This window comes from Solanum dulcamara, chromosome 8, assembly GCF_947179165.1.
Source record: "Solanum dulcamara chromosome 8, daSolDulc1.2, whole genome shotgun sequence".
Taxonomy (NCBI): domain Eukaryota; kingdom Viridiplantae; phylum Streptophyta; class Magnoliopsida; order Solanales; family Solanaceae; genus Solanum; species Solanum dulcamara.
This window is the reverse complement of record NC_077244.1, coordinates 74,689,786-74,831,390: the sequence shown is the minus strand read 5'-3', so window position 1 is coordinate 74,831,390 and position 141,605 is coordinate 74,689,786. Positions and strand designations below refer to the sequence as shown.

At 32.9% G+C, this 141,605-nt stretch overlaps 17 protein-coding genes, 1 non-coding gene and 4 pseudogenes across 24 annotated transcripts; 15 read left to right on the top strand and 7 right to left on the bottom strand.

Moving 5' to 3' along the window:
* Positions 1 to 2,254: 2,254 nt before the first annotated feature.
* LOC129900274 (60S ribosomal protein L10a-1-like) lies at positions 2,255 to 4,635 on the top strand. 2 transcript variants are annotated; one of them, XM_055975206.1, is made up of 6 exons: positions 2,255 to 2,341; positions 2,535 to 2,572; positions 3,201 to 3,420; positions 3,769 to 3,934; positions 4,122 to 4,327; positions 4,445 to 4,635. In XM_055975206.1, the coding sequence occupies exons 2-6, from the start codon at positions 2,568 to 2,570 to the stop codon at positions 4,496 to 4,498; spliced, it is 651 nt and encodes a 216-aa protein (XP_055831181.1). In that variant the 5' UTR covers positions 2,255 to 2,341; positions 2,535 to 2,567; the 3' UTR covers positions 4,499 to 4,635. The 2 variants fall into 2 exon arrangements, with proteins under 2 accessions (XP_055831181.1, XP_055831183.1); XM_055975208.1 differs by having other exon boundaries at positions 2,335 to 2,424.
* Positions 4,636 to 6,823: 2,188 nt separating this feature from the next.
* Positions 6,824 to 8,937, top strand: LOC129899554 (ferredoxin, root R-B1-like). Its single transcript, XM_055974557.1, has 2 exons — positions 6,824 to 6,931; positions 8,300 to 8,937. Exon 2 carries the CDS (start codon positions 8,306 to 8,308, stop codon positions 8,759 to 8,761), a length of 456 nt encoding a protein of 151 aa, XP_055830532.1. The 5' UTR covers positions 6,824 to 6,931; positions 8,300 to 8,305; the 3' UTR covers positions 8,762 to 8,937.
* Positions 8,938 to 9,945: 1,008 nt separating this feature from the next.
* LOC129901539 (ankyrin repeat-containing protein BDA1-like) lies at positions 9,946 to 10,899 on the bottom strand. Its single transcript, XM_055976746.1, has 2 exons — positions 10,204 to 10,899; positions 9,946 to 10,066 (listed from the first exon to the last, which is right to left on the bottom strand). Exon 1 carries the CDS (start codon positions 10,778 to 10,780, stop codon positions 10,313 to 10,315), a length of 468 nt encoding a protein of 155 aa, XP_055832721.1. The 5' UTR covers positions 10,781 to 10,899; the 3' UTR covers positions 9,946 to 10,066; positions 10,204 to 10,312.
* Positions 10,900 to 14,614: 3,715 nt separating this feature from the next.
* Positions 14,615 to 16,034, top strand: LOC129900951 (protein FAF-like, chloroplastic). Its single transcript, XM_055976041.1, has one exon. It carries the CDS (start codon positions 14,996 to 14,998, stop codon positions 15,869 to 15,871), a length of 876 nt encoding a protein of 291 aa, XP_055832016.1. The 5' UTR covers positions 14,615 to 14,995; the 3' UTR covers positions 15,872 to 16,034.
* Positions 16,035 to 18,138: 2,104 nt separating this feature from the next.
* Positions 18,139 to 23,103, top strand: LOC129900927 (protein S40-7-like). Its single transcript, XM_055976010.1, has one exon. It carries the CDS (start codon positions 18,241 to 18,243, stop codon positions 18,907 to 18,909), a length of 669 nt encoding a protein of 222 aa, XP_055831985.1. The 5' UTR covers positions 18,139 to 18,240; the 3' UTR covers positions 18,910 to 23,103.
* A 1,564-nt stretch (positions 23,104 to 24,667) lies between these two features.
* LOC129899357 (uncharacterized) lies at positions 24,668 to 26,047 on the top strand. The gene is made up of 2 exons (XM_055974298.1): positions 24,668 to 24,871; positions 25,454 to 26,047. Exons 1-2 carry the CDS (start codon positions 24,742 to 24,744, stop codon positions 25,840 to 25,842), a joined length of 519 nt encoding a protein of 172 aa, XP_055830273.1. The 5' UTR covers positions 24,668 to 24,741; the 3' UTR covers positions 25,843 to 26,047.
* Positions 26,048 to 27,388: 1,341 nt separating this feature from the next.
* On the top strand, positions 27,389 to 31,745 carry LOC129901047 (vesicle-associated membrane protein 714). The gene is made up of 4 exons (XM_055976160.1): positions 27,389 to 27,676; positions 28,391 to 28,581; positions 29,587 to 29,750; positions 31,328 to 31,745. The coding sequence occupies exons 1-4, from the start codon at positions 27,460 to 27,462 to the stop codon at positions 31,416 to 31,418; spliced, it is 663 nt and encodes a 220-aa protein (XP_055832135.1). The 5' UTR covers positions 27,389 to 27,459; the 3' UTR covers positions 31,419 to 31,745.
* A 1,327-nt stretch (positions 31,746 to 33,072) lies between these two features.
* On the top strand, positions 33,073 to 34,805 carry LOC129899626 (neoxanthin synthase, chloroplastic). Its single transcript, XM_055974637.1, has one exon. It carries the CDS (start codon positions 33,291 to 33,293, stop codon positions 34,785 to 34,787), a length of 1,497 nt encoding a protein of 498 aa, XP_055830612.1. The 5' UTR covers positions 33,073 to 33,290; the 3' UTR covers positions 34,788 to 34,805.
* A 1,322-nt stretch (positions 34,806 to 36,127) lies between these two features.
* On the top strand, positions 36,128 to 37,522 carry LOC129901088 (casparian strip membrane protein 3-like). Its single transcript, XM_055976205.1, has 3 exons — positions 36,128 to 36,599; positions 36,725 to 36,848; positions 37,177 to 37,522. Exons 1-3 carry the CDS (start codon positions 36,307 to 36,309, stop codon positions 37,393 to 37,395), a joined length of 636 nt encoding a protein of 211 aa, XP_055832180.1. The 5' UTR covers positions 36,128 to 36,306; the 3' UTR covers positions 37,396 to 37,522.
* Positions 37,523 to 42,177: 4,655 nt separating this feature from the next.
* On the top strand, positions 42,178 to 50,597 carry LOC129898959 (OVARIAN TUMOR DOMAIN-containing deubiquitinating enzyme 6-like). 3 transcript variants are annotated; one of them, XM_055973685.1, is made up of 9 exons: positions 42,178 to 42,328; positions 42,816 to 43,792; positions 44,090 to 44,251; positions 48,223 to 48,300; positions 49,084 to 49,162; positions 49,285 to 49,430; positions 49,703 to 49,768; positions 49,862 to 50,039; positions 50,123 to 50,597. In XM_055973685.1, the coding sequence occupies exons 2-9, from the start codon at positions 43,109 to 43,111 to the stop codon at positions 50,338 to 50,340; spliced, it is 1,611 nt and encodes a 536-aa protein (XP_055829660.1). In that variant the 5' UTR covers positions 42,178 to 42,328; positions 42,816 to 43,108; the 3' UTR covers positions 50,341 to 50,597. The 3 variants fall into 3 exon arrangements, with proteins under 3 accessions (XP_055829660.1, XP_055829658.1, XP_055829659.1); XM_055973683.1 differs by having other exon boundaries at positions 42,178 to 42,374; XM_055973684.1 differs by having other exon boundaries at positions 42,178 to 42,374; positions 42,783 to 43,792.
* A 643-nt stretch (positions 50,598 to 51,240) lies between these two features.
* Positions 51,241 to 59,680, top strand: LOC129899381 (mRNA-decapping enzyme-like protein). Of its 2 annotated transcripts, none has more exons than XM_055974330.1 (8): positions 51,241 to 51,553; positions 51,649 to 51,689; positions 52,089 to 52,138; positions 53,993 to 54,137; positions 54,835 to 54,891; positions 55,610 to 55,736; positions 56,307 to 56,780; positions 59,309 to 59,680. In XM_055974330.1, the coding sequence occupies exons 1-8, from the start codon at positions 51,242 to 51,244 to the stop codon at positions 59,363 to 59,365; spliced, it is 1,263 nt and encodes a 420-aa protein (XP_055830305.1). In that variant the 5' UTR covers position 51,241; the 3' UTR covers positions 59,366 to 59,680. The 2 variants fall into 2 exon arrangements, with proteins under 2 accessions (XP_055830305.1, XP_055830304.1); XM_055974329.1 differs by having other exon boundaries at positions 52,077 to 52,138.
* An 810-nt stretch (positions 59,681 to 60,490) lies between these two features.
* Positions 60,491 to 60,607, top strand: LOC129901903 (U5 spliceosomal RNA). The gene has a single exon (XR_008769989.1). It is a non-coding gene; the product is annotated as a U5 spliceosomal RNA (small nuclear RNA).
* A 682-nt stretch (positions 60,608 to 61,289) lies between these two features.
* On the top strand, positions 61,290 to 62,442 carry LOC129900673 (photosystem I subunit O). Its single transcript, XM_055975688.1, has 4 exons — positions 61,290 to 61,452; positions 61,836 to 61,908; positions 62,015 to 62,194; positions 62,280 to 62,442. The coding sequence occupies exons 1-4, from the start codon at positions 61,365 to 61,367 to the stop codon at positions 62,374 to 62,376; spliced, it is 438 nt and encodes a 145-aa protein (XP_055831663.1). The 5' UTR covers positions 61,290 to 61,364; the 3' UTR covers positions 62,377 to 62,442.
* Positions 62,443 to 63,469: 1,027 nt separating this feature from the next.
* Positions 63,470 to 66,297, top strand: LOC129899588 (uncharacterized protein At5g41620-like; annotated as a pseudogene).
* A 3,220-nt stretch (positions 66,298 to 69,517) lies between these two features.
* On the bottom strand, positions 69,518 to 71,249 carry LOC129899581 (cytochrome P450 89A2-like; annotated as a pseudogene). Its single transcript, XR_008769553.1, has one exon. The product of XR_008769553.1 is annotated as a cytochrome P450 89A2-like (transcript).
* Positions 71,250 to 72,560: 1,311 nt separating this feature from the next.
* LOC129900180 (cytochrome P450 89A2-like) lies at positions 72,561 to 75,535 on the bottom strand (annotated as a pseudogene).
* A 1,109-nt stretch (positions 75,536 to 76,644) lies between these two features.
* On the top strand, positions 76,645 to 86,406 carry LOC129899783 (NAC domain-containing protein 40-like). The gene is made up of 4 exons (XM_055974800.1): positions 76,645 to 77,010; positions 84,233 to 84,492; positions 85,283 to 85,561; positions 85,693 to 86,406. Exons 1-4 carry the CDS (start codon positions 76,779 to 76,781, stop codon positions 86,146 to 86,148), a joined length of 1,227 nt encoding a protein of 408 aa, XP_055830775.1. The 5' UTR covers positions 76,645 to 76,778; the 3' UTR covers positions 86,149 to 86,406.
* On the top strand, positions 86,229 to 89,799 carry LOC129900179 (putative B3 domain-containing protein Os03g0621600; annotated as a pseudogene).
* A 95-nt stretch (positions 89,800 to 89,894) lies between these two features.
* Positions 89,895 to 92,088, bottom strand: LOC129900232 (leucine-rich repeat extensin-like protein 4). The gene has a single exon (XM_055975157.1). It carries the CDS (start codon positions 92,086 to 92,088, stop codon positions 90,604 to 90,606), a length of 1,485 nt encoding a protein of 494 aa, XP_055831132.1. The 3' UTR covers positions 89,895 to 90,603.
* Positions 92,089 to 93,479: 1,391 nt separating this feature from the next.
* LOC129900457 (E3 ubiquitin-protein ligase PUB24-like) lies at positions 93,480 to 94,964 on the bottom strand. Its single transcript, XM_055975432.1, has one exon. The coding sequence runs from the start codon at positions 94,889 to 94,891 to the stop codon at positions 93,644 to 93,646; it is 1,248 nt and encodes a 415-aa protein (XP_055831407.1). The 5' UTR covers positions 94,892 to 94,964; the 3' UTR covers positions 93,480 to 93,643.
* Positions 94,965 to 99,719: 4,755 nt separating this feature from the next.
* On the bottom strand, positions 99,720 to 107,254 carry LOC129900848 (uncharacterized). The gene is made up of 7 exons (XM_055975927.1): positions 106,867 to 107,254; positions 106,368 to 106,429; positions 105,940 to 105,999; positions 104,930 to 105,172; positions 104,163 to 104,321; positions 100,385 to 100,474; positions 99,720 to 100,182 (listed from the first exon to the last, which is right to left on the bottom strand). Exons 1-7 carry the CDS (start codon positions 107,130 to 107,132, stop codon positions 99,986 to 99,988), a joined length of 1,077 nt encoding a protein of 358 aa, XP_055831902.1. The 5' UTR covers positions 107,133 to 107,254; the 3' UTR covers positions 99,720 to 99,985.
* A 5,256-nt stretch (positions 107,255 to 112,510) lies between these two features.
* On the bottom strand, positions 112,511 to 116,941 carry LOC129900846 (BEL1-like homeodomain protein 1). Of its 2 annotated transcripts, none has more exons than XM_055975925.1 (5): positions 116,828 to 116,941; positions 115,567 to 116,500; positions 114,258 to 114,631; positions 113,790 to 113,850; positions 112,511 to 113,703 (listed from the first exon to the last, which is right to left on the bottom strand). In XM_055975925.1, the coding sequence occupies exons 2-5, from the start codon at positions 116,422 to 116,424 to the stop codon at positions 112,942 to 112,944; spliced, it is 2,055 nt and encodes a 684-aa protein (XP_055831900.1). In that variant the 5' UTR covers positions 116,425 to 116,500; positions 116,828 to 116,941; the 3' UTR covers positions 112,511 to 112,941. The 2 variants fall into 2 exon arrangements, with proteins under 2 accessions (XP_055831900.1, XP_055831901.1); XM_055975926.1 differs by having other exon boundaries at positions 116,834 to 116,941.
* Between the last annotated feature and the right edge of the window lie 24,664 nt (positions 116,942 to 141,605).

The following is a 141,605-nucleotide window of genomic DNA, read 5'->3' as shown; positions in this document are numbered from 1 at the left end:
GTTTCTCATTTATAATATTCACACTAACAAGTTGAAACCTAGAAGAATTCTCCTTTATTTTCTTAATAAAATCATGGTGGAAAAACTAAAAAGTTGCTAGGATGCAGAATCTTGAAGGATGTTCTTTGCTACCAAGGAAATGGAAGGCACCAAATCTAACAACTTTCTCCAAGGATGTAGAACAACGTGAAGGATATTTTCTGTTACCATGGAAATAATATTTTTCACTTGATGTTTTTTCCTCCAATGCAATACAGATATCAAATAATTAGCCATGACCAGCATGGCCAAGTAAAAATAATTATTGAAAGATGGATTGAAATGTTCGTCTTCAACTCAAATGAGCATCCATTACTGCAAATCTATTCAGACAGTCGCTGTCCCAAAACTGAAATATCCTCGTAACGCTTCTATATTTCAGTAACAACAAAAACATTAGTTACAAGATTGACACAAGCCCCGCAAGAACATAATGAAAAGGATATAAGCAAGAGGGGGAAAACATGGCCTAGGATCCAAACATATACTAGAATGAACAAAATGCTCACCATGCTTTACCTTGAGAGCTAAAAATTTAAAAGGAACATCAAATATTAAATTCTCAAGACCATCACAACAGAACAGGCACCCACTTCTTCAAAGTCCATATAGATACAACAAGACGACATTTATCCATTGAAAGTAACCATATTCAGATATTTAGTTTGAAAAACTGTTCTGAATGGACTCGGATCAATATTGGCAAAGCAGTCAAATATTGGATTAAGTGACTATATTTGGGATCCGAATCGATAAATAGCAATTTGTGTGAGCAAAATGTATTTATACCTATTATGTTATAGTTTATGGTGTCTATTATTTCCTTATCTCACTTCTATGTTTTAGTAACTCATCCCATTCTTCTCTAGTATGTCACGCTATCTTACTTTCGATACTTCAATTATAATTATCTCATTATTACTAGCTATTGTAATTGAGTCAATTCCTATTTAAACACATATAATTTGCAATTTTTTGTTGAAAATTTTTCACAACCATACTAGTCTAGTTATCGTACACGAGATTGGTTCAAATTTTTGAGCAATATTTCTACTTTACGCATGATTTTAAATTGGTTAAAAATCTCCTTTTCGAAACTAAGAGCTATTATAGAAATTACCTTACATGCATTAGTTTTGGGCAATTTCTCTTGTGAGATGACTCTTATTTGTAGAAACAGACCCAAGAATTGTAACTGCTAGGGGCACCATTATTTTAATTAATATAGACATGTTGAATTTTTTTTTCCTTCAAGTAGTATAGACATATCAATTACTAATTAAAAATTTTGGGGTGGAACTCTCTGATTTTTTTATTTTCATTTTAAGAGAAGCAACTAAAAAAATTGTGTTGTAACTATTAAAACATCAAAAAAAAAATAGAATTTGAAAAAAATACTAAAGTGAGAATCGAATTTAGGTGAACCCACTAAATATCTACACGTGCATCCCAAATCGACTGGTGAAACCACTTTATCTTTGTTTCTAGGGGTACCAATACATAAATATATACACATATTTTTTTGGAGGTTATCGAAAGTCCGTAACCCTCCTACCCTAAGTTAGGAAGGTTCATTATTTGTTTATCAGTATCAGAGCCATTATTTTCTCTGAGAGATTCAAAATATAAAATAGTAAACACACGAAAAAGTCAAGGAAATTTAACATCTACCATATATAATGTAATTTTTTTTTGAAGAAGATTCATATGGACTCCTTGATCCTACTTGACTCCACACATGCTCTTATGCTCAATGTTATGTGCAATATAGTTCGTTTTTGAATTGTGAACACATCATGAAAATATTAATTAAGATATAATGTGAATTACATTGATTTTTTCTCAACAACAAAAGTTAAATGTGAAAATTTAACAATCTTTTCATGTTAATTTTCATAGGTTCGTGTTTGTTAGAAATGATAAAGTAAACATATGTTACTTTCCTATTCAAAAGTGAACATAGATATCACTTCATATCTTAATTTCCTTAAGCCTAGTTGTGTTCAAGAAAAACTAGAAATTGCACCAAGATAGAAACAAGTTTAAAATGTGACAAATAATGTAATTCTCCATTAACCGAGTAGTATTAAACCATAAAAACTGAATTGAAACGAACCAAACCAAATTCAGAACTGGGCTGTTAGATTTCTTCCATATAAGGGCCTGCATGATATGGCCCAATTTCTATACTATCATGCCCGAGCCCAGCCCATTTAGAGCCCTATATTTAATAAGATAGCAGTCCACTGGACTTATCATCATCGGCGCTTACAAACCCTAAATCTAGGGGTTTCTCTTACAGGTACCTTTTTCCTCTACCTCTTTCTCTCATTCACATTGATGCATCATTTCTAGGGTTTGAATTTAGATGTGCCTGTTAAAAGTGTAAGATTTTGTTTCTTTTGGTTGTTTAGAAAACATTAAAATGATGAAATTTTCTTTAGCCGAAATATCTGATTTTTAATTATTTTTTTTGTTGTGTTTTTGTTTGACAGGTGAGTTCGAAGAAGTAAGAGAGATTTTGAGCCATGAGGTATGAAGGAAGCTCAAATTTCTGTTTTTTTTTGCTTTTCAATATATTATTTATTTCACTCTGTTATATCTTCTAAGTTTTGCTTGAAATCATTTTTTTTGCATTGTTTTGCTGATTATAAATAGTTGATCCACTATTCAATGCAATTTACTTATGTTTTAAAAGGCAGGAATACTACGCATCTGAAGCTTTTATACTGTTAGAATATTGGTTGTAACAAGCTTGTGTTATTTGACATTATTTTGATCTCCTATGATGATTAATCCCGGAAAATGATATTATATGTGGTTTATTAGTCACTTTTCGATTATTTATGTAGTGTGAAGTGAAGAAGTCCCTGATTACAAATTCATTCTTTCAAAGAGCATGTCTTTTATATGGAAACCACACGCATTTTGATTATGGAGTTTGTGTTACTCAAAAGGCTTGATAAATGCTCCTCCTGAGTTCATCATTGGAATTAGAATTTGATTTTGTTTTTTTCATTTTTTATTAGATTCCTTATTGTAGGATTTTTTTGGTTTAGTTATATTTGTATTTGAATTATTAACCAACCCCTTTCTGACCTCCTTTTAGAGGTATTGCTGATTACCTGTAGTTATGTAGTTTGATCTTGATTCTTTTACAGTAAGCTTCAGAGTGAGGCCCTCCGAGAAGCTATCTCTGTGATCAAGAATGATTCAGCAGAGAAGAAAAGAAAGTTTAGTGAGACCATCGAGCTCCAGATTGGTCTGAAGAACTATGATCCCCAAAAGGACAAGCGTTTCAGTGGATCTGTTAAGTTACCACACATTCCTCGCCCTAAGATGAAGATCTGTATGCTTGGAGATGCTCAGCATGTTGGGGAGGTAATCCTGATGAATATGTTAACTAGTGGCAATAACTGAACTGATAATGACAAGAACTATACTATTGCTGAGAGTCTTTTACTGATCTAATATCTCTCGCTTGCAAGATTACCTTAAAAATGAGATGATTTATTTCTCATTAAACAAGCCTGGAATTGACATCAGAGATCTTTTTCTTAAACCATCAGACATGACACTTTAATGTTGAATTTAGCCTTTGTTATTGATTCTTGGTAATTTTGTGGCTGATAATATCAGATTGGCCAAAAACTACATCTCTCTGTACCTTTCCTGAATCTTCCGTTTTTTTTAGGAAGATGATTAAAACTTCTTGTTATATGTCTGCAGGCAGAAAAGATTGGTTTAGAGTACATGGATGTTGAAGGCTTGAAGAAGCTCAACAAAAACAAGAAGCTGGTCAAGAAGCTCGCAAAGAAATATCATGCTTTCTTGGCTTCAGAATCTGTCATCAAGCAGATTCCCCGTCTGTTGGGGCCTGGTCTGAACAAGGCAGGCAAGTTCTTTGATTATCTTAATTCTTTATGTACTTTGTCTAGGAGTGCTGCTTTTCTTCATCCAGGAGAATGTTGCATTTGTCACTTTCTTTCAGGAGCAATCATGTCCTCGTAGTAGTTTAGTCCAGCCTGTATGTGTCACCTTTAAATTCATGTCTGAGTGGCTTTTTCCATTTGTAAATGCAGGTAAGTTTCCCACCCTTGTTTCACACCAGGAGTCACTTGAATCCAAGGTTAATGAGACCAAGGCCACAATCAAGTTTCAATTGAAAAAGGTGCTCTGCATGGGTGTTGCTGTTGGAAACATGGATATGGAGGAGAAGCAGATCTTTCAGAATGTGCAAATGAGTGTCAATTTTCTTGTGTCATTGCTGAAGAAGAATTGGCAAAATGTGAGTTCATCTCGGAGTCCCAGTTTAACCATTGCTGTTTATTTATTTTCAATATTTTCCTGGACTACTATCCTTTATATTCCGGTTCTAATTTTCTGTTATTATCTGTCAATACAGGTTAGGTGCTTGTACTTGAAGAGCACCATGGGAAAAACACAACGCATCTTTTAAGAAGATTTCTGTTTCTGTTGGAATTTTTCAGGCTTTCTGGTTGTGAGCTATAGACACTTGAAAATTTTGGGTAGTTGTCATTCTTGTTATCTTGTTTTGAACATCTATAAAACTTTTAGCGTTATGTTTGCTTTCGACCTCTCATCGTTAATGATGTTATATCACTGATCCCAGTAGCTTCCAAGATGCCAATTGCAGTACATTACTTTGTTCTCATCGTTAAGAAGTTTTTCATAAATTTCTCTAGGAAGATTCTTCAAAAAAGATTGTTCAAGCAGCATGCAAATTTGCTTTTAAAATGTGTTATTCGAAAAAAGGGCAATCTAATCTGCAAGGTATCCCTCTCTTCCTTCCCCTGTCCCCAACATTAAGGATTTGTTTCATTGCCTCGTTAAATTAGTCTCCATAGATCTCAAATTTAGTTATTTTTCATTTTTTAATATTAAAAAGTTGAATGTTAAGATTCAAATGTTAAATGTTATTATAAATGTACAACAATCAATCGTTTAAAAAGGCAAAAAATGACCGAATGACTATTATAGAAAGATTTTGATTGTAGTTATATTTTAAAATTAGCCATGTTATATTGTTGAAACTCAAAAATGAAAATATATTATTTTAACTCAATATTATAAAGTAAAAAAATTAGATATTCAAAAACTACACGAAAAATACAATAAGTTACAATTTTTTTCATACTAATATGATAAGAAAATATATCTTAAAATATTAATCAAAGTTCGTATTGTTTGACTCTCAAAAAGAAAACCATGACAATTAAAATGGAACGAAGGGAGTATAAGTTAATTTTTTTTCCCATATCAACACAATAAAAAAATAAGTTTTAAAAAATCAGTCAAAGTTTTTATTGTCTGATTCTTAAAAAGAAACTATGACAACTAAAAAAATGGAAGGAGTATATTTTTATCTAAAGTTGTTCCAAATAGTTCCTGTACAGTATTTTTGGAAAAAAATATACAAATTAATTGAAGTGTGCGATAGACTCGAACATCATAATTATTGGGAAAATATTATATATGGCAAACCTTTTAAGCATAATAACTCTATATGGATATAATTTTTCTAATTATTTATAATGACAAATTTATGTTTGCCATTATACAAATGTTGTAGCAAATTATACAAACGATGTAGCGAATTATACAAACACTATAGCGAATTAACTAAATGATGTAACGAATTATACAAATGATGTAACAAATTATACAAATATTGTACGAATTATACAAACGCTATATCCACAAATTATTTGTATATCAAAATATACAAATATTATATAGTAAATTATACAAATGTTATACACGAATTGTATAGCGAAATATACAAACTATATACAAAAACTGTGCGAATTATACAAACGCAGTACAGTAATTGTATAGCCAAATATACAAATAAATAATAGCAAATCTCAGCAAAATATATTCACAAATAATAATAAAATAAAACTATACTCATATAAAATAATGGGGCGGAGTGTTGGCCAGTTAAGGTCTCCCACGTTCAAAAGATGAAAGTTGCCGAGATGAGAATGTTGAGATGGATGTGTGGGCATACCAGGAGCGACAGAATCAGGAACGAGGCTATTCGGGACAAGGTAGGAGTGACCTCGGTGGAAGATAAAATGCGGAAAATGCGACTAAGATGGTTTGGGCATGTGAACAGGAGGGACCCAGATGCCCCAGTGAGGAGGTGTGAGAGGTTGGTCGTGGATAGTTTCAGAAGAGGTAGGGGTAGGCCGAAGAAATATTGGGGAGAGGTGATTAGACAGGACATGACGCAAATGCAGCTGATCGAGGACATGACCTTAGATAAGAGGGTGTGGAAGACACACATTAGGATAGAAGGCTAGTACATAGTCACGGTAGTCTACCGTATTAGTAGACGCTTTAGCAAACTATAATTTCTAGTCCTCTTATGTCTGCTTTTATCTATTACTTTCCGTACTTTCCCTACCTTGATTACTCTATTTTATTTATAGCGCTTCTGTTATTTGTCTTATCATTTTGCTTTGAACTTATTTTTTTTCCTCTTCATTTCTTAGCCTTATCTAACGTTTTTTTTAATGCTTTTATGCTTTTTTTGAGCCGAGAGTCTCCTGGAAACAACCGTCCTACCTTGGTAGGAGTAAGGTCTGCGTACAATTTACCCTCTCCAGATCCCACGATGTGGAATTACACTGGGTTGTTGTTGTTGTTGTTGAGTAGGAAGGGCAAATAGGTAAAGACGCCCACCGTAATTTGAATAATGGGAAGGAGAAATCCATGGGCAGTAGGGTATCTTAATTCGGCAATATATATATATATATATATTTGAATGAAGGTGACATTTTGACTGTGCCAACCCATTGCTCTCTTTGGAGTATTCTTGAGCTTCTCTGCTCCTCCTCGATTACCCCGCCTTCCTCCTCCAACAGTAAGAATTCTCCTTTCTTTAATTTTCTAGCTCTGTTCCTTGTCCAACTTTACAATTGAACTTTTGTGTTTTGATTTGGGCTCGTGTGTTTTCATGTGAATATGAGTTCTGAGTATTGGGTTTGTCTTGTTTTAGAGTTGGTTGTTGAAATTGTCATTTTTCCCTTTTCGCATCTTGGTAAAATTCATGGTATATGATTAAAGGTTGGATCTTGAATGGTAGCTGCATTTTGGGTGTTTGGAACTTTTCCTTATTCTAAATTCAATTTGATGTCTTTTTAACGTTTACCCCGGATGACATGCAGATGGAAGATATCTCTTTCGTTTTCTCGTTTTGTAGTTTTTTTTTGGCTGTAAACTTTTAAGTGTGTTGAATATATCGGGGGAGATTGATTTGATAAACTTTCTTTTGTCTTGTGGAATTGTTCTGTTTTGATACAGTATGTATGCAGAATAAAATTATGCTTTCAAGTGTTTATTTTTGCTCTTACCGCCTTAATACAATTCACATCGAAGTGAAAATTGAAGGATTGTGTCTAATGTTGCGATTGTAATTTTGGTAGGCACTTTCTTGCAAATTATTTGTTCATCAAATGGCCTAAATGGTGATGGTTTTATGATACATTATAGGGAAATAAATATACAGTAGATTCTGTGCCTTAAAAATTTCAGCGTATAAAATTGTCAGACTTAAAAGAATTTAGGTAGATTCTTGAGATCTCTGTCATGTGTTACATTCATCTAAAGTGGAAGTAAAACATATCCATTGGTCTGATTAAGCTTATGGGGATATCTCGTGGTGTATTAAGCCCACGAGGATGCAAAGCTGATTTTTTTGTGTGTATCTCTGTATTTTCTCTTTCATTCTCAATCTTCAAATGGTACAAACGACAAAGGGTAAGGATGTACTTCAGATTTCTTGAGCAGCCGCATATATCCTTTTGCGTGAACTAAGGTCTATGACATGGAGCTTCGAGTGAAGAGCATAAGGCCACTCGCCTGCTTCTTCTCATAAAGCTCCAAACATTCAAATTCCTGGTTATCTTGAAATCGACAATCAGCTATCAATTTCTTTCATTTTAGCACAGGGCATACATTATTGAATGTTAAATTGGTTAACCATTATGTTAGACAAATCAGAAATGTAAACTCTCTGAATAACTTAGTTTTCCCTGATATGCAAACATTGATTAGTGAAGATAAAAATTCAAGTTTTATTTGAATTCAATAGTTGAATACTTTGATTCACACACCGTTGATTTGCAGAGAGCATTTATCAATTTTGAACCAAGAAGACATTCTTTCTTGAACATTAGCACCTCAATGAATTATGCTATGAGTAATTAAACAACTCTTTTTTTTTAATAAGGTAAACATGTCAACTGTCAGACTTCCTACCACCTGTATGGTACAAACTGCTCCTCAGACCCAAAGAAAGAGCGTCTTCATTAAGAGCCCAGCATCTCTGGGGTCTGTGAGGGACATTTCTAAGGCCTTTGGATTGAAAGCTAACTCTGGCTTTAGAGCATCAGCATCAGCAGTCTACAAGGTCAAGTTGGTTTGTCCAGATGGTGCTGAACATGAATTCGAGGCACCTTCAGATACTTACATCCTCGATGCAGCTGAGAATGCTGGATTGGAACTCCCTTATTCTTGCAGGGCAGGTGCGTGCTCAACTTGCGCTGGGAAGATTGTATCAGGATCTGTTGATCAATCTGATGGATCTTTTCTGGATGATAATCAAATGGAGGAGGATTATGTGCTCACCTGTGTTTCTTACCCAACCTCAGATTGTGTGATTCATACTCACAAGGAATCTGATCTTTACTAGTTACTTATTTAATATCTCATATTATGTGTATGGTCTTGTTTAGGGTGAAGCACTTAGAAAATTGTTCTGTTCTTGAGAATGGTCAGGTGTAGAGTTCAATCAGGAACCTGTTGTGTTTGAATGATGTTCGTGTAATGAAACGCTTTTATTGGTTATTATGTTTCACTTTGTAGAAAAATTATCCGCGCCTAGAAGTTTATATCAAACTATACTAATTTATCATAGTTTAAATAATAAAATAACGTGAAGATATTTATTGATTAAAAGATGCTATCTTATAAACGAAGGATCCATTTGACCATGTGAGATGAATCATAATTTGAAATCACGCTCTGAAGTTTTGTTTGGAAACGTAATTTGAATTTTTAAGTTGTGTATTTTTTGTTCTTAAACATAAATCCCTTGTAAAAACTATTAAAATTGTTTCAATTATTAATACAATTTTACCAAATAAGTAAAATTTCATAACATAAGCATAATATACTATTACAAAATTATTCTAAAAAAAATTGGTTGAGCTTTAGTTCAATAAAAAAGTAAAATTGAACATGAATAATATTTGCCAACAAAATAACATTTTTGTAAAGAATTACTAAAAAGACATGTATAGCTTTGTGTCAACAAATATTATTTATGTTGGTGAAATTAATGGTTATATCCGATATAAATAGTTTTAAGGTTGGTAAGAGTAATAGTTAACAACAAAGTATAAATTTTTTTTACATATGAAACAAATAGATGGTAGATATAATATTTTTTTTTAAAAATAATATATATATGTATGTAAATTTATTCGTCAATTTTTTATATTTGAAAAATGTGAAATTAATATGAATTTTTCAAATTAAGCTTTTTGGAAAATTTGAGATTTCGTTTCATGATCTAAAATAATGAGATGAAATTGTATGTTCAAACATTGATTTCATCTCATAATTTCAAATTAGGAGATGAAATCGCGTACAAATGGTAGCTCTATGTAAATCAAGTGACCATCAGAAATTGAAGTAGTGTGTCCAAATATTCAAGCATTGTAGCAAATCAAAACACAATGACGCACGAAACTTACTTCAAACTGAAGAGAAAATTTTAGATGATTTTTCACATACAAATTAAAAGAGTACGTAATTGTTAGAATATTTCCCTGAGAGTTGAATGATTCTGTGAACTTGAGATAGGCGTTGCACTTGAAACAACATCAATACCGTTATGATCTGCTATTCGATCCTCAACGATATCAAGAGCGCTCTTATCATCTCCATTCCTAATATCAAGATCCACTCTTTCCCTTGTTAAAATCTATACAACCTGATAATCAATCATGTTTCTTATTAGCTAGTATTAATAAACTCAATCATCTAGTAACTCTACTAACCGAAAATGAATAATGTCATAAAATATTGGAACATATATGGATAAAATTAACATGAGAGAACATGGCATACCTCAACTTGACCTGATTGTGCAGCAATGTGCAACTCTGTGTAGCCATCGTTGTCTTTCCAGTCCAATATTTTTTTGTTGTCAGTCCGGTAGAGCCAACCTATTAGAACTTTAAAAGCTAGCAATTGGCAGTTTGACACAGCGAGATGCACAGCTGTTTCTCCCTCGAATGGTCACTTCCTTGATCGCGGTGGGGCTAGCTACGAGAAACTCACTGAGAAGATCAGCATTGTTAGTTTCAGCTACATAGTGCAGCGGAGTCTTCCGCTCCCTGCTTCTGACTTGAATGAGTTTAGGATCATATCTTATGAGCTGCTTCACAGTGTCTTCGTGTCCATTATGAAGTGCTAGATCCAGAGGGTTATATCCCTTGGGGTCCAGCTTCCTTCCGAAAGAAGGCCTTAAGCTCAACATTTCAATGGCAAAGTTAGTGCACCCACAAGATGCAGCTGTGTGCAAAGGGGTTTCTACAAATTCTTTCTCGTCAATGTTTTTAAGAATTAATGGTTCTCTTTCAACAATTCTGTAGAAAGCATTAATATCCCCTTTTTGAGCTGCTTGTTTCATCTCTTCTTCCATTTCTCAATGCTCGATCAACCTATGAACAAGTTAGTGGCCTAAACCCAATTTTATTTTTTCTGCTCAATATTTTTTAAAAGAAAAATTTAACTATAAATCTATTATAGGTAAAAATTGGACCCCATCCTCTTTTAACTAAAGATCTAGGGTTTGAGTCTTAAAATAAAAAAAAAATCTTATTAGGGAGTAATTTCCTCCTTAATAGGTTTTGCGTGTCTTGGAATTCAATTGATTGAGAAATTCAACATAAGCTCCGAACACTAGATTTTGAAGCCTAAAGCTCTTGCTTTAGTGGCTTGACCCTCTACCCTGCCCGGGGCATCAATGAATCTTCACTGCACAACGCTGCTATTTCTAACTGCTAATATGGACATAGTATACGAGTCTTGAATAAGACTAGTAGATGTTTTGTTTGTACCAAAACAAATGTATACTGTATTCATACGTTGCAGATTAGGTGGTTTCGCAGGCAGTGTAAATATACTCTGTAATACGAAAAAGAAAGTATATATATTGACAAATGACAACAGCATCATAGATTGATTAAGAAGTCGTCATTGTAATAATTTTAATCTAACTTGTTTTTTTAGAAAAAATATTTGACCAACCAAATATAAAAAAATTGAAAAATATTTTCCTTCATACAAAATACACCCAACATTATTATTTTACCTTAAAAGACACTCCCTTATAGAAATGACATTATATTATGTAGATCACAAAATTCAAAATAATATTTTTTTGGTACATTAATGGATGTTCACACAAATAAATGGAGGGATTTTACTGTTTACTCTAGTTGATTTACAATTATTTTACACTATATTTTATTTTACCTTAAAGACACTCCTTTATAGAAATGCCATTATATTATGTAGATCACAAGATTCAAAATAATATTGTTTTTTTACATTAATGGATGTTCACACAAACAAATGGAGAGATTTATTGTTTACTCTAGTTGATTTACATTATATTTTAAAAAAAAGTAATTTTTTTAGGAATCACATAGTATAAAGAGTTAATTATTATTTTTTTTACCCTTTTTTAATTTACAGAAATTCCTTAAAAACATGGCTATTGGAATACATTAGCTGAATAATCCGGATATATTAATTTAGTTCCAGATACAATATTTACAAACAAATTAGAGTTTTTACGTATTAACATTTGAAGGGCAGTCTTGGAGTAACTGGTAAAATTATTGTCATGTAATCAGGAGGTCATGGGTTCAAGCCTTGAAAACAGTCTCTGACAGAAATGCAAGGTAAGGCTACGTACAATAGACCCTTGTGGTCGGACCTTTCCCCGGACCCTGCGCATAGCGGAAGCTTTAGATCATCAGGCTGATTACTGAATTAATGTATCCAAATAGAAAGAATTTTTTTAAAAAAAAATTAAAAAAATGATAAATATGGAAGTGTAATTAGTTATTTTAAAAAATGCTCTCCAAGAAAGAAGCAAAGAGAGTATTCTAACTTTTAAATAGAATGCGACAAAAGTGAATAATATTTGCGCAATTCACTCATGCATCCAAAACGACAATATAAGAAAGACTTGGCACAACTCTTTAACATTATATTGAGGTAGCGCCGAAATGACCACGACTTTTATGTTACATTTATATATATAATATATTGGTAGAGTATTTCCTACTATTTGTTTTATATGTATTGAAAATGTAAATCATATACTAGTTGAATAATAATAATAAAACAAGTCAGTTTTAAAGAGCGTGTGTGTGATGCATGGAGAGTAATTAATAAGACAAAGAGAGACACCTTTTCAAATGCTGGAGAATAGATAAATGGTAATGGATCTTCACTCTTCACTCTTCAGTGGTTTGTGATTAAACAATGGGCTGAATATATCTATTAAAATACTGGTTGGGAGACTTGTGTAGGGGGGAAAGTATTGTTGGATAAATATGGGGGGAAATGATTGTTGGGAAACAATGAAAACGCTTCTCAATAAATAATATAACTTATTATTTGGCAATATAGTAATACTGAAGATTAAATAGTTCTTCTTATTATAATATTTTAATATCAAAATAATAATAATATAAAAATTTAGATAATTATTACTACAGAAATATTCTAATAGAAATATATATATATGAAAACACTTCTCAATAAATAATATAACCTATTATTTGGCAAGATCGTAATACTGAAAATTAAATAGTTCTTCTTATTATAATATTTTAATATCAAAATAATAATAATATGAAAATTTAGATAATTATTACTACAGAAATATTCTAATTAATATATATATATATATATAAATAATACTTGAGTCGTGCAGACACTGTCCTAAAAAACTATTTCAGGAGTGTGACATATTTTTGCAGGATTAAACAAGTTTTTTCTAATTAATTAGAGTATACATGAATCAATAAAATATAATAATATAAAATTAAGCAAATCTGAAGAAGGAGTTGGAAGTTGGCTAAGCGCTGCAACTTTTTCTACCTATATGTCCTCAAGACTTCAACAAATTTATAGCAGAGTATAGGCGGTGAGAGATGAGGTAGTGAAATACACCACACTAACAAAACTTGGAGCCAAAGGAAATTAGAACTTGGTGGTGGAAATTAGAACTTGCGGACAAAGAAAAATCATATACTTAGTCATTTAAGTAGAGACTTAAGTACATTTGTCATATTGATGATATAAGTGCTTAAGTCATAATTAATATGGCTCAAATTATTTTAAAATATTCGACAAATATTACCAATAGTACTGATGTGTTCAAATGTTTCTTTGAAAATATCTCTCTAAAAAATAAGTAAAAAATTATTTATATTTCATAAGCAAGAACAAAATAATATACCTCAAAAATATTTACATAGATAACCTAAAGAAAAGAATAAAGGAAAAAAAAGAAGCAGCAAAAGATGTTACTCCCATGAATTTGTGTTCGGTTCCACGAGGACGAGAGAGTAATTTCCTTATATAAATAAAATATGATACTCCATTAGTTCTAAATTGTTTGTTACTTTTCATTTTAGAAGTTTTTCAATTAACCCTTTAATTTTAATTTTTCACATGACATATATTTTAGGATGACATGATATATATTTTAAGATGACAAGATTAAAGAATTTGTGTTGAATTTGACTTATTTTAAGTGGAAACGGATAAAAAAATGTCTTTGTAATATTTGAAATTGAACAATAATATCCCCAATTAATAGTTTGGTCTAAAAATATCTTTGTTGTCAATAGTTTAATCTAAAAAAACCCTTAAATTATTGACGACAAAGACATTTTTAAACCAAACTATTAATTGAGAGTATTTTATTTAATTTCACATAGTTCAAAAATATTTTTAACACTTTTTTAGTGTTTGAGTAAATTAAAAAAGATGCTTATGAACATTTGATTTCTACAAATCTTTAATTTAACAGGACATTCAAAAAAAAAATAATGTCAAATCAAAATAAACTAAACAAATTGAAGCAAAAGTAATGTTATTTTATTTAGTACTATTTAATTGAATTGGGAATTGTCTGAAACTGAAAATCACATCAAAAATACTTTATTCCAAATCAAGCATATACTGATTTATTAATGAATTAAATTACAAAAGGCCCCTTAGCCTTTTAAAAAGCCCGTCTGGCTTTGCATATGTTTGCCTTTATCTCACATAAAGAAACAAAAACTGATTTTTTCAGGTGCAGTTAATTAACCAACAATAAAGAAATGACATTGCTTTTGTCTTGCCTAAATGCACAAGTAAAATGATTCCACATGTGATATTAATGTACTCCAATGTACCAATAATTTTAAATGTACAATGGAGACCACCAAAATGAACAAAAGTTTTAAAACCATCCATCTCTTATTTCATTTCTCAACTGAGAGGTAATCCTGCAAAATAGCATCTATTAATAAACATCACATTCCTCTTGACTTTATCAGCAATCCCATTGTGTATATCTCCAACTCAGCTCGAACGTTTCTGACTTATCATCGAAATAATTGGGACGGTTTTAAAAATTCTAATTTTAGTAAGATAATTAAGAAGTTAAATATGATATAAATTTCTTGAAAAAAAAACCAAGTCATTGACACCTTATCTTCCTATCCTCACCACAAGAATCGCCTATCTTTCTCCATTAGAAAAACCAACCTGAAGTTAACTCTTTTTGTTGCTTCTCAGTTGTCAGCCAAAATCAACAACAATTCTGTCTGAGAGTTGATAAAAAATGGTTACCTGTGGAGGCCTAAAACGCTTCTTTGACAAACCATTCTCAGAAAATTCAACAATTCTTGATTCCACTTCTTCATGGAACCAAATTAAATCCATGAAACATTCATCATTTACGGAGATTTTTGATGATTTACATTTCAAAGAAAACAACTCTGTTTCCTCTTCTTCTTCCTCCGTCTCTTCTTTTTCTTCTAATAATCTCCCTCCATTGTCTACCACCACATCATTGTCATCGTCGACGTCTTCTTCTTATAATAATTCGTTATTTTCTCTCGAATCATTTCACCAATCTGGGATTGAAGGGAAAAGCAGAGACCTCATTTATCCACCAAGCAGCCAGAAGAAACATTACAAGCATAGTGATAGCTTTTCATCAAGAAATTCAGATTGTCTTTCAATATGTACAGAAAGCCTTGGATTTGAAAGCTCCGACGATGTTGAAGATATTATGAATGAATTGAGTAATGGGAATTACCAAGAACACGAAGAAATCAGATCAACAAGCATTAATAATCAGGGGATTATAAGTCATGAATATTCCAAAATTAGATCAAGAACAAATAAAGGGGAATTATTGCCGCCTCCAATTTCTTGCATTGGAAGAAATGGAAAGCCTTGTGTTTGTTTTGAATCTTTTAGAGAAAATGGTAGGTTTATTCTCAAGGAGGTTAGAATTCCTGAATGGGAATTCTTGCATGCATGTAGAGAAGATGGACGATTGAAGCTACATATTGTTCACTCAGACGACGAATTTCTAGAGGAAGATGAAGAATATGATGATGATTCAAAGGATGAGGAAGAAGATGAATCAAGTGAAGACGTAATAAATGATGATGATGATGATAAAAGAGAACTTGGAGAATCTTGCTGAAGAACAATGTAGGAATTGAAGAATAGGTATCATAAAAACAGAGGCGGAACCAATATTTAAGATGTATGAGTTGAGGTTTCTAGTCCTTCTGAGTTACTTAGTTACATATTTAATGAACATTTTAAGAAAAATACAGTGTTCGGACCAAAGCTTTTGGCCAAACCTGAAGCCAAAGCTCCAGCTCCGTCCCTGCTGACAAAGACAAAGGGGTGTTTGCTTTTCTTTTTATTTTTCTTTTTCTTTTTCTTTTTCTTGTTTCTTCCCTCGGAAAAAAGGTTTAAAGCTACTCTTTTTCTCTCTAGCTCTTTCAAGTATGAAAATAAAGAGAAATCGGAAATGTAATTCCGAATTCCAGATTTAGATGGTGAATTTGATCGTAGCAAGAGAGTACTAGTGTTCATGTGGTAAAAGTGCCACCTTGTAGGGGGGTAATTCTTTTACATTTCCCAGAATTAAGATGAAACGAGATGTATATACTCGATTTCATATTCAAAATAATAATTATATTCATGTGTAGCTTATTATTTGCAACTATTCTTCGCAACTTTTTTTCTCTTCATTTTGATTCATACTTTCATCAGAAAGTCTCACGTTAAAGGTAAAACTGTCAAATGCAATAATATAGCATCTTTGCAATTCTATTTTGTACCCTAATGATGTCTAATATTGCCACCTTTGACTTGGGTAATTAATTGTCATCATTTCTTTTATTTTCTGGTTTTATGTTTTATATATGTAGTTTTGTACTAGTAAATTTATTTAAATAAATTAGCTTACAAATTCTATTTATTTGTGGGTTCATATTTACATAAAAAAAATGTCATGTCAATTTTTTTCGATAATTAACCTAATTGAGTAATTTTATTTATACAAAGGCCTAATTAAGTGATTTTATTGATACAAAATAAAGATCAATGACTTTACTAGAAATTCTCAAAGTTTAGTGACCTTTTAAGATATTAACACCATATTAAAACTATAACTTGCAATTTTAATGTATAAAGGTAGATGATTTATTCGATTTTACTATTGTTTACCGTCTTTTTGATTTTAAAAGTAAATGGTCTATCTTTATTAAATTAAAAATTGAAGTTTTGTGAGTGATCAATTTATTAAGTTGATAATTATTTATCCTTAAAATAATTCAAGAGAGAAAATAACAAATATGGCGATAAAATTGTTCTTCTCCTAGCTAATTAGAAAACCACAAAAAAATAATATGTCTGACAATTATCTACTTTGACCCAATTACATGAAATAGAAAATTTCATAATAATTCAAGGGTATAATTGAATTTTTTTTTTATAGATTTAAATCAAACACAAGATTGGTGAGAAACAATTAACCAAAACACTTAATAAGAAATAATCTATGCATTATAAATATTTGAGATATTAATCCCTGCGTTATTAATTTTTATACCAAACAATCCGTTATTTTTGTATAGAGGAGTGAAGTTTGTCTAGTGCCGAGTACCAAGAAGTAACTATTGAAATAACAAAAAGTTAACATCAAAAACACATTTGAAGTTTGAACTAGTATTGTTTTTTTTTTGTGAGTTTAGTACCTTAAAGTACTATCAACTATTTTTTGTTTCTTTTACCTACATGAACAATTATCATTTATTTATTAAAACACATTGTAAATAGATTAAGTCATTTATTAGTTTTTTTTTTATTTGAACTATCATCATCTACTCAACTAAATGTGTTTTAATATATAAATGGTGATATATAATCCAAGTTGAAAAATGAAACAACAAATAGTTAAAATGTGACTCACAAAAAATGATATTTTTAATATATTTTTGACCGTTATATATCTCAATACAAAATAATATACTATAACTTCATAACTCTTAACAATTTGTTTGATTTCTACTAAACATATACAATAAAATCTCTCCATAACGACATTCGTTATAATGAGATTTCAATATAATGATATAATTTTTTTCAAATTAAATTTTCATGCTCTATTTTATTTCTATATAACAACATTTTATCTATAAAATATATTTCTCCTATATTATTCTCATGTGACGTTAATAGTGATTCATAAATATTAGAGTAGATGTATTACATTGATCCAGCTCCTCTTTTTATTTTTCTCCATTTTCTACGAATTTTTATTTGGATGGAAGACACATGTCATAGTTTTAAGGCAATGATTGAGATTTAATTATTAACTAAAATAAAACTCTAATCATAATTAAAATAGTTAGTTGCTTCCAAATATACTTTACTATCAAGATGCTGGTGACGTAGTCAGTATTTAGTGCAAAGGAATTTTTTCGATAACACAAAAGGCAGTTCCACTACTTCCGTTGCCGTTTTTCCCTTATCCTATTTCGCTTCCTCCATTTCCCCATGGATTCAGGCGGCGGCGGAGCCAATAATTCCCGGTACCAACGAAAAATACCGTCTTCCGATCGTCTCCTCGGCATTTTCTCCACCGCTCACTCACTGTCCCAACCCTCTACATCCACCTCCGCTTCGACTCCCGCCGCCGGAGATGAGCTCAGCGAGCACGACATCTTTGACGCGACCTCCGATGCAATTCACCACTCCACTCCTTCAACTTCAACAAACCCGAACGCTAATTATCATCGGTCCCCTAACCATCGCTCCCACCACAAACATTTTGGTATCCTAGCCGCGCTGCCGGAGTCTGAGTCCCACGCGCAGGCTTTGCTCTCCGTTTCTTCATCCTCCTCGTCTTCCTCCACGTCGTCGGCTCGTTTGATTCCGATAATTCCTAAACGTCCGCCAGTGGATCGGGTTAAATATCTCCAGTCCGCACCGGTGAATGTTCCTGTAATATCGGCAGCAGCAGCGGGCCGAAGAGGCAGACATTTCGACGATGTTGATGATGATGTAGACGGTGGTGAGATGTTACCACCGCATGAATTTGTTGCGTCGAGGAAGACACCAATTTTGGCATCCTCCGTGGTTGAGGGAGCTGGGAGGAAGTTGAAAGGGAGGGATTTGAGGCAGGTCCGAGATGCTATTTGGCAGAAGACAGGTTTTCTTACCTGACTTTCTAATAAATTTGAGATAATTGTTAGGTTTCTTCTTGAATTTGTATCAGGGCTGATTGATAGTTATGATTAGAAAATATTCCGCACTAATAATGTTACATTGGCATCCTCATTTGTCAATTAAATGAGCAGGCCTTATGGAGAAAAAAATTATTTAATTATCATCCTGGTCATTGGCATTAGGAACACCGGTAGCAAATCTAAGAAGATTGTCTTTGTCAGCTGGAAGTGAAAGCTTCCCCACTGCAATGTCCAGGCTTATAGATGTAACTAGGAGGGTGCTTGATGCCTGTCCTCTAAGATGTTAGGGCCCAAAGTTAAGATGGGGGCTAATCAAGCAAATTATATAGATAGATTGAATAGGAAGAAAAAGAGAAGCAGTGATAACATTTGCAGTCAGCAACCTCTACTTCTCCTTCTAACTAAAAGCGAAAGGCCAGCATTAAATAAAAAGTCCTTCTTGTTTGAGCTATTGTGAGCGCGAAAGCATGTTGGCTGTTTATGAAAAGGTTGTTGCCTAATATGTTTTTCTCGTTGGTAGCTATTACTTTAAGGTATGTGCATGGGCACATCTAGGTAGAAGCAAGGTGGTTCATTCATTGGAAAAAAGCTCCCCTTTGTGGTAAAGGGGTTCAAATTCTCTTAGAGGACACAGGTTCGATTCCTGTTAACCACAGTTTCTAATCTTTTTAGCTTTAGGCATTTTCTAAATTTTCTTTGAATCCCCATGGCAAAAAAATCGTCTCCGCCACTGGATGTGTGCATATTTCTTAAATTCTCTACGGTTAAAAGTACTGGTCTCATTAATAATCTTAAAATTGCCTTATTTGGTGAACCCTGTTGAGTCAAACTTGTAATACTGGAAGGTCTATCAATGTGACAAGCAGAATGAGCTGTATTATCGCTGAGGCACTGCTTCTACTTTCTACACTAGAAATTAACAGGGAAGAGAGTGGAGAGACTTTATCTAAGTCTGCTTTGTTTCTTGATATTTGCGCTCCAGTCATTACTAAATTTTTGTTGAAAAGGAGAGAAATTTCCTTTGATATATCAAGTTTCTTAGGAGAAAAAATGATCACTGCTATAGTTCTTGTCCCTTCCACTGTATAGACATCCTCTGGGTACTATAATTTCTGCTTTGCACTATTACTAGCAGTCCGTTGCCAGAAATATATCAGATCTGCAACATCTGCTTGCCTGTGAAGTGCTAGTTACAATAAGGTATTCTTGCCAACAGAGGGGGACATTAAATAGGTAGGTGCAATCTGTCATCACCACAGAAAACGTGGTTTTCTTGCTCTTTACTGGCAAAGTGGCAGACATTTTAATGGGGCGACAAAAGTCGATTTACCGTTACACCTTTTAGGGATGTATCATGGTTCTATCTATTCAGTTTTTTTTACCATTCTTTGGTTTCCAGAAAATTAAACCAACACTATCTTTTCTCCTGTCCAAAAATACTTTGCATTCATTACCTCTTCTCATCTGTAGTTATTGTACAGACTCTTCATTTTCCTCAATGTATTCATGTCCTACCGGTATTGGACGGACGTGTATTTTGATGGATCCTCCAAGTATATTAAAAACTGGTCAGATTCAAACCTAGTAACTAGTTATCAAATCCAGTGTGGTGGGGAAATTCATGTTGGATAGATAAATGGATAGATTTTCGGAAGATGCAATATGTACTTGTATTAGACAACCTTTGGTTAGTAAAGGTCTTTTGCTTCAACAAATATTTCTGATATATTAAAAAGAAAAGCAGCACATCAAACTTGATACAAATATATTAGTCCATGTAACAATCTCCAGCATTATTATATATTAGTCCATGTACATGGCTGCATAGTCTAGTCTAATAATAACTTTTGGACAAGGGTGTCTATTTTGATATTTGTAGAGATAAGAACTCCATAGAAGCCATATTAGAAGACAAACTCTGTGGATTTAGTGGTGAAAAAGCTCAGGATAGGTGTTAAGATCTTGGGGATAGAGAAACTAGAGAGGTCAAGAAACTTGGTTCGTCCTTCAGTCCTAACTATGTGATGTAAACTTGCTACTCTTTCAGTCTTAACTATGTGACATAGCCTTGGGCATACTTCAGCATTGGAGTCTCCGATCAATTTGTGGTTCTACATGAAAATGATTCAGTCATCTTTGCATATGGAGAATATATGTAATTTGAAAGATTTTAAAAGCAATGTATTGAAAGGCATGTAAGATGCTCCTTGGGGCGTACTGGTGAAAGGTGCAGTAAACTTGCCTCAAGGTGTGTGTGAGGGTTGCACACTTTGGGGTTGGTAGGACGCCCGGATTTCCCTTCATTCCTGGCAGCAGGTTGTGCCCCTAGCAATCAAGGAAAACTATGTAAGCCTTCAATCTTCAAAACCTCTCTTTTGTGGTTCATTTACCCGGTATGCCTCTATGTATATCTGATAAGTTAATAAGCTCACTGTTATCACCATTCAAATCCACTTTTAGTATTTTGTTTATCTAGAAACCTAATTCTCATTAGTATAACTGAGAACTGAGCCCTAAATTCACTCTCTTCAATGACCCCCTCCCATCCCTGCCTCAAAAGAAAAAAGAAAAGAGAACATCTTGGGTGAGTTGAGTGATTCCCCCTTCTTCTCAACCCCTTGGAGGAAGTACCAGCCTGAAGTCCAAAATTGTATTAGTGCAGGTGAGCCTCTTTTGATTTATAATTTGTATTACACAACTCAATTCTCGGTTTGTGCATGTGCATAGAGTATTGTTTATACTTCCAGTGTACGATTGGCACCTTCTAGATCTAGAATCACGCTATGTATATATTCCGTTACCTGATACACATTATTTATAAAAATGATGATAAAACGAGAAGTTGATTGATAGGGTTCCATTTTCCTGAAAGATACATATAGAAGTAGAGGGTGATATCGCAATATTTGAACTGCTGGATTCTAATGCTTAGATGCTGTCTATTATGGTGTTGTTACGGTTTCAATGGCACTCTTAAGCGTTAGTAGCTTTTTGTGTGCCCAAAGTTGGGAGGAGATTGTATTTAAGGGTTTGCATGATTCTGAATAAATGATTGTGTATTGCATAATTCTTCAAATGAAACTAGGGTAATATGCATAATTATTGAAAGCAGAACAAGATTTCCATTCTCTCTCTTTGACATCATTAAATGAACATGCCCTTATCCCCTCTAATTATTTTCGATTGTCATGCTTGTCAAATAGTGAGGTTGCAATGTTTTTGTTTCAAGGTGGTAGGTTGATGTTAGGATATTATAATTTTGGATTCTTAGCATGTTGTTTATTTGGCTCAGGTATTTTTATGTTTTCTGACCCTGAAATTATTATAATTTTTACATTTTCGATGTAATTTTTGTAATTTATACAACTATTAAAATTAAACAGTCATGTTGCGTGCTTCATGTCTTGTAAAATGCCCTGCCCTGCGCTCCTGCCTTGCCTTGTGCAGCTACCTTTCACATAGGTTGAAAGTACCATATTGAAGTGAAAATTGAATTTTCTTGAGAAGGAAAAATATGTCTGGCTAAAGCTTAATCTGCATGATTTTCGGTAAAGAGAGTGCCACTTATAATTTGATGGATTATATTAGTGGTGAAATTGAGTATTCCGTGTCCATATGAATAAAAAATGGTGATTACTCATTTGGTTTCCCTTACCATTGAAACAACAGCTACCAAGTGTTTCATGAGCAGGTGTATTTTACTTGGTTGAAAGAAATTAACGTCTCCATGGTTTGGAGACATGTTTAACGTCCTGGTATAGAAGTAGGATAGCATCGGAGTAAATGCCATGTTAAATTTGGTTCTTCAAGGTTTCCTTGTTTGTGTACGTATCTGCAGAGGGGAAATTCATTTAATTCTCACTCTTCTCCTTCATTAAACTCAAGGTTTCAGACCAACCATCTTTGTGGTTGGGAGTATAGATACTTGCAGTTATCACCAACCACATTTTTCAATCTTATCCAAAAACGTATGTACGGGCTGGTTTGGTAGTGTGCAATGTATTCATTAGTTTTGTGTATTACTTGTACCGTATATGTTACATTTTTTTCAACCTAAGCATTAGTTATACACTATTTGGTATTATGTTATGTATAACTAATACATGAAAAAATCATGGTATTAGTAATGCAAAAGGTTTTAATGCATGCATTAGCATGATTAAATACACAATTGTCCCTCAAAATCTTTCCACATCCTTTCCACTATATTTGTGGAGGGAATTTTTGTAACTAAATATTTTTTTTAGAAATTGTGCAATGCATATTATTTTTAATACACCAAATCAAACACTTTATAAGAAATAACCTCATCTTAACTAATACTACATATTTAACATTATTTGCATACACTCTACCAAACGACTTCATACTAGTTTCATTTAGACACTCCAGTCAGAATGCACAAAAGTTTTTTCAGATGTCGGATTGACAGTATTTAATAGGAACACTTTATTATGTGTTCAATTGGAATAAAATATAACTTGAGTGTAAATTTCAGTGATTGTTGTCAATATATTAATCTTTGATTAATTCATATTTGCGGCATGTAGGCTTGTTAATGGGCCAAGGTGATCTTTACGTTCTTCACTCTAGACTCGAAGGTCTCGCCCATCAGAGAGTGTCAAATATGGATTTCAACATAATAAAGCATGTATATATCCATGAGTTTTTAGCTTGTGGATCCTTCAGACTGACTACTTTTATCTATTTTGGGAATCTTCTGTTTATTTTTCCTTTCTTTTTTTCGGTAATATTTGTTAGATTTTGGAGATCTAAGGGTTTAATTTTTGTTAGATTTTGTTCAACTTAACTAAAAAGGGGTCCATTAAAAGGATAAAAGCTTGAGTCAACCTAAGTAAATGACTAAGAAACGAATTACGCAAATCTAATACCAGAATATAAGAGTTATTCTCAAAACCGATTTGAAACGCCGTTAAATTTCAAACGCCACAAAAACTATACTCGGAAAGCGCCGCGAACTGTCCTTCAATTCGCTGTTAATAATTTGATTAAACTGCTAAAATACTCAGTTTCATATTATTTGATCGTTGTAATCTGACACAATCTTTAAGAAAATTTTAATTAGAGGTGAATTTTATTAAATTAATCTTCTTAATGATGCTTTAAAACTCTAAATTTGATTGTTGTTACGTTATAGAGCTATTTAATAGAAAGGTAGTATAAAAAATAGTAATAAAACTCTCTTGATTTCTTATATAGTTCTTTTTAAACATGCAGAATGTATCAAAATATTATTTAATCTTGTGGTATTAAATATGATATAAAAAGTTACCAAAAAAAAGGAAGACACATTTTTTTTAACCGGAGTAATTAAGTTGGATGAATATATTGTTCAAGATTAGCCACGTAACATAATGTCTATTTGATGTGGAGATCTTAATGTAAATTAAGAAAAACAGAGAGGGTTGGCGTGCTATTCATAACTCAAATTTGGTCGCGTCATCTTTAAATTGAATTCTATTATGCTTCAACGTATCTTTAACGAATCATGAAAACACTAATCCTCTTTAAATTTTATGTGAAAAAGTTGGTGACATATATACATCTCTAAGAAGCTATAAGTCAGCAACATCTAAAGAGAATATTTATGAGCCTGCATTTGTTAATTCAGTACCGTTTCCAACTACCACAACAGGCCTGGTGGACCCTTTCATTTATTGTTTTTGATGAACTACTTGCTCCTTTATTTATTTATGTCCATTGTTTTAGCAACATCCACTACTTATAATTATTTTCATTACACGAGTTTATACTTTATGCTATAGCTAGCTAGCACAAGCTTAATCAAATGGCACCATATCAGCTGAGATTTGCACTCTTCATCACTTTGGTTCTTGCCACACTTCAGGTTTCGTCTTGCTATGTCTTGAAGGGTTCTGTTACTTGCCTAGACTGCAATCAACATATAGATCTCTCTGGTAAATTTTCTTTTTCCGTAGAATATGATTATTTCCGATGAGATTATTTTTGTTGAGTATTCAAGTAGCTAGATAATAGTATGTTGGTAATATTTCATACTGTTAGATTTTGGAAACAACGAAAAAAAATGATTTCTATATGTAAGTGACAAGAGTCATTTCCACCACTTTAATGTAAGTAATATAACACCGAAAAGTAATTTTATCTAAAAGAAATTTTTTTCATCATATACATTAATGTAATAGGCTTAAGGATACTACATGTTATCATTTTTTTTAAGGAGAAAAGAAACTAAGCACCCCTTTGCCCGTAGATTTTCGAAAAAAATTATTTGATAATATAGTTTGTTCATGAAATTTGGTCAGTTTTTGAAAATATGTCTTCGAAAAATTTTCAGATTACAAAAACTGGTCTGTTGGGTGGAATTTCACTTCAACTCACAAAACTTTAATTTTTTTTCCAAGTAAAACACACACCGTCAAGTTTCAAAAACTACTTTTCAACAAACTTCAAAACGTTAAACATTAGCCAAGTCTTAGATATTTTATTATATTTTGACCATACTTTTCAAAATTGACCAGGAGTCAAGGTTTCAGTGAAGTGTAGTCAGGTGAAAACATTGAGTATGGCTACAACAGAAGAAGATGGCTCTTTTGAAACAAAACTTCCTTTTACTCCAACAAACAAATGCTATGCCAAGATCCTTGGAGGTCCTAATCAGCTCTTTGTTTCAAGAAAAGAAACAGGCCCTACTATTGTCAAGTCTCAAGAAGATGATAATAATTCCTACACTATCTCTAAACCTTTAAAGTTCTACACAAAATGCCCTTTATCCAACAAGAATGATAATGGAAAATGTCATGATGAGTTTGGTTCATCCAAGACTATTGATGTACCACTGCCAAAAGAATGGGGACTTGCACCAACTAGCTACTATATCCCTGTCATGCCCATCATTGGGATCCCTTAAGTATGTATGTATATATATAGTCTTAGTGTGTTCTAGCTAATCTCCTCATATCATTAGAGGAAATGTCAAAGTCTTATTAGTTTTCTGAAGTACACTCGTATCTATCTATTTATGTCATAGTTATGTTGCTTGGAAGAATGGTCTCAGATATACCTTTGGGATGTATGGGATTGATGATATTATATATAAATATTAAATATATAAACATATGTCTATTTATGTTTATATAGGTTTGGCTGTAGAATATTGTGTAATTAATGTTCATGTTTATAGTCCTTGCAAGAAGTGGTTTATGTGCAAATGTTGCAACTTAATTAATGAGTGAAGTCTCCATCCCAAAGATACATATCAGAAACATTTCAAGATTAGTCTTTATTGAAATCTGGATAATTTGAATGAGTTTGCTTCAAGTGTCATTAAATGCCATTCATAAATTCTCACCAGATATAGGTAAGGTAAAAGTTTAAAGTTGAGATATTTCATGGGGTCAAATGTTAGATACTACTCCTTCTCTTCACTTTTACATATCCATAATTTGGAAAATATTTTTTTACTCTTACTTGTTAAGACCTAATATTAAATATTAATTAATATAGATATTATGATAAAATATTCATATCAATTATTATTATTTAAGAAACGTGCAAAATTTAAAATGAATAAGTAAAAATGAAACAAAGAGAATACTATTCAACACTTCAATATTGCCTACGAGGCCAACTACCTGATCATAGGTTTTATTCTTACTGAAAATTAGTATACTCTATTCATCCACTTTTACTTGTTAATTATATCAAAAATAAATGTCCACTTTATTTGTTTAATTTAAAAATTTAAAAGATAATTTATCATTCCATACCTTTATATACTATTATTCATTTTTCAATATTTAGATGACTTATATAAAACAGAAATGATATAGTAAAATTATCATTCCTTTTATTATTTCTTAAGAAATATGCTAAATCAAATGTGAACAAGTAAAAATAGACGGAAGGAATAGTCCTTTTGGAACAAAATTAGTTCTCAAAATATTTGATGTTTTATTATTATTAGATTAGTCTTTTATTACTTTTTTACCTGGTTTATCTTTACTATTTTAATTAAATAACAATAACTTATAAGAAATACTTCCTATTATTGCTACTCACTAAATATCTTTCTTTTAATAGGGTAGGTAATTGCCTTAAAAATACTATGAATGAATATTTGACGCTTCTCCTTAACTTGAGTAAATTTCCTCACCAATATTTCTTTATTGGTATATGCTTAATAACACTCATCCCATTAGTTACTTGGAAAAAACAAAAATCAATGAACAAATAACATATGTTTATATACAATCATGTCATTTATCACGATTAGTTGATACTATAATTTATTATAAACACTGGATTTGAATAATCTTTTTCTCTTAGCCCAAGGTGGGATCAAAGCGTAATAAAAGGATGAGTTAGATGGGGTCATATGTGAGAACCAAAAACTCAAGGGGGTAAAGTGTAGTTAGAAAATAATATGAATGCTGATTTCCGTTCTGCCCTTATCAAAACCTCCGTAGACTTTCCAGTCTACAATTCGAATCTCCTACTTTTCGATACGTATCTGTGTGAGAGAGAAATGGCGATAGTCTATGCGGTTGTGGCGAGAGGCACGACGGTGTTGGCGGAGTTCAGTGCCGTGACGGGGAACACCGGGGCGGTGGCGCGGCGTATATTGGAGAAGCTTCCAGATGAAACGGAGTCGCGGCTTTGTTTCTCTCAGGATCGATACATCTTCCACATACTCCGATCAGATGGAATCACCTTCCTTTGTATGGCCAACGAAACCTTTGGAAGTAAGTATAAATTCCATCTCATTTGTAAATTTTGTGTGAAGTTTCCCTTTTTTTTGTTTCAAATCAATTTATTTCTCCAGCTGTTAAGTTAATCTGAACTATAGAGCTAGAAACAAATTAAACCTGTTCTCAGTTTTGATTAGATTTGGTCATTTCAAGAAATCCACTAAGTATCTATAAATATTGTTTGTGAAACCCGTTATTATTGTAGTATTAACTTGAGATCAATGTAAGAATTCATGAACTTCAAATTCTGGATCTGCATCTAATTTATTCTGAACGGCTCCATTAGAAGAGGCTGATTTAGTATTTGGTCACTGTTTCCCTTAACTTAAGCCATGTTTATGTGTGTGTTTGTGTTTTTGGTTTAGCTCTCTTCGTTGTTCGATATCAGAAAGGACCAACTTTTGTGGCTTCAAAGACCATATAGAAGCTAATTAGTGACTTCTCTTTTTCTGGTTGACCCAAATACACCATTGATTGTCCTATTTCCATCTGCAAATTTCACAGATGCCTTTCTGACTTTCCTAGTTTCATCTCTTCACACTTTCTTTTTTGACGAGCATCTTTCAGCACTTCCAGAAAGAAATATTGTTGCCATTGGAGAACTTATGAGTCCACATTTTATGTATATCTGTTACTAAGGACTGAAAATTCTGTTAGTCATTTGAGTTATCCTTCACTGCCTGTCACTAACGGAGAATGCTGCTTTAGGGAGGATTCCATTCTCATACTTGGAGGATATTCATATGAGGTTCATGAAGAACTATGGTAAGGTGGCTTCTTATGCTCCTGCCTATTCCATGAATGATGAATTCTCAAGGGTCTTACATCAGCAAATGGAGTTTTTTTCAAGTAATCCAAGTGCAGATACACTAAATCGTGTCAGAGGAGAAGTTGGTGAGGCAAGTATCTTTTCTGTTTACTTGCAACAAAGCGCATGAAGCTTAAGGTTACCTTGTTTCATCTCCATTTGTTTTCCTTTTATTTGTCTTTTGTTTTATCTGTCTTTTATGCTTCAGATATCGTGTCTATGGATGCATATGCATTAACTCTCCAAGATATCCACAGTTATATTAAATTATCAAAGGTTTTATATTCTTGGTAACTAAATAAGCTCCTACAGAACAGTTATACAACAAGTTTCAATTAAGATAATTTTGAAGTGTTGAACTCTCAACCAATAGTAATAACTTCTTCTTCCCCTTGACTAATACTTATCCTTTGATATCTGAATGCCTCCACTTCAAGTACTGTGTGGCTTTTATCTCCACGTCATAGAACTCGAGAAGTAATTAATGATCCTAATATCTCATGCAGAGAAAATCAATCACCTTTGTGAACTATAAACTCACTCTATTCTATTTTATATTTTGTATGATACTCTTTCCTTTTTAGTCGTTCCAAAAAGAATAATATTTTTCTTACTTGGAAACTCTTTAACTCTAGACTTCTCATTTAACTTTAATGTCATTTTCTTATAGCCATAGAAATGTTATGTCATGTTAAGAAGACAAGTTCTAAGGGTACTGATCTATTCTGTATGCCCGTATGTCTCTTTTTCTTTTCTAAACTCTAAACGAAGTCACACACTACCATGTAAAATGAAACGGAGGGAATACCATTTATGACCATTTGATGTCTTGCTGTAGTAAAAAAATTGACAGTTTTATCTTACAGTATAAGTTGATGTAGAAAAAAGGAAAGAAATACTATACCCTATTGCGTTACCTAGTTATATGATTCTGGTCCTATTGCATTATTTTGATGTATGTGTTCAATTCTTACCTTTAATATAGTGCATTTACATCGTGATATGCTACTGTTGCTTCCTTCTTTCAAAATCCCCCACTCCTTCATGTATTGCGACTATTCTAAAAGAACGAGAAACTACTGCAATGTACATCCAGATACGCACCATCATGGTTGATAATATTGAGAAAATTCTTGAAAGAGGGGATCGGATTGAGCTACTCATCGACAAAACAGGAACAATGCAAGACAATGCATTTCACTTCAGGAAACAGTCGAAGCGCCTTAGGAGAGCTCTTTGGATGAAAAATGCGAAGCTCCTGTAAGTATCTTTTTCAAAGTATTATAGATCTAGTCCACATCAAGAAAATATAGTTGGCAAAGCAATATGTTAATCATTATTTTAGTTTTGATGGCTAGCAATAAAATATGTTAATCATTCAGAAAACATATGGATGAATATGTTATTGTTCAGGAATTGAAATGTTGAAATTTAGTACTCCATTAGAAAAGTAGTTAATAAATTTGACTAGAAACAAAAATTAAAAAAAATGAAAATTGACTAGAAACGTGAAACTGCACCTGTGTTGGTTGAACATGATTGACACAGTATTTATGGTTAAAATCCATAAGTTAATTGGAAAAAAATTCAATTCGTTTGTACCTAAAATTTCTTTCTGTGTTTAAAGTTACTTTTTCTTGTATTACATATTTATTTTTTAGTTTAAGAGCATGGTTTAATTGGTTTTTTGGAGTTAGGAAAGCTTCTCCAGCTTCTAGAGTGGTGATTATCAAAAGACGATTGCAGTGGGCAGTAGTTAGCCAGTGCTATTTAGGTTCCCCAATTTCCAGTCATTTGATAAAAACAGATACACAACAATGAAAAAAACTATGTCTCAATCCCAAACTAGTCCGATGTGGTGGACTACTTTGCCGACATCCATCCATGATGCTGGAACCGTTGCTCCTGGTCACCTCATACCCAAACAATAATCTGATAATCCCTTTTCTATTTTTCATCATACTCAGGTAGCAGTATAACTTGTTCCTAGGTTGTGCATGTTCCTACATATTCGATGTTTTATGGAGTCATCATAAATTGACTAGGTTTAAAGTTGGTAGTCAACCTACCACAACCTTCCTCCTTTATTTGTGCTTGGGAGTGACAACGTGAGCAAGTTCACTTAGGTAGAGCTTGCTAAAGGCAGATATAAATAACTGAGAAGAAGGAAACTACTAGACAAAATGGGATAGGAAAGGAAAGAGAAGAAACTGTTAATGGATTGCATATTAGTTATCGTATCCAACAATTCAACTCATAAATTGAATTGTATGTAAATTGATATCTCATCAAAATCCAACACATAAAGATTGATTCTGCATAATCAATGGCCAAATATGAACCAAATCTATTTTCTCCACAATATGATCCATCCAATTTTCTGCATGGATGGATTATTGGATTTGGATTTAGTATGATACTCTTAATAATGAATATTTAGGTTGAAGACAGAACAACATTGATAGCTGAGGACTCAATTCAATGGTTTAATTTCAATTTTGTTCTCTACGAGCTGGTTAATGTTGGGTGAGCTTAATAAGACTCAAGATTAGCATGTTAGAGAGAAGACTCATTGTATAGGCCACAGCTTGGCCTTAGTTTCAGTCGTCTTAGGCTTGGGTCAGATGGTGTTGCACCTGTTTCATACTTTTATCAACCTTGTGTGAGTTCCTTTATGAAATGCGACTGTTGGAGGAAGTAATTCACCTTTAATCAACTAGTCTAACTACCCTAATTACATCAAGATATGCAACATTCTTGTCCAACAAAATTCTTAGTTTGAAGCCTTTTGGTCTTATATATTCGTCAATCTGAGCTTCGTAACTTTCTCATGACAGGGGTTTGTTAACATGCCTGATTGTGCTCTTCCTTTACTTGATAATTGCTGCTTGTTGTGGAGGCATCACTCTACCTTCCTGCAGATCATGAATTCTCTGACAACGAACACCATATCTGCTGCAGTGTGGTTCATATTTCCAAATGCATTTAGATGAACTATATCATCAGAGTGAAAGGTTATTGTATAATCAATCCAGTGGATTCTCGTTTTGGCACCTTTAGAAGTACATGTGCCGAAAAGAATTATAAGGTTTGTATTATTGTTGACAAGGCCTGTTGCCTTTCTCATTTTGTAAATGTTCTGGTGGACTCCTAAATTACTCTAAAGTAAGGTCTTCTGTTTTATGTACGTGTAGATCTTTGATAAGTTTATAAGTGCTTGTTTGTAAATATAACATTGTGCCGGGACTTACCTTTTGTACCATGTCAATTCACATTTTTTCAAATGTATGGTGGTTGAGAGTTTTGTATGTGTATAGATACTGCTTAGCAAAACAAAAAAAAATAGTTTGTGGGAGGTAATTTAAGTGTTCTATTTCCTTGGAAGTGGGTTACCTTTGAGTTAAGGCCTTAAGGGTATATATCCTCCGAGAACTTAGAATTTGCAAATTCCAAGTTTTGGATCTCCTTTTCCCAAAAATTTAGATAATTGTGTATAGGAAAAGTATTGATTGGGTAGGGAAGTTTCGTGGCTTCACTGCATCCAAGGACACATGACTAGTGGTTAATCAAGTGAGTTAAGAATTATGAAGCTTTAGGTTTAAATTTCAGTAGAGACAAAAAATACTTGGCAATTTCTTTTTATATGTCCTAGATTTAATGGATAAAATTATTTGATATTTGTTGGCATGCGAAAGTTGGCCCAACACTACTATTGTCAAAAATATGAGGATCATGACTTCACCTTTCTTTCTTGTCTTGGTGCCCGTTCTTATTGTCTTGAGAATGGTGTGATGCCAAATTCTGCCTCTCCACAATGAGCATTCGATCTACTGGAAATTGGCCAACTTGCCTAATCACTTGAGAACTCGAGTTTGGGTTCGACAAAGTCCAATGATCAAAACGTTGTATTTATGTAGAAAAATTTATGGATAACCAAGTAAATTACTTTTTTTCAACATTCAAAATTCTAAATCAGTCTATTTATCCACTAATCAAAATGGTATGTATAGGGGCCCAGTTCCGCTAATTTTACCTGCCGTCCATGCACTGACTACCAGACAAATGCATCACTATGTTTGTTAGTGCTTTGGTAATATAAAACTTTTGTCTTTTATGAGAAAGTTCACCGAAAATAATTCCATAACTAGTATCGAAGTGGTGCAAATTGGGTTTTGTAACAACTCCACTAATTTTCACTCCAACTTTCTCATTTCCCTGGAAGGATTTGGTTTTGCAGTTGGGCACGTAGACAATTTTCCTCAAAGTTGTAGAAATTATTTTTCATTTTTTTTTAGTCACTCAAAATTTATTTCACATTATTTAAACAGAAACCTTTAAAATTTTTATACAAAATTTCAAATAATAATAAGAATTTTGGAATTGATAACCGAATAAGTTGTGACTCAAGAAACTGGAACAGATGGAAAAACTAAAAGGTGAAATCAAAATTCACTAACAAAGTATGAAAAAAATTAGAATTTTTTTTCCTACACTATTAATTCCTACATTATTAATTCTTGCATTATTAATCTTTGTACCAAACAACCTCTCGAAGGGATTGGGAAAAGGGGGGAAATGCTTTCATTAGCCTTTTAAAGATTCCACTTGATTAACTACCTTTTTTTTCATTTCCATTTTTTTTTTCATTTTTGTTATATAAGCCAAAGTAGGTACCCAAAAGCATCAATATTTTGTATTGCCTAGTGATTCCTCTTTAGTCCAGTATTTCACAGTCCCACCTCCTTACACTATATCATTTCCCTCCATAATTAGCCATTATCAATCTTTACATTTTCTCAAATGGAAACTCTTCTCAAGCCTTTTCCATCTCCTTTACTTTCCACTTCTACACCCCACAGGTCTAATTTCCAACAAAATCTCCCTTTTCTGAATCCCATCACCCAAAAAAATTCAAGAAAATACCATCACAGAAACAAAAGTAGTAAACTTTTTTGTAGCTTTCTTGATTTAGCACCCACATCAAAGCCAGAGTCTTTAGATGTTAACATCTCATGGGTTGATCCTAATTTGGGTCGGGCTCAATTCGACGTGATCATCATTGGAGCTGGCCCTGCCGGTCTCCGGCTAGCTGAGCAAGTTTCTAAATATGGTATTAAGGTATGTTGTGTTGACCCTTCACCACTTTCCATGTGGCCAAATAATTATGGTGTTTGGGTTGATGAGTTTGAGAATTTAGAATTGGAAGATTGTTTAGATCATAGATGGCCTATGACTTGTGTTCATATAAATGATCACAAGACTAAGTATTTGGGAAGACCATATGGTAGAGTCAGTAGAAAGAAGCTGAAATTGAAATTGTTGAATAGTTGTGTTGAAAACAGAGTGAAGTTTTATAAAGCCAAAGTTTGGAAAGTGGAACATGAAGAATTTGAGTCTTCAATTGTTTGTGATGATGGTAGGAAGATAAGGGGTAGTTTGGTTGTAGATGCAAGTGGCTTTGCTAGTGATTTTATAGAGTATGACAAGCCAAGAAACCATGGTTATCAAATTGCTCATGGGATTTTAGCAGAAGTGGATAATCATCCATTTGATTTGGATAAAATGGTGCTTATGGATTGGAGGGATTCTCATTTAGGTAATGAGCCATATTTGAGGGTGAATAATGCTAAAGAACCAACATTCTTATATGCAATGCCATTTGATAATAATTTAGTTTTCTTGGAAGAGACTTCTTTGGTGAGTCGTCCTGTGTTATCATATATGGAAGTGAAACGAAGGATGGTGGCAAGATTAAGGCATTTGGGGATCAAAGTGAGAAGTGTTATTGAGGAAGAGAAATGTGTGATCCCTATGGGAGGACCACTTCCGCGGATTCCTCAAAATGTTATGGCAATTGGTGGGAATTCGGGGATAGTTCATCCATCGACAGGGTACATGGTGGCTAGGAGCATGGCTTTGGCACCAGTACTAGCTGAGGCCATCGTCGAGGGGCTTGGTTCAACTAGAATGATAAGAGGGTCTCAACTTTACCATAGAGTTTGGAATGGTTTGTGGCCTTTGGATAGAAGATGTGTTAGAGAATGTTATTCATTTGGGATGGAGACTTTGTTGAAGCTTGATTTGAAAGGGACTAGGAGATTGTTTGATGCTTTCTTTGATCTTGATCCTAAATACTGGCAAGGGTTCCTTTCTTCAAGATTGTCTATCAAAGAACTTGCTATACTCAGCTTGTGCCTTTTTGGACATGGATCAAATTTGGCTAGGTTGGATATTGTTACAAAATGTCCTGTTCCTTTAGTTAGATTGATTGGCAATCTAGCAATAGAGAGCCTTTGAATGTGAAAGGTTGAATCATTTTCTTCATTTAAATTTCTTAGATTATTTTCATCTTTTCTCAATGCAAAAGTGAAAGAAAAGCTATCTATATACTGCCAAGAACTTAAATAGTGTCTTTGTTGTGTGTTATTCTAATGGAGTGGGTTATGTAAATCATGTCCCCTAATCAAAGTTTGGTTTATGAACTGCTCCACTCTTAAAAGCCTTGATCCCAATATGAAAGGAACTGCTCCATCAGATCTTTTGAGAATGTTTATATGTAATTTAAATTTAAATGGAGGACAGAATAGGATGTATATATAATGTAGCAATTGAACATTTACCATTCTTTTCGTAAAATTATGAATACTATTAGCTTTTTGTGAGAACGCAATTCATAAATTTAATTATCCATTATCTGTCAATTGCCTTCTTTCCCATGATTTAAAGTGCAATCAAAAGTGCAACAGCTACAAAGAGTTGACAAATACAAAGCAGTTACTACTTTTAGGTTCCTTCACCAACTAGGCTAGACACCAAGAAGCGGGCTAACACGACAAAAGTTTGATAGAAAGGCTAAAAAAGATGATAAAAATATCAACAACATATCCTGTGACACAGGTGGGGTTTGGGGAGTATAAAGACTATGCAAATCTTATTTCTATCTTATGGAACTCTCTTAAAGATGTTTGACTTCGACTCATCAAATATCACCTAATAAAAGTGAATAAAAACTTAGTGTAATTTAATAAAGACTTCGAAAATCAACCATTATTAAAGTGGTAAAGTTGTGTGAATTCTTTCAAAATTTTAGGTCTTAATTCCTTTAGTAACTTTAATGTTAGAAAGAAACTTACACCTGGCTCCACTACAGTTGAAAAAAACTTTATTTTGCTACTCATTACAAATAACTAAGTTGCATCAGATTTCTTTTTACTTCACAAATTACATTTGATCAGCTATAAATGTCTTGCTTTTTTATAATAGTTTTGCCCTATCATATTTTACATGTTCATTCTTTAAATTATTAATGTATTCATATTCATCAAAATACATTATGTAACGATAGGTAACAACCATCTAATTAAACATGCAGCTACGTACTTCCCCATGTACTAACACTTCATAATTTACACTTGGCCAGCTACAAGACGTATAGTACATTTTTTGTTTCACTCTGTTTAAAATTAATTTTAGTTTTGCTTTTCATTTCCAATCAAGAAACATATATAATTTTTATTTTACAAGGTTTATAACAACTCCTCCATATATGATTTCTCAACCATTTCATTCAAACTAATCCATTCCCCCCCCCCCCCCCACCCCCCACCCCCATCCCACCATACTCATATATTTCCAGTCCTTGTCATAATTCATTCATAACGCAAATAACAGTAACTTATAATCTTACATACATACATCCCCCCTTCTTTACTCATATTTCTTTTATAACGCAAAAAAGTTATTATTACTTCTGTTAAAGAACCTCTCTCAAGCATCTCAAATACATCCATCCCCCTATAAGCATATAGTAGCAATTATGGATTCAAAATCCACTAGCTATGAAACAGCAATTAACATGTCTGAAACAGAGTCCATCAAGCAAAAATCTTCTTCTGCTGCACCAATTGTAGCTACCACAAAAGCCATTTCTCATAATCAAAAAGGAGGATGGCGAAGAGGGGTTGCCATTTTCGACTTCATTTTGCGAGTTTGTGCCCTTGTGACTACTCTGGCTGCAGCAACTACCATGGGAACTACTGATGAAACTCTTCCTCTTTTCACTCAGTTCTTTCAGTTCCAAGCTAGCTATGATGATCTCCCCGCTTTCTCGTACGTTATTTTTTAATTCACAAAACACTTTTTTTTTTCAATTTCAACTTCAAATTTCCTATTTTTTGTTGCATTTTCAACTAAATATTGTTAATATTTGAGACTCATGTTGTATTTGATTTCAGGTATTTTGTGGTAGCGAATGCTATTGCAAGTGCATACCTTGTCCTGTCACTTCCTTTCTCCATTGTTTGCATTGTTCGACCACATCTAGTTGGAGTCAAACTTCTACTATTAATTCTTGATACGGTAATTAAAATAAACTAAATTACTTTTCTGTAATGTCTTTTACAAAGCTTTTGATTAAACTTAATTACATAAATTCAGGCACATGTCCTGTTCAGTAATAGAGAACACGTAAGGATTTAAGTTTTAGCGATCACAACATAAATCTAATAAGAAACCTCTTGTTAATTTGAAAGAGGAATTCAATATTTCTAATCCGTCCAAATTCAATTCAAATCATCAATTTTAATTAACAAAACATTTAAAAGGGGCATTTGAAAGAGGACGAAAGAATTACCATCATTTTATTATGTACTATTTCTAACTTATGATTTTAAAAAAAATGTTGCAGGTAATGGTGGCATTTACCACAGCCGCAGCAGCTGCGGCTGCTGCCATAGTGTACTTAGCACACAACGGCAACTCCACCACACAATGGGTGGCGATATGCCAACAGTTCGGAGATTTCTGCCAGCGAGTGAGCGGCGCGGTGGTGGCTTCCTTTATTGCAGCATTCATCTTTATTATCCTTGTTGTTTTCTCTGCTGTGGCTCTAAGAAGGCATAATTAAGACATTTGGTGTTGTTGTGGAGTATTTATCTTTTGTTGTTGCTTAAGTTTGGGTTTGGTGTCTTTCATTTTGATTTTGTTGTAATTTTATCGCATACATCTCTATTGTTTGAGTTTTTCGACGTCAATTTCCTTATTCACTCCTGTAATTTATCCACTTTTTCTTAGGAATTTCACATTATTTCTATTTCAACTGGTCTCCATTTAATTCTAAAAATTACTGATAAAATACAGTCTCGAGATTGAAAAAGGAAATGATTATGCACGTGGTGAGGAATAATTTTGTTCAACATCAACAATAACATATCAAGTGTAGTATCTGTGCTCTATTTAAAACATGTCTTTTACTTTTAGGAAATGTTTAGGCAAATCTTACTCCTTTGTGATTTTAAAAAGTTATTTTCGATAAATTCTTAATTCAAAAACATGTTATCGAAATAGAATTAAAAAAAATAACAATAAAATAGAAATTTGCTAAACAAATAAAATAACAAATAATAAAACACATTATCATTAATTTCTAAACTCCTGCCTCATAGGTACAATTGACCTAAACATATTCATTTTCTTTTTCTCTCCGCTCGACCAATCCATCAACTTGACTTCTTAAATTTAACTATTTAAGGTGATTTGTAAATCAATTCGAATAATACTATTTTCTTTACCATTACGAAAGAAGAGTCCGACAAGATATACACCTATTCAAAAATTGAAAAAAAAATATCGATTGGTATTTTTTTTGAGGTTATATTTTAAAAATTATTAAGACGGTACAAAGTTTAAGACTATCTATCTTTATCTTATTTTATATTTTATATATATATATATAAATCTTCATTCCGCCTATGTGGCGCTCTAAAAAACCGGACATGCTAATTAACTTTTTTCCTAATTTTTTCAAATCTTTTTTTACTCTTTATTCTCCCTGTTATTTGCTTAAGAAAATCCACAAGTCACGTCCCTTAAATTGCCACTTTTTAACCCCTCTCTCCCATAATTGTATCTCTACCTTTTTTCCTATTTTGAGTAAAACTCCTTTTCCCCGCCACGTTTTTATCCTTTTCCTCTCTTCCTCCCCCTCATGGGTCTCACCAAATCCAAAATTCTTACCCCGTCTTCAAAAAGAAAAAAAATGCCCCTTTACCGGGCGTCTTTTGAGGCTAAAGCCAAATTTCATAGAAATGTCTTATAATTTTTATTTAACATATAAATATACTCGATGTAATTCTACAAATGAGGTCTGGAGAGATAGGATATATACAGATATTCTGTAGTAAAAATATAACAGTGTAAAGTTTCAATGAAAAATATATAATATAAAATTAAAATAACAAAAACTGACTAAAAAATTTAAAAAGTTTATATAAATATTGAAATTGCATTGCACTGAATTTGATAAGTTGGTATCATGACATTAAAATAATGTTGAATTGTTAATTAGTTTTAGTGCTTGAAATTTGAAAAAAACACCAAAAAATAAATTTGATTTTTTTATAAACACACAATAATAAATTTTGAATAATGTAGAAGGTTTGACCGTTTGAAAAACTTTAGAATATTCAATAATAAGAGAATAAAAATAGTGAAGGGGGAACAAAAAAGTAAATGCAAAAATAATAATATTGGTTCATGATAATCGTCAGAATATAAATGAGGCAACAAAAAATATAGCCACATAAGAAAGAATGCTACAATTAATTAAACAATATATCATTTCTTAATTATTACAAGGATTTTTATATTAAATGAGGTAAAAAATTATTATATTTTATATTCAAAAAATTCTTTTCAAATTTATCAATACATGAGATTTTTTTAACATTTATATATATTGTATACATATACATATATCTTTAGGAGAAAATAGGACCCCAAACAATAGAGTGTTTTAGTGACCTTATGGTAGAAACGGCCCTGCCCTTCATTTTATGTTTATTGTACAACTCAAATTTCAAATTTTTAGTTGTTTTGTTGTCTACTTACTGAATCAAGACAGTTTTACTTAATACATATGTCATATGTGTTTATTAGTTTTGCAGAAGCCATCAACTATGGATACATCAATGATTATATATGGTGACGATAATTAACAAGTTTGGTGAAGAGATCGATGCACGTACGCAACAAAAGCAATGGCATCATTATGGAAGAAACATAATATCCAACTTAATGCCACCACAAAATTGAAATTCTTACAAATATAGTGATCACATCACAGATATACATATTCTTCTAAGAGATTTATATTCTTTTAGTAAGTCTACATATTTTTCTTATGTTGTCGTCTACTTTGTGAGATTTAATTATTCGCACATATATCTACATATTAAATGTTCATTCTTTTTCTACATAAATTGTAGTGACATAAATGGTTTGTTCTTTTATTTTATTTGTTTGTTAAAACTTTTTGACTATTGCTTGATTTTTTATTGTACCTTCTACATCTGAAAGTATTCCTTTGTTTCAATATTTAATTTTTCATTTAGGAAAACAAAGAGAAACAGTTGAAAAGGAATTCTGAAAGATACATTGAGTCCTTCTATTTGTTTCGAACTTGGATTTTGTGACTTCCATCAAAATTTTATTTTATTTTTTCCCAGGAAAGAAAGAAATTTGGGATACAAGAGGGAAGACTACGTGAATGCAAACTTCAAAAGGTGATATGGCTAATGGCTATTCTTTCCTAGAATTTATGTTGCATAATATTTTGTTGATATATCTAGGATTTGCAGCAAGAGAGTCCTTATCTTTTAACTTTTAGTATGTACTTCTTAATTAGATTCTACTAGACAACAATAGATACAAGATACTAGACCAATTTTAATTCGCCTTGCTAATGTGTCACCATGCCTACCCTGCGTTAAGGCTCCGCCTTGCATTGCCAGCCCCAATTGTATGGGTCAATTTTGTATTTATTGTTAGCCAAGATGAAACTAAATAGAAAGTAGTAGCAATGACAACAACAACATAACGAGATGAACATGATGGGTACTTTGAATTCAAAGAGAGAGGATGCACGCCAAACCTCTACATGCTTTTAGAGGTGGGACAAACGAAAATTAAAATAGATGAATTATATTTTTTTTTTAAAGTTTAAATGAAGCTTGATAGCGTGATACTCGACAATAAAACTATCTATACATTTTATTAAGGTTATACTCGATAAAGAACAATTGACTTTTCTGGTGTGGATCATCTAAATAAAGGTCATATTCTAATAATTTTTTTCAAAATTGTCATTTTTTGACAAAATTGAATAGAATATGTGTTTAAAGCTTAACTAGCAATCAGTCTTCTCTAATATATGTTGATTCATTACTGTTCTGAAATTATAGACTTTGAAGCAGTCACCTACATATTACTGATCTTATACTCTTTTTCTAAGTCATCAAGGAATGATTTAAGAACTATGTTGTAGTGTTCTATTATATTGAGAGCAATTAATTTTTCTTCCAGATTCACTATAGTGACCAAATACTATATATTTTGAAGGCTTCATCTAGAAATAATGAGAATTGATAAAGCATTTCATTAATTTGATGAAAATGAGAATATTTGTGTGTTTCTACTTTATAGAGTTGAAAAGAAGAACTTTAATTTGTGCGTGAATTATATATGGCTGAAAATGGATAATAATTCTCAAATTTTTTATATATTTATCGCTTGCTATGGTAGATTTTAATATCGCCTTATGCATTAATGTTTGCAATAAGAATCTTTTTTGTCTAGGTATGGCAATGGAGGAGTTGATCATATTTTTTCCGGACACCAATTTCAAGAGGGTCAAAAATGATAGATAATTCATAATTGTACTGCTTATTATGTAATTTATGGAGCAATGCTATGTTTATTTTGTATTTATATTATTGGCGATTATAGGGTGAATGACCTTTTATGAAACTGCTTATGATATTTGTAATAATTGGTGTTTTTCTAAAATAAAAATAGTATATTAAATTAAGATGATTGCATTTGAATTAATTTTTTATATATGTATTTTCCACCAGAAGCTCCTATCCACCTTCAATGTTCATGCATTTGAATGAGTTTATGAACGAATTTTTTTTTGCTATCTAACATGGAGTTTAATTGCCCCAAATCTAGCAATAGTGTATGATAATAATATCTTGATTACTTCAAGAATAATTAAGTTGTTGCTTTATGAAAACATGAAAAATGAATATTTCTATTTGAATGCGGAAGCCTACAAGTTGATGTATATGTGAAAATTAATATAACATTGTGAGGATAACTATTGATTGGCTATTCTTGTGAGAAAGTGTGTGAACTTGCTATGAAATTCTTCTACGAAGACAATATTTATTTATTATCTCTATTATTTGAATATAAGTGAAATTTGATATGATAATATTTAATTTATTTGCCCTTTTAAATAGACTTAATCTGATTTTAAGAATAAAACTTTGATAAATATGAAATCATATGCGCTATAGTACAAATGATAATGAAAATAATATTGTGCAGATAAACAAAAAATGTGTAATATATAAGAAGCTAAATCGACTGACAACTCTCTTATGTCCCTTCGTATAGAAACAATGCTAAGACAAATTGATAATTGAATAAGCTAATTGAGTTAGTTTATTACCGCAATTTACCTAGTAAGTATATATATATTCCTATTTTTTTAATTGTTTCCGTTCCACACGTTGAAAATAATGCAGAGTCAGGGTTCCACTTGTCGCCTTGACCGGAACAAAGTTAAAATTCCCAAGTGACGTGTCCATTCCTCCCCATTTTCTCTCTGATTTTTTTTTTCCACCTGATTTGTTATTTCTTCTTAATATTCACACTCTCTTCCTTCGCCTAGAAGCTAATAATCTCATCCTCTTTTTCCTTTATCCGCTTCACAGATTACATACTAAACCCTAACCACTCGAAATTCCTGTTTCAATTCGGTTTCCCATAATCAAGTGAGTTACCTAATTCGCCTTGACTCAACTCTAGGGTTTTCAATTTGTAAGTTCTTGCCCCATCTCTGTTAAAATCCGTTTTCATCTTTATCGATTGTGGTTGTAACTTAAGATTCATTTATAAAAATTATGTTTTGATCATCTCTTGTAAGATATTAATTATCTAATTTGATATACTTGGGTATTGAATTTATTTTCATGTTTTTGGGCTTTTCTTTCTCATATTTTTAGTGTATTCTATTTAAATGCCACCAGTGTTTTAGTTGGGTTGAAGACTTGTATGTGGTATAAATTTTAGGTGTTAATAAAATTGTAGCATCCCTAACAAAGTTGTTTAGCTTTGAAATGAGTTGGGTCCATAGAGAAGAATGGTTAAAGTTGATTGATTTTGATGTTATCTTGGTGTAAGTGATGGAGTAACATTACTTTGTACCAACTATCTTTTGTCTAGCAGTATTTTGTGATGATCAGACGGTCTTAATTGCAGCTTTAAGCTCGTGGCTTACTTTTGGGAAATTACAAGGACCATAAAGAGAACAGGCCTTGTTGTTTCATAAAAGATTTTTGGAAGTGAGGTTCTCATGAGAATTTTTAGGGGAATGCAGAAAGTAGTTCGCGAGGATCAAAGGGAAGTAAGCTGCTGCAAGAAATCATTCAGCAAAGGTATTGGTGTGACTGCCCCAAAGGCCAGGAAGCGAGATAAATTGAAAGTATTTCTCTAATTTGGGTAAAGGCAGAGTGACTGTTCTGTGGGTCTCTAGTTGAAGAAGGGCAGCAAAAATGACACGGATACTTGTTCAGAGGGGTTCTACCGGGTCTTCATCATCGTCGACAAACCAGAACAGGTCGTCAGTTTCACTCCCTGGATCATCTGCTTCTTCTTCAGCTTCATCACAGCCACAGGTTTCTAGCACTAGTCAAGTGCCATCAACTCTGAAAGATGATGAGTTGTTGGGAGAACTTTCAGAATCGATTGTCTTGGATGAGTTTTCAGTTGGTTCCTTCAATCACAAAGGTGGTGATGATGAAGCTTCAGTAGAAAGCTTTGGCTGTGACCAAAGCCTCCCTGAAGAAAAGATTGTTGACAATGAGAAGGTAAGTGATGGTGCTTTTGTCTGTGGGGACTCCGTAAAAGGATCTTGTGGTTTAAGAGTTGAGGTAGCGGAAAATGAGGGTACTTCTTTGGCGGGGGCTAAAGGTAGTTCTTGTCCACCTCCTCCTCCACCTCCTATCCCACCTCCTAAACCTGCTTCACTAAACCCTAGCCCAAGGAAATTTTCATTAGGTAGTTCAAATGCAGTACGGATAGGATCATCTAGGGAATTTGTTGGGCAGACCAATGTGTCAACTAGGACTTCACCTACTGGATCTAGGCCATCCTCTCCACGGTCACACTGTGAAAGTGAAGGTTATAATAGCGCAGATGAGCAGAATCCCAACTTTGGATCCTCACGCAATGATGTGGTAAGTCCAAAAATTTATCTACTAGAAACTGATGAAGGTTTCAGCTTCAGTTTATGCTCCTCTTATCCGTTATAGGAATAGAATTGATTATTGGTTTATTTCTTAAGCACATTTTATCAGCAACACCATTCCCCCTGCACTAAATTATGCATCACAGTTAGTTACTGTTGGAATGGTCATTCTGCTCATGAGTAAAGGATGATATATTATTAATTTACAAGCTACAGTTATCCTACTATCAGACACTGTTGCGTATATCTGAAATTTGAGAACTTGAGAACTTTCATATTGTTTCAGGAGAGAGAGCATCAGTTTGAAATTGATATAAGAAGAGCCAAAGGCTTAGAAGTTAAGAAAATGCGTGAAGATGGGAACTGCCTCTTCCGTGCAGTTGCTGACCAAGTATATGGTGATTCTGAAGCTTATGATTTGGTCAGGCAGATGTGCATCGATTACATGGTAATTTTTGTACGAAACACTCTGTATAAATGCAATTTTATTTGTCGACTTTCTTTTCTTCTTTGGTAGGTTGAGAAATTTTATTCACTTGATTTTGGTTTCATTTGGAAATGTGTTCTTTTAACATGCTATTAGATGGGAGTTGAAGCTATCATCTCGGTTTTACATTAGAGGGACACCAGTTTTAATGGTTCTCTCCTTGTTGATTTTTTAATTGTAAATTGTGGGTGACAGTGGCCTGGTACAATTGAGAATAGAAAGAGTGCACTGACAGAATAAATGTAGAGTACATTATGCTAGCTGCGGATGTAGTCATGTAGATACTGGAAATTGGTTGGTCTAGTTCCTAAGCATCTACCTTGGAATCAAATACGGAACTGTTAATTTGAGAGCCAAAGTGGTTTCTTATATGTCTATAGGTAGTAGGTTCTTGGCATGCTGAGATGTCCTTTGTTGCATATCTTTTATATCTGAATTGAACTAACATTTTTCCCTTGACTGATGTTACAAAATTTGTCATTATATGGTTCGTGCCTAATATTTTTAATAGTGTATTTATTTTTCGGTCTTTTGGTTAGCTCCCTGGTTCAAGCATAACATCCCTTCGTCAGAAATTTATTCGAATATTTGGAACACGAAATAGATTAAGAAATATTTGAACTATGATTCATACTTTCAGACTTGGCTGTCGTCAGCTCGTGCGGTAAGGTGTTGAGTTAAGTCCCGCAATGAGCGCAATCCTCGTGTTTAGTTGTCATCATTGAGTTTGGAATCCTGAACAGACTGCCGGTGATAAGCCGGAGGAAGGTGAGAATGACGTCAAGTCATCATGCCAATTTTCCAAAAAAAACTGCTAGTGGAGGAAGACCTCCTAGGGATAAGAGACATAGGGCTAAAGAGAGAGCCAAAAAAGGATCTTTTGTGTATAATCTTGCATAATCTCGAATGTTACCAGTGTCGGGGCGTTTGATTATTCTAAGTCGAGATTGCAGTCTTCACGTTGTCGACAAGCCAACATTCTTTCTTTAGTTCAATTTGTAGTCAATATGTTCTATAGAAAAAGCCATGTTCGGTTATAGATTAAGCATGTCTAGTTTGGGGAATTATCGATAAGCTAACAACAGAAGACAATTAGGGATTCGGGTAGACATCACCCGAACGCCGCGTCCTAGACTGATGACACTTGCTCAATCTCCAAAGCGAATTCACAAACTTTGGAAGAACCAATCTCGAGAGGTTGCATTGGGCGGATGATAGGGACTTTGGATTTCTTTCTGCTGGCAAGACATCTATATCGTAGATGTGCAGTCAACCCATGCGCCTTTCGTGGGGTGAGCAAAAAGCCTTTCCTTGGAAATTAGGAGGCGTTAAAAACAAGGAAATTGCTGGAGTTATCTTATCATTTCTATCTAGTCCCAATAGGCTTGATGTTAAGAAAGAATCTCTTGTACGAAGGTTGGCTAGAGATTTCTTGTAAAAACACTAGCCCTGCTGAGTTCATAATGAGAATATTTTCATCGTTGAATCTTTTTTGATTCTATGTATTATTCTCATTATGCACATAAGGGAGGAACCGTATGAGGTGAAAATCTCATGTACAGTTCTGGAAAATGTAATGTAATGGAGCTAACACTCCTACTTTTGTACTCTTTGCATCTACTTAATGCCAGTAGTGAAACACCTTACTTTCATCAAAAAATAATTTTTTTTGGGAGTTGAGACTAGAGTCCTGTCAGAGGCGGATCAATCCAGGGTTTGATGTTTATGGTTCCAATCGAGATATCAAGTTATAATATATAATAATAACTGAGTTTACAATTAAATATTCATAGATATTTAGTATGTTTCTTACTACACATACTAGGTCCGGGCAAAAGCTTCTAGGTACCGGTGAACCCATAGCTTGTCCTCTAGATCCGCCATTGAGTCCTGTAACTGTTCAAGTCCTTCCAAGCGCCTGCACTAGCACAGAGCTGTGTTGCAGTTTTGGTGAGAACATTTCATAAATAAGTATAGACATACGTAATATTTATTCTCCTGATAAAAATAAATAAATTAATAGGTTTACACATGAAATTTCCATCTTCCCATCTATAACCTCTCAGTGTACATTTTTTTTGAGATAAAGTTAACTATGTATTCACAAAAGGCTCATCATCAAATAAATGATGAGCATAGGTCACTTACTCCCTATACATTTAAGAGAGGTTTTTCTTTCAGATATCAGGAGAGAGTGAGTATGAATGATGCTTATGTCTATTCTGTAAAGAGAATATTGAAACATTAGTTAATAATTCAATAACATTTAAGTTAGTAATTGTAATCCGTGATAAAATATTTGATGTGTCGAGTAAATTTGACAAAACCATCTAGATCAGAAAATTCTTATGTAGAACCTAGAGGAGGTTATAGTAGGTTGGCCGCCAGTCTAAAAATTAGTTTTTGGTGTATTCTTTAAACATTAAATCTGTTGGGCGTGTTGAACTAGGCACGTGCTACATCAGTATTCAAGTTTAGCGTAAAATTGGATCACATGGCCTCCTGAATAGAGCAAAATGAACACAGAGATTTCATATAGCCGGCACATAGAATTGAGATGGGCTTGGTTGATTGATTAATTGACTGATTAGAATGCAAAGAAACATTTATCCCAAGAAAAAGGGACAACTAGCATTTTGATGTAGCATTTTAGAGGTTGCTGCTAGTTTATTATTCACCACCAGAATTCTTTGACGGGCTTGTTCTCAATGATGGTTCTTATGCTTTGTTCCCCAGCTTCTTTTTATCTGCTACCTGGATCAATTAGCTTTCTTTTGTCATTCAAATAACCCCCCTATACCTATCCTTTGAGCGACCTGAGTACGATTTTTCCTGAAGCAAGGGTCGAGGATGAGCTTTAGGTTTTTCTTTTTGGGGTTACTATTCTGGTGGTTACTTCTAAGAGGGAAACATTCTAAGCTTTGCGCCAGACTTTATGTTTGCTTTTTCTTCCTATTTCTTTTGGTGGTATGTTAAGTAATATGTAACCATTTCCTTTATTTTAATGGTCTACTCTAGTGGAAAGAAATCCACAGTCCATATAGCGTTGGAAGTTGAGGGTCCCTTTCTACAATTATTTTAGGTACGAAACCTCACCTAGCCAAATGGGGTTAAATTAAAAAAAAGATATTATAGTTTAGTGCTAAGAAAATAAAGAGGCTAAAACAGTTTCTGAGTTAAGGTTATTATTGGTGTGTTTTGTACGGAGGTCCAATTTTCCATGTTAGTGGAGAACATTTTCCCTAGGAAAACAAGTTCCTTGCAAATGAGGAAAATGACTTCCCCAACGAAAGTAGGGAAAACAAGTTCCTCAAGTGACATTTCACATTGATTGTGTCGTCCACACCTTATCATAACCCCTCCACGTAGCCTCATCCCCACCACCACCCCCATCTCCCATAGTATTTTTCTAGATTGTATACAAAATAATGCTTCTAGGATAATATTTTTCTCTTCCGTACCGAACACAAGAAAATAAGTTACAAACCTACTTATTTCTTGGAAAGCATTTTCCATGAAAAACATCTTCCTTCTCCCGAACACACCCTATGCCTCTTCTCGTTGGGTGCAGGGGTGATGGAAGATGCAGAAGGTGGGTGGTACATGTGCATATTGTTACTATTTGGTTTCCATTTCATCATGTCAGCTTCTTGCATGTAACAAATCAGTGTCGAAAATTTTACTTAAGTGCACCGGGCTGCCCTTTTACATGCTTGATGCATAGTCTCGTATCCTCATGTTCCCTTGATGCCGACAACTTAATGGAGAAAATACAAGAATATTATGATTATCATCATGTCTGATCGCTCAACTGGAGTTTATTACGTATAAATCGGTTCATCGGTATCTTAATCATTCATATGTTTCTTCCATACAACCTAATAACTTATTTTGCTGTATCTTTATTTATATGCTTAGTATCTTTGTTGTAGGAGCGCGAAAGAGACCACTTCTCTCAGTTTATAACTGAAGGATTCACATCCTACTGCAAGAGAAAAAGGAGAGACAAGGTACATCATGTGATTATTCAGCAATTATCTATCTGAATCGTTTTGTTGCTTCTTTCTTAACCAGTTGCAAGTAGAATTGGAGCACTTGTTACATACAACTGTAATAAATGTTAGTTGGACATGAGAGCATTCCCCAGGATGATGCTATTTCGTAGATGATTGTCATCAGAGACAGTTTGTGTTTTTCTAAACTGCGTGAAGTCCAACATGAGTGAATGATCAAAATGATGGAAGGGATTTCCCACTGAAAAAAAAATGTGGTTTCTCTGTGTTCTCTTTTCTGTTTTTTGTTGAATATTTTCGAACTGCTTGAACCTCTTAACGTCTACATTCTCCTGTTAGTTATTTGCTAATTTCTTTATAATGCATATGATTAACTTGTGCATCGTATTTCCCGTTATCTTCAGTTTCTTCTTTCTTTTGAGGTTGAGGTGGTTAAGTTTTGTGTTTTTGGCCTTGAATGAATGTCTACTTTTTCCCTTCTCCCCATTCTGAGGGAGAAAGGAATGGTTTAGTCTACCTGCACAGGGATTTGTTTCAAATCATTTAATATTGGTTTCTCCGTGATTTTCTTAGATTACTTCATCTTTTTTTAATTCAAAAGGTTGGATTAAAGAATCCACATGGACTGAAAATACCCATTTCTTTTTTTGAGCTTTAGCTATTTGTCGCATTGGTGGATAGTGTTTTGCTTATTGATTATCTATCTGTGTGCTTATCTTTCTTTGTTGTTCAATTCCTTGTTGGAATAACTGGAGTTATGTTTTCATTTCTTGGTTGTAGGTCTACGGCAACAATGTGGAAATCCAAGCATTATCTGAAATGTATAATCGCCCTATCCATATATATTCTTACAGCATTGGTAAATTCTCTTTTTGACTTTTGATTGTTCTTTTTGTAATAAGATTGGTGATTGTGATGTTCAGCTTTGTGGAGTTGTGTCTGTTTGCTGCTTGCACTAAATTGTGGAATTTACTGATGCAGAACCAATGAACACGTTCCATGGAAGTTATAACTCAGACACGCCTCCTATCCGTCTCAGTTATCATCATGGAAATCATTACAACTCCCTCATTGATCCTCGCCGATTATCAGTTGGTGCTGGGCTTGGGTTTAGCTGTCTGCGAGGGGTAAACTCTTTAATCTGCAAACAAACATGTTATCTGCTTTCTGTTTCTGTAAGGAGATAAGTTAGTAGTCTCCTTAAACCGTAATTTCAGTAGTCAGAAATATGATTTCAATCTGTTAGCTGCTACAGCAATAGTACGTTAGGTTATGTAGTTGAAATTATTCTTTACATATTTCTTCTTAGACTGTCATTTCAATAGTCTGTGAAACATGATAGTGTTCTTCACCAACCTATCTGTTAGTTTAATGTATATATGTTTTTTTTTTCCTTCAGAAAAATGTCGACAAGGATAATGTAAAAGCTGCAATTAAAGCTCAGCAGGACCAACAGATTGATAACGTTAAGTACCTAAAAGTTCAATTTCATATGAATGATTTCCATACACTTAGCTTTCATGTTGGTTTTTTATTTGGCTAAATGGTCCCATTTCAGGCGCTTCTAGCTGAAGGACGCTTCTACTCAGATGTCGAGCTCACTGAAAAGGAAATGGAACACATGGTGATTGAAGCTTCTAGGGCTGAGTATATTGCACATGATAATAAGTTCCGGCAACAGCTTGGTCATCGAGAATCTTCCACATCCGGTGCTGAACCATCATCTTCAGGAACTAGTGAGTTTGATCTTACATTTTTCCCTTCTATTGATATAAGATGAGTAAATTTGGTGGTTTGAAATTTTAATATCGAATCACAGGGTCATCAGGAAGTGAGAAACGGCAGGAAGCTGGGCGAGAGCTCAGTTCGTCGGATTCTACCTTTAGCGACTGCATCCAGGTTATGCTATCGATGGGTTTCAGCTATCCACGAGTGATTGAGGCTTATAGTATATTTGGGGATGATGTTGATTCTATGGTTTGTTATCTCATAGAAACCAGCTGTAGCAGCAGGCGCAAAGGAAAAGCAACTGAATGAGGAAACTGAGAAAAAATTTAAATGGATAACAGCCTCTTGAGTTTTTCTAGTATTTTAAGCATTTGCTTTGTGTTTCGTTGTCTTTTGAGTACGGACTATCTTATATGGATTATTCTAATGTTTCTCTAAGTCTACTGTGAATTCTATTACTTTTGATGCTGCCTGCCTTCTGATGTTACATGGAATAGCTTGTGTATGTGAATAATGCCATATAAGTTTGGACAAGAATAATACGATCATGTTGTAATTCATGTTAATTTGAGGATTTTTTATTCTTTTTGACGTTTCTAAATAAATGAAATGACCCAACTATATTGTAGTTCGTATACACGTTAGAAATCATATTAATTTGAGGTTATTTTTGACATTTTTAAATACATAAAATGACTCGTGTATATTGTAGTTCATCGAGAAAAAATATCCCTTAATTTAGTTTTTGAATTGTCTGGTGGCATGTAAAAATTAATATCATACACCAAGAATACGAGTAGATTTAATTTCTAGTTATAATTCTTTTGATGATGATGGTTATAAAGCAATATAAATTGGTGCTATGAAGTGATATTTTTTAGCTAAGCTGTCTCAATATATTTTTTGCAATATTTAAATAATTAAAAATAACAATTAAAACAATAATAATATGAAAAGTTATTTATATGTGGCAGTACCAAATAAATGTTGTACTAAAACAACCTCTTTACCTTTTTGCGACACTATCTTTTCAAATATTATTTTTAAAATTATATTAGTGGAGAAATATTAAATTTTGATAAATATTTTTGCCAGTAAAACTTTGTAAATATAAGTAAAAATATATATATATATATATATTTTATGTATATAAAAAAAGAAATAAAAATAAGAAAACTATTTAGTATTTTGAAAACTAAATCAAAGTGTGATGTGTCTGTCCCCTGTTCATCATCTCTTCGGTCAGATATATATAGAGCAAAACAAAGCTTTCGTTCAATTTGGAGCAATTCTAGGGTTTGTGTGTTACTCGAAGTTGGGCCTCAGCTTACAGCTACTTGCCGTTCTCAGATTCGGTGAAATAATGTCGCAGAGCGGGAAATTGATGCCGAATCTGGACCAGAACAGCACGAAGCTGCTAAACTTGACGGTTCTTCAGAGGATTGATCCTTTCATTGAAGAAATTCTCATCACTGCTGCTCATGTTACTTTGTACGAATTCAGTATTGATAATAGCCAATGGGTATTAAATCTTTCCCATTTTATTTTTTTGCTGGTTCATACTTTTGTATTCACATAGTTCTTGTTAGTTTAATTCGTAATTGAATTGTTCTGCAGAGTCGAAAGGATATCGAAGGATCTCTATTTGTTGTCAAGAGGTGAGTTTATTTATTTATTTTTAAATTTTTTATCAATCAACTAAATCTCAGTTTCTAGTTGGATCAACTTTAGTTTCTGCAACCCTCTTCCTTTGTCCGTGTCCGGGCTTAATCGTTCCCTCATAGTAAAATTATATGGATGCTGGCTGCTAACTTACTATAACTTTCCTCTTTTATCCGGCTTTGTGACTAGAAAAGCGAAGCTAACATAAAGGAGATTCATGTTTTTGCATATCTTCCTTCACTTGTTCTTGGGATTTGATGAGAACAGTGAGCTTTGTTGAGGTCCTAGTTATTCTAGTTAAAAAACTCATCTTTACTGGAATGCTTGTTTAAGTTTTAATTTTGATCTCTGTACTTTTTTCTTTTGTGATAATTACTTTTTAGCGGGTCTTACAGGAGTTCTCAACCTCGATTTCAGTTTATTGTTATGAACCGCAGAAATACAGGTCAGTGTCTCTGCTTTCGAATAATGACTATAAACACAATATCTGTTTGCTTGCCTTTAAACACCTTTTATGCTTACTGGATTTGAACATATCTTACCTTTTTGCTGCTGAAAAATGTTAATAAAGTTGAGGCTTATACATGATTGACTATTTGATGTGGAGACTCCAGAATTGTAGTAATATTGTTCATCAGGATTATAGCCTTTATGCATCACAACAATGTGATGTAGATCACATTCACTTTGGGTCAGAAGCAGAGTTACTTTCCTTCTTTTTTAAGAATCCTTTAATAAACAAGTACCATGGTAGAGATACTTATGAACTCAGCCTTAGCATTTGGACCAATCTCTTGCTTTACTCAGATGTGAAGTTTTAAACTTCTAATATGAAGACTGACATTTCCCTCATTTAGTCGGATGTCAGCACAGATCCACAAAATGTAAATCAAATAAAAAGGAGAGAAGAATGCAGTTGGATTATCATTGAATAAGAGGAGCCATCTTAGAACTTGAAAGGCAGATGCCTTCTACGAGGTGCAGGAGTACCTTGTCTCGTCTTGTAGTGTGCTTAGTCGTGTTACGAGTATGGAATGATGCCCTGGCTTGACTTAAGACCAAAACTTCTTACTGCTCGCACCAATAGCAGGCAAAAAAGTTCTCTTTTGATAAAATTGGATACCTGAAGTTGCTCATATTCTAAATAAAATTTCTGGCCTGCATGTTGATCAATTAGTTTTAAATTTCTAAGACCCTGTCTGCATAATATAATTTTGACAGATGGAAGTTGCGACTAATGCAATATCATTTAATAAACAAGAAGGACCTCACAACATTGAGTACTCGTTATAAATTATTTAAAAAGAAAGAAAACAAATATCCTTTTTACATTTTCCTGTTCCAAGGTGACTGAGAGACACGAGAGTTATGGTTCCAAAAGCCTCCTTTCCCTTTTCTATTTATGGCTACAGGATTAGCTACTAAGCTTTAGTTGAAATCTAAGTTGCCAGGACTCAGGGATGTCCGATACGGTTACAGATCTAGAGGTCGGATCCTTCATGATCTAAATTTTAAGATTTGAGGTTATCGATCATGGTATTGATATGGGTGCGGGGATTCGTCTAAAAATAATTCAAATATCTAAAAATAGAGTTTTATGTCTAAATTATGAGGTATTATGTAAAAAACTTACAAGGTATTATGTGGAAAAATATTAATCAAGAGAAGAATCCTCGAAGGTGATATAAGGAAAACGACTAACGTAGAAATTTCTACATACAAGGTACTCCATTTTCTTCAATTTCACATTAGAATTTGTTTCGATTACAAAAATCATTGTATCTGTTCCAAATGGAACATTTCTCTGTTGATTTTGGTCAAAGTCAAAATCGGTTGACCAAATCCGGTATGGATCCCACACCCATGTCGTATCGACAGGGTGCGGCACCGAAAGTGAAGAGTTTGAGCAACTTAGGTTGAAATAATGCTTAGGGCTCTGCCATTAGTGCCTCTGTCTTGGCACTTAAACTCTGGGGTTCCAACTGTACGATTCATATGCAGAAATGAGATTTAGGAATGTGGAGGTAGAATAGAGGGATGGCAGCAATTTTTAGGAGGCGATGAAATTAAAAGAACTTCCTTTTTTATGAAAGATATTATGAAGGTACATGTCAAAAAATATTAAATAAAAAACTTTACAGAAATGGTGCATGTATCTTAGTAAATTTGCTGTTTAAAGCTTGTCATATGAATTGTCATATTTACTGAAAGTTGCAATAGGGAGTTTGTGCGTTTTCCTTCTGTGTGAGTACATATGTTCAATTTCTGTGCGTTAAAAAGTCCTTATTCTGGTGAGCAGATAATTTGGTGGAGGATCTGTTGGGGGATTTTGAATATGAGATCCAGCTTCCATATTTGTTGTATCGAAATGCTTCCCAAGAAGTTAACGGGATATGGTTTTATAATCAGCGTGAATGTGAAGAAGTTGCAAATCTCTTTGACAGGTAATCTTTTCACAGCTTTTCTCTCTAGAAATGATTCCTTTCCTTCCCTTCTCTTTCCCCTTTTGGCATGGGTAGACTTTTTGGTTCCCATGTAGGGTGTTAATTCTAGAAAAAACAAAGTATAAAATTTGTCGGATTCAGTTGTTCATGCTTTTGATCTTGAAGAGCAGTTTATTTCTTGTTCTTATACTTGGCTTCATTGTGATTTGATGAGGTTCATACATTATCATATTTCTCAAGATTGAATTTGCTCAGTGCAGGTTTTCCTTTGTTTATTTGATTTGGGGAATACATATGTGGTAATATTTGTTAGTTGATGATTTTTAGATATAGTGGAAACATAGTTAGAGAACTTATAAACAATCTGGTGTATAAGCTAGTGTCTACTGGGCCTAGCTTAGTTTCAGAAAATTAGTTTTAAAATATTTTAGAGCCTTCTTGATGCTCTGAAGAAACTGTAATATGTAATATTTATTGAATTATTAAGTGAAGATTATGGAAGTGAGAATTCGTAGCGTTGGTGCCTACTGATGCAAATCAGCACTTCCAACAGATCCTAGTTTAGTGAATTGTTCGACCAGCTTAATGAGAAACAAAGGGATCAAAAGAAGTACCTTTCTACCACACTGAATACAAACATATCTTTGATGATTTACTTTTAACCCTGTCAATCAATTTTGTGTTTACTGCTTTTCAGGATACTCGGTGCATATTCCAAGGTGCCTACCAAGTCAAAAGTACCATTGACGAAGAGGTATATAATTCATGCTTACTGAAATTTAGATACCCCCCCCCCCTCCCCATGGCCCACATCCCAAACCCAGAAAAAGGGTTAAAGATGTAGGGGTGTTAATGGCTTCAACAGTTTTACAAGTATGTTTTATAGATCTATTGACCTTTGTATAGATTGTTGTATTTCATTGCCCTTAGTGAAATCTTACTGAAATGGTGCATAATAGGTAATTGTTGATGTCATCCAGATGAAGGGATCTGGTCAACAAGATATTAGATACTATTTTTTTTGTTAAACATGGTGTCCGGGCCAGCTCGCACTCACCTCGCCACTAATTCCACGGGATACCTGCCACCTCCCACAAACAACATGTATCAAGTGTTAGGTAACTCTATCCACCAAGGATAGAACGGATGGGAAGAAATCACCTAGTGCTTTTTGTCTCTGCTGGGGTTGGTTTGAACCTGAGACCTCATGGTTCTCAACTCATTTCATTGACCACAAGGCCACACCCTTCGGAGTATATTAGATATTATTTCAATCTTGTTGAGTAGTAGAAGTGATCTCTACACAAGATGTAACAAATCTTTGTCAAGTTAGGCAGTGTAAGGTCTAAGACTAATTGTTAAACTGTTTCTGGAATAATCTCTTTCCTTCTGTTATCCATAACCTGACTGATGCCAGTTGCTGTCAATTGGTTTCTGAAATGAGCTTTTGGTAATGTGCCATTTTGCTACAGTGAATTTGAAGAGCTGGAAGCAGTTCCAACCATGGCTGTAATTGATGGTCCTCTGGAGCCTTCATCGTCTACTGCGTCAAATGCTCCGCATCTCCCTGAGGACAATTCCTTTGTGAACTTCTTCAGTGTATGCCTTTTTTCTCCCTTCCTCTTTGCTCTTCTTTCCATTATACTGTGTCTGTTGTGCAAGAGGTCTTACTGAGAGGAATATATTTTCCGTGTGCAGTGCTTTTTCAAGATCTTCATTTACTCTTGCTAGGCATTTGTGTTCAGATCCTTACTTTTGTATAGAACAAGTTTCCTCAAGTATAGTGGGGTATATTTGATATGCATTCAATATGTTAGTGGAAAACGTCTCTCTTGTGCAGTTCAAAATGTTACCAGTTATTTGACCCTAATATACAAGGGTAGAACACTATCTAAATTACTTGGATAAAGTCTCAAGGAGTACTGGTACAGTAATTCAGGCCATGAAATTTACAGGGTCAAGACAAAAGAAGGGATGGACCAAGGTTACTCTGTTGGCAGGAATTTCTTTAATAACATTAATTAAAAAACTAGCCAATGATTAATTTATGTTAGTTAAGGGAAAAAACATGGAAGTACATATTAAATACTTCTTGAAAGAAAAAAAAAGCTGGATTTTTTTTTTGCTCTGTTGTCTTATCTTGACTAAATTTATGCTTTTCTTTTGCAGAACGCTATGACAATTGGGAATGCTTCTAGTACTGCAGTTCAAGGGCAACTATACCACTCATCTCCAGCTACCCTACCTCCTCCTCGTCCTCCTGCTTCTGTTCCTTCGTCTTCAGCACCGGTCCTGCTTCCATCTCCTTCTCTTTCAGCTTCTTCCCTTTTGAGCCCCCTCCATGATGCACCTGAACCAGACATCAGTGCTAAATGGTCTTCAAATCTGGTGAAGCCATCTTCTTTTTTTGGTCCTCCACCTGCCTCTTCTCCGCTGATGCCTCCCATTTCTTCATCAGTGCCCACTGCTCCTCCACTTTTGCCACTTGGGAATCTCCAGCGCCCTTATGGAACTCCTTTGCTTCAACCATTTCCTCCACCCACTCCTCCTCCTTCTCTCACTCCTACTTCTGCTCCTGTCCCTAACTATGTACTTGTTAGTAGCCGAGATAAAGTGCGGGAAGCACTTGTAATGCTTGTTCAGGTATGTCTTCCTAGATTCCTTAGTTACCTTGCTTTGCTAAACTCTCTTGAAGACATTAAGCTTTTCGTTATCTGCAGTTAATTTCTTTTAGCGTTGTAATGAGACATTGATACAACAAGGTAAAAACACTCTGCTGAGAGGTTAAACTGAAGGAAAACAACTGTTCTACCTTGCATAGCTATGTAGGGAACAATCCATATAATGTGAGAAAGAATCTACAGTAATAGCTTTAAGGACTTGAGGTTTCATCTGGAGTCATGGCTGGATGCCATTGCACCTGAGAAGCATGATTACCTTTGCAGTCTAGGATATCTGAATTCTACACCTTTTACATATATGTGGTGCATCAGTGAATCTGATTACTATCTGGTTGCTCTTGCATTGGACATTTGACTAGCATATTGGAACTACACCACATATAATACTTGATTGTTGTTTGGTTTCTTATTTCTTACAAGTAATTGTTTATTCATAGAAAAACGGGATATGTATGACATGATTGTCAGTCTGTCACACGTGTGAGAATAATGGAGCTTACCATAACCGTGAGCTTACTCTAGGGATGTTCCTTGACCCTGTTCTTCTTTACCCTAGTTATGGATAAGGTAACCAACAGTGTGCAAGATGGGATTCTATGGTCATGTCATTCATTGATAATATTTTAATTGGCAAAACTAGCTAGAGAGTAAACTCAAACCTGATACTATAGAGAAGCACTCTGGAGAATAAGGGATTTGTGATGAGTAGAAGTAAGTTAGAAAATAAGTGTTCAAAAATTTATCCTCAGACCTTCACAAGAAGAACAAAAAGTAAAGTGAGATTGGAGGGGATCATGTTGGCTAAATGTAGAAATTTCAGTTCCTAGGCTCAGTCTCCCAAGAGAAAGGTATGAAAAATGAAGATGTGGCACAAAGTTAAAATTGAATGGGTGAAGAGGAGATGTGGCACAGGAGGTTTATGCCTCAGGAAGATACCTAATAAAATGAAAAGCATGTTTGTGTATACACTGTTATATAGGAACAAGTATTGGGCTTCTTCACTAGGTAAGTGTCGTAAGGATGTAGATGTTAAGATGGATATGCGTAATACGAAATTGGACAAGATTAAAGCTAATCACATCAAGCAGAGTGCAAGTAGCTAACACATAGGATAATATTGTCTGGAATAATCTGCATGGCTGCATATACCTCCAAAGCATTGATGAATTGTTCAAACGTAAGATAGTTGTTTATGCTGTACAATGGGTTGTGTTTTTTGCTTTAAGGAAATGCAAAATTGATGACCTAATTTTTCTTTGTGAAAGTCCTGATTCCCCTTTCAGTATTTTCCTTATTATATGCATATTTTGTTGTGAATTCTAGTGTTTTAAACAAATGTTAAAATTTGTATGAACTTCAACTGTAAAAATGTAAAAACTTTATTCTGCATGAAATCATTGGTCAACTAGCAGCTTTATTTACTAGGTCTAAAATGATTCACTTGGTGGCTGGTAAAATAAATATATTACTGGCGTGGTGCTACGCATTAGCATGATATGGTTGTCTTTGGTCCTTAACCATACCAAGCGGGAAGGAGGAAGGATTGGTCAAAATAGTTAACATACATAATAGTGTCAACAATGAAGGAATCAACATAATAGGATGACAAGTATATTCCATAAAGGCAGATTAAGAAAGATGATCTTTTGTGCCCTCGGGATTTGAAAAAGGGAAGAGAAAAGGATCATCTATTTACTTGTCTTTATGTTATAACCCAGGGAGAACCGCACCCCAAAAGCTAGCCATAACAAACCACCACACTCCGCATCCGTTTTTCTTGCTCCACCATCCAAGGCACGAAGGGTGGTGGGTAGCTCTGATACTATTGTTATAACCTAGGGAGAACCACACCCCAAAAGATAGCACAAGGCTATAAATACCCCAGATCAGCACTTTTTAGTACCGATGCGGGACTTTGCAATGGACCATAACACTTTATCCTCCCATAAAAAGATCTATATGCTTTCTTGCATAACCAAAATATAAGAGCAATATAATGGAACGAGCAAAAGCTTTCTAACTGCTCTACAATTCGAAAGTGGCAATCCAGGTTACTCCTTAAACACCATGAAGGAAGCCATAGATTTTTTTGCCTTCATAAAGAATGCCAAATTAGCTTCTTGGTGCTCTATCAAAACCACATAATTTTGCAGGAGACGGATAAAAACTCAGCTGTTAAATACAACCACACCGAACAATACTTATCATGGACCTCTAGAGAAATTGAGATTTATGAACAATGAAAAGGTTCTGAATTCAGCTATTGTGAACTAGTGAGGGACTCCTCTAGTAGTTAAGGAGCTATAGTGGTGTTGTAAGCTCACGGGTTATTAACATAAGAGTCGATGGTAATGCTTTTGTTATTTCTTTTTTTTTTTTTTGGCCCATTTCACTTGTTCTTGTGCATATTGTTCCAATTACAAGCCTTGATAAGATAAGTTATCTACTGGTCTCTTCGTGCATCTAATCTGGTTTTTATTTCCATAACAGGATGACCAATTCATAGACATGGTATACCGGGCAGTGCTGAATGCTCATCATTCATAATGTAAGGAGGAACTCTTCTAAATCATCTGATGAAATTTCATTATATCGTTTCACCGAGACTAAAAAAGGAGGATCAAATGGTCAGTGTATAGGGAGTTATTTTTGTTTATGGTGTCTGTGTGAGACCCGCAATGTAAAGTTATATATTTTGTTTCAGTGCGTTAGGTTTTGGAGTTTAACATCTTTGATATATAGTTTTTTTTAATCTATGATCTGGACATTCCAATTTTGTTCTTTACAGCGCTAAAGCGTGGATCATGCGAACCGTGTATTTTGTCAGCCTTAGTCTTTTCAACAACTGTGTTTATATGGTAATCAATGCCTAGTAGTTTAGTACTAAAGATTTAAGAATTGATTGACAAATATTGGAGTAATATTCTTATTTAGTTATGAAGTATAAACTCAAAGAATGTTGAATAAGGATCAGCCTTAACCCAGTGTTATGGATGCTTAGTTTTCTGTGAAAAAAATGTGAAGACAACTAAAGGCGGATGTTCTCTAGTGGTACAAACTTTTGTTCTTTGTGATCTATAAAGCTTTTTTTTTTTTGGTTTTGGGTGCATAGATTGTAGTATTAAATTTGTTACCAATTAGCATAACATGATTATAAATTATATTACTGCTATAATTGTTCAATTTTATCAAATTAAACATTTTAAAGAGAAATTAAAGTGATATATACATGAAAGAAACACAAATTCCCGTCGGCTAATAAGTACAAGATTGATGATTATCTATCAAGTACTCGTAATAGTTTAAAGGCGTCTTTATCATACTATTATGATTTAATACACGTAATATAATCCATTACACATAAAAGTTGGTAAAATATATAGTAGAATACCTACAACATGGGTGAACACGATATTATTAATAAGGAATTTACTACATATATCCCTTTCAGTAACCACAAAAAAGACTATTTAAAGAAATTTGAATCTTTTATCAGTGAGTAGCCTAAAAGTATCATTACCCACTTTCAGGGTCTACTTTTACACAGCTCATACAAACAGTGCCCACTTTGTAAAGAGTGAATTGGAAAAGTACCACATCAACAACTTAGTGAAGAAGCGAGCAGCTGAAACTATATATAAGTAGTTTGTGCGCCTTAGAGAAATTCCATGCAGCCACTCAGTGAGCACAGAGCGAACTATTCTTTCGCCTTTTACTAAAGAATACCGTGTGCTTGTTGTAAAAAGTGGCATACGCCAATTTTTGAAGGGGTTTTCTTCAATGAAAACCCCAACAATACTAGTTTAAAATCGTTATTTTTGATTAAGTTATTATCACTCATAATAATTGTTATTTAGTTGATCGAAAAGTAATACTCTATGACTATTTGTTTGGTGGTAAAGTGATCTTTTTTATTAATTAAGAATTTGTGTCTCATAGTATATTAAAAGGATTAAATCAGCCCCAAGTTGTATAACGCTATATCTAATTGATTCATTAAAAAGTATTAAATCAACCAAAAGTTGATAATTATAGGGAAAATGTAGAGGCAGGGAGGATGTATCATTATAGGTACGGATTCAATTGAACCCATAACTTTTAATACAGAATATAAAATTATGTTTAAAAGTTTACTAAAATTATGAGAAATAGTAAACATGAACATATAACTTTAAATATATAGCGGATTCAACATTAAGAAATAAAAATTTTAAAATATTGAATCCATAGGATAAATTTAATTCCGAAATTCGCCTCTATGGTGAGGTTGTTCAAAATCAAAATAGATACAAATCTTGGTAATTGAGTTCCACTTAGATTGGCCAGCTCTAAGACATTATCCAAAACACAAACCAGTTTATCTATAAAAATCCACATGGCAATAAGGGATTGATCAACAACATATCTATGAAATTTATGAAAGAGACAATCCTACTTGTCACCACACATTTCCCAAATAACTCTGCTGTCCACAGAAATCATCACTTATTTGTATACACTCTTTATTATTCCTAGCAACAGAATACTATTCTCTCAGAGAAGAAGAATGGCAGCAACAATTTCCAGTGTTGTAGGCTTAGCTAACTCATCTCTTTCTGGATTTTCTTCTCCAAAAAAGCCTCGCCTCACCTCAGGTATACCACTTATATTACCCATGATAATTTTGATCTAAATTCCTTTGCTATTCTTAAGAACAATTGATAACTCTTCCTAGCAAGTCAGATATATGATGATTTGAAAAATTAAGTAATACTTCCCCGGTCTCAATTTATTTATGTGATGTACTTGATTAAGCACGTAGTTTAAAAGTTAAATTGTTTATAAATATAGAAATATACTCCATCATTCTTCTTTGAGACAAACCAAAAGAACATGAATCACATAAATTTGGACAAAAAAGATAACACAGGTTATAGCATAAGTTTTCTTTACACTGCTAGTATCGTTAACTTAAAATCATTTTTTGTACACATCTAGACGGTCTATAATGTGCTATTATTGTATTTTGTGTTGATAGACTTCGTGAGATCATCCGTGAGTGCAAGAAACCCTTTAAGGGTAGCAAAAGCTTCAGGAGGCAGAGTTACATGGTAAAATGATGAAATTAAATAAAGATCCATCAAATATTATATATATTTTTTTGGTGTTAAAGAGTTTTAATTTATTAGATGATTGTTGTGTTATTATGAGATTCAGTTTTCAAAGGGACTGGCTGAGGAGAGACTTGAATGTGATTGGATTTGGTCTGATTGGATGGTTGGCTCCTTCAAGCATTCCAGTAATCAATGGGAAGAGTCTTACTGGCCTTTTCTTTGAAAGCATTGGCACTGAACTCTCTCATTTCCCCACTGGACCTGCTCTCACTTCTCAATTCTGGTACACTTTCTACATACACATTCAGATTGAAAAAAACTAACATTTTGAAGAAGGTTAACAATTTTAAATTGGAATTTGTGTGCAGGCTATGGATGGTGTGCTGGCACTTGGGGTTGTTCCTATGCCTGACTTTTGGACAAATTGGATTCAAGGGACGGACCGAGGACTATTTCTCTAAGTAGAACATTATTTTTCTTCTGCAAATTTCCTTGTATAAATTATATAAATAAGCTACTTCATTTTCTGCATCTTATCGAAAACAAATGCCTTCTCCTTTTCACTTTTTCTGCTTATCATACTCAAAGTACGATAATTAATGTGCTATGCTATTATAATTTATAAATAATCTGAATGTCATGAATTAAAGGTAAAGATAGAATTTCAGATACACAATTGACAAAGATCAATTAAAAACAAAGCGTGCGATAAAGCATTCTCCTCTTCGGGAGCATGGAATGTTTAAATTTAATGTCTTTGTTAGATTTTTGATTGAAATAAGCCAATGGTGAATTCAGTTTTTGAAGAAAACTAACTCAAAGCATACAACATTCATTAATATGTAGTCAACCCTGAAATAGAATGACTAACCAGCAACCGAAATAGCCCTAAGTTATTAAGGAACTAAGTAGTCACATATTACAAAAATGACCAAATTAAATTAAAGATATACCCGCCAATTACATATATAATCTTCAATTGATGGTCAAATTATATATGTAACTGTCTAATTACAAAAATAGCCTTCAATTGATGGTCAAATTATATATGTAACTATTCATGGCTATCGTATTTCGTATCATCAACAGTGTCGGATTCAAGATTTTTATTAAGAGGATTCGGAAAAAAATAATTAAAGCTTAAGATTTGATTTTAGAATCTCAAGGTTAGTTTTGAGCCCTTCAACCACTAAGTCAACATCTAATCTTATATTTCATAGGTTCAAAATTAACATATTGACATAATTTTTTTAAAAAAATACCTTATATATATAATGTAATTTCTTATCGAACTACATAAATCCGCCCATGAATTCATCAGTTAAACTACATGAATGAAGGTATATATTTTCTTTGTAATCTTATAGTCAATTTTTTTGAATGGATTTATTTTAAGTATTTAAATCAAAATAACTTTTTAAGCAACTGTCCAAAACAGAGGCTGACTACGGCCATGTGGAGGGCCACACGAATTACAGAATATTGGTGTCTTTGTGGGGTTTTTCTACAAATATCCAAAATATTTTAAGCCGTTAAATGGGGCCCTTATCCTTCTTTTACAAGATCCATGCCAATTTAAGCTATCAGCAACGGCTACAATTGCATTCAATATTACTATCTTCTCAAGCAACAATTATGCTGGATAGAGAAATATGGTTAGCTAGTAAATGGCTAAATTCATTCAGCTTACAAATATCAACTCACTCTGTTAGAACTTCTTCCTTCATTTCATTTCATTAATTATTACGCTACACGTATATCTTTACGCTGCTTTTTATCACTTTATTGATCATTGAGCTACACATAGACGACTTAAACATTTATATTACTTGAATAATGTCACAAAAGAAACAGTAGGTGCATACCAAATAATTTGTGTTACAAAAGTATTTAGCCCTTTTTCCCATAAGGGCTCTAATTTGCATGCCAATCATTCATTCTAGTATCTTCGAAATACACTAAAAGCCTAAAGGGCTATTTCCCACTTCTCTTCTTCCCTTTTTTTTGACTGGTAAAGTAGTTTAAAAAATTGTGCAGTGTGGAAAATGAGCTCATCAAGATCAACTTCTCTACAGAATGATAAGTATATGCAAACAAAGGGCTCTGATGACATGTCAGTTTCGGCAAGAAAACTGGCTTCTACTCTATGGGAAACTAAACTGAAGGATTTGGAGGAAATGGGTTGGAAAGAAAGAGTTTCCGAATTGGGTTCTGCAGCTTTGCAATTCTCTCATCCTTTTAATACCCCTGTTTCTGAGGTGGGTGCAAATTTTTCTTTTTTAAGGGAAAATTGGTGGTCATTTTCTTGGAAAAGCTTGTAGCTTTAAGTTCTGCATATTTTGTGTGTGTGTGTGTGTTTCAAGAAATTTTGCATTTACATATTTTGTGTCTTGAGTTTGCAGAGAATGGACCGATCCAAAGTGGGTAGTCATAGTAGAAGAAAACTTACCAAGGCTGATCTCTTTCACCAAAATGGTTGCTCGATAGAGGTAGTCATTTCTGTTATTCTTTATTGCTAACTGACATTTAATCCATTTTTGGTCGGAGGAACTGTTTTATATGAGTAGTTTTCCGACACTGCATTGTTGTAATTTTGAAATATTTGTTATCATGGAAGATTTTCTTGTATGATCTCCGAATCTATCACTTTTCTTAACTGCTGCTAGTTTCAGTTAGCTACTCTGCATTGCAATATGTGGTTAATACAAGAATGAATATGCAGCTTGATAGGACACAAAATCATGACGAGACTCTAAGCAGACATCATTTGAAGGATGTGTGTGATGGCCTTACCACATGTAAAGAGCTGCTGCAAGTTCTGAGTCATGTCTGGAATCTAAAAGATCAGAAATCTACATGTTCATCCCTTTTCTCAGCTATAAATACAGAGCTTGACTGGTTGTGTGATGAGGTGTCTAAATTGATACGCGAACAGAAACATAACCGTGGTGAAGTTGATATCCTCTTGAAGAAGTTTGAAGAAGAAAAGATGGCGTGGAAGGTAAAAGAGCAAGACAAGATTCATACTGCCATTACATCCGTAGCCAGGGAGTTCAAGATAGAGAAGAAACTGAGGAAGCAAACTGAGAGATTAAATAAGAAGCTTGGTAGAGAATTGGCGGATGCAAAGGCATCTCTTTCAAAGGCAGTCAAAGAACTTGAAGGCGAGAAAAGGGACAGAGAGATATTGGAGCAAGTGTGTGATGAATTAGCCAGAGGTCTCAGAGAAGATAGAGCTGAGATGGAAGAATTGAAAAGACAATCTGCTAAAATCCGGGAAGAGGTGGAAATGGAACAGAAAATGCTTCAACTAGCTGATGTCATGCGCGAGGAAAGAGTTCAAATGAAGCTATCAGAAGCCAAGTATCAATTTGAGGAGAAAAATGCAGTTGTGGATAAGTTAAAGAATGAACTTGAAGCATATTTGAGATCCAAAAAGGGCCAAGAACAAGGTGGTGATTCGCCTAATTTTGAAACAATCAATGAGCTTGAGAGACATTTGAGAGAAACGCTTCCATGCACACACCGTTACCGCGATAAAGAGAAGACAGATGGAGAAATACTCAATAAAGAAGAGGATGGAGAAGAAGGTGATTCAGCTGATAGCGATCTTCATTCAATTGAATTAAACATGGATGATAACAGCAAGAGCCATCAATGGTGCACTGCTCTACAGAATGATCCGAATAGATTGTTGGTTTCTGATAAAAATAAAGGGAGGAGATCCATCTCAGAGAAATTCCCAATGCAAAGCATTTCATTAGAAAAGGAAACTTCAGATGGCATAGAGTGGGAATTCTGCGTGAGAGAAAAAGAAAACTTGAACGGTACTATGGATAGAGGAATTTCAAACCTTCTTAACAACGGAGGAACACCAGACTTCTCTTCTCAAACTTGGAAAAAGGATCAGGCCGATGAGACAGAGAAATATAAAATGATCAAGGATCTTTGTAACCGTATCATTTCTGCTTCAAGAATAACATCCTCTCTAGGCTTTTCTGGTCCAACCAAGAACTGTAGCCAACAGAAATTGTCTACCAATGATCCTAACAAAGTAATGGTGAGGGCTTTGCCATCTTGCAGGGAGAAACTCGAAGTAATACAGAGCTTATTAAAATGTCATGCAGGGAGCTACTCGAATGAATGCCAGGATGCCAATTTCAAGAATCCATCATAAATAGCATGCTTCTACAGCCTGATGCAATTTTTACATAATTAGACCGACATAGTTATGTTGTTCTTTGTCTGAATGAATAGCAAGATATCTGAAAATTCAGGAGTGTCAACAGAATTTTGGGTTTTGGCTGTTGGATGAGACAAAACAGTTCAAATTTTTGCTAATGTTCTCTAAGGAATGAATAAACATTTGCTCTATTCAATACTATATATGACTCTCTTCAGATTCTTCATTTTTCTTACCTCTAATGACTCTCTTAATATTAAATCACTTCTTTGGGTATTCTGTGTTGGGGAGGAAACACCACAACTAAAGTTTGATATGATAATAAATAATGAAAATAAATTGGACACGAGAATTTTACGTGGAAACTCCTCAAACAGATAGAGGGGAAAAACCACGGGGTAGAAGGATCTTACTATGATAATATGGGAGTACACTGTTCTCAAATATAAGGAAAAAACAACAATTAACACTTCTCTCTTGTAAAAGAAACAACTTACTAAAGAGGACACTCAAGACTACAATATTTATCTTGGTGTATAACTCTCTTTGTGTTCTTACTCTTTGAGATTGTAATTTTTGTGGGGATGATCTAAATAAGGGCAAGAGGCCCTCTATTTATAGGAAACTAGAAACGCGTAAAATCTACGTATTACACCTCCCTTTTTGACTACGCATTCAAAACACATTTTGTTCCCTTTTTGACTATGCGTTCAAAACATATTTTGTTCCCTTTTTGACTATGCGTTCAAAACATATTTTGTTCTCTTTTTGACTACGCGTTCAAAACGCGTTTTGACTATCTTGCATTCTCCCACTTGAAGATTAGATTGAGAATCAATTAAGTCTTCACACCATCTTTTCTACCAAATTACTGTAATGCTACGTTTCTGCTAGGCCAACAGAAGATCGACACCATTTAAACTTGTTACTGTTGATCGACTCCGTAAACATATCTGCTAGGTTGTCATTAGTGTGAATTTTCTGAATATCCACACTGCCTTCTTCCACCTTCTCACAAACAAAGTGATACTGAACTCATATGTGTTTTTCCTTGAATGAAATGTCGGATTTCTTGCAAGATGTAAAGCGCTCTGACTGTCACAAAACAAATCAATCTTCTCTTGTTTGTGCCCGAGCTCCTCCAGTAACATTTGCATCCATATTGCCTCTTTGCTAGCTTGTGTAGCTGCTACATATTCTGCTTCCGTCGTAGATGTAGCCACGATAGATTGCATTTTTGAAACCCAGCTTACAGCTCCTCCAGCAAGAGTAAACACATAACCTGTAGTGGACCTGCTTTTATCAAGATCACCTGCATAATCTAAATCAACATAACCTTTAAAAGTAAAGTATGATCCTCCATAACACATTGCAACATCTGAGGTACCCTTGATATATCTCAGAATCCTCTTAACAGTATTCTAATGATCTCTACCAGGATTAGCCATGTATCGACTAACCACTCCCACTGCTTGTGCAATGTCAGGTCTTGTACATACCATGACGAACATTAAACTTCCCACTGCTGATGCATACGGTACTCGAGACATCTCCATCCTCTCTGCTTCATTGCTAGGACTCATTCTTGAGAATAACTTGAAATTAATAGGAAGTAGGGTAGAAATTGACTTACAGTCTTGCATCTTAAAGCGTCGCAAGATTTTCTTCAAGTAGTTCTTTTGAGAAAGCCAAATCTTCATATTATTTCTGTCTCGGTGAATTTGCATTCCTAGAATCTTGTTTGTTGGTCCCAAGTATTCATTTCAAACTCCCTAGCCAACTGTGCCTTTAAATTTATGAGACGATCTTTGTTGGGGCCTGCTACCAACATGTCATCAACATACAACAGCAAAATAATAAAATTGCCATTACCAAATCTCTTGTAATAAACACAAGGATCTGAACTATGTTTGTTGTATTCAAGGCTTATAATGAAGGAATCAAATCTCTTATACCAACACCTCGGCGCCTGTTTGAGACCATATAGAGATTTGTTCAACCTGCAAACCAAGTTCTCTTTTTCCTGTTCTTCAAAACCCTCTGGTTTCCAGCATGTAAATTTCTTCTTCAAGCTCTCCATGAAGAAATACAGTTTTGACATCTAACTACTCCAAGTACAAGTGAAATGTAGCACACATCTCCAGGACCACTCGAATTGTTGTGAGTCGAACCATCGGAGAAAATATCTCATTAAAGTCTATACCTTCTTTCTGAGCGAATTCTTTCACCACCAATCTTGCACGATACTTCTCTACTTGATCCTTACCATTGCGTTTGATCTTATAGACCCATTTGTTTCCAATGGCCTTCTTTCCTTGTGGTAATTGAACAAGATCCCATGTTTTATTTTTATGAAGAGCTTCAATTTCTTCTTGCATTGCTGTCATCCATAAAGATGATTCTAGGCCTTTCATAGCCTCGTGAAAAGTTGACGGCTCTCCATCCTCTGGTAATAAACAGTATGCAACACTGCCCTCTATAGAATAATCTGTGTGCCTCTTCTCTCCTTAGTTGACCGTTGAACTTGTGGAGTTTTAATCTCATATTTTCTTCGCCGTAAGAAAAAATAACTGAGTTCTATGACACCACTGCTGGGGGGAGGAAGCACCACAACTAAAGTTTGATATGATAATAAATAATGAAAATAAATTGGACACGAGAATTTTACATGAAAACCCTTCAAACAGATAGAGGGGAAAAATCACGGGGTAGAAGGATCTTACTATGATAATATGGGAGTACACTACTCTCAAATACAAGGAGAAAACAACAATTAACACTTCTCTCTTGTAAAAGGAACAACTCACTAAAAAGGACACTCAAGACTACAGTCTTGTTGTATAACTCTTTTTGTGTTCTTACTCTTTTGGATTGTAATTTTTTTGGGGATGATCTAAATGAGGGCAAGAGGCCCTCTATTTATAGGAAACTAGAAACGCATAAAATCCACGTATTGCACGTCCCTTTTTGACTACGCGTTCAAAACGCGTTTTGTTTCCTTTTTGACTATGCGTTCAAAACGTGTTTTGTTCTCTTTTTGACTAGGTGTTCATAACGTGTTTTGACCATCTTGCATTCTGTTACGAGCTTCACCGTGCTCACTTCTGTTCTGCTTAGCCTACTACATTTCCAGTCAACTCCAAGTGGAATTCCACAGTTTGAAGCACAAAGTTACCAATCTGTTCTTGGTGGAAGAATGTCAAGTTCTTTCTGAGAAATTTCCGTTGAGTGATATCCATTTATCATTTATGTGGATTTAAAGCTTTACAAAAGTCAATGTTAATGCTCAGTAGATGTACTTTATAATTGGAGAGAAAAAGATATTTTTACTGATCTTTTCTAAACACTCCATCATCATGTTAAGGGAATGTCTTCGACTTTCATGTTGTTAATTAAGCTTGTTAATAAATCTTTTCATGCATAAAACACCTCCAAAAGCCAATCTTATAAACAGTTGAACAGTTGAGTACTTTGAGTTCCCTTCCTCCTGTTCCTTTATTTTATATTGAAGAAACATCAACAACTTCAAGAGAAAGAAAAACAAACAAATACACATCATTAGCAGCTAGCTCATTCAAGTTGATTTACTCTGGGACGGATGCGAGCACATAATGGATTCTTCATCATAACGGTGAATTCCAGCTTCTCAGATAGATCAACATTGTTACCATCAACAGCCTTCCACTCAAAATGCCAGATCAAATTAGCCACAAAGTACTCTAAATGGACCATAGCCAAGCCATAGGCTGGACATACTCTTCTCCCTGCACCAAAAGGCATCATCTTGATCTCTCTAACACCTGTTATATCAAACGCTTTTGTATCATCACCGCCCACTGATAAGAACCTATCGGGATTGAAATCCAAGGGATTCGCCCACACTTGTGGATCCAAACCCATATCTGCAACCATGAAATTGATTGCTACATCCTTAGAGATGACATAACCGTTGAGCTCCACTTCCTTGGTCACTGTGTGTGGCTGCAGGAAGTGACCTGGCGAATGCCGCCTTAGACCTTCTAAGATCACTGCTTTTAGGTAAGGCATAGTCTCTAGATCTTCCTCTTTCACTACCTCCTTCCCTGTCGCTTCTTTTGGCTTCAAATTCCCTCTGGTCACTACCTCACATATCTCTTGGTATAGTTTTTCCTGAATAGAAGGGTATTTTACCAAGTTAGCCATAATCCATTGCAACGAGATAGTGGTAGTATCAGTGCCAGCGGTGAGGAAATCACTGCAGAGGCTAACAATCTCTCCCCGATTAAACTTCCTCTTTTTCTCAGGGAATTCCAAATTCATCAAGGTCTCCGCATAAGTCACCACATCTTCCTCAGTTTTTGCTTTCTTTCGAGCCTCGATCAGAGGTATAAATATATTCTCTTGCTCTTGTATCATTTGGATGAGCTCCTTCCACTGATTCCTGAAAATGATCTTTTGAACTGATCTTGGGAAGAAGCTGAGATTGATGAATAGACCGGCACTTTGAAGCCATCTTCGTTGTACATCTTGGATCTGTTTGACTTGATGCTCCTGGATCTTGTCCCCGAAACACATCAGGACAAGAAGATAGAACATGGCATAACAAAAATGATCAATCAACCTGATCACTTCCATGGCTGCAGAATTAGAACGAAGCTGTTGAATAAGGAAAGTGAGTACCCGCGATCGAACCTTAGAGTAGCACTTGGTTCGAGAAGAGTGGAGGATTTCAGAGACAATGTTTCGACGGAAGAGGCGCCATAAGGGGCCATATGAAGAGATGGAGATGTTAATTCGGCTACTATGAAAGGTGACACTGGTCTGATTGGCCTTTGGCCGGTCAGAGAAAACAGCACCTTGCTGGACTAAAGCTTGATAGGCTAATGAGTGACTAGCAACAAATATGGAAGGACGACGAAATCCAATTCCAATTCTTAAGTTGAAGAGAGGACCATATTTAGTCTTGAGGTCCTTGAGGATGAGTTCTATATTGGCATTAACGCGTAGTAAGCTGGTAATTACAGAAAAAGCAAAGGGTCCTGGTGGAAATTTCTTGTTGATCTTCTATTTATTGGATTTGAGGAAGAAAAAGAAGATGAAAGTGATGATCATGATGAGGATGATGAGCCATGACTCCATTATTTCCAACTTTTCTCCACCAAACTGTTATACAAGTGCATTTAGTTGTGGAAAAAAGATTCTACTACTTGTGGAGAGTAGTGATTTTGTCGTGTTTCACTCAGAAAAGTTAAAGAGACAATAATAGCTCCATTTACAATTTTTTATGTTTAGGAAACCCACACCTGAAACGTCCTTGCAGAAAAAGAAGAACAAGAAACTGATAATCGTATATATATATTATCTTATTTTAATAAATTAAAAACTTACTAACTTGAATGTTAAATTAATGCCCAACTAAAAATGCCCCTGCCTATAATTTTAATATCCTATTTAACAAATTTAAATAGAAAACCTAATTATAAGCCAACACATGAATGACTGCTATGCCCACAGTCACAACCACAAACAAACGGTGTTACCACTTCATATTTATGAATATTTTCCTCTTTCCCTTCCGCTCTACAAAACATTAGAATTTGTACAACGAATTCAAAGCACCTTTGCGCTTGAAGCGTAACGTCAGGAATACACAATTTTGTTAGTCACCAGGATTATATTTTCTCTTCATTCAAATTCTCTCCAATAGTTTCTTCTTTTTTCTTCACTGTTACTTTATTGTGTACTTTGATAGTTAGAGTTTCACCTACGGTTGGCCAAGATATTTTGATCACCGTACGTTTGGGTTGAGAATTCACAGAGAAATCAAATTCACTGGAGGTATCTGTTTTTTGAGAAAAAAAATATTAGTGTTCAGTATCCCTCTCTGTTTTCCTATCAATTTGATATTACTACATTGGTCTGTTTGATGGTTTAGATACATTTATTTAGAATACTAATGCATATTCAAATCTTTCATTCTTTTATTGGTAAAAGAATGAAATTTGTATTAGCTATCTGACCAATGAGAGTAGGATATATTTATCACTAAAATTATTTTAGCATTAGTTTGACTTTTTAACTCTTGAATTTAGAATTTAACATAGATTAAGTGTTTGTCCATTAGAGATGCGACCCATTTCTGCAAAACTTGTGCTCCCTTTATCCACACGTTTATTTTATATTGAAGAAACATCAACAACGTAACTTCAAGAGAAAGAAAAACAAACAAATACGACACAACATTAGCAGGTAGCTCATTCAAGTTTGTTTACTCTGGGATGAATGTGAGCACACAATGGATTCTTCATCGTAACGATGAATTCCAGCTGCTCAGATAGATCAACATTGTCTCCATCCACTGCCTTCCACTCAAAATGCCAGACCAAATTAGCCACAAAGTACTCTAAATAGTGCATAGCCAAGAGATAGCCTGGACATACTCTTCTTCCTGCACCAAAAGGCATCATCTTAATCTCTTTATTCCCTGTTATAAATCCAGCAATGTATCCACATAAGCCACCACATCTTCTTCGGTGTTTGGTTTCATTCGAGACTCGATCGGAGGTATAAATATACTCTCTTGCTCCTGCATCAGTTAGATGATCTCCTTCCATTGATTCCTATAAATGATCTTTTGAAGTAATCTTGGGAAAAAGCTGAGATTAACAAATCGACCCTGTTGGAAAAAAAAACAACGACTAATTCCCGTCTTTTTCGAACCGTATTCAAGCAGAGAATAATAATAGAGAAATTTAAACAACATAAGATTTAACGTGGAAACCCAATGCGGGAAAATCCACATACCACCCAGAAAAATATTCACTATATGAAAAATTATTACAACCATATAATGCACAATATTTTTCTCACACACCCAAATACCTAAAATACTATACCCAAGAGAACCTTCCCTAAATCTCTCAATGGTAAAAAAATACTATACCATGTATTTTATACATTTTGATATTGGATGTATTTTTTGTGTACCTACAAACAATGGAGCTAAGCTCCTTAAATAGCTAACAAAAACTATTTACATTTGCTATCCCACTGATGTGGTATAGCCAACATTTTTGACCTCTTTTGTCTTTCTTTTTCAAAACACATATTAACAAATCTCAACCTTTGAAAAAAAAAATACCAATCGTTGGCTCTTACGGTTGTTCAACTATACCTAACAGAATCAGTTCTCCACCTGACTCAAAACTCGGCCAATCATGCGCAGCTGCAACCTTCACATTGTCTACTACCGACAATCATAATTTTTATATCAAGAATTATCATACCACCACCATAAATAGTACCTCCACTTAGATTGAATATCACCCATCCAAGAATTTTTACTTGAAATCATTTTTCAATTTCAAGAATTTCAGTTTCGGCTCATATCGAAAAAGAAAAAAACTGCTAATAACTTATAGTGCAACCCTCTTGTTGATTTCTTGAAATCCCATTAGCCATCGAGATCCTTTCCACCACACACCTTGGCATCACCTATCAACCAATGCCCATGTGCAAATGTGGACATGATAGAATTATACCATCCTCTATCATGACAAACCTTGGAGAATTACAATATGTCATCAGGATACATATCCCAGTGTACTGTCGAAGCCTTTGCTGAACTGTTCCTTACAATCCTATCTTGTCCAAGTTTACTAGTTGTTGATCAAAATTTCCAGTCCACAAAGATTTCAAAATTCCACTAGTCAAATCCTTAATTTTATACTATTTGACTAGACTTGAATCTTTGACCACCTCTTTTGATCCCTCGTTGCATTAACAGAGAACCACAAAAGTCCAGAAGCTACATCCCACCACAATCATACATGTCATAAATCACAATCACCATAGTTCGAGAACCACTGCTGAAGCATCTTTATCTCTTAACTAATGCATAGCAGATTTTGACAACACTTAGGGATAATTTTTTATCAGCTTTGACTTTATTTTTTCACGCAACCAACTCCAAAACTCATTCTCTAACCAAACTTCTCAAATCTTGTCCCCACATGCTTAATAGTACCAATAAATGGACAATAGCAATGAAAAGAGTTTCCACTAAATTAGTTCCCAGGAAAGAGAGGTGGATCACAACGGATACACTTAAATGCCAAGTTTTTCCTTAGCCAGAACCTCTTTAGATTGTACTTATTTTCACTATTACCAAATATACAAATACATCAAAGCAACTCCACCAGAATAGCAAACTCCACCGAAATCAGACTCTACTTGCTACTCCACCAGGACGAAACTTCTGCTTGAAAATAATAATTCTAATTTAATTTTTTTTTCTTATGTAGAAGATCAGACAAAGCTGCAACCACAGAGCATACTAAAATTTTAAAAAAGAATTATTTCACACCAAAAGCTCTGATACCACTTGTTGGGAAAAAACACACCGACTAATTTATGTCCCTTTCGGACCGTCTTCAAGCAAAAAATAATAACAGAGAAATTTAAAGAGAATAACAACACAAGATTTAACGTGGAAACCCGATGCGGAAAAAACCACAGACCACCCAGAAAAATATTCACTATATGAAAAATTGTTACAATCATATAATACATAATATTTTTCTAACACACTCAAATACCTAAAATACTATACCCAAAAGATCTCCAAGAGAACCTTCCCTAAATCTCTCAATGGTAAAAATATATTATACCATATATTTTACACATTTTTCTATTTAGTGTATTTTTTATGTACTGTACAGACAATGGAGCTAAGCTCCTTAATTACAACCCCACCGATGTGGGATAGCCGATATTTTTGACCCCTTTTTCTTTCTTTTTCAAAACACATATCAACAAACCCATGGTTTGAATCTATCTTCGTTGTACATCTTGTATCTGTTTGACTTGGGGCTGGTCGATCTTGTCCCCGAAGCATATAAGGACAAGAAGACAGAACACGGAATAACGAAAATGATCGATTAATGTGATCACTTGTGTGGCTTCAGAATCAGAATGGAGATGTTGAATAAGGGTAGAGAGTACCCGAGATTGGACATTAGAGTAGGATTTGGTGCGAGAAGGATGGAGGATTACAGATACAATGTTTCGACAGAGGAGGCGCCATGTAGGGCCATAGGGGGAGGTGGTGAGGTTAATTTTGTTACTGTGAATGGATACACTGATCTGAGCAGCCTTTGGCCGGTCAGAGAAAACAACACCTTGTTGAACTAAAGCTAGATAGGCTAATGAATGTCTAGCAACAAATATGGAAGGACGACGGAATCCAATTCCAATTCTTAAGTTGAAAAGAGGACCACATTTAGTCATGAGGTTCCTGACGATGAGTTATATATCCTCATTAGCGCGTAGTAAACTGCTAATCACAAAAAAGTAGAGGGTCCTGGGGAAAATTTCTTCTTCTATTTATTGGATTTGAGGAAGAAAGAGACGAAGAAAGTGATTCTGAGGATGAAGATGAGGGAGGATGAGCCATGACTCCATTATTTCCAACTTTTTTCAACCTAACTGTTATACAAGTGCATTTACATGTGGAAAAAAGATTGGAGGTAGCCATTTTATTTGTCATGTTTCACACTGAATGGTTAGAGACAATGACAACTCGATTTACAATTTTTATATCTAGGAAAGCTACACCCGAACCGTCGTTGCTCAAAAACAATAACTCCATAATATAACATAACATGAATTGTCAGTTTCACATAAAATATAATCATTATATATAGTAAAATATTGTTACAAAGGATATAAACAACAAAAGTATTTGGCCGTATGGTTGATGGATTTGTGAAAAATCATTACATGTTTTATCGTATCAAACTTCTCATTAGAGTTTTAACTGTGATACTTTCTGTATTTCCTTTTCAACTCAACAACATATATTAATTAGTCACAAGAACAGGGAGCAGTCAGTAATTCCATTTGCATGTTCCTTTCTTTAGAATTCCTCAATATACACCTAATCTTTTACACTGTCAAATCATCAACAAAAAAAATATCTATACGTAAGTCTTCCTAAGATGTGAATTTTATAAGTTTTTGAAGATAAAGGATATTAATTATCTATTTTAATAGATAAGGATTATTCGACAGTAAAATAATTTCATACGTTGACCATATGTATAATTTGAACTATTTTCAAATAATAGTTTAAAAGTGCATTTTATAAACGGTTCTTTTTTCAACTTTAGCTTTTTAAAGTATAATATTGCATAAACCCCAATCTGACTAAAGTAGAAAGGATATCTCATGAAAATACAGCCAAGTCAGAAGAAAAAAGACAAAATTTAATCTCATATTTTTGGAAAAATAAGCTAAACATCCAAGTTTCACCCATACGTTTTAGTTTTATATTTTAAATCGAAATTACTCATGTATATATATATAATAAAACAAAACAAAAAAAAAAAAGTGCCACGTAGTTTCAACATCGTCTATGTATAACATGGGACCCATAGTCCCATACATGCAACTTCCTATATTCTAGCAGCGACACGTGTTCGTAAACACGTGAATCTCCCGTGTTCATCCAAAGAGAAAAAAAAAACAGCTGACTCAAAACAGAGCATGTACAGATTAACCTTGAAGGAAGCCACCGTTTGCTTCCTTTTTCATTGATTCTCTTCTTTTTCTGCAGAGATTCCAATAGCCTTTTAGTACAAAGAGGGAGAGGAAAGGCGGTGTTTTGAAATTCAGTTTGTATTTTTAAAATTGTATTGAGTTTATAATGGAAAATGGGCATGTATCAGCTTCTTCAAGAAATAATAGAACAGGCAGAAATAATAATATGGAAATTTCAATAGCGAGTGCGTCTTCAATGTTTCCTGGTTTCAGGTTTTCACCAACGGACGAAGAATTGATATCGTATTACTTGAAGAAGAAACTTGAGGGGTCTGATAAGTGTGTGGAAGTTATTTCTGAAGTTGAGATTTGGAAACATGAACCTTGGGATTTACCAAGTACGTACCCTTTTTCTTTTTCCATTTTAACATGATGTGTGGGTGTTATGTATGTATTGGGTGTCAAATGGGCTTGTTAAATTGAAATTAAGAATATTAAAAGGAAAAATTACTTGAGTGTTTTTTAAAAATTAATTACTGATTTTAGAGATATTTTTTATTTATTACCATTTATAGCAATATATAGCAATATTATGATAAATCTACACTTGTATTAAAAGTGAATTATGCATACAATATAAATGTATTATAAGTGTTTTAAAATATATATTATGTTTGTGTAGTAAGAAACTAACATAATGTATTATAAGTCTATTAAAATATGTGATAAATGTATTATCCATCTATAAAACTTGTATTATATATGTTTTATAAATAGTTCTCTGCAATATGTATTAAAACTGTATTATAAATGTATTATAAGTGTTCAGTGAAATTATTTTTTTATTGCTATAAATGGTAAATATTTTCTTAATATTGTATATTTATGTAAGTTTTCCATATTAAAATGGGTTGAAATAAAAATTGGTGGGTCATGACCGTTCAAATTTACTTTGGGCTCAATTGAGCTAAAATTCGGGTTGGATCAGGCCCCCAATTTGATCCGCTTAATCTCAATAATTTTATCATATTATTATTTACCTTTTATCTTTTATGACCACAATTTAAATTTCAACTCAAAAAAATAAAAATAAAAATTTATAAATGGATTGATTAATCTTAAAAGATATAAAATAGATAGTAATTCATATCTTTAATATGACAACATACATTATACCAATGCAAATAAAGAGCCTTAAAATAGATTGAAATTGGAGATTAAGTTGGGCTCAATTGAAATTTTTTTAAAAATGGGTTAAGGTTTGAATGGATTGATATTGAATCTAATACAAATTATATTGAGCTCAACCCATAAAAATTTGGGCGGGTTGGGCGGGTCACCTATATTTGAGCTCATTTTGACACCCCTATGTATATATAATATTATGACGGTGAAGGAGCGTTGATTTTTCCAATATTTTGCAAGATAGTCAAATACTACAAAACGCGTTTTGAATGCATAGTTAAAAAGAGAACAAAACGCATTTTGAACGCGTAGTCAAAAAGAGAACAAAACGCGTAGTCAAAAAGGCAGGTGCAATACGCGAATTTTACGTTTTTCTAGCTTCCTATAAATATAGGGCCTCTTGCCCTCATTTAGATCATCCCACAAACCAAAAGAGTAAGAACACAAAGAGAGTTATACACCAAGATAAATATTGTAGTCTTGAGTATCCTCTTTAGTGAGTTGTTTCTTTTACTAGAGATAAAATGATAATTGTTGTTTTCTCCTTGTATTTGAGAGTAGTGCACTCCCATATTATCATAGTAAGATCCTTTTATCCCGTGTTTTTTTCTCCTATATCTGTTTGAGGGGTTTCCACATAAAATTCTCGTGTCCAATTTATTTTCATTATTTATTATCATATCAAACTTTAGTTGTAGTGCTTTTTCCTCCAACAGTGGCATTAGAGCCCTCGGTTATTCTGTCTGTTTTATGTGAAAGTATTATCTGTGAATAGTAAATTTTTGTGAATAGTAAAATTAAGTGAAAAGTACAATTCACTTAAATAGTAAATTTTGGTGACGGTACAGTTTGTCACGATTGTTCGCAAAAATATTCAGAAATAATCTAGAGGGGTGTGAAGCAAATAACAATGTCGAGTACAACAAAGTTTGACATTGAAAAATTCAATAGAATTAATTTCTCATTATGGAAAATAAAAATAAGCGCGATATTAAGAAAAGACAATTGTTTAGCTGCAATTGAAGGCAAGCCCACAGACTTTACTGATGACAGCAAATGGAACGACATAGACAGCAACGCAGTTGCTGATCTACACTTGGCGCTAGCTGATCAAGTGTTGTCTAGTGTGGCTGAAAAATGGACGACGAAGAAAATATGAGATACTCTTACGAGATTGTATAAGGCCAAGTCTTTGCATAATAAAATCTTCTTATAAAGAAGATTGTATACTCTTCGAATGGCAGAGTCCATGTCGATTACTGAACACATCAATACTTTGAATACTCTATTTTCGCAACTTACAATAATGGACTGCAAAATAGAGGGAACTGAACGTACGGAGCTTCTGCTTCAAAGTCTTCCTGACTGGTATGATCAACTCATCATTAACCTGACGAACAATACAAACAGTCTAGTTTTTGATAAAGTTGCAGCCGCTATCTTAGAAGAGGAAAATTGATGCAAAAATAAGGAAAACAAACAATCAAGTTCGCAGCAAACTAAAGCTTTGACGATGGTGAGAGGAAGACCAATGAAACATGGCCCAGTGCGCGTCACAATCATGGTGGATCTATATCAAGAAGTAAAAAAAAATATCAAGTGTCACAATTGTGGCAAGAAATGGCACATCAAGAAAGATTATTGGTTCAAGAAGAAGAGTGAACACCCTGAGTCATCAAATGCTCAAAGGAATATTACAAGTACCTTGGATAACGTTTCATTGATGTCTAGATCTTAGACGCATGAGCAACATGGCATATAACTTCCCGGAAAGAATGGTTCCATCAATATAAACCTATCTCAGGAGGATCTGTGTTCATGGGAGACGATCATGCTTTGGATGTTATTGGTATTAGGTCCATCAAAATAAAGATGTATGATGGCACGGTACGCACCATCTAGGAGGTACAACATGTAAAAGATTTGAGGAAGAATATATTGTCTTTAGGATAATTAGATAATAATGGATGTTCATATAAGACTCATGGTGGAATCATAAAAATATCAAAAGGAACGCTTGTAGTGATGAAAACGGAAAACCTTGCTGCAAATTTATATGTGCTTAAAGGTGAAACACACCAAGAAGAAGAAGCATCAACCACGTCAGCAAGTTCATTTGAAGAATCAATGATGATGTGGCATCGTAAACTTGGTCATACGTCGGAATGAGATTTGAAGATTTTTACTGAGCAAAAGCTTCTTTCAAGGCTCAAAAAGGTTTCACTACCCTTTTGTGAGCATTGTGTTATCAGTAAGAAATATATATTGAAGTTTAGCAGTTTCTTTGTTAAAACTAAGGAAATATTAGATCTAGTCTACTCTGATGTCTGGCAAGCATCGGTGGAGTCTCTAGGAGGAACGAAATATTTTGTGTCATTTATCGACAATTACTTCAAGAGAAGTTGGGTGTATCCAATCAAAAGAAAGGCAAATGTTTTTTCGGTTTTCAAAGAGTTCAAAGCGCGGGTGGAACTTGAATCTGAGAAAAAGATCAAGTGTTTGAGGACAAATAATGGAGGAGAATACACTGGTGATGATTTGATAACTTCTGTAAATAAGAAGGTATTAAAAGACAGTTCACGGTGGCATATACTCCACAAAAAAATGGAGTAGCAAAGCAGATGAACAAAACCTTATTGGAAACTGCAGGGTTGGAAAAATCATTTTGGGCAGAAGCAGTCAAAACCGTTTGTTATGTGATCAATCGATCACCATTCACCGCAATTGATCTAAAAACGCCAATGGAGATGTGGATAGGAAAACCAGTTGATTATTCTCGCTTACATATATTCGGAAGTCCTACTTATGTTATGTACAACACCCAATAAAAATCGAAGTTGGATCCAAAATCTAAGAAATGAATTTTCTTAGGGTATATTGATGGAGTGAAGAGGTATCGCTTGTGGGATCCCACTGCCCACAACATAGTAATCAGCAAGGATGTTATGTTTGTTGAAAATAAGATACAAGTAAAAGAAGGTAGCACTTTGAAAGAAAAATCAGAGACTACTACAATTGAAGTTGAAGAAATAGAAGAAGCTCCAGTTTCTTCTGAGGCAGCACCAGAGCACGAAGAACAAAGAGCAAGCTGAGATCAAAACTCCACAAGTTTGACAGTCAACTAGGGAGAGAAGAGAACTAGCTTAGCACTAATCTATGAAGGGCAATGTTGCATACTATCTATTAACAGAGGATGCAGAGCCTTTAACTTTTCACGAGGCTATGAAAGGCCAAGAATCATCTCTGTGGATGGAAGCAATGTGAGAAGAAATTGAAGCTCTTCATAAAAATAAAACATGGGATCTTGTTCAATTTCCACAAGGAAGGAAGGCCATTGGAAACAAATGGGTTTACAAGATCAAACGCAATGGTAATGATCAAGTGGAGAAGTATCGTGCAAGATTGGTGGTGAAAGGATTCGCTCAGAAAGAAGGTATAGACTTCAATGAGATATTTTCTCCAGTGGTTCTACTCACAATAATTCGAGTGGTCCTGGCGATGTGTGCTACATTTGACTTGTAGTTGGAGTAGTTAGATGTCAAAACTGCATTTCTTCATGGAGAGCTTGAAGAAGAAATTTGCATGCTCCAACCAGAAGGTTTTGAAGAACAGGAAAAAGAGAACTTGGTTTGCAGGTTGAACAAATCTCTATACGGTCTCAAACAGGCGTCGAGATGTTGGTATAAGAGATTTGATTCCTTTATTATAAGCCTTGGATACAACAGACATAGGTCGGATCCTTGTGTTTATTATAAGAGATTTGGTGATGATGATTTTTTTATTTTGTTTTTGTATGTTGATGACATGTTGGTAGCAGGCCCCAACAAAGAAAATCTTGCGACGCTTCAAGATGCAAGACTATAAGTCAATTTCTACCCCATTTCCTATTAATTTCAAATTATCCTAAAAAATGAGTCTTGGCAATGAAGCAGAGAAGATGGAGATGTCTCGAGTACCGTATGTATCAACAGTAGGAAGTTTAATGTTCGTCATGGTATGTACAATACTTGACATTACATAAGCAGTGGGTGTGGTTAGTCGATACATGGCTAATCTTGGTAGAGTTCATTGGAATACTGTTAAGAGGTCTGAGATATATCAAGGGTACCTCAGATGTTGCATTGTGTTATGGAGGATCAGACTTTACTATTAAAGGTTATGTTGATTCAGATTATGCAGATGATCTTGATAAAAGCAAGTCAACCACAGTTATGTGTTTACTTTTGCTGGAGGAACTGTAAGGTGGGTTTCAAAACTGCAATCTATCATGGCTACATCTACGACGGAAGCAGAATATGTAGTAGCTACACAAGCTAGTAAAGAGGCAATATGGATGCAGATGTTACTGGAGGAGCTCGGGCACTAACAAGAGAAGGTTGCTCTGTTTTGTGACAGTTAGAGCACTTTGTATCTTGCAAAGAATCCGACATTTCTTTCAAGGACAAAGCACATTCGAGTTTAGTATCACTTTGTTCGTGAGAAGGTGGAAGAAGGCAGTGTGGATATTCAGAAAATTCACACTAATGACAACCTAGCAGATATGTTTACGAAGCCGATCAACAGTAACAAGTTTATATGGTGTCGATCTTCTGTTGGCCTAGCAGAAATGTAACATTGTAGTAATTGGGTAGAAAAGATAGTGTGAAGACTTAATTGATTCTCAGTTAATTTTTCAAGTGGGAGAATGCAAGATAGTCAAATACTACAAAATGCATTTTGAACGAGTAGTTAAAAAGGGAACAAAACGTGTTTTGAACGAGTAGTCAAAAAGTAAAAACAACGCATAATCAAAAAGGGAGGTGCAATACGCAGATTTTACGCAAATTTTACATGTTTTTGGTTTCCTATAAATATAGGGACTCTTGCCCTCATTTAGATCATCCCACAAAATACAATCCAAAAGAGTAAGAACACAAAGAGAGTTATACACCAAGATAAATATTGTAGTCTTGAGTGTCCTCTTTAGTGAGTTGTTCCTTTTACAAGAGAGAAGTGTTAATTGTTGTTTAATCTTTGTATTTGAGAGCAGTGTACTCCCATATTATCATAGTAAGATCCTTCTACCCGTAGTTTTTTTCTCTCTATTTGTTTGAGGGGTTTCCACGTAAAATTCTCGTGTCCAATTTATTTTCTTATTATCATATCAAACTTTAGTTGTAGTATTTCCTCCACCAAACATATTTTTGCTGGGTTGGGTTGGGTTGAGTATATATATATACGGGAAAGTTCTTTACAACACCACCATAATGTGTTGGTGGACGGAGTTATCCGATACTTGCACTGGAGTTAGGTCGAGTTGAGATAGAGGGAAGTTGGTTGAACACCACCATAGTGTTAACAAGGGCGATTGTAATTTGAAAATTGTTGTCCGCGTGAACCCATGATACGTCCGTAAAATTAGGTGGTTTACGTGATCTAATATTAACGGTTGGCACACATACTACCAAAAGGTTAAATGGGGCGCTTAGTTGAATATGTAGTTATTTACCCAATTGATATTGGCAACCATGCCACCAAATGGTTGTATATATATATATATGTATATATATATATATATATATGTATAAGTAGTCTTGCTCTTGGATTAGCTCTTAATTTTGATGTTACGTTTGTTTTTCTTCCGCCGGATCACTTATTTTTTTTCTTCTTGATGAAATGTCATTGTTTTTACAGTATATATATGTTCATACTGGATTCTCTTTCCCTTAACTAGACTGCTCTTTTTCCCCCCTTTTTTTGTACCTCAAAACAAAGAACAGTGATGTCAAATATTCCCTTCTTTATCTTTCTAAAAGGTAATGAATTCCTACGTTGATGAAACAAATAGGCACAAAGAAGAAAAGAAAGGAATAACCTCCTCTTTGATAATCGATTAATAAGATTCTTCCATGTGTCAACTTCTTCGAATCTTAGGTTGATTGATATTAATTTCAAAGTGAAGAATCTTTTGTTTTCACCCAAAAAAAAGAAGCAAAGAGTGCTTCTAAATGAAGTCGTATCATAAGGGTTAGAAATCTAAACCAAGTAGAGTTCTTGCTTGAACATATTACTAGTCTTCCCCATTGTATCTCTTATATAGTATACATTGTGAACCTTTCAGCTGCCATGGTTTCATTATTGAAACATCATCTTTCTACTGAATATAGTTGAAGGAAAATTTTAAGCTGGATATATGCCGTGATGTATGGTTAGGATATGCGCAGCTAAGCATCTTAGTATGGGCATCACCAAACGCTGTAAAATATAAGATTTTTATAGTTGTTAAATATTGTATTCTTTTTTTCATTAGGTGCTTGGAAATTATGAGAAGCATCACACTATGTTACCCCACCTTTAGCCCTATTCATTTGACTGTCTTTATTAGTTACTCTGAGTAGTTACTCATACCTACATACTTTTTCCATTAATTGATCAATCCTTATTCACATGTACCAGCTAAATCCGTCATTCAATCAGATGATGAGTGGTTCTTCTTTTCTCCCCGTGGAAGGAAGTACCCAAATGGATCGCAAAGTAAAAGGGCTACCGAATCTGGTTACTGGAAGGCCACAGGAAAAGAACGTAATGTGAAGTCTAGTTCGAATATCATTGGCACAAAGAGAACGCTGGTGTTCCACACTGGCCGGGCACCTAAAGGACAGAGGACACAATGGATAATGCATGAATATTGCATGATTGGGAACACTAATTATCAGGTAATTATGAGCTCTGACCCAACCCCGAGGGACCGATCCTCCTCATGTGATCAACTTCCTACCTTTTCAGCTGCAGCATCAAATTCAACTATGTACTGTTAGCTGTTTGTTCCTCGAGTAACTATGCTGTTCTTGTGAATTCTTATATACACATCTTTTGCATTGATAGTTTCTTTTGTTATGTGATACTGAATGGTTTGCTCAATTTTGGTTGAAAGTTAGAAAAAAGAAGGAAAGGTTTGGTCAATGTAACAGCTACTCATCAAGGCTCTGCAACCTGCTTTAACGGTCTTACCAACTATGCCAAGTGAAAAATAACTCGATAAACAAATAGTTTTATTTGTGGTAGGCCATAGCATAGCCATATATACTTTAATGCCTGATATGAGGGAAGAAACATGGAGTTAACGTGTTGTCAAATGCATTTGCTTACTGTTTAGAACAAAAATCAACAAAAAATAAATATCTCTCCTGAAATGCTCAATGTTGTTTGAGTTGTGATATTATTCAAGATAGAAAATTCACTTGGAGCTACTTCTTTTGAATCGTTAACTGTAAAATTTGGTGGGGGTGTCTATACCAAAAATTTTCTTTCTTGATCAATCAAATCCATCCCCTTGCAGAAGCTTTCACCAGGGCTTGTCCTGATCTGAGATTCAATTATTAACCACTTTCTACAAATAGTTCTCAATGAGATAGTTCCTTTGCTGCAATACGCCAGTTGCTGAAACAATGTCAATCATCTAAATCAATAAAGTGCTTTGATTTTTTGGTCTGCTGTGTTATACAGGATTCTATGGTTGTCTGCCGCCTCCGGAAGAATAGCGAGTTTCATTTGAATGACACCCCAAGAAATCAGAGAAATCAACTGGTTGCTACTGATAGTGCAACTGCTATGTCTGGAGCAGGACAATTGGGCAGCTTGGAATTGGTCAATGCCGCAGATTGCTGTTCAAAGGAAGGTAGTAGCAGTTTTCGTTCCCATTCAGTTGAGCAGATTGACTCTGGATCAGAATCTGATAAACCAACAAAAGAGTTCTCTCAGCACGATTCCTCTGGCCACTTCAAGGTTTTGGTTTTACCGCAATTTACTGTTGCTCATATGTAAATGTGTCAGCATACTTCTCTGTGGTCTTGAGCCTTTCCATATTAAGCCTAACATAACTTCGTCCGTCTTTTGGTCTGCTGTATGGGTTCCAGGATTGTGATGTTGAAGAGGACTGGTTTGCTGATATAATGAAGGATGATATCATTAAGCTAGATGACTCTCCACTTAATCCCAGGCCTATTTCCATGATCCCCACTAGGCCTGAATCCTCCGAAATATCAAATCATGAAGCTCAAGCTGCGATGTCCTCTGCAGTTCCTTTCCAGGGCACCGCAAATCGAAGACTCAGACTAGTAAGAGAAATTGTAGCGAAGTGTCGAGTAAAGGGGTCCAAACCGTACAAAGCTATCAAGAAAAATAAAGTCGGAGTTGGCACAACAAGTTCAACAAGATGGTTGAGAAACATGTTTTCAGTTAAATGGACGAGGCAATATGTGATACCTATATTTTTGGCTACCTTGATATTTCTGGTCATGCTTCTTAGTTTATTGGGAGTCTCGCAGCAAGTAAAACAGCGTAGGCATCTTCTCGTTTTGGCGAGCAGCTGAAGTTAATAGCATACTGGTATGTTGTCTTAGTAATAAAGTATTTAGAGTGGAAATTGAAGAATGACTGGTTATGCGAAAAAATGAATGAGTGGCTGCTCTATGTTTGTGTTTGAGCTTATTAAGTAGTACCAAATTGCGTAATACCAAGATGTACCGGGTGATAAATAGTGAATAGATCGTGCAATGGTGTTGTGGTGCTTGTAACAATATGCAACCATTTATGTATTTATTTATACTATGATCTATGTGGATGCATAATTGCCTATTTTCTGTTGATGAATTGTTTTGTTTTTTTATGCATTGGAAAATCCCAATTTCAGATGTTAGTTCAGAATGAGGATAATGGCACTTGCACTGTAACAAATATGGTTGTAGTTACTGATCAGGTACATGATTTTTTTCTTGCTCCAGTCCTACATACATTTCATGTTTCTTCTTATATGACTCTAGAAAGCCCTGCTCGAGCCAGCTAAAGGAAATCACCAACTTTTCTGTGCAATTTACTTTCTTTTCTTCGTTACATTAGCTAAGACGTCCTTTCATAGATTTTCAAACTTTCGAGAGACATAATTCCGTTCCCAGTTGGGTCACGGGAACTCGTCTCATTCTAATTATGCCATTTTTAATTTCTCAAATGGTCACTTAACTTGACGAAATTATCTAGAAAAGTCAATTATCTTTTTCGTCAATTATCGACCTTTTTTGTGGTTAGTGGAGACTTAAAAGGCGAGTTAGTTTTTCAAATAATCATTTAACCTAACGAAATTATGTAGTAAATTCATTTATCTCGTGTCATTATCACATGTCAAATGCCTTGGTAACTATTCTTGAACAATGATCGATAATTAACCACCATCTTAGTTTATTATCTACTGACTCGACACTTGTTCTTAGTGGATTTTAAAGCACTTTCGTGATGGATTATGATTAAGAGTGGCAAACGAGCATATCGAGTGGAAGATGAGGCGATCGAAAATGAGTTTAATAAAAATGGCTAAAATACTCGACTTAACTCATATTTTAAATGGGTAAAAAAATAAGTGCTTGAAAAGCAAAATCTTTTACCCCACTCTTCACTTCCTCCCCCTTACCAGCCCACCCCCACTCCTCAAAAAAAGTTATTTTTTTCATTTGTTTCTTTTGAAAAAAAGTAATTTAGTTATTACTACCACCTACCCCGACACCCCCCCACCACCACACAGCCCCACCCCTACCCCAAAAATATGTTTAAAAAAAATTAATTTGTTATTTTTCTTAAAAAAACTTTATTATGATCAACCTATAGTTCATAAATGGACCTACCCCAACCACCTACGCAAAAAAATATTAATGTCATTTTTCTTCTTTCATGAATGAGCCTCTTTTACCCATTAAACTGCCCAGTTTTAAATGGATAATATGAGTTTGATTCATCTTTTACCCGACCCATTTAAAATTGGTTGATTTGAATAGCTCTACCTATAGTCAATAAATGGACCTCCTTTTACCTGTAGTTAATCTTTTTTTTTTGGTCAAAAAGGATACCTGTAGTTGATAATCAATCAAGAAGGAGATTGATTATCTGACTATATGTGGCAAAGAGCCAAAGACATGAACCAACCATGAAAAAGTTATTCGTATGAATGGGTTAATTTCGAACTTGATAAAAAGTGAAGGTCTTTTAAATTATAGAGAAGGCATTAATGTAGTATGAAATCCTTTGTAGATTCGTGGACAGAAAACCATAATACCCATTGAGCATTTGCCTGCTGTTCATTCTGAAGATTAGTTTGTTTCCAAAATTGTAAAAGCAGCAGTCAGCAAAGAAATCAGAATTTTAAATTCCCGAGTTAGTCTAGTTTGTACAGCTATTTATCATCTTCACACGCCAAAATCTTAGATATTCGGGTCCCCTCTATAAATTAATCTCAGCAGAAAAAACAGACAGTGATAGGTAGGGCTTCCCCATTTACTCTTTCATTGTCTTATAGTTGAGTCAATCTCAAAAGGATGGCTTCCCTGCCTTCATTAAGGTTTATCGCCACGAAATGTGCAATCCGAAGCTGGCAATCTTTTCTTCTTCCTAAATTTCTGTTCGTGTAGCATATTCTTTCACTGGGAATTAAGTCAAATTATGTTCCTTTTCCTCTGTTTTTTCCTAGAAAATTCCGTCGGGCTTTCTCAAGTATTTCGATGGAGATATTCCAGTGATCTCTCAACTTGAAGTTGAAGGTCCAGCAATCTTGGAGTGTTGTTGTAGAAAACATCCTAGACGACTTCTTTTTCAACAGTGGTTGGCCAGACTTAATAACTTGGAGATTGAAGATTTTCTTAATTTTTCTTATGCTGGAAACTCTATTTTTTATGTGAAAATATATGGAAAAAATGGCTACCTGAAGCAACACTCAACTACCATCGAGGAGCTTGAAGAAAATACTCATGGTAAGTTCTTCAAGTTTGGTGCAATACATACATCACTCTTTATGCATAATATTTAAAGTAACTCACAAAAAGCAATTGGTACAGAGATACAAGTGGCATCTCCGCTACCTGATCAACAACTTGATGGATCAGTAAATTCTGTAGCCTCAGTCACTTTATTTGAAATCGTTATGAAGAAATCCAATTTTTCCAAAATCTTGTTGGTAAGTTTATTATTGCAAATGTTTTATTTATATGCATAAATGCGGGAATGCATTCTCTCTCTATATATATATATATATTCTCAAAAGTGTCATTATATACAACTGATTTAGTGTCAAAGAGGCAAAACAGTATGAAAAATTACTGTCTGGTGTGTGGTCTCACAAGGTTTAGTTTCTAGAGATAAATATTTATGTTCAGTAATTTCTCAATAAACAAACATTTTAAAGTTATTCATGTGTTTCTTTCCTTGCACTTCAAAATTTAGGGGAGTGTAATAGCTGAGAATTTGTGAAAGATATTAATGTGATTCTTTCCTTAATACCATTTGACAAGGAGAAATATATTTTTCCTTCAAAAACTGAAAAAGTTTCACTCAAGACTTCTGATTTATATGTGAGTTGCAAAAGATAATAACTCATCATCTAACATCAGCTAAATGAATCGTATTGGTGAAAGTGTCTGAATCATGATGTAAAGTCGTCTACTACTTGTCTGTCGTCTTTTTAATTCATAGCATTTAATACTTTGATCACTTGGTTGTTGAATGTGTATTCTGCTTGAGCACGTTTTTGAACTGTACATACTTTATGCAGAATTTACCCTTTACATTTGGCAAAAAACACATGAAGAGGGGGCAAGTATTTGAGAAGATTGCTACTCTTCAAACTAATGGTAAAAGTTGGCGAGTTGTTGTTCGTAGTTCTGATAGACTTGAATTTCGGAAAGGGTGGCACCACTTTCTACACGACAATGATTTGCGTGTGGGAGATGTTTGCATTTTGAGCTAATTGATGCGAAGAATTTCATACTGAAAGTTCTCATTAGGCGCAAACCTGAGTCACATTGAAGTATAATCATAGAAATTGAGGCAATTCTTTTTGATTGTTCAGCTTACTATCTGGTTCAAATGTTTCTACTTGAGGACTTGAGAGAGGATAGAATGTGAACTAAGCATTGTATATTCATATTGAAATTGAAGGCTAATGTAATCAGAAGTTTAAATCAATGGATTTACATCATTTTTCATATAGTAAATGCTTTAACATAATTTAACCACAGCCTGGAGTTCCCTATATGGCACTGTAAAACTGCAAATCAACTCATTTCAATTTGAAACAAGTACTCGAGATCCAAGTAACCTTATATGATCAGGTGTCTATTAGTGTTTTATCAAAAAATTCTGTTTAAAGTTCACTTGATCATTCTGTTTAAAGTTCTGGTTAGAGATCTCTGCTTGAGAGAGGTAGTATGTGTTTAGCACTTCGTGATGGTGTGCCAGATCTTTGAAATGATGAATGTACATTATTTTGTGATATAGTAAAGCCTTAGCATGGTTGCCCAAACTCCCTAGAGTACTCTAGTCTTGGCCTTGTAATTGAACACGTTAATTTTGAAAGAGCAAAACCAAGTGAATAGTAATGCTGGTGAAAGCATTCAAAATGAATGAGCAGTACTGTAACCTCAGAGACTATCTTGATTTCTCTGTTTGGAACAAAGGAGACTCTCCTTTTTCATGATAACTACAATGTTGTTGTTTCAGGAGAAAACTAGTTTATACTGACAATTCATGCAACATGCTCTACATTTTATTAAGTACTAGCAATAAATTTGTAGAGAAGTTAGACAATTTGAAGAGCAATCAAATTGTCACCTTACAACCTTCATCTTGCACCTCTTCTACGCTAATCCTACAAAAATAGGAGGCTCAATTCACAGCTCCTTCTGCGGATGTCGTGTAATCCCAGGAATGATTTAAACTTCCATCGAGTGAGAAAGATGAGGTGATATAATGAAGATGATACCAAGAAGAGTAACCTCAGATAATGACTTTCAAGGTGAAGGAGGTGACATATCTTGACTTGATGGTATTGTCTGATTAGCACACGGTAGAGGAGAAGGTAGTGGAGGCTCTACCAATGAAGGTGGTGGTGATGGCAAGTCTGGTGGCTGAGGTGAAGAAGAGTTTTGTGTTGGTGGGGTTGGAGAAGGCGACTCGGTAGGTGGTAGTGGAGATGGTGATGGCAGTGGTGGTAGTGGAGGAGATGTTGGGATTGGTGATGGTGGTTGAGGCAAACAAGTACAACAGGTGTTTTGTGGAGGGGTGGTAGGTGATGGAAGTAATGGAGGTAATGGAGGTGGTAATGCACATTTGAAAGTGCTACAATCAACTTCATTAGACAAAAATCTCTGGCAATCTAAAGCAGATCTCTGCATTGGCCTTCCTCTAAGACAATTCTGTTGATCAGCAAATGCATTCAAGTTTAGACAAGCTGGACTCTCTTCTGAAAAGTAGTTGTGCTCATACACAAAATTCTCCAATTTTGGAAGTGTACATATGTTGCTAGAAATCTTTCCAGACAACATATTATGACCCAAATTCAACTGCTCCAAGCTCACCATCCCTCCAATACTCTCAGGTAAAGTTCCCACAATTTCATTATAACTTATATCAAACACAGTCAAATTCTTCAGCATCCCAATCTCATTTGGCAAACATGAATGAAAATTATTATTTGTAAGAAGCAATTCATTCAATCTAACCATTTTGCCTATACTAACAGGCATACATCCCTCAAAGTTGTTGTTAGCCAAAACCATGACAGAAACAGGCGAATTCCCAAAGTTATCAGGCAACTCAAAAGTAAATCTGTTGTTATTAATGAATAGAGCATCTAAATCCCTTTCAAAAAGTTGCCTTGGAAGTTCACCTTCAAACTCATTGAACCTCAAATCAAGAAACTTCAAGTTAGGCAATTGAACAACCACATCAGGAAACTTTCCAACGAATCGATTATTACTAAGATCTAACTCAAAAAGAAGCTTCAAATTCAAGAAACTCTCGGGTATTGTACCACAGAACCTATTAGAGTTTATATGAATCAATGCAATGTCAAATAGTAAACCTAATTCATGTGGAAGTTTTCCAGCTATATCACCATGATTGATATCGATACCAGAAACTGTAAGTTCAGAAGGCTGATCAAGTGAAGGGGAACAGAAAACTCCAGTGTAATTACACACATTAGATCCTTCCCAATTCTGTGTTATATTGTGAGGATCAGAGAGAATTGCTTCTTTCCAAGCTTGTAACGCAATGTAAGCATTCTTTAGCCTAAAATTCTCAATAGAAAGTGATGGATTCATGGCAAGAACATCACCATTGTAGGATAATAATTTTCTACTGTTACTTTTTTCAATTTCAAGGCCGCCGGCGTCAAAATAATTAGATATTTGATTAGTGGTTGATGCAGCATTGAAAAGAATAAGGAAGATAACAGGGTAGAATGATGTGTTTAGGCCTGCAAAATGGTGCATGGTTTTCCTAATGGTGCTATGTATTATTTTTTCTCCCCTCTGATGGGAAGATTCTATATTGAGCTTTGTTTTCAGTAAAGAAATGAAGCAGGATTTGTTATTACTATTTGATTTGTTGTTTTGTCTATCAGGCAAGTCTTTGGATATTTAACTCCAAAGAAGAAAAAGTCTTTGATCAGTTAAAGAGATGAGCTTTTTCAGCTTATTCTTAATGATCGGAATTCTGGTAAAACAGAAATTGAATTTGTTTCATAATAATGTTACATATAATCTTTTAAATAGCTAGCCACAAGTGTTTTTTGGACAAAAAAAGGTTTTTGAAATGACAATCCTAAGAATCTCCTTTTAGATTACATGATAAAAGTAGCAGACATATTCATCACTATTTAGCTTTACGTAGTAATATAAACTATATAGCCAGTGTAATTCCATATTTGGGGTATGAAAGTGATATCTACACCAGATAGAGAGATTGTTTACTTAAATCAACTTATGTACATCATATTAAAGTTAGACATTTGTTTATTAACATGAAATGAAGTAACAACTTTTTGTTGGCAATTATCTGACATTCAAATTACATTTTATTATCTTAAGATATTGGAATATACATTATAAACAACATGCTGCCCAAACTTTTATTGTATCTCGTAAGTACTATATTAACAATATTAGAAATAAGAAAATAATTGAAATACTGAAATGACAATGGTGCAAAGTTCTAATTGTTAAAAGGAAACAAAGAAAAAGTCCTCACTCATTTTAGATCAGTTTTTTCAGCGTCAAGACGATGCATCTAAACTATAGAAAATCTGGTAAAGCAGACAATTTATTTAGGGGAAAATTTTATAGTTGCCCAAGCCTTTATTTAATAGTGAGACTTAAAATCGCTTTGCGGCAATTAGCAACAAATTTACGACAACTTAGTGTGGTTCGAGAGTTCCATTTTAGAATGATCGTCCATGGTTTTATCTATTTATTCATTTGATCTTCATTCTCAGTTTTCATGCATAAGATCCTGGTGCATAGAGCATTTCAAGAACAAGCTTTGGAAACTTCTTTTTTATTTCAAATTTTATTCTCTTCGTCTCATATATATGACAAATAAAATTCCTACCCACATTTTTAAGAAGGATCTATAATAATTCTAACAAATAAATTTCTTGTAGTTTCTTGAAAACAGCCCCCAAAGTGCAAGGAACTAATCAAATGCATCTTATAAAAGACAAAATATAAACAGATAAACACACGAAGAAACTAAAAAAAAATAATTTGATCGTATATACGTAATGTAATATTTCTACCAAGGGGATTCGGACAGTACGGTGTCTCCGCCCCTTGTTGCATTTAACTAAACGAAATGGCAAAGTAAACCATTTAATTTCTTCATATATAATAAATATAAATTTCTGTCTGAGGTTTCAATGTATATTTTGCATATTGTTTTGCAGAATAAAAAACATATAATGCATGTTGCTATAATTTCTACAAGTATATCATAAATATATATATATATATATATATATATATTGAACTAGAGGTGTGTTGTAAAGCTCTATTGACCAGGATATCTTGTCAAAAAATAAATTTGTACACATGGAGAGTTGCTCCAAACATTATAATGTGCCCTTAATATTTCCATAGCTTTTTTCTTTAAACATGCTTCACAGTTTGCTTGAATCACCATGCTAAACTTTGTCACTGCCCCAACTCTTAACATTTCCATTAACACTTGTTTTGTAGCAGAAAATTTTGCAATCAATCCAAGAATTTGAATTGCACTTTCATCTGTGGCTGGAGAAATCCTAAGTATCCTTTTAGAAACAATTGCAATTCCAGCTGCATGTTTTAGTAATTCTGCTCTCCCATCAGCCAAACTACACAAATGTGACAAAAGAGCAAAAACTAATTCAGTAACCCTTTTCTCATTGTTGTTTAATTCGAGTTCAATTAGCTCGAAAATAGCCCCCAATTCGATCATTTTTAGCCTGTTTCGTCCCCTTGGACAGGCATCTATTAGCACATGTAACACTGCTTTTGTTGCTTGTTGAGAAATATATTTTACGCTGTTTTTCCTCAAAGTATTCAACATTTGTTGAAAAAAATCGAGTGTTAGACTAGATAAGAAATTTGTACTTGACACTGAAATCACATTTTTCAGGACCAACATTGCATGAGTCTTGATTGACGTTACAACTTGATTGTTGTACATTTCGCGACTCTTCAAAATCCATAAAATGGCTTCAATTAAATCATGATTTTCCTTGACAATTTGCTTGTTTTCATGTGTTGGTCTCCAAACAAGATGGAAAATCCTCAAAGCTTCTTCAATTCCTTCCCCTTCCTTAAAACTCCTCAATATAAAAAATACCATAGCCTTAATTGCACCACCTTCATCAAAACACTTCCTATTTTCCTCATTCTCACTTATCATAGTCAACATTTTTCTTAAAGCTTTTAAATAAAAATCGTGATTATTCACCTGACGTATTAGCCTGATGACATGTGATTTGTTGAGAGGATATTTGGGCGATGGAATTTGCTCGATCCCTTTTTCAGCATTGCATATAGTCCACGATCGAATAAATCGCCCTAGCATATGATTTGGTGTCAACAACGCGGTGTCTCTAGGCAAAATTTGCTTTGTCACTGGACATGTAGATGCATTTTCCTCTGCCATCAACAACCATTGTTCAATATTTTCCCTATCATATGTAATTCCAGTGACTGTTGTGACAGGATCTTTCATGATTTCAAGTGATATCGGACACAAAAAATATTGGGGTATTTCTACTTCTTCCATATTTTTTCGATATGATAGAAAATAAACAACAAGAATCTAACAATATATAATATGAGAGTGAAAAAAAGGAGGAGAGAGAGAAACTAAGGATTTTTCGAATGAAATTAAAGGTGGTAAAAGAAAGCGGCTAAATATTTATGCATAAAGTTTGAATGGGAAAAGCAAAGGAAAGATGCAGAAGAAAAGAATCATTTTCTTAATTATTTTTATTTTGATTTCTTTTTTTGGTCAAAGATTGAATTAGAAGGAGTCGGTCAACCCACGTGAAACAATTAAGAAATAAGAAATATATTTGTGTTTTGACTTTGTTATATTTTTCCACATTCCAGACAAATTATAGTGGCCAGTGGGGCTAATAGACCAGTAGGACGCATGACGGCATGAGTAGAAACCAGTAGTGGACATACATTTCAAAATTGAATTCCTCGAGCCGAGCGGATTTATGATTTTAAAATTAAAATTTCATATTTTAAGTTTTGAAAGTTTGTGTTTAAATATGTATTTTAATTTGAGAAGTTAAAAATATTTAAAGATAAGATTTTTAAAATCTGATCAAATTTTATAATTAAAAAAAATATTTGAGATAAATTTTCAAAATCTAATCTCAAAATTTGTGGTAAGAAATAACTTAATAATAAATTTGTTGTACTTTAAAAAAATGAGTTCTAACATAATAATTATTTGAATTTTAATAAGTTTATTATAGTACATGTTATATTATTGTCCATATCAGAAATACTGAATGCGGATGGTCAACGAAGGGCTAGATGATCCTTGCTTATACGACACTGCTTTGCAAATATATTTATTTGCATGTGTAAATAATGTTTTCATCTAAAAGAATGCAGAATATAACTATGCCGATCGACGAAAAATAAAAATAATATGAAACACATATTAATTAATTGAGACACAAAACCCTAAAATCGCTACAATCCTAAAATGGGACCATTTAAAAGCTATATTGTGACAATAAGTTAACACAGTCTTACAAAACTATTCATCAAATCGTGAACACCTCTAGTAATAAGTAAAACAACAAATTATTACATTGTAGAATCGTCTATCAGATCTGGAATTGGAAAGTCTGATTCAAAATTGGTTATTAGCTTAACCTGTGCCTTACGATATCCAAATAGATGGTGCATGCACGAAGAGAAAAAATCATTTTTCGTAGAAGACTCAATTTTCTAGTTTCATGCATTTAGACTTCAATTAGTCATCATGATTAATAAGTAGAAATAAGACAACCTTTATTTCTGAGCTATATATTTGGATATTCTAATTTAAGTTAAAATAATTATTATGTGAATTACAGTTTTACTTAGGGCTACACAAATTTCGGGTCAAACCAATATATAGAATTGATTATAGGGTTATTGGGTTAGTTGTTCGGGTTATTAGCTTTTTGATTTTGTAATGGTTTGGTGTTTTATATATGATTATTTGATAATTGGTTCGGGTCTCGACTTATCTATTGTTTTAATGAATTAAATGATAACCTGGTAAGAAAAGTAAAGTTATATTTTTACCTTTACGTTTACCACTACAGGTTTAGAATATAAACTATGAGAATATTTATTAGAATTGATCACTCTTAAAATAGGTTTTTTTCCATTGTGAATTTTATGAAATGGACGCGTAGTGATGACTTTTTTCATCAACGTAACCAATGATGATAATCGTATTTAAGAAAGGCAAGATATTGTTTCTAAACACTATCATAATTGCCTTCATTGGTTTACTCAACTTTATACCTGAGGTGAGTGGAGTATAGTATAAATTTTTAATTTTCAGTCCATCTGATTTTCTTTTTTTAGTTAAGAAAAAACTCAACAAATTTATGCAGGAAATGAGCAAGACAACCTTATCTATTAATTCGATAATCGAACCATTAACGAATGATAATCGATAACTTGATGATAATCAAAATCTTATTGATTTGATTATCAATTTTACATGCTATACAAACTCAATGCTTCTTCCGTTTCTATTTACTTATCAAATATTTTCTAATTTGATTTCCCTTTTTACTTGTCAATTTTGACAAATCAAAAAAGGATAATTTTTTCCTTTCTATTATACCCTCAATTTATTAACATTGAGTTAATGTTTTGAAAAATGTGGTGAGTAAATATGTTTAAAACTCTATCAATTAATAGGGGCAAAATGGTAAAGTCACTATACCAATCATTATTTTTTTATAATAGATGTGTCAAATCAAAATTTGACAAATAAAAAGGGATGGAGGGAGTAATTAATAAGTCAAGTTGATAATATAAACGTCCGAATCGAATTGATCATAAGCGCCACTAATTTTTTATTGCAAAATTTTAGTCCGGCCCTCAATTACATATATAAACCTTCTAGTAATCATTAATTAATGTGTTAGGGAAGAGCGTGGAATGTAATAACGGAGGGACTCAGGCGCTTATTGGGTTAAACATTGGGTAATATTCAAATTTTATGACTTAATTAATTATAAACTATTCAAGTACCTAGCTAAAACTCTAAGACCCGAGGTTTTCCTAGCTAGTGATAATGTAATTGGAATATTTATATGAATCATACCTTCAATACAAAGATATCCTATAAAAATTTAACATCATGATCGATCGAGTGACGGAGTCATAATTAGGAGTGGGGTTCAAACCCACAACACCAGTAGTGTGGGAAAGTGTTTCATGACCCCTTCCTTACCACTAAGCCATCAATTAGTTTTGTTAAGGGATTCAAAAGTTAATATAGATATATTATTTATTTAATTTTCTAATATATGTAGGATTTATGAAAAAACTATTGAGCTCGTCCGAACTCCCACTAAGCTCCGCCCCTGATTGTAACTTTTTATAGCAAATGTGACATAAAATAATAACCTTTTATACAATTGATTAAAAAAATTAAATTTCATTGATAGTGTAAAAATGATTCACATTATTGATGTATATAACTTAAATCCTATTCTCTCCATCCCAATTTAATAATGTGGCACCACATTTGAATTTTTAGAGTCAAGGCGAGTTTTTCTTTAATTTTGATTTTTTCATATATTTTTACAATATTTAAAATGTCAATTATTGTCAATATGTAAAATTTAATTTCAAAATATTTAAAGATTTCAGAAATGTTGGAATTCATCTTTAAAATTAATAAATTTAACTCTCAAAATTCACCCAATGTGACATAATTAAGAAAGAGAAAAGTTGATATTTATAAAGTTTATAATGAGAAAAAGACCACCTAGAAGTATTCTACATCAATAAAACAATACTCTAGTCATAGTCAAGGAATCATCGAGTTGTCATCTTTAATTTGGAGCAAAATATGATGAGTGCACAATGGTGGCTCTTGAACAAATCATGTATTCATGCACTTGTTTATTAGACGACGTGATTCAAATTTCAAAATTTCTCCCAATTTTATTTTCGGGAACGTCGTAATTAACTACATTAATTGTATTTTTTTCTTTCTTTTCTAGGAAGTGAATATGGTTGAAATTTAGTATTGCTTTCATCAGTTATCAATATTTTAATTAAAAACTGAAAATATATTGACAAGTCTATTCCTACTTATGTGTTGCGTTGTACTTGTTATTTTAATACTATTAACTAATAATGTTTGAAACGTCACAAGGTGTTTCATATACTCATAATACATAATATTTTATATTGATTTTTTTTTGTTTGTTGCTGAAGTTAATATTTTATATACTTTCAAAATTTTAACAATTCAATTCAACGTAAAAACAAAATACTATGTAAACAAACTTTGACATTAGCTATTCATTTTATCTTAACGGAAGCGGTATTTGACTTAAAGACATGGTTATTGATACCATTATTCGGTTGTCTTTTTCAGGTATAAAAGGAATTTTACTCTTTCTGTAGATAAATAATGATAATAAACAAACAAAAAAATTGAGTGCCACCTCCTAGTTGGGTTTTGACTTGGAATTGAAAAGCCGATAATACGCCCACAATAAGCAACAAATAATAAGTCGTCCAATATGAGCAAAATCTCACCACGCACCGACCGAGCATCTTGCACTCATCATTTTTACCGATAAAAACTTATCCGCACCCACTGCGCTTGCTTACGTTAAGAAGGTGTTTGATCATGATTTATTTTTTCAAAGTTGAACTTCAAAAAAATATTTGGCCAAGAATTTTTTTTAAAAAAAAATGCTTTTAATCCAAAATATTCACGAAAAATCAATAACAACTCTTACTTGTATTTATGGCCAAACACAACTCAACGCGTGTTTGGAATGGAGGAAAAATTCCATTTCCCTATATTTGATCGATCAAAATGCTTTCCAATGACTTGCCTAATGTAAGTAGGAAAAACGAGCAAGTTATTGTCTCCTCACCACTCATCCAATCTCCTTAAACCCCACATCTAGACTATCCCCCCCGGCACTCCCAAACCCCCACTTCCCGTCTCATCCCATCTCTATAGTGTATTGCTAAATAACATATAAATACAATTGAAATAATATTTTTTTCTTACTACAGAAATATTAAAAAATAAGTTTAAAAACCCACTTGTTTTCTAAAATAAATTTTTCTAGGGAATCTTTTTCTATGAAGAACATTTTCCTTCCCATCAAACACACCCTAAGTAAAACAAACTCTATATTCAAACACATTACATGTATGTTTTAGCGTGCGGTAAACACGTGATGCGGGTAAGTTTTATCCATTTTACGCCAGCAAACATCTAGGTTAAAATATGAAACTTATTGAACTTAAAACATCCCATCTTGTCAATGAATGGTTTGCTCCATTCAGCACATTCATTTCATATCGACTCTACCAAACAATACCAATGGGCAAGTCACAGGTTCCAATGAGATAGCCAAACAAAACAAATGATACAATTTTGGCATCAAAGATATACATCAGAAACTGGAGAAATTGAATGTAGTTTGGGTCATTTCTGTAGCTATACAAGTATGAGGGTACAGTACTTTTTAAACCAATCAAGAATCATTCAATCATATGTTCAAAGATGAGCAAAACTCAAAAAGTTGAGGCTGGTTTAATGCATACTGAAGAACAAATGAAATTTTGAGAGAGCTTGAACAAATGAATCTTAGCTGTCATCATCACCCCAAGCATCATTCTTCAGGTTTTGTCTTGAAACTATCCGGTTCTTCCTGGCTTCCTCCTGTCTCCTATATTCTCTGGAACCGAAGTCCGTAGAAGGCAACTTTATACCCATACTTTGAGCAATCAGCCTCTGGGCGGTTCTAGCTGATGTCTGAGGTCTTCTACGAGGAGGCTCCAGATCTACAAAATACATTTAACGAGTATCATAAACAAACTAGAAAGCATCCTACAGGGTAATTCTTTTGTAATAGAAAGGAAAAGTACATCTGACATTTGCAAACGTGGCTGAGAACATTATTATAGATTGTCATATAACTTTTGGCTTGGTTTCTGCTATTGTTCATGCTCCTGAAGTGAAAGATGATACAGAACTAAGTGTTACCTCTTGGAGGAATTGTGCTCAAAAGCTCGTCCTCCTCACACAGTACCCTCACTGTAAATGGACAGTGTATCAAGTCACTGGCCTTTGATGCTGCATCACAAGATAAGAGTAGCTGAAATATAGTTGCAAGCACTAACTAAATATGTCCTTGAAATCAGTTAGTGTAAAATGCCACCATTTGGCAATATAACAAGTTTGCAAGACAAAATAATTGAAAGCAAAGACCTCATGACATGACTTCAATATGTGCATCAAAGAAGAAAAGGTAAAAAAAAAAAAAAAAAAAAAAAAAAAAATTATAGAAGGAGAATAATTCAAGTAAAACTATTCAAAAGAACTGCTCTTTAATCGCCTAGCAGATCTGTTGCTTTTTCTTTTTCAATAATTAAAACAAGAAGTATCTAGTAGAACAGTTGTAAAGGTTACATCTGTAAAGAGCGAAGGGCTTTAACATTTTTCTAAGTTATTGTTTCTTCATCTATGCAATCTTTGATAAAGTGCATGCTTCGATTGTGTTTTAAGCTTAAAGACCAATGGTTCTTTTCTACAGGTTTTCTCCCTAACTTTACTGCATTTACACAATTAGGTAAACCACATACCTAATGCTCTTCAAAAGTTCTTGCTCAACCATGATAGCTTATCTGCGTCCTCCACACGTCAATGGACCAGGTCCCTTGACTCAGCAAGAATAGAGTACAAAAAATAAAAGACTTAAAATAAAGAACACAAAGAGTTTACGTGGAAACCCCCTTGCTCAAGGGAGGAAAAAAACACGACTTGTCTCACAGGATTTCAACCCAACTCCATTATCATCAAGGAGCAAAGATTCAGATTACAAATATAGTAATATAGGAATTAAACTCTTAATCCCTTCCCCCTTACTATAACAACTCTGTTACTCAGCTTCAAAGAAATAACTCTATTGCCTACTAAACCAACTAGCACTAGTCGATCTAGAATTCAACAACTCAACATAGCTAACTCTAGCTATGACTCAAAAAACCCAAGAATGATCTAGTTCCTTTATAACTTAGGAATAGATTTATAGATGATAAGCACAGAAATATAAATCTAAAAAGGGCTAAGAACGAAGATGACTCTCTATCAAGTCCAATGTTCTTTGAGAGAATATTTCTTTAGAGAATGGCTTTTGCTGTGTGATTCTTTTGGAATGCAAAATTGAGGTTATGTCATTGGAGAAGAGTTTGTTGTTCTGCAAACAGACGCGCACTAACCACTGCAGTGGTGGCAGTGGTTGCAGAGTACTTTTTACAGTTGTCCTTTTCATGTAACGGAACTCTCATTCTCTCCTAAGATCAAGTCCCTCATTAATTCCCAGGTTTTGTTAAATCATCAAAACCTCAGAGTCAGCTCAAACTAACAAATCAAACACACCATGAACAGCCAAAGTTTAAGTTACCCAACGGAAGTAATTATGATTGCTAGTTTTTTCATCCGACTGGATGAACCTCCACACATCCCCAACCTGCTGGAAAAAGCTTTTCAACCAGAGATAAACAGGAGCTGAAGCATTCTAATCAATAAGCTCCTTGATTTAAGGGGCAACCACCACTAATAAAGAAGCAATTTCCTCCCTTTGGAGACTCATTCTCGAACCAAATCCTCCCTGCCTCCTCCAAATGGAAATTCTGAAAGGAATACATCATATTGGTGTCCCGCACTTCAATTTTGTTTGGGACTTCTGATGCAGATAGCAGAATAAGTTCACCGCTGCACCTCATCCCTGCTTGGCACATAACTGGACCTGCCCATGAGGCATTGGCCCCCGAACTGAATATGAACTAAAATGATCTTGAATCTACAGTGCCATCTTCTGACCGGGACTTTAGAGCTGCTACCTGTGCGCAACTGAAGGGAGGCAACAACAGTTTCTATTCCATCTGCCATTATTTCTCTCCAATTTCATCATTACATTTGAACAACCTATGTCCGTATAAGGTTCTGTGAGAACTATGTCATCTGTATTCCTACTTTTGAATGATTCAAGACCCAAGATTTTCTCCTCTCACAATGTTCAATCACTTCAAAAGATTTCCACCAGAAAGGAGAATGTTTTCTCCTGAAGAGGCTTAGGATTCAAAAGTTAATATATCAAGCATGATTCTGAAGGCATTCTTGAAGAAGCCCTATAATCCTGAGATGATCACATTTTAGCAACTAGGATAAGAAAACATTCATCAAAGACAGGATTCTTGTCAAAGACAAAGGCCTTTACTCTTGAGCTCGTCTTTTTAGGGCATTAACCTCATTAGATGCTAAGACATTCACAATATCTACTTCCAAGTTCCAACATATTAAACATTTACCAAAGGTACAAAAATTCCAACTAATGATTTTGCTATATAAACAAACAGGAACATTTATCTGGTTTCTTGTGTCCACATGTTACATATTTTAGCACCTCCTTGTTCAACTTGGATGTTCAGTACTCTTCTAAGATTCTTTTAATGAATATCACCAACTTGTACATCTCAGTTGATTACTTTTAACTATCAAATTTAGTAAGAAAAAACTGGACGGATTCCTGTTACTGTATTAACTCTAAATTTAGTAAGAAAGAACAGGTCTAGTGTGATGTAAAGTTATCAATGTAGTAGCTATTTTATAGAAGGTCCTTAGAAAAAAATTCTTGTCGTCTTAGAAGTAAAGTAAGTAGTTCCCTTCGTATTTGAAAGAGATATCAGAAGAACATGTTGTCACTTGTCACAACAATGACGGAGCTGTTCTTGGGTATGCTCACAGTCAGCTATCAACAAGGTTAATATACCTAAAAATGAAAAAAATTAGGTGGGAAATATTTTTCTTTGGTAGATCGATAAACATATCTTTTTAGGTAACAAAATTTGAAGAGTAAAACATCTATCTAAAGCATAATCATTTTATCTCGAACAAGAAATAATTACTCCTTTTCCTGTTTCCTTCACACCTTTTACCTTAGACTTAAGCGCAAGGAGGAGGGTCCACAATTTGAGTTTCATTTCAAAAAAAATTCCTGAGAGAAATAGAGGGAACTTTTTTTTTTACCGTTACTTCTAAAATTATAAAACGAATTGTTGCTTCATTTACTACACAAGCCTCAAAGTTTATAAAGGAGCTTGTGCGGATCATCAATTACAAAAGATGTAGACAAAATCACTAATTTAAATGGAAATCCTTACCTTACATTTTTTAACTCAAAATCTAAAGACTAGCTTCTCTTTTTAAATTAGTGCATTTACACTGAACAAATTTTGGCTTAACTTGAAATTTTGCTTCTTATGAAATTTCTTTGCTCCATAGTTAAGCTAATACCTTGCTTATATAATAACTAGAAGAATGGAACTCCATTTTGTACTATAGGCTAAAAAAAAATTAAATCGACCATAATGTCCATCTCCTCTGGTCCTTGATATTTCAGTATAAACCAAAGGGCTCCCATACTGTATCTGGGATATATTAAACCTGACCTTTGATGTCCAACTGACATGTTTTTCTACGGAGAAAAGCTAAACAAAATCCAAGTCATCGCTAGTGTAAAAGAATGATGATTTAATGGAATTCATCTGCCTGAGAAACTCAGACATATTAGTTCTCAACTTCGCTGTTAACGATTGGGATAAACCTAGGATAAGCATTCTATTTATAATAGAACCAAAACACCCTTGGCATAAAGGAAAGGACAAGGGAGAATGGTGACTGGTGAGTCATTAAAAGCTATGCCAATGGAAGGAAGCAATTTTAATTTCAAATTACAGACAAAAAGAAAGAACTAAATTACCAAGGACTGGTGTTCTGAACACTGCAAGTGCAACTGTATCATTGACCCAGCGAATTGCTACATCGTCTTTAAATTTCTCCACCAGTTTCTCTAGGTCATTTGTTTTAGTGCTTGGTGGGAAATCAGCCACAACCAAGACGTGGTGCGTTCCATAGTTTACTGGAATTTACAAAAACAGAAGAAATGTGAGAGAAAAACAGTCAGCCACTAAATGATGAGGGAAGGAGAGAAACACAAAATGAGAATGTTCTCATCCACAAAATGGAAATTACTTCAGCAGAAACAAGTGAGGACAATTTAAGAGATATTTCTGACATCATATGCACTAGACCTATTATTATAAGTGGCTAATAGTTCTAACATTAAGTGCTTACGTCATATGCACTCGACCTATTATTATAAGTGGCTAATAGTTCTAATATTAAGTGCTTACATTTGTACCTAGTACCTGACGAATATTCTTAAGTTTCACCCAAGTCTATTATGCCCATGAGACACGCTAAACTAATTTTATTGCATCATATGCATTTTGCGCAAGCGCGAAAAAGGCCAATACAAACCACTAGATCACAATATGTCAGAACAATGAGGAGGAATAAATGACACAGATTACTTACTGCAACATTTTGGAACATATACAAGTATAACATTTGGGTTAACCAGGAAAAATGAGTAGATGACTAGGAATATATTCATAACCAAAATCAGTGACATGATAAACAGCTGATGATCAAATAATGCCATGCTTGAAAAGAATGCAGTCATACAATTTTTTGTATCTGAGCTCCCTTCTGGAGTACCGGAAACAGTTTCATCTTCAATGTCATCAACGGCAGGCTCATCAGACTGCTGATCGCTGTAGAGACTGTGCTTCTGATAGGAGAATGTACCCCTTCCACGTCGCTTGGGGGCTTGAACTTTCGAATCTTGTAAAGAAATTTTAGACACTTCTAACAAGTGTTGTGGGGAAAGTAATTCATCTGGAGCACGATCAGCAACAGCTTCCCAATCTGTATGCACCAAAAGCTTAGTTTTTGATAAGGTATTCACTGCAAGGTTTTATAACTTCAAAATTCATTGATCTTAGGGATCCTAGATATATATCAAACTTTAAGGAGGTAAATTAAGGCTACATTAACTAGGGGCCATTAATGGGCAATATGGAAGGTCATAAAACCAGCTTCCTGTACAAATAGATACTAGAAATTGACAATGAACCCAGGTTTGCGGCCTTACCCGGTTGATCACAAACTTCACAAGTGAAATAAACTTTTCGAATGTGCACAAAGCTTAATGCAACATGTTTCTCATACTAACTTGGAGGAGAGGAACCAATACAGTACGAGGCCAGTTTTGAAAAATGTTAAAAATCAACATTGTTCTCAAGTGGACAAACAATAGTATGTGTGTATCATACGTATATTGAGCACTTTAATTGAAAACCTCTAGTGTATTAGAAGTGAATCTTTTTGATAGACAAGCAGAAAGCAAAATACTAAAATATAGCACCATCATAGAATTCTTACATCCAATTTCCCTTGGACCTATTCCCGAAGTTGATACCAAACATGATAACCCCTCAGATCGTTACTCCAATAGAAGCAAGCAATTCCCTCCCTCTCCTCACCTCTTCAACCCATTTCCCTACACAACACCCCACACCCCCACCCAATGCACTTAAAATTTTCATGCTCAGCAAAGCTCATTGGATAAACAAAAGATAATAGGATAAGTTCAAAGAGGAGATGTTATAGCCTCTTAGATGTGGGGGTATTACCATCATCCTCATCATTCTGTGAGGTATCAATTTGCAAGCTAGCGCGATCCCTGTTATCACCTGAAAATGAAGTAAGGCTTATAAGTCTAAGAACAACAAGCATAGAAAAAGAAAGGAATTTGGCATGGATGTAATGTTTTATTTGGGAAATCATTTTCTGGACAATTATTCGATGATCGATTAGATATAAGATTATGTAATATATAGTGAGATGTAGAATAAAGTTATTAAAGGTTTTAAAGTTGAAAACAATGACTACTATATAGAATAAATGTTGGGATATACGTTACGCATGAAATCAGTTTTCTCCTTTTGATACATGTCAAGTTAATCAAATACTTGAAGTTTATCTTTAGACTGATGAAATAACAATTCATGAATCTAGACAAAGGCCAAAGAAGAACACTAATTACACGCAAGAGCCTCACTTTGTGAAACCTGGGTTCCTGAAATGCCATCACCAGTTGGCTCCTTGGTAGCATTTACATCCCTGGCAGAGAAAAAAAAAACAATGGATAAACTAATGATTACATCTGACCAAAACCAAGACTAACCAAAGAAATTGTATAAAAACGCCGGCCAATTGGATGAAAACCACAATTGGAAGTACAGCAAACTCCAAACCCTATGTCATCGACATTCAAGTGATAACAGATAAACTACATTCAAGAAATGAAAGTTCACAATTTATCACCATTTTCTCCAATTTTATTGGAAGACAACAGCTGAAGGCTGCAATAACAAGAAATGATAGAAACCACAATTCCCCTAACCATTGCCACCTTTATTCAATTGAAAGGGAAATCGGGTACAATTCTGCTCTTTGTTAATGACCACCACTCATATCAAATAAACTCAAGAATGCAACTTTATCCAATTTTCAAATAGCAGAAAAGGGGGGGGGAGGGGGGGGGGAGGGGTCCTGACCTATTTTCTTTAATAGATTCTTGCTGCTGTTTAATTAGAAATGCCTTTGAGCGCGTCTGGTCAGCTTGTAAAGATAAGCCTTGAGTGGAGTAGAGCTTCGACAAGTCTAGTAGAGCAATAGATAGACGAAGTTGGGAATCTGACGAGTTTCGGGACTCATTTTCTAGCTTTGCGACTAATTTCTCTAGCAAAGAAATGGCCTCATTGATTTCTCCGCCGTCGACGAGATCCTCCACCTTCTCCGACCAGTTTGTGTCGCTATCCATGCCGGAAAATCGGAAATGCCAGACGGGTTTTTACAGTAGGATTTTGATGGAAGATTTTTTCAGAGAATGTAGCACAAAGAAATTGCATAGGCTTTCCAGAAAGTTTTTTTTTTTTTTTGTACCTTTACACTTTATATAGGTACCTAAATGAAGACAAAAAAATCCCTTTTTCTTTTGGGAAGAATTAGTAAACAATTGTTTCCTAAATCTATTTTATATTTCGAGATGACAAATAGCTTAATAGATACATACTTCTATATATTTTCTTTTGATATTTCACATTTTTTATTGAATGCCATTTCAATATTTAAATTCAATTAAAATTAATTTTTTTAATGTTGATAATCGGTAAGCTATTCACTCATCGTGATAATGGAGGACACATCTAATCCACCTCAACTTCTACTATCATTTAATTTTTTATTATTATTAATGATAATTTTTTGACTAACTTATTTATACTTCAAGTAATCAATTGAAAACTGACTTATTTGATGATGATTTAACAAAGAAAGAATAACAAATGAAAATCATCAATTTACTAGGCCTCATTTGTTTCCGCTTCTTAATGAGAATTTTTGGACTAACTTATTTATACTTCAAGTAATCAATTGATAACTGACTTATTTGATGATGATTTAACAAAGAAAGAATAACAAGTGACAATCATGAATTGACTAGGCCTCATTTATTTTCGATACTTAATGATAATTTTTGGACTAACTTGTTTATACTTCAAGTAATCAATTGATAACTGACCTGTTGGATGATGATTTAACAAAGAAGGAATTACAAATGAAAATCATGAACGGACTAGACCTCATTTATTTCCAGTACTTAATGATAATTTTTGGACTATCTTGTTTATACTTCAAGTAATCAATTGATAACTGACCTGTTGGATGATGATTTAACAAAGAAGGAATTACAAATGAAAATCATGAACGGACTAGACCTCATTTATTTCCAGTACTTAATGATAATTTTTGGACTATCTTGTTTATACTTCAAGTAATCAATTGATAACTGACTTATCTGATGATGATTTAATAAAGAAAGAATAACAAATGGCAAATATGAACTGACTGGACCTCATTTGTTTCAAGTACTTAATAAAGGTTTGAATTTTAATTATTCAAATTCAACTCAGTTAGTGCGTTTGATTTTTAGATTTGAATTTTAATCATTCATATTCATCTCATTAAGTCCATTTGTTTTTTAAAAAAAAAATAATAAGAAGAAAAAAAGCTTAATGGATCTGAAAAGATTTAAACAAATCAGATCTAAGTGTTAACAACATTCATATGGTATAAAAATTCATGCCGCCTCTCTCTCTCTCTCTCTCTCTCTCTCTCTCTCTCATTGCACGACTTGATCTCTCTACAAACTTTTCTTCCTCTTTTTTCTCAATCAAACACCAATTTTTTTTCTCTTGAATTGATAAGTTTTCATAATCTTCACAAGTATTTTTGTATATTAACAATTTTTCAGGGTGTATTGATTTTAACAAGAACTCTTGTTGCAATAATATTTTGGGTGTATTGATGCTTATCAAGAACTTAAGGATTCTAAGTGAAAAATAGTAGTCATGATTAAAAATAATAACTATGAGGTTTCTTATTAAAATTTTATTTTAGGCCATTAATTTTATTGAGACTCGTGGAATCAGGTTAAAATAGTTTTTTAGACCTCTCATGGCTTTATTGTTACACAAAACAGATGAAGAATCATTACGATTATCTTAAAGAAAAATATCAAACTTGGTTGCCAATAACTAAAAAGACTGGCACTATTAATGATCGAGCAGCCAAAATTGAGTGGAACGAGTACATTGAAGACTTCGCCTCTACCTTTTTAGGATTTGTGTACAAAACTTTTTGAAGGTTCTACAACACAAGTTCACCGTTGAAGTTCAAGTTGTATCCATCCCCATCCTGATATCTCTTCTGTAACTACTACTATAAATATAGATACACTTGATGTAGTTGAAGATCTAATCGGTGACAAAAATGATAGAGCTCTTAATAATTCTCCGTCCTAATTTTCAGTTTTGGCTGAAAGAAAAATTTTGGAGAAGAAAAGAAAAATCTATTCATCTCAATTGGAAATTGATAAGTAGATGAGTGCTAGTTTGAAGTTATTGATTAAAAAAATAGTGTACCTAGCTTTGAAGAATGTAAAATAAATAAATTACATGTACTTAAATGAAAGAACCATTATACAGTACAATTGTTATTATATTATGTGAAAGTAACAGCTACAAAAAGACATGAATGACACTAGAGATTCACAAGTTCGAGAATTGAAAAATAAAAATAAAAAATATTTATTTTAACTGATTAGCTAGAATATATATTAGGCGTTGATGATGTGAAACCTTCTTTATTATTTTTCGACTAATATCTATCATACTTATTGAACTTTCTAATATTATATTATACCTATGAAATATTTTTTATTCTTGATATATTTTATGAAAAGATGTTTATGTTGAATTCTTTAAAAAATTCATGTTACAATAATTTTTATATTGATATATAATTTTTATTTGCATATCATACAATTTAAATTTTTTCAAATGTAAACGTTTAAAATATTATTTTTCAATCTAAAAATAATATTTTTTTATTGAAATAATTTTTTATAATATTTTATTGATATAATATTTAATTATATATGCATATTGAGCTATTGAAAACAAATATTCTTAATTATTCTTAATTCAGATTTAGAGACAACATCTTAATATTTAGATGTGTGTTTAAAACTAGATATTTAAATTTTAATGCACATTTTAATATCCAGATGCTTATTTAGATTCAGACGTTTTCATCTCAATGAAAATCAGTGAGGCCTAAAAGAGGAGGAGTTATCCATGTCCAATTGTGAGGAAATATATGTACTTCATGATGATGAGCGACTGTATTTTATTTTTGTAATTTACAATTTATAAGAGTTCTTTTTGCTAGAATTTTTATGTTAATGATTATGAAATTTAAAACTTTTAAGTTTTAACCATCATGTAATTTTCAGATTTCATTTCTCTCATAGAATTCCTTGCAATAAAAATTAGTAATTAAACATAGGAAAAATTACTTGAATAAATATTTTTTAATAAATAATTATTAATTTTAGCGATTATTTTTATTTATAATTACTTATAGCAATACATAACAATACTATGATAAATTTGCACTATGTATTAAAAATGAATTATGCATGTAATATAAATATTTTTAAATATATTATGCTTGTTTAATAAGATATTGACACAATATATTATAAGTGTATAAAGTGTGATAAATGTATTATCTATCAATAAAATTTGTAATATATGTGTTTTATAAATTATTCTTTGTAATATGCATTAAAACTATATTATAAATGTATTATAACTGTTTAGTGAAAATAAAAATATTATTGTTATAAATGGTAAATATTTTCTTAATATAGTATATCATAACTTTCCCTTAAAACATATTTAACAAAAAAAATTAACGGATTAAATGGGCCGGAACAAGCCCATATTACTATAAAAATAAATAAGCCCACCCAGATCGGCACATATTCTAGTCCAGAGTCGGTCCATTAGACAAGAATATATAACAGAGAGCACATTGGAAGGAAACACCTTTAATTATATATTCTTCCTTAGGGATAAATATTATTTATGTGGATTTTGTTTGTGCTAGCATATTATTATATGAATAATAGGTAAATAACAGAAGAAGTAATATTACATAATTAAAATTTTTAATTGCGATAATAGCGTGGAGCAAAAATCATGTGTTTATTCGATGAATATGTGTTGCCTAAGCATATATCTTCGGCAACATGTGTTTATTCGATGAATATAAAAAAGGATTATACGGAACTAAATGACAAATATGTTGATCAAAACATGATAATAAACTTAAAACGAAGATTATAAGATATATAGTGCATAAAAATCTTTTTAGTATTTTTTTTTCTCTAATTACTTTTGTATTTGTGTAACCTTTTTAATATGCTTTTCTTAAGCTAGAAATCTATCGAAAATAACTTTTCTATCTCTCATAAGTGTAGAATTAAGGTCTACAACACCGCATACACTCTATCCTTTCTAAATCCGCATGATACTGAATATATTATTGTTATTAACTTATTGTAAAGTGCATAATAAACTTTCTAGGAATGGTGATAAGGATCCTAATTACAGTCATGCTCGCTTGCTTTTTCTATGTTTATCAACATTACATAAGTTTATACAAACTATTCATGCAGTTCAAACTTAATATATATTAGGAACCCATAATCTAAATGGAAATAACAAGTATATATGTTAGATACAATTATGAAAGTCAATCGAGTCTAAAAATGACTTTCTATATATATATATATATATATATATATATATAGGTATATAGGATTAGATATATATTGAAAAGGTGGAATGTATTGAAAAGGTTGCTACTAATTGGAACAAAATACTCCGTCCATTTTATTTTATATATAGGTATATGTGATTAGATATATATGAGGTTTAATAAAATATAAAAAGCTTTCTAGCACAGGACAAAGTATCATCTTAACCTATGATTTTTAAAATGTCATTACATCTCTATTGTTATAAAACTAATTAGCATGTCATCAATTACGAATCAGAAGTTTATAGTTAAATAATTTTCAAATGTAAAAATGCCACTTTATTTAAATAAACTAGAAATAAAAGAAGTGTCTCTTTGTACAGAGCAGAACAAAGCAAAGTACGTATTTGGTTTCAAATACAAACACGCTATATTGAACCTGTCGAGAACAAATTGAAGAGACAATTAAATGATAAATTGTCTTAGGAAACTATAGTACACACAATATAATTAATTGTTGAGATGTAATTTTCTATATATATTTGTAAAAACATCATAACTTATTAATTAACTTGCTTCTTAATTCTCTGGGGTCCTTCACGATGAAAACAAATTAAACAAATCCTCTCATCTCTTATAGAAATCAAATGGATATACTTTACCATAACAACTCTATTATTAAAAACTTTGTAGGGTTCCTTCCATCTAGCATTATTAAAAATTGGCTGGTCCTAATTAGGCACATGACAATCTAATCAAAATTATGGTATTAGGCATGCAATCTAATCAAAATTAAAGTATTAGGCACACGATCTAATCAAAATTAAGGTATTAGGCACACGATCTAATCAAAATTATATTAAGGTATTAGGCACACAATCTAATCAAAATTATATTAAGGTATTAGGCACACAATCTAATCAAAATTAAGGTTTCTTTTGCTATGCTAATAGTGAAATCGTGACACTAAACTTGCACTAAATTCAAATATACTTGCAATTACAAACAATGGTAACAGAGTTTAGAGACTGGTAGGTACAAAATATTTCAAATTGTATGCAAATTGAGAGGAAACAATATCACAACTTTACAACATATACTAGCTAGTTTCCATATTAACTTAAATAGTACTACAAACAAGCTATTTCAACCCCAAAAGAAAAAAATATACTAGTTGTATCAATCTTCTCAGGGAATTGGAAGTATAACCTATACTAAAGACTCTATCTATATACTACCTAATAAAGCACAAAATCTCTTATTTTCTATACTACTATAAAAAGAAGAAGTATATACATACTAGAAAGTGTGCTTTAAAATTCTGTTACTTTTGTCTCCACCTTTTTTTCTCCTATGATAGGTTGTATTGGGTCCTCCGACTTGGGTCAGAAGGCCTCACACAATTTAAGAGTATCCCTAACTTCCTTTTTCTTTTCAGCTATCAATACGAGACTTTCTGGTATTCATGTTCCAAGGTTACCTGTAACAAAATCTGATAATAGTTGAGTAGGAAATCGCTTATTTCCACTCTGAAAATCGATGTTTTCAAATCCCATTCTATTGTAATGACTTCCCATTTCAGTCCTACTTCCCATCTCAATATTTTGGTTAGAAAGGTAATTTTGCTGGCTCACCGGCATGGCTAGGTTTTCTGAAGGAGGAAGCCCTAAAGTAAGAGAGACACCATTATTTCCATGAAAATTCGCGGTCATTTGTTGATCATGAGGATCAAACCTTCCAAAATCTCCCATAGCGTACGCTGCCATTAAAGGATTATTGAACCCTTTGTTTGATGATTCTCTAGCTTTGGCTTCCATGTCAACCGATGAAAGAATACTACTTGGAGAAAACTTTTGCATGTCATTTCTTGGCTTTTTTGCATTGTTGTTTTCAATATGATCAGCAGTAGCATTAGTGGTCGTAGTATTTTCCATGTTGAATGAACCAAGGAAGGAGAAGTTGTGAGCATGATGAAGTGAGGCATCTGCAGTAGGGGAAGTTGAAATAGTTGGAGTAGTAGTACCATCTTGCAATAAGCTGCTAGTAATAATTGCTTGTTTCTCTTCATTTGGAGCACTTGATTTTGAGACCTTATTGGTCTCTTTGATTTTGTTATCTTGTGAAGTGGTGGTATTTTGTTCTTGATTCTTCACTTCTTCCAAGTACATTTCTTCTACCATTGGCTTCCATAGTCGAACTCGAGCATTTATGAACCAGTTGGAGACCTACATGCATTTTCATTTATCAGGATTTTTATAAAGGAAAGAAAGGAATAAATTCAAGAAGTAAAGTAAAATGTGTGTCCAAGTACCTGGCTCCTTGTTAGCCCGGTTTGCTTAGCAAGCATGATTTTGTCTGAATCCTTGGGGTAACTGCAATACAAAAATAGAGTCAGAAGAAAGACATTTTCATTGTTAAAAACATACTATTAGAAAAAGGATAGTTTGTTTTGAAAAGATTTAGGTTCACAACTTGTCAAAGACAAAACTAGAATGAGCGACTTTACGATTTTAAATTATTGTAATCTAATTATATGCACATATTTTAATTTATCTTGTGTATGCATACGTAGTTTGAGAAAAAGTAAGTATTCAGTTAGACTGTTCAAATAATATCTCAATTAATCCGACTCTAGCTTTAGAAGTATTCCTATTTTAAGTGTCTTTTTAGCCATCCAAAAGAAAGCTTCAAAATAACCGACGTTGCTTAAAAATAAAGGCAGCTTGTATTTAATGTGTTCCGAATGGACGTGTTATGTAATCTGTTTAGGAGTACTCACGGATGAAGAAAATGCTCGAAAAGCCAAGCACGAAGGACAGATACAGCCCTTTCAGGTAAACCTCTTTGGGGTCTCCAAGCATTTGGTTGCATCATTCCTAGCTGTTGCAGCGCGCGTTGTTGCCTTAGATGATGGTCTACAAATTTGAGTCTTGAGCCTTCTATTTTCCCTCCTAAGACTTCTTCTTCACCTAGACTCTTGCTCGTGGCCTTTATTTGCTCAGCAATTGCATCCTTTAGGCATCGGAATTGCTTCGAAATTGCATGCAAAGCCAGTTGAGTGTATGATTTGGCTGATCCAATTCCTGCTACTTGCTCAAATGATGTTACAATTATTTGCATTTGGTGATGGTACTGTCTGTACCTTTGTTCCACCTGAACGGGAAAAAAAAGAGAGGAAACATTAGAGTACTTTTATTATTACCAATCTGTCCTTTTACAGTATGAAGTTATCTTATGTTCACTACTACTACTAATTAATAAGGGCGGAGAAGATCCTTCACGACAATGATTAATTAATGCTTCAATTTCTTTGCACGCATGACTAGAGAAATTTTGAGTAATTTTCACAAGAAATTAAAGAATTTTAATTTCAGTTGAAAGATATATTCCAAGTGAGAAAAAGTTGGTAGGAATTGCAAAATTTCGATTCATCAAGTCTTTAAACACATTGTGCTTGAAGCCATTAGATAGAATTGTGCTTGAAGCCATTAGGTCGAGGCACATCTGCCTGGACGTAAAAATAGTGAATAGGAGATAGTGGTTTGAATTTTCTTGCAGCGGAAGACATTTTAGGTTCGTAGATGGTTTTGGAGTATTATCTTTATAGCTTTAGTTGGACCCGCAGAAGAAAAGTTTAGAGCCACACATTGTCAATTTATTTTAAATATCAATAGAAACGCAACGTACGTGATTGGTCTCTTGTTAGAAACTCTTGTTCTTCAACTAATTAACAAAAACTGTACATTTCATCTACCAACTACTATTATTGCAAACATATATAAATCAATAGTTTCATCCATTTAATTTCTACTCAAACTTTTAATGAGAAAAAGTTAATATAAAAAGGATAAGATATGAAAGTCGTCTTCTTCTTCTTCTTCATCTTCTTTTTTTTTTTTTACAGTTTTGGATCATTTGATTGACAAATATATTAGTATCTTTTTTCCAAAACCATTCTCAGTGACAATAGGAAGTTGAAAATAAAACTGTAAATATATGTCGGCTGGAACTCGAATTATAGTTTTAGTTAAACTCATGTATTTATGTTGAGATCACAAAATTGATAGACTCAAAATTCTGGATCGTACCTCTTCAAGCATAGTAAGAAGCTTGGCTTTTTTAATTTGAAGTTCTTGTCTTTGAGCAGTTGTAAGCTCAACAGCAGCTTCATTTTTCTGCCTGCTGCTACTTTCACCACCACCAGTACCACTACTAGTGTTGATATCACTAGCCAAAAGCATTGATTCTTTATTCATTGAATTTTCCTTCTTTTGATCATCTCCTTTGATGCTTTTTCCAACAATATTAACAACTTCATCAAGAAGCTCTTGTGCTGCTTTCAAGTACTTAGAGCCTAAAACCATGTTGCTAGAACTTCCATCTAATGTTCCTCTAATAGTAACATTATTTGTCCTTGGTGATGATGACGACATATTGTTATTGAAACTAATTTGTCGTTGTTGTTGAGGAGAAAGGCTTAGTGATAGACCACCTTGTTGTTGTTGTCGGTGTTGTAGTGTCGGAGACACCACCATCGGCCTCTGAAACGCCAATTGAGAGGCCAAGTCCGTGGTGGAAACCACCGTGGACGACGGTACTATCACCTGCTGAGATTGATCTTGGTTGTTCCACATACGCTGGATAAGTCCATGATGATTGATCTGATCGTGCAAACTAACTGCCGGAAGAGGCACGCCAACGAAGTGCTGCTGCTGTTGCAGCGGCGCGTGGGGTATATTCGCTGGGTTAAGCGCGTTGTTGCTTGCTGGGGAAGAATTCAAGAAAAACAACTGCTGCTGCTGCTGCTGCTGTGTGTCAGTAGTAGTGTAGCCTTGCATATAACTGTTAGGGTTCATCAGATAAAGTGTCTGAATATTATTATTATTGTTCGCATGATGATGATGATCAGCTTGTATATTATTATCCGAGGTTTCTTGATAGTACATAGCTGCAAGATAATTTTTACCGTACACCAAAATCCTTTCTTTTTCTTTGAAATTCTCCTTTTATCTATGCTACTACCTGCAAAAAAAAAGTAACAAACAAGAGAAAGATTAAAATAAGTCCACACAATCATTTTTGATACAGAAAGCATAGAGAAAAAAAAAAACTCCCAAACTATGGGATTGTTAATTGATGATGGCTTTTGATTTTTGATATAAAAAAAAGGAACACGGAAAGATGGGGATTTGTTTATAGTGATAAAAAAAAATAAGTTAACATAGATCTTCAACTATAAATAAAAAGGAAAATGATATAAAAGAAAGAAACAGAGAAAGAGAAAGAGATGAAAGGAGCTTTAGCAGTGTGTAGCATCAAAGAATAGATAAAAAAAGAGCAGTGACTCACACACACATGTAACTAACTGTCTATCTTTGGGTGGTAGCTCTCTAAGCTTTGAGAAGTTGCCTTCTTGTCAGACTGATCTATTATTTTTCTCTCTGCATACTCATATCTCTTCAACCACAAAAAGGAAATATGAATAAAGAGATGTGGGGTTATCCCCCAACCCCTTTCTTCTATCAACCCACCCACCCCCCACTACAGGACAAATTAGAAAAGAGAAAAGAAATTGATACTTTAGATTTTTTTTTGATTCACTATTTGAAGAATGAAGAGGATAATAGGGAGTAATAATTAATTATTGAGACTTGAGAGAGGAGTATTTTACTTTGTTTATTTATGTCGATTGTGGAGTGATATACGGGACAACTTTTTTGTTCTATTCATTACACCATTCACTTTTATTTATCTAGTATTTTAAAAATAAATTTTTATTTTTATTTATTATTTTTAATATATAAAAAATATTTTATAATTTTATTTTTTTAATATTTTTTCAAAGTATAAAACTATATATTAATTAATATAATATTATAATAAAATATTTATATTAATTAAAATTTCTTTAAAAAATGTAAAATTCTAAATAGAAAAATAAAAGTGAACGGTAGCAGTACTTCTTTTCTCTGTATCAATTTTCTTGTAATTTGTTGTTTGAGTAAATGTAATGAGTAAAAAAGTCTCTCTTTCTCCCTAAATTTTTTCTTATTAGCGAACGGATGTACAATATAAGCTATAGGTAAATTTGGCTCCGAATTTCTAGCGGGGCTGATGTACAATATAACTTCAATTGTATCTTCAAATTTATTAAATATGTATAAATTTCTTATTTATTTGTTTATTATCTTACAAGTATATGTTTATTTTTACATGTTAGTATTTACATCAAAAGAGAAATTATAACTTAGTTACTAATTTACCTATTATTAATTATGATTATTTTTTAAAATATTAAATTTATTATGTTGAAAGATCATAATATAATAAACTTATAGTTTTATTAATTATTTTTTTACAGAGAGTGAGAAGTCAAACATGGACGAGTAAAAATAAATGGCGAGAGTATTTTGCTTTTGTTCTTCTTTTTTTCTGTTATGAAGTGCACCTCTGGAACAGAATAGAAAGAAATGGCCGAGTCCATCTTTCATCCAACAATAACAATAATAACATAATTTTATAAGATAAAAAGACTATTTTTGGTTGATCTCAAATGCCACACCTATAATACAAATGGTTCATTATTTTGATCTCTTGGATGCATAAAATTCAAATATTGAATCTATGTCGAACTAAGCTACCATTTGATAGTGTTTGAGAGAAGTAATAATCTAAAAATAAAATAAAACTATGGATATAGAATAGAGGGTGAGAGTAAGTGTGTGGTGGGAAAGGGATATGTTAAACGAGGAAACGTCCACTCCGACCACAGGTTGGTTAGGTAGTTAATAATTGATCGTATAAGATGCCTTCCCTTTTCTTTCATACTACTACTACTTATAATAAACTTTATTCTCTTTCTTTAATAATTTAGTCGTCGTTTTCTTATATATGAACTCCATATTTAGTTTACGGGAATATAAAATGTATGGCCGCTAATTTTTCTGATATACTGCTGTCTATTAATATTATTATAAAATTAAATACATGAGATCTAGTAAATTGATTGTCATTTTATTTTGATTGAACTTTAAACCTTGACCTTTATGATCAATCCTCATTTAACTATATGCTAGATTAATTAGGTGAGTTCTAATTAATAAAGTGCCAACAAAAAATTAAAGCTCCCTACCTAGAGGAAAGACCAAGAATTAATGGAAATAGACTGCTTTGCGTATGGAATATACTCACTTCATTCATTTTTACTTTTAGAGTTTTGATTTTACATCTACATAAGTATTATATATATATATATATATATATATATATGATAAAAAATGAACGGATGGAATATTAGCGATAGACTTAGAGTAGATGACTCATATGGTCATTCACCTAATTGTTATCATTTCATAAAGTTATTCTACTTCTTGATTCTAATTTTTTTCAATTGAAAAAGTTTTTGAGAGTTCATTTGTGAAATCACGAAGAATATACTGCTATCTTTAGCTTTCATCTAAATAGCTTAGTTCGATGAAAAATAATCATCCGCTTCCAAAAAAAAATTCATTGTGTGTTAGAGATATACATACGATTTTAGAAAAATATTTTTTACTTGTCGCAAGACTTTTCATAAAATATAATTTTTATTTCAGTTATATTTGGTAGGTAAGTAGAATATTTTTTTTCTTCAAAAATATATGTTCATACTAACTCAAAACGAGAAAAATGTAAAAAAATAAATAAAAATAAATTAAGAGTGGAGTGTTAGATGGGGTGGGTATAATTTTATTTTTTTTAAAAAAGAAAAATAATAATAATTTTTTAGGAAGGAGTGGGGGAGGGGGTGAAGCATGATTTTTTTAAAAATATTTTATATAAGAAATTTTAAAAAATAAAAAGACGGGGATTGTCGTGTGTGTGTGGGCGGGGGGGGGGGAGGTGGTGGAGTGAGTGAAAAAATATTTTAAATTTTGTTTTTTAAAAAAATAATTTCTTTTTTTGGGGGATAAAAATACTTTAGTTTTTAAGTTTTAATTAATATTAGTAGTTTATTTAATTTTTATCAAGGTGAAATATTTTATCCATATGAAATGTAATATGACAAGGTTTTTGCAAAAAAAATAGAGAGAGAGTAGAGAGAGTGTATTACACAAAGTGTGTTTCTCAAACTAATAATTGATAGTTTATGTATGAAATTCACACTTTCAATAGTTTAAGTATGAAACTCAAAAAAATAGAATAATTTAAATATATTTTTAACAGTTATCCACAAAAAGAACATGTGCTGTGATAATAAGGCTGATGGTCCTCTTCGACATGTGAATATTTTTCATTCTTAATTATAGTAGTTCGATTCAAATTTCACTGTGTACGAAGTCATTTAGTAACGAGAGTACCAAATACCGGGTAAATGATTCAATTGAAGGAAATTTATAGTCTAAGTAGACTGATCCAAATGAATAGACAAATTTGTTGAGTTTTGACTTGTCTGTTAGGTACATAACAAAAGTTTGACTGGGTCTATTTAAGCCTCCAAAACAACTTAAAGTCACTCTCAGGTCGTTAGAGGATATGTGATAGTTGAAACAATATTGTAAAGCTTTTATCTCTTATCTCACTCAAAGTACTACTGAACTATATACTATAAGCAGTAAATATTTATGATTTTTTTCTGCAAACTGATCCAATAAATAACTAGCTACATGTATATCCAACTTGACATAGATAAATTAATTCAGTGCCTAACTTCGAGGCCTGACATTTGAAACGTACGATATCCAATAAAATTTATTGAATGACTTTTAACTCCCAGTATCCAAATTGTTTACACATCCCTTTTATCCCCAAGAATTTTGAAAAACAAAAAACAAAAAAGTAAAGATTTTTAATTCCTAGTTTCTCTAAATGTTTTGGTTACTTTTGTTGAAGTTTATATTTAGATAGAGTCTGGCATATATAATTTCTCACATCGCATGCTTGATGGGGAACTTTATCTATTATTTTTTTTACAAAAAAATTGTAGTTTGGTGTATTAAACTTTCTCTATAAATAGGATTTGAAACTTCATCAATAAAATATCAAAATTTAATTTTTAAAAAAAGATTTAGAAAAAGATTATACCACAAAAAACTATTGTACGCAGTTTTTCGCTGCAAAATTTTTGTAAGACTTTTGAGATTTTAATTTTAATTTATTCAACTGAAACAACCCTGATGTAAGTCAGGTTGATGTATACTCTATGAGCTAATTCCATATACATGACATATTGTAATGACCCGTTTGGTCATTTTGAGATTGAGTCGTCTCTCTTACATAAAATACTCTCTCCGAAAAAAAATAAATTAAATTATAAATTTAGACTTTTTGGTAACTATGGTTAATTAGTTAAGGAGTGTTTTAAAATAATTAATTTAATTAAAATTCTATACCACTTTATTTATTAAATAAGAGTTAGTAGGGTTTTATACTACTGGACATAACTTCGGTTTCAAGAAAAAAAAAATTACAAAGAGGCGTTCGGCGATAACCAAAAACTACTACCAATTTGCATCAGGTAATCCATACATTCTTGTATTCTTTTTATAGGCGGAGGTTATATCATTAGTATTATATTAATTAGGCTAGAACTTAGATGAGAATTGAGAGGTTTGGAGTCAGTGATCCCTTAAAAAAATGTTTCTATTTGTGCCCTTTTATATCTTATAATATTATTAAATATGGTATCACGTGTTAAGATCCATTAATTAAAGAAAAAAAAAATGTTTTGTGAAGTGCTATGTACTTTCTGTTAATTTCCTTTTTATAAGTTTAGTGGATGTAGTATAGGGAATTGATCTTTAAGAAATTTTGAGAGATAATGATGGTGCAGTGATGGATAAATTGTAAATTGTCAAATCTTTACATATTTTTTTTTCTTTCTTTTCGTGGTCTTAATTCTGTGATTTTCATGGTTAACTTAGTTTTGATTTAAGTTATTTCATCAAATTATAATTCAAGTTTTGATATATTTGTATAGCTAATTAAATATTTGGTGTATTGTATTATAGGAACACCATTAGATTTTATGTATTTGGAGAAATTGGAACTTAACCCTAGGCTTGAGATTTAGGGAATGAAGTATAGGTTTGGGTCTAGGCTAGACATATAGTAACATGAGTATTATTATTCTCAAAAACCTTATTGTGATTATTTATTTGACTAGATTACATTGATTCGAAAGCCCAACGAAAAGGGAAGGCTCAAGTCTCAGAGTGATTTCTTGATTAATTAAGGCAAGTGAATTTCTAAGCCTCAGTTTAAGCTTATAGATGCTTGTATTTCCGTGTCATGTATTCTAGGGAGTAATGAGAATTGGACTGGGTTATTGACTGTATGATTAGCCTTAAAAATGGAGATGAGGGGTATAAAATGGTGATCTAATGACAGGTATTGGTGGAATTGATATGTTGTGATTATGAGTTTATTTTGGACATCTGAAATGATTATGTTGGTGTGAGACAGGAAGAATTATTGTTGTTGTCATTTTATTATCGTGAATTATATGAACATGAATTGATTGCATTGGTTCTGATATATTGTGTTGAAATTGGAAATGATATGAAATAAAGGGGTCGGGCCACACGCTCCGTGGCAGGTATTATGAAATAAAGGGGTCGGGCCACACGCTCCGTGGCAAGTATTATAAAATAAAAGGGGTCGGGCCACACGCTCCGTGGCAAGATATATATATTGAGGGGACTGGCCACACGTTCCGTGGCAGGTTACATGGACAGAAATGTCCCCCATGGGTTTCGGACTGTGATTCAGCGGATGTGTACCGATAGGACAGACATGCATCATTTCATTGCATTGCATTGCACCTTTCTGATTATTTGTGAATTTGTGTTTACCCCATATTGCTCTGTGTGCTGAACTTGACTTGGTATGATTCATTGACAAGACTATTGATGAGTATTTGTGGACTGTATTACTGTTGTAATTGTACAAGTGTAGAGTTGGGTTGATTTTATGCAGGTTGTAGTTAAGGAGGTTCGGTTGGGAGGACAGGAGTACTTGTATCTATTAAGCTTTGCTTAGTTTTAGTTATCCACTTGCTGAGTACCGTGTTGTTTGGTACTCACCCCTTGCTTCTACACTTGTGTAGGTTGTGAGCCCGGACCTTCTTGATATCTTAGTGTTCTCTACCACGTCCGAGGCTATCATCTCGAGTGTTGAGGTAGCTGTTACATCCATCTAGCGGACACCTCTTACTCTTTTATTATGTTTTAGTCCTATTCTAGAGACGAAGACATTATGACTGTATTTCTTTTCGTACTTCGATAATACATTAGTGGCTTGTACACGTGACAACCAGTCTTGGGGGATTTTGAGATTATTTATTTATTTTTGACTAAGTTAAACCTTGCTTTATCTCAATTACTTCCGCATTTATTTTCCGTTGAGTTTTAGGCTGACTTATCTCGGTGGGTTGAGATGAGTGCCATCACACCTGGATTCGGGTCGTGACACATATACATCGTACGTACTCGATAAGATTTTGTCATGTACACAGACAAGGTCAACTTTACATTAATCCGAATGCCTTGTAGGGAGGTCCATCCATCGTAGAATGTACTAATTTATTTTTTGAATAAGAAATTTAACTTTAATTTTGTACATTGACTACTTTCACAATTTAAACTCGTTACCTATAGTCTATAATTAAATCACACGAAAATAATTTTACTCTTATTTCAACTCTCCACTTCATATATAAACTGAAAAAGAAGGGAGCTGATGATGCGTGCTGCAGATAACACATACTTGAATCTCTGATGGAGAATGATTAAATATCAGATAATAACTTAAATTTCCACTGACAGATAAAAAGATCGTATTTATATATATATATATATATGTTGCTATCGTAGAAGGACATATAAACGTGACAATTTGCATGGACCATTAATAAATTTAGAGAAAAAGACAAGGTTACAATATTCCAAAATATCACATCCCAACACTCTATTTTTACCTAGTTCACAACTTTATTAAAAAAATCAGATGTAAACATAAAGTCCTTTTCTCATCTATTTTACTTAATTAAATATATAAATTATACATGCAGTCCAACTCCTAGAGTTTCATCGAAAGAGATGGACACAGTGAAAGATAAATGTAAAAAATATAATTTAAAAATGGATGCATATATATAATTACTGTCCTATTACATATGCACATATATATAATTACTCTCTATCTTTTTGTGTAAATATGGAGTGTGAAATATGGAATTAATTTCTTATAATTAGTTGAGTCGCCACACGAGCAATCAAACTCAAAAAAACAAATTATTATACTGAATCCCAACAGGATGAAAAAATTGGAGGAAAATAGTGAGGTGGAATATATGGACCTGCAGAAAAATCCAAGTTTTTTTAAAAATAAAAATATATAATTCAGAGTTTTGTGATGGCAAATGTGCCACTTCACTTTAGATCACTATTAACCTCGTGATCGATTGTTTTCATTTGCCTATATACTATCTTAATTAACTAAAAATTACCTAAATACATAACTTATTTTATCATATTTTTTAAAATTCTCAATAATTTAAAAAAAATTTAAAAAAATTCTACTATTTCCTTTTTTTGATACATCACTTTACGTGATATATCAGGACATTAGATACATCACTTTACGCGATGTATCGATCGGATACATTATTTACGTGATGTAAAAGGACGTCGGATGTGATGTATCCGAATTTCCCTAAAAAAGAAGGGATTTCCAGTAATTTTAAAAAAAGGAGGGATATAGAGTAATTGGGAAGAATCACTATGAAATTTAGGTAAAATTTACTTAACTCAAACAATTTAGAAAAAAAAAAGTAGGCAATTATTGTGCAAAAAAAATATAGTCGTTCAATTTAATTCGAGTTGCATTTACAATCTACAACATTTTTTTTCCAACTTGTTTGGTCAAATTAATTCTTGATTGGACTGGGACTTTAGTATTCATTGCTCGTTAGTTGAAGCAGAAAACTATGGAAATTCAAATGGAAAAGTCAATATGTTTATTTCAATGGTAATTGACTAATTGTACATGTTCAGTCCATCAATAATGGTTATAGTATACAAGAAAAAAATTCAATTTTGAATTTTCAAAATGGATATTTCCGGTCAAATTAAGTATTCTAATTTTAAGTTAGTTGAATCGTACTTAATAATAGTCACGTGTAATATGAATATAAAAAGGAAAGGATAAAATTTGAATTTTAAAAACTCATCAATAAGTATTTGAGAGCCTTACAATTTCTTTTTTTTTTTAATTACATTTCCATCCAAACTAAAATCTTGAAAAATTTTGTTAGTTAAGAGAGACGGGGCAGAATTCTCATTAAAGATTGAAATTTTTTCATATATGATAAATCTTTTAAGCATAATTACTTTATATGAGTATAGTTTTTCTAATTATTTATAATGGCAAACATATGTTTATTATTATACAAAAGTTGTAGCGAATAATTATACAAATATTATAACGAATTATACAAACGCTATACCCACAAATTATTTGTATACCGAAATGTACAAACACTACGAATTATATAGCGAATTATACAAATATTTTATACGAATTGTATAGAGAAATATACAAATGTTATACAAAAACTGTGAATTGTATTGCGAATTATACAAACGATATATAAAAACTTCAAATTGTATAATGAATTATACAAACGTAGCACACCAATTATATAGCGAAATATACAAAAAAATTATAGCAAATCTAAGTAAAATATACCCACGAATGATAATAAAATAATAAACTAATAATGTTTATCATCTTGTATAATTTTCCCTTAAAGATTTCATATTTAATTGTATACAATGCCAAGAAACAAGGAAACATCTTTGTGTAACAGAATTAGTAAAATTGGGGTTCTTCAAGGAAAAAGAAAAAATGACTTCAACTTCTTAGAATCCGATTGGGTTAATTAACAGTATATAGTTCGATAAATTTAAAGTACTGAAAATGATTTTATAAACATGTTATTGTATATTTAAATAAAGTACAAAAACTAAAAATATGCAATTAATATATTTGGTTAAAAAGTGCTGATAAATTATTTTTTATCATAATAATTAAAAAATTCTTAAGTTTTAAAAATAAATATAAATTAAAAGTATCTTTATAACGATAAGAAACGATGATGTGGGTTGAAGAGGAAGTTCAAGATTTTTGTTTTGGTAATGGTATTTGAGAATTAAAAAGAATGATTAAAAAAATTGATCAATGTAAAAGTATTTTTAACCTAAAAAATCATAAGTTAGGATAATCAACTTATAGCTTTAACTAATTTTAGATTATAAATACCGTAAATGTTTACTAAATACATAAATAAGTCAAATTTTATCAACTCGATAAATTAGGCCAAATACCCTCTTGGAGCCTATTTTGGTTGGCTTATTTTAGATTTTTTGAAGCTGCTTTTAAATATTTTGTAGTATTCGAGTAAAAACAAAAATAAGTGTTTCTAAATATTTATTCTTAAATTTTAAGATAGACTCAATCGAAATTGAAAGGACTACCTATCGGGCGTCAATAAAAGAGAAAACTCTGATTATCAAATGATTGAACAACCGGGAGCCCCAGTCCCCATCTACTTCCACCTCGACTCTCGGAAACAAACCATTATAACTCTATCCAAAAGGCTCGAGTATTTTCACTAATTTCAAGGGTTCAGATTGAAATTTTGAATTTGCGAAGATAACAGGGGCTTGAATATTTCTTCACTAATTTCAAGACGTCCTATTAAAATTTTTAAATTTTGCAAAAAAGTTCTATAAAAGAGAAGGAAACAAACAAAAATATGTAAAATGGCCACCAATGGACTAGATACAAGTGATAGAAAGTCTAAAGGAGTTGATGTTGCAAAGGTTTTTAGGCCCACAAAAGTAGTCCTAATGCGTGTCATAGTACCATGCTATGATCTCAAACCTAATCTGTAATGGTCAAAGAAATGATGGCATAAGTGATAAGTGGTCCACAAAAACATAGCCTAAAGTCAAGTGATTAAAAACAAAGAAAGGCCCACCTAGAGGGGTTAGCATTGTTAGTCACGTAACTTTGGTTTTTGGTTAAAATTTTCACTAATTTAAATTCACACCATTCATTTAGTAAAAATACCTTTAATAAAAAAAAAAAATCTATACATAAAGCTTGAAATCAAATTTATAAGTGTCTCATCACATTCTTTTTATGCTACGATAGTTGCTATTCGCACATCTTTCATCTTCTCTTGAGAGTGATGCTTCCCATCCATAATTTATTATATTTATTTTTTCCATCCAAATTTATATGACAGGATTTAATTAAGTACATTTTATTATTATTATTATTATGTGTGACTAAATTTTCTAATTAAAGGTAAGATAAAAGGATGAAAATTATATTAGAAAAAGCAAAATTAGTATAAGAAAACTCAGATATAGTAACGTTATTCGCTAGGGATGTAAAAGGTTGAGATTGACAATCTGGATTCGTGTTACCATCCATTGATGTGTAGGATTGAAATCCTAAAATAAAAATAAAAATAAGAACTCATAAAAAAATTAGATGAAGGATTACAAAACTTAATATAATAGAATCACAAATAAAGATTGTCAATTCGATTTCATAATTACCTAACAATAGTCAGTAGAATATGATGATTTGTTTGTTAAAGAAAAAGTTTCAAGTCTTCGATCGCCGGTTGACGACCTAAATCAAATATATAAAAATATTGTATTTTATTAATTTAATCATTAATTAATTTCAGAAATATTTTCCCTTGTAAGACATATTTTCCTTCATAGTCACTAGTAGAAAATAAAAAATTAGTGATAGACAAAATTTCGTAGCTAGACAATAAAAATTTCATGTCAATCCCATTTAGCAATGAATCGGATTAGCAATGGATTATGAGAAAATTTAATGTGCTAGGAGCTTTTTAATAATGAATTAGCTTGGCGTTACGGATAAATTCCGTAGCTAATTTCATGTTTTCTAGTAGTGATTCTCCCAATTAACTCCAGAAACATCAAGATGAGCCCTTCTTTTCCAAAACTAGTTTTATCCTTGTCTTCTTTTTTTCTCCCAAAAATTGTTACAATTAGAAAGGGGGGACTTATCAAGTTGAACTAATACATTATCTTGTAAAAAATCTTGATGCTACAGTTTGATGGAGTCTTTTAGTTAACGGCCAATTCCCAAGAAAGAGAGGTAGTAAATGAAGTTATACCACCAAAAAAATAACGGGACTATGTGATTATGCCTATGGACGACAAAACTAACACTAGCAAATAATTGAAATTATATGGGGGGGAAAAGTGGACACTTTTGCAATCAATTCAATGGAGGCACTTTTTAGCAGCCTAATTCCCATGTATCTAGTGTTGGAGTCAGGATTAAAGAATTTAAAATCTAAAAAAATAGATACAGAAATTAGTAGAATGGAGTTCGATATCTATTATATATATATATATATAAAAAAAATTATTATAAATATATATAAATAATATAATTTTCTACCAAAAAAAAGTTCGAATTAGCCCCTAACCACATATGCCACTCCATGTATCCATGACAAGGGATATGAATTTACATGTAACTTTATGGATATATATGTGGTTTTTTTAGCTTGATACTTATTTAATAATATTGTAATGTATTTAATACTCATGTCTAAGGACTAGTTTACACCACATGTTTACAACCTAGTTCCCACTATACCTCTTTCTTGAATTAACTTTCCTCATCGATCTTAAGGACTTTGGGATTTAATTCTTCAACACATACGGTAACAAATTACTTCATAGTTGTTAATGAAATTCCACCCCCACCCATTCTTCGGATGTATCATTTTACGGTCCAATGAAATATATTGATATATGAGAAGCCCTATAGAATAGAAATTGTTAATATGATTTATAAAAACCTCTCAACATTCAATCTTCTTTTTTTATTTTCTTCCCGTAATTATTCAATCTATTTAAAAAAATTATCAACCTATCCATGTGGTTTCCATCCTTTCAATGATGCCCCCCCCCCCCAAAGGAATGATCGAGTGCGATAAATATAAGAACGTAATCTTATATAAATGATATTCTAACTAATCAAATCGTATCCATGCAAGACAAGTTGATATTTGAAATTTTCTAGTTTAAGTTCAAACATGGATAATTATAAAATAAAATAAAAGTTAAATCCTTTTTTATATTGAAATAATTAATTTTTTTTTGGACGGGGCCCCTAAAGAACGTGGTACTGTGCACGCGTCAACTTGCAACAGCGTTATCTTAGACAAGGGTCCCACAAATAGATGGGTGATAGTGAGATGGGACCCTCAAGGCACCAATGCAGTTTTCTAGGCTTTCTTTAAGTGGGACCCTTTATTTATATTATTTCAATGGATTGCCCAATCAGATGGAGTTTTTAATTGTCGGTAGCGAGTAGCAACTGCAATGCGTGGCATCATATTTCCGCAAACGCACAAATACTTATATATAATCGATATTCATACAATAATTAACAAATTGTTACAGCGGAGTTAGGTTGATATGTCAAATTCATACCATAATCAACATTTCTATATATATGTAATTTTATTTTTTATCGTACGTTAAACAATAGCTAGATTGATTTTTTTCGTAAAATAAATAATTTTTTTATTTATTTATATTCGATGTTTAAGGAAAAAAAAAGTTATTTTAAAAATATTTATATATAATCTATATTTTGGAAGGTAAGGGTGTGTATGCCGAGGGGGGGGGGGAATAGGAGCTATGAAGGTAGGAGTAATGATGAAATGTGTTTGAGATTGGGAGGACAAAATTAATATGTAATTTTATTTTGTGAAACATATTTTCCTAATTACTTCTAGTAAGAAATGTTATTCTTTTCACTTTTAAAGAACTTCTTTTTCAAGATATTACCCCCCCCCCCCCCCCCCCAAAAACCCCAAATAAAAGTAAAATAAAAATTAGATCAACCGATCATGAGAAAACTATCCTTTATATCGGACACGTCCTTGATCATAGTCTAAGAAAAGGAAATACTTGTTGGATAAAGTTATTTACGTTTAGAAATAAAATTCATTTCTAAAAGAATGGAGTGAATGAAAAAGATAGGGATAGTTCTCAATTCCCAAGTTAAGTCAATATCATTGATGAAGTAATTCACATAATTTATTCATAGACATAAGTCAATATGTTGTTGACTTATATAAATATATATAATCGATTAAAGAATATTCAACATCATTATCATCACAGCTACGGTAGAGATCTGAAACTACAAAAGTAATTAATTAGCTAGGGAATACTAGAAAACTAAGTACCACACGTAAACCATTGTGTCCTTTTATTCTCGTACGTATTAGGCTAGCCTTGTCTTTTTTTGGTGTACTAATATGCTGTGGTGGGAATTAAAATGAAAAGATTATTATGTTATGATTAATAAAAAAGAGATTGTTTTGCAGTAATTAATAAAGAAGAGATTTTAAAATGAAATTTGTCAAAGAATAGTTTAATCCAAAGTTTCTTTTCACTAATCAAAGAAAAAGAAGTTTGCAGATGCATTGGTCATGCCTTCATTCATGATATATATTTCTGAGGGAAAATTAAAATCCTCTCAATATATCATAGTAGAACAAAGAAATAGTCCAATATATTGCAACCTAATATAGAAATTTGTGAGTTGACTTTCGGCATAGTCAATAGATATTATAAATAATACACATATTTTTATTTCATATTATATTTTTTGTAAAATAATATGTAAATTCACGCATAAATTAATATGGATAAAATTTAATACCCCAAAACAAACATGCATTAGTTATGTGGGTTGTGGCGATTATATTTCTAATGTGATCAATCAAACACTATATATTGTCTATGTTGAAAATTTTATGCTTAGATTAATTGTTCCAATATAATAGCACTGCCAAACAACCCCTTATAATTTCTTCTATTGTCAATTAAAATCTGGAGATTGAGGTTGATATCGAGACAAAAGCCTTTTAAAAATTGTTATCTTATCACATCAAGGGAAAAAAGGGAAAGGGGATGGTACTTTAACAATGAAGATTAATTACTTTGAAAAGGAAAAGTAATTGTGATGAGATTAATTAGTTATAACGAAGTGGTTCAATGTGCACTTTCTCGACTCAGTAATTAACAATAACTATAAGCATTAGTATTTGGTGCTGTATCTGTAGATGGATAGTTAAGTTCATTTAGATATTGTAATTAAGCTTTGTTGATTTTAGAAATTTCATGTCATATTTCGCTATATCATTTTAACAGTTTTTGCTGAATAGACAATGCATGTGTTGCACTTATTTTGCATGTGTGGAAAGCTTCTTTTTTTTTTTGAAAAACAATTTTTTTCCCTTTCTTATTCTTTTCAATTTTTCCTTCCACCTTCCATCACCATTCATCAGATCACCACCACATTAATTTGGAAAAAACTTATAAAAATATGGATATGCACTGATTTTGAACAAAAAAAAATAATCATTACACTGATTTTGAAGTTTTTTTAGAGGAATGTAAAATAATAAAACACGAATAAACTTCATCGGAAAATTACTACCGATAAATAATCATCCAAAAAGGTGTCAAAATAACACAGCGAGATATGACATGAGGTGTATAAAATGAAGAAAATTTAATTAAGGTGTCTAAATTGATACCAATTTTAGTGGACCAGGATGTGTAGGTTAATTTAATCTCACTTATTTAAGGTACCTTAGAATGTGATCTTTGTAAACATTAAAATTATATTGGATTTAAATCCGTAAATTAATTTGGACTATATTAAATTCAAGACAATAGTTCAAATGATGTGGCAATCCAAGTCAAATAAATGATCCACTAAAATCACACCATGTGTCAAAGTTATGTAGTAATCCAAGTCAAATTAAATGGGCCACTAAAATCACACCACGTGTCAAAGTTATATGATAATCCAAGTCAAATTAAATGAGTCATTAGAATCATGGCATGTGTCAAAATTATTTGGCAATCCAAGTCAAATTAAATAAGCTACTAAAATCTTGCCACGTGTCGAAGTTATATGACAATCCAAGTCAAATTAAATGAGCCGTTAGAATCATGCAATGTGCCAAAATTATGTGGCAATTCAAGTCAAATTAAATAAGCCACTAAAATCATGCCACGTGTCGAAGTTATGTGGCAATCTAAGTCAAATTAAATGAGCTACTAGAATAATGTCACGTGTTTATGTGACATTTTCTGACCAATCAAATTAAAGCTCTTCACCAAAGAAATCTGATTGGTCAGTTCAAACCAACCAATCAAATCACACCCTCATACTACTTCCTACAACTATAAATAGGGGTCCTCATTATTCTCAGAGAAGGGGTTTTTCAAAAACAAGAAACAAGAAGAGAGCTCGTGGATCAAAGGCCACAAATTTTCTACAGAGCTACAAAGTTCAAGGAATTAAATTCAAGCTCAAGTTCAAGATCAAGAACGAAGAAAAATATCAAGAAGTTCAAGATCAAGTTAGTTGTTCATATTTATTATTCGTCATAATCATACAAGTGTTCGTGACGAATAATTCAAATTCAAATTTGAAGACGAAGATTCAAGATCAAGCTATTCAAGGCCTTGACTCTAAATCAAATTCAAGTACAACATATTCCATATTATTTGAAGAATCAGAGGATTATCATAGAGATTGTAACATGCACTATATTTTAAAATCAAATATTACACTTTTCTACTCCAATTTTTCGGTCTTGATTATTTATTTTTCTCGGCTCGAAAATTTATTATTTACGATCTTTATAAAAAAAAATAACAGATATACGCGTGTGATTTTCCTAAGGAAAAAGAGTGGAGGGTTAGTTCCCATTAATCTCCTTAATCTAACAAAAGTGGTTGGAGATTAGTCTTGTTCTAGGACCCATTTTGATGATAATGTCATATTATTATTATTATAATTGCTTCATGAATCATTGTAGGCCTTAATTAAAATGCTGTTTGTGACTGATTAGGTGGTAAGTTGGCGAAATCAACAACAAGATTATCAACCCCAAAACAATAATACATCATCTAAACTTTCCCACCGCTATATCGAGGTCAAGACACACTCATTTATTGATTTAGTTTTTTTAATCCATTTAAATTCATCTATTTGACACCCTATATGGTCTACTAGCCACTTTTTGGTCCTCTTTTGAAAAATAGTCATTATTATAAAATTTTAAATTACACATATAAAGCTTTATAATAATATTTGAAATTTTAACTTGTAAATTTTGAAATTCGATGATGAAGGTTAATTAATTTTATATTACAAAAGACTGAAAACTAAGTATTAGTGATTTTTACTATTTGCATAATTTAAGGAAAATTTTGGAACATTTTGATATGCCTGTGGCTCTGTACGTTCTTTGCCGGCATCACCTTCCTCTCCAAATGACCAAATGACATGTAGTGCGTATTACTTATCTGTTTTTAAAAAAATGATTTAGAGCTCATTTGGATTGATTTATAAGATATTTTCAGCTTTTTTGAATGTTTGACTAATTAACTTAAAGTTATTTTGTGTTTAAAATAAGCCACAAAAAAATTATTGGGTCAGTTTGACTTAGCTTATCTAAAGCAACATTACTTATAAGCAAAAAAAATAAGTTAAGTCACACAGACACTTAATTTAACTTGACACGGAGTTTAAAAAAATAACGAAGATTTTTAAATTTTATGATCCTAAATTAAATTTATATCAAATGTACTAAAATGTCTTTAATTTTCTAGCTTTAAATATATTACGTGAAAAAATGAAATTAAAATATCGTAAAAAAGGAAATGGATCATTTTTGAAATAGACTTAAAAAAAAGTAGTCATTTTTTTTTTTACTAATTGATTATATTTTCATATGTAAGAATTTAATTAGTTTGAGATCTCAACCTTTTAAGAAGTGTTGAAAAGACATTTACACAGTAATTAAGTGGGTTTCCCAAGATCCAAAAAGCATAATAGGACCCTTTGTAGGGTTGTGCCATCTCTAGCATTGAAACTTTAATGAATGATTTTGAAGATGCTAATAATTCAAGATATTGCATGAACCCGTACAATCACTTTTTATCTCCAACTAATATAACTCCATATAATCATTATAAATGTTCTTGTCTTCTTATGAGCAAATTAATGAAGATTTCAAACTTGTCCACTTATAGTTTGTATGTATTTGACGAATACTCCGAATAAATAGCATAAAAGATTGGGCAAAACTCGATGCGCTACGGAAAAAAAAGGATCATTAACCACAAAATTTATCTCTAATTTGTCGTCAAAAAGTTTATGCTTGATAATTTTTTTATAATTCGTCATCAAATTGAATTAACAATAGATTTTTGTTATTTGACAAAGAAGTCGTCTATCGCTAATTCTTTAAGCGATGTGTATTTATGTATGATCACTCTTTCTATTTAATAACTAATATTAGAAAGGGAGTAACATCATGCTCTTTAATGTAGACATGAAACAATTAATAAAACGGGATAATTACGGTTCTAAATTTTTTGACCAACTTATTTACAAAATATATATATATATATATGAAGTGTATAAGTTGTGTATATTTTATATAAATTATACATATAATATACCTTATGTATATTGTGTATATTTTAATCATATTGATAATATAGTTGTCAAACGATATATATCATACCCTTTCCTACTAAAACATACACACAGAGAGAGGAGAAGACGTCAATTTGGGCCTTACAAAGGGGGAAAATGAGAATTTGCAAATTTCTTGGGCCATAAAATGTTTCAGAAAGTAAAGACAGGTGATAGTTCCAGCAAGTATGGATGATTATTTTTTTTATTATATAGTGCTTATTTTATTCTTCACTCACACACAAAAAATAGCCTATCTAATAGAAAAATATATCCATGCGTCAAAGCAATAATAACGATAAGCAAATTTGCACTTTTTTCCATGCAAAGTAAACAAATCTCATATTGACAAGTTTCCATGCAACTCCACTTTCATTATGTTAGTTATCATAACTGATATCCTTAAAGTAAGTGAATGGAGTAAGATATGATTGTTATTAGTACTAATTAATTACAAAAACCCTAACTTTAATTAATATTAGGGTTTCTAAAGCAGATTCGACCCTTTGTTGTGTCTTGACACCATTGAGCAATGGTGTTTAATTATTAATTATCATGTTCTTTTGCATCATTATAAATGTATAACAATTCCTTAATTACTCCTAAACAAAAAAAAATGTTATCTTTTCTCTTTTAAAGAGAGCATTATTGAAGTTGAGATGATGCTTAGGTTGAATCTTTATGCAACAAAAGATGATAAAAAGAAAGGATTTAAGTTATATATATAGTTATATTGTAAAGGTTTCCTCACATAATTAGTGAATTTTAATCTAGGATAGCAGATTAAATGTTAATTTTGCCAGATTATTAATCAATATTTATCAAAAAAAAATTACTTGTAATTATCTAATATAGGTGTCATGTATATATATATATATATCTAAATAAGTTGTTAAACTATTGAAGTTAGGGATATTCAAGTTGGCTACAAATTCAATCACCTTATATATTATCCTAGCAAATACCTTCACCTGCCCCAAGAAAATGATACTATAAAATATAAGTTTAGTGTGTGTCAAACAAAATATATTTAATTTTTAAAAATATTTAATGTTTATCCATGATCTGAAGTTAATTCCGAAGAAGCTAAATTTTAAAAACTTGTAAATTTTGATTATTCTTTTAAGTTGAGGGTCCTAAAAATGGCTACTTGTGCATTTCCCCTTATTTATCTCTTGGTTTGACCTTCAGCATCTATCAAAGGGTGTGGTTTACAAGAATGACATGGGAGGTTGTTGGTCTTCACCTTTTGATTTCGTTTGCCATTTGGATGAAACTTGAAATTTACAAATTTTAACTTTTGATATTGAAGATTTGTCCGTGAGACAAATGTGGATCAAAAATTCAAAATCATTCATTTTTAAATTCACTAAATGTATTTTCCATCGTGTTCGTTGGCCCATTAATGGGTAGTTTAGCTCCCTAGCAAAAAGCTTATATTTTTAAGGGAAAATTACATAAATATACAATATTAAGAAAATATTTACCATTTATAGTAATAAAAAAATAATTTCACTGAACATTTATAATACATTTATAATACAGTTTTAATATATATTGCAGAGAACTATTTATAAAACATATATAATACAAGTTTTATAGATGGATAATACATTTATCACATATTTTAATAGACTTATAATACATTATGTTAGTTTCTTACTACAGAAACATAATATATATTTTAAAACACTTATAATACATTTATATTATATGCATAATTCACTTTTAATACAAGTGTATATTTATCATAATATTGCTATATATTGCTATAAATCGTAATAAATAAAAAATATCGCTAAAATCAGTAATTAATATTTAAAAAGCACTCAATCAAGTAATTTTTCCTATTTTTAATATATAGTTCAAACTTGAATAATTAAGTATTCAAAATATACAATCATATCTCTCCACACTGCTAGGAGGTTCCTGATCCTGGTTAAAATTAGGGCATCTTCATGGACCTATGAGGTAAACTGACAATGGGGAGGGGCGGGGCGGTTGCGGGGCAAAGCCCGCATAAACCCACATAGACTCCTACCTCTGTTTCACTTTGCCCCGCATAATAACTTTTTTTGTTTTTAATTCATCCCTTCCCGCATAAATTCGCTCCGCATAGATTATTTTTTAAATTACATAAAATGTCATTTTTATTATTACGTAACAATAAATTTAATAATTTAATATCATTAAATTTAAGTAACAATTAAAAATAAACCTCATTATTAAGATGATAAAAGTATACAATACAATAACAAAAATTTCTACTCTACACTGGATGACTCAAGGATATAATGTTATGAGAATTCTAACTGTAGCACTTAATAAGAGTATAGCTACAGTAGTTTTGAAAATTTTCCACCTTAAATTCAAAATTTCCACTTTTGAGTAATAATTCTGTGTTACCAAAAAAAATAAAAATAAACCCAACCCGCGAACCCGTCTGCCCCACCTTATCTTTTTTAAAAAATATTTGAACCCGCCCCACCCCACAAAAGCTCAAAACCACCTCTCTGCAAATATTATAACCCGTCCCATCCCGCCCCCATCTCCCCCACCCCATTGCCGTCCCTATTTCTTGGGCTTTGATCCAGTCAAATTAGTCCACTTCTTTGGATCTCTTATAAACTGAATACCTCAAGAATGCACTAAAGTTGGATTACATAAGTAATCATGTTTTATGGTTATGTACCTAAAAAAACAGATAAAAATAAGTTAGTTGAAAGACTAAAATGAAAAATGAAGTCTAGTTGAGAGACTAATTTATTCCTATGATTGGAAAATGGAAACAAAAAAATCGGGTTAAGAAAGAAAAAAAATAAGTATTGGTTGAAAGACGATAGCGCGATTGGACTTCTGACTGAAGGCCCAAGGCCCATAATAAAGATCCATATCTCATGCCCAAATGCTAGCCCATAAGTGAATGGATTCCTGACTGACGAAAAGGCTCAAAGCCCAAAATCTTACTTTTTCTCTTTTCCTTTTAATTTTTTTTTTTAATCAAATGAAGAAAATAGTAGGAGAGAAAAGGTCATGAGATAGAGAATTCAACCTAACTTCACTGAGTAAAAAAAAGAAAAAAAGAAATAGTCATACTTTTTAACAATAATCGGCAAGATATATAGAAAATAAATTTAGGGTTATTTTTAGTTTATGTGTACTACGACAAACAATTAATAATATCGAAAGAATCATATTGTTATAGAAGATTGTTTGAAATAACACCAAATCTAATTTTCTTATATGCACAATTATCTACCTATTTTACTGTTTGAGTCTTCATTTAAAGCTGTCAATATCAGTTCATCATTTAGAATTCAAATTATTGGATATTGTTCTTTCCTTCTTATCTTTGCTTTTCCACTTTCTCATTATCTTTGATTTATTTCACATCCATTAATATTGGATAAACCATATTGAGATGATGATATCAGATGTTTTCCTGCTTCCCCGTCATATATATATATCCTCTTTCATAGAAATTAATTAGAGCAGTAAGATGATCACGAAAACAGATCAAAAATACACATTGGTAGAAAAGCTAATAAAAAGATTATACCTAAAATGAAATAATTCTATGATAAAAATTGTCCTAATATAAATACTCAATTGGCCTCGTCGAAAAAAAAAACAATCGGCTGTGCGTTGGTTCGATCCGATTTTATGTATTATTAGTTCAGTTTATCGGTTTTGGTTTTGAAATATTCTAAATGAATAACAAACCAATAAGATATTTTTTTATTAATTTTTGGTTTATCAGTTTTGGTCCTTAACGGTTCGATTTTTAATTTAACCACAAATGCTCATAAAATAATTATATGACTTCTCAAACAATTTGACGCGGCAAGACAATAATATAACTTTTCGGAATGCTCATAAAAAAGAAACAATATTGACTAACATGAAAAAAACTCTACAAGTGCAACACAAATAAAAGAAGTAGGACAATAATCTGAATTGAAGGCTAAAGGACAAAGATAGTAATCAATAATGTATTGATATTAATACTTAATATTTATTTAGGAATAAAGTAATAAATTACAATTGTGTTAATAATGGGTTATCAGTTCACCCAATACCCCAATATTAAAAATTAACATCAAACCAATAACCCGATAATTTTTTTTATAAAACCATGAAAAACCCAATAGCAATAACATAATAATATTTTTTTCAGTTCGATTTATTGACCGATTCAATTTTTACACACTCCTAATTTGACCTAGGGTTTGATCCGTTGAAAGGAATACTTACCTTTTACCTAGTTTTTTTAAAAAATAATGATGGGACCTTTTGTCTAGTTCTTTGGGATAATAATATTATTATTTCAATTAAATATGAAATAACTATTTACTTCTATGACAATTTCTCTTAAAAGCCTAAGCTCATCCACATTTCAACAAGGAAGAGTTAACCACAAAAAGAAGGGTACTTTGCTATTTTATACTTATTGCCAAGTTTATACAAAGCCCTTTGTCCCCATGATCAATTTTTGTGCACTACATCCAGACAAATCGAAGTAGGATTGTTCATCAAAATGGATAAAATTTCTAAGTTTTTTTTTCTTGCACTATTAGATAATTAACTTAATAAAAATATAATTATATATGGTAATTAAATTAAATTCCATATTGATATGTACGACTTGACTCCAATCATGTCAAGAAACTTATGTGTACGTAACACGTAAATAAAAGATATGAACAACAATTATTTTGTTTTGTCAAAAACAATAGTAACGCTAATTAATGTCATAGTTACCTGTAACCCTATAACCACTCAAAAATGTTCCTTATCCTTTAACTTCATCCTAATATCCCCTTATTGGGCTACAACATGTAATTGAGTACAATCAAAATATAAATTCAATAATTTCCATTTATCAATATTTCACCTAATTTTCTGATCATGTAATTATTTCTTTCTTTTCAATCGTTTCCATAAAAGAGGATTTATAATTTGTCAAAGAGCTAGTGTAATTAACAACACTACTACATTAATTAAGTGGAGGACCTCATAAATATCCACTTCTAGCAGAAATTAGTTATATATTTATCCAATTATAACGAACTCAAAAGCTGACCGACCTGTATGATTAATTGTGCTCTTATATATCTTCCTCCCTCAAGAGAGAAATGGGCTGAAAAGGGAACATATATGATTTGGTCTGAGAAGCATGGCATAGTCGTGACCTACCAGTTCATCATTACTAATTCATCTTATGCACACCTTGACTATTTCATTAAATAATTACTATCTAGCTTCCACTAGCATGTAACAGATAACTCTGTTCATCATCAAAGTTCAGATTGCATGAGATAAAATCACCTAACATTTTTTGTCTAGATTTTGAACTTTGGTCTTCCGAAAATTTCCACTCACTTCACTGTTGCACCAAAAGTAGGGGCGGAGCTAGATGTGAGAAAGGGGCTCATTCGATCTCTAGCTCTTTGCCATAAAATTATAAGGTCTATATATATGATAATTTATATGTCAATCCTGTTAGCTTTAAGTTACAATATATATTACTCTTTAATTTTTCCTGTCAAATATTGTTTTATATATGCATGGGTATGTTTCTTGATGAGGAAAAGGAAAAACTTTTATGTTTGATTCGTATTTCAACAAGAAACTCTTTTTGGTCCTAAGATCAATCTTTTAGGTTTAGGCAAATTAATGAACTTGTGTAACCACAACAGCCAACATCCTGTGGGAAAAAAGTGACATGATAAAAATATTAATTTATCTCTTTTTATGATTAAAAGGTAATATAACGGACAATGTCAACATTCTAGATCTCAGTGTCTCATTATCATGGAATTACAAGCTTTTGTCACACAAATATGTCCATATTGGACTTGACCTCAAAGCAAATTAATTATATGCCTACAATCCTTAAAATACTTTTTCCACACAAACATGTCCAAATTTAAAAGAGAGACTTACAATCGTCAATATAAATAACGTGTACACCTTTTTCACACCTTCAATGGGTAAAACATAAAATCAAGGGGTCGTTTGATAGCCGATTAAGAGTCTCGTGGGTATTAAGTAATATCAGAATAGTAAATCTATATATTATTTTATGTAGATATTAATAATGCATGTATTAGTTATTTCATATTCTATCATGCATAACATAATACATAAAATCCCTCATAATTTATACATATATTAGCTATGTAGGTTCCTAAATTATCAACCAAACTTCATATTAATTTTATACATGAATAACTTATTTGCTATCTACTTACCAAGTCATATGAGTTATAAGAAAAATAATACCCGAATAACTTGAGTTTTATCCATCTACCAAACGACCCCTTATTGTATTATATCGATTCGACATGACTTTCTTCTGCGCTGCTGGAGCTGGAGACAGAATTTGAAATTTAAACAAAAATGAAAGAAAGCCAAAATAAATTAGTAAATCTGAAAATAGAGAATATAGGATTTAAATGCCTTAAACTTTTAAAAAAAAAACAATTTCAGTTGATTTTCCTAAAATTTAAGCCACAAGATTTAAGCATAAAAGTCTTGAGACAAGATAATGATTGAAGATCTGAAGGAGATAAAATGAAAATATTGGTATCTCAGTGGTCAAGATTCTCATACTTAAAAGGTCTGTCTTTACTTATATAAACCAGAGAAATCCAATTAGTAGCATTTCTCCGCTCTCTTTCTAAGGTTTTTTTTATTTAAAAAAAGCATATTTAAAATTCTCTAAAATTGACATGTTTTATTTAATGTACATTAGAATATATTCCGGAAAACGTTTTGAAAAAATATTTTTTAAAAAAATAAGTAGATTTTTTATTTATTTTCTTGGGTTCGATACGTAAGAAAAAAAATATTATTTTGAAAAGTAATTATATATAATCTAAAAAAATACTATTGAACATGGGGTGAGAATGGTGGGGATGGAGACTAGGAGTGCAGTGAAAATGAAATGTGTTGAAGAATGAAGAGGACACAATCAACATATAACTGCACTTATGAAACTTGTTTTCCTTACTTATACTAGAAAATTTATTTTCCCAGACAAAATATTTGACCAATTGAACATAAAAAAATTGAATAACATTTTGGAGAAATTTATTTTTCTCTGTACCGAACACACTCAAAATTTGTCTAGTCCTGATGACCTCTTTGAACTTGACATTTCGACAGCCTGTTAGAAGTGAATGCACATAGAATACCGCATGAGGAGTAAACCTAGCTCCTTAATTAATTGTAAAAGTTCATAAAGAAATATTCAATAGTCCAAGGAGATGGGTGAAATCTTGAAAAAATTTGAAATATTTGATACCATCATATGGCTATATCAAACAATTATGTCATCAATGATTAAATTCCTTAACAGAGAAAACCAAATTATAGCATACTAAAAGATCGTCGATCCTTTTGTGTTGTTGGACATAATAATCAGTAGCCTTAATTGTTAATTTTTTCAAATCATGTTTTTCCCCCTTTTCCCCCTTAATTGTTAATTTTTTCAAAT

What these genes read in the sequence shown, in the direction of transcription:
- LOC129900274 (XM_055975206.1), top strand. An exon ending in ATGCTCAGCATGTTGGGGAG is followed by an intron (nt 3,421 to 3,768) that starts GTAATCCTGATG and finishes ATATGTCTGCAG; the next exon opens with GCAGAAAAGATTGGTTTAGA. An exon ending in GCCTGGTCTGAACAAGGCAG is followed by an intron (nt 3,935 to 4,121) that starts GCAAGTTCTTTG and finishes TTGTAAATGCAG; the next exon opens with GTAAGTTTCCCACCCTTGTT.
- LOC129899554 (XM_055974557.1), top strand. Translation starts at nt 8,306, where the DNA reads ATGTCAACTGTCAGACTTCCTACCACCTGTATGGTACAAACTGCTCCT.
- LOC129901539 (XM_055976746.1), bottom strand. Translation starts at nt 10,780, where the DNA reads ATGGAAGAAGAGATGAAACAAGCAGCTCAAAAAGGGGATATTAATGCT.
- LOC129900951 (XM_055976041.1), top strand. Translation starts at nt 14,996, where the DNA reads ATGGTTACCTGTGGAGGCCTAAAACGCTTCTTTGACAAACCATTCTCA.
- LOC129900927 (XM_055976010.1), top strand. Translation starts at nt 18,241, where the DNA reads ATGGATTCAGGCGGCGGCGGAGCCAATAATTCCCGGTACCAACGAAAA.
- LOC129899357 (XM_055974298.1), top strand. Translation starts at nt 24,742, where the DNA reads ATGGCACCATATCAGCTGAGATTTGCACTCTTCATCACTTTGGTTCTT. An exon ending in TCAACATATAGATCTCTCTG is followed by an intron (nt 24,872 to 25,453) that starts GTAAATTTTCTT and finishes AAAATTGACCAG; the next exon opens with GAGTCAAGGTTTCAGTGAAG.
- LOC129901047 (XM_055976160.1), top strand. Translation starts at nt 27,460, where the DNA reads ATGGCGATAGTCTATGCGGTTGTGGCGAGAGGCACGACGGTGTTGGCG. An exon ending in GGCCAACGAAACCTTTGGAA is followed by an intron (nt 27,677 to 28,390) that starts GTAAGTATAAAT and finishes ATGCTGCTTTAG; the next exon opens with GGAGGATTCCATTCTCATAC. An exon ending in TCAGAGGAGAAGTTGGTGAG is followed by an intron (nt 28,582 to 29,586) that starts GCAAGTATCTTT and finishes ATGTACATCCAG; the next exon opens with ATACGCACCATCATGGTTGA.
- LOC129899626 (XM_055974637.1), top strand. Translation starts at nt 33,291, where the DNA reads ATGGAAACTCTTCTCAAGCCTTTTCCATCTCCTTTACTTTCCACTTCT.
- LOC129901088 (XM_055976205.1), top strand. Translation starts at nt 36,307, where the DNA reads ATGGATTCAAAATCCACTAGCTATGAAACAGCAATTAACATGTCTGAA. An exon ending in GATGATCTCCCCGCTTTCTC is followed by an intron (nt 36,600 to 36,724) that starts GTACGTTATTTT and finishes ATTTGATTTCAG; the next exon opens with GTATTTTGTGGTAGCGAATG. An exon ending in TACTATTAATTCTTGATACG is followed by an intron (nt 36,849 to 37,176) that starts GTAATTAAAATA and finishes AAAATGTTGCAG; the next exon opens with GTAATGGTGGCATTTACCAC.
- LOC129898959 (XM_055973685.1), top strand. Translation starts at nt 43,109, where the DNA reads ATGACACGGATACTTGTTCAGAGGGGTTCTACCGGGTCTTCATCATCG. An exon ending in GATCCTCACGCAATGATGTG is followed by an intron (nt 43,793 to 44,089) that starts GTAAGTCCAAAA and finishes ATATTGTTTCAG; the next exon opens with GAGAGAGAGCATCAGTTTGA. An exon ending in ACCATCATCTTCAGGAACTA is followed by an intron (nt 50,040 to 50,122) that starts GTGAGTTTGATC and finishes ATCGAATCACAG; the next exon opens with GGTCATCAGGAAGTGAGAAA.
- LOC129899381 (XM_055974329.1), top strand. Translation starts at nt 51,242, where the DNA reads ATGTGTCTGTCCCCTGTTCATCATCTCTTCGGTCAGATATATATAGAG. An exon ending in TATGAACCGCAGAAATACAG is followed by an intron (nt 52,139 to 53,992) that starts GTCAGTGTCTCT and finishes TCTGGTGAGCAG; the next exon opens with ATAATTTGGTGGAGGATCTG. An exon ending in GTTGCAAATCTCTTTGACAG is followed by an intron (nt 54,138 to 54,834) that starts GTAATCTTTTCA and finishes ACTGCTTTTCAG; the next exon opens with GATACTCGGTGCATATTCCA.
- LOC129900673 (XM_055975688.1), top strand. Translation starts at nt 61,365, where the DNA reads ATGGCAGCAACAATTTCCAGTGTTGTAGGCTTAGCTAACTCATCTCTT. An exon ending in AAAGCCTCGCCTCACCTCAG is followed by an intron (nt 61,453 to 61,835) that starts GTATACCACTTA and finishes TTGTGTTGATAG; the next exon opens with ACTTCGTGAGATCATCCGTG. An exon ending in GCTCTCACTTCTCAATTCTG is followed by an intron (nt 62,195 to 62,279) that starts GTACACTTTCTA and finishes ATTTGTGTGCAG; the next exon opens with GCTATGGATGGTGTGCTGGC.
- LOC129899783 (XM_055974800.1), top strand. Translation starts at nt 76,779, where the DNA reads ATGGAAAATGGGCATGTATCAGCTTCTTCAAGAAATAATAGAACAGGC. An exon ending in TTGGGAACACTAATTATCAG is followed by an intron (nt 84,493 to 85,282) that starts GTAATTATGAGC and finishes TGTGTTATACAG; the next exon opens with GATTCTATGGTTGTCTGCCG. An exon ending in ATTCCTCTGGCCACTTCAAG is followed by an intron (nt 85,562 to 85,692) that starts GTTTTGGTTTTA and finishes TATGGGTTCCAG; the next exon opens with GATTGTGATGTTGAAGAGGA.
- LOC129900232 (XM_055975157.1), bottom strand. Translation starts at nt 92,088, where the DNA reads ATGCACCATTTTGCAGGCCTAAACACATCATTCTACCCTGTTATCTTC.
- LOC129900457 (XM_055975432.1), bottom strand. Translation starts at nt 94,891, where the DNA reads ATGGAAGAAGTAGAAATACCCCAATATTTTTTGTGTCCGATATCACTT.
- LOC129900848 (XM_055975927.1), bottom strand. Translation starts at nt 107,132, where the DNA reads ATGGATAGCGACACAAACTGGTCGGAGAAGGTGGAGGATCTCGTCGAC. An exon ending in GTTCAGAACACCAGTCCTTG is followed by an intron (nt 100,475 to 104,162) that starts GTAATTTAGTTC and finishes CTTGTGATGCAG; the next exon opens with CATCAAAGGCCAGTGACTTG. An exon ending in GAGCACAATTCCTCCAAGAG is followed by an intron (nt 100,183 to 100,384) that starts GTAACACTTAGT and finishes TGTATTTTGTAG; the next exon opens with ATCTGGAGCCTCCTCGTAGA.
- LOC129900846 (XM_055975925.1), bottom strand. Translation starts at nt 116,424, where the DNA reads ATGTACTATCAAGAAACCTCGGATAATAATATACAAGCTGATCATCAT. An exon ending in TTCTTACTATGCTTGAAGAG is followed by an intron (nt 114,632 to 115,566) that starts GTACGATCCAGA and finishes TTTCCCGTTCAG; the next exon opens with GTGGAACAAAGGTACAGACA. An exon ending in TTCGAGCATTTTCTTCATCC is followed by an intron (nt 113,851 to 114,257) that starts GTGAGTACTCCT and finishes TTTGTATTGCAG; the next exon opens with TTACCCCAAGGATTCAGACA.